Here is a 144,179-nt window from a genome sequence, read left to right as displayed (position 1 = left end):
ACAAAGGATCCCAGATTCAGTCCTTGGCCTCTCCAGCTAAGGGGTCTCTGGAAGCAAGTGTTTGGGAGAACCACCTTTTCCAGCCTGAGGCCCTGGAGAGGAGCTGCCAACCACCATAGGAAGTGCTGAGCTAGACAGACTAGGCAGCTTCATACATCCGGTGAAAGGGAAACAAAAGGTTAATGGAATAGGAAAGTAATTGTGAAGAAGCTAAGCCTCCTGGGAAGTGGTGAGGGGGCACATGTGCTGCTTAGCACTAGCAACAACAGTTTTAAATGCAGTGGGAACTTCTCATTTGTGCTCTAGTTCAGTTGCAGTGCCTTAATCCAATTTGGTTAAAACAAACATCTCACTATTTTCTCTGAAGAGGAGAACGGGGGTGGGGGGAAACCTTAGGTACATTGCCCTTTAGCTGAAAGAACAAGTGATCAAATTAGCATGATGGAATTAGGGCAATGCTTACATATCAAAACAGCAGCTGACAAGAGGCTTCCTGGTCTACTGATCATCCTTGCTTCAGCACAATGCCCCCTGTAACATAAGGCAACAGCTGTAGGAGGGGGCATGTTCTATCACAGTAATCCCACAGTCCAGTTAACCAAGAACGCTCACCAAATCTGTTGTCCTTTTTTCCCCTCGCATCCAAATTCATGCTGTGTGTGAAACAGATTTCTGCTTAAGCCCTTTGTCTCCTCTGAGGAATCTTCTTTAAGGATGACAGCAGAGAGGGAGAGAGGAAATGCTGAGGGATGTTCTTGCTCTCACTTCCTGATTCAATTAAATTCTCCTGGCATACTTCACAAAAGCTAATGCAATGTCAGAAGCTAACTGTGATTAAGAATGACACATATTGCAGTTACATCACTGAGACATAACTACATGTACAGGAGATGAATTAATAGAATTCAAAAACTTATTCCAAAAACCTTTATCCTTTCTATATTCAGCATCACTTAGGAAGGGAAGCAGAGGCTCTGTTAGGATCTCAATTCAACAACAGGTGGTTTCTACACGCAGCAAAAGAGATGGAAGAATCCTGAGGTGGAAGCAGTTCTTCCCTCCCACCGCAGACCCGATTCCTCTCTCATGCTGTCCCCAAGGGTTTTCTCTGCAGCAACATTTCTTGGATCATTTTGAACTTCAGCGGAAAGAGAAGAGGGAGGCAAGGAAATTGCATTCTGCTACCAGAAATTTACTACAGGATCCAAGCCAGTTTGGTGTAGTGGTTAAGAGCGCGGGACTCTAATCTGGAGAACCAGGTTTGATTCCCCACTCCTCCAGATGTAGCCAGCTGGGTGATTTTGGGTCAGTCACAACTTCTAGGAGCACAGCCCCACCCACCTCACAGGGTGATTGTTGTGAGGATAATGATAACATACTTTATAAACTGCTCTGAGTGGGCATTAAGTTTTCCTGAAGGGTGATATATAAATTGAATGTTATTATTATCATTTTCTGAGATATGTATCTTAATTTACCTCACAAATACTGATGAAAGAACCTTGGTGTGACTTTTTCATCTTAAATAATGTTATTGATCTTGCTTTCTGTTTCACTTACCAATGTTTATCAAGCTATTTCACTTACTAATTGTTATCAAGCTTTAGTAACCCAAGGAGTCCCATGTTTTCCATGCCCCCCCAACCCCTGTTCACTGGCATATACCACACAGCAGCTTTTCAAAGAATGTGCAGCAAGCTGCATAAGCCCCATGTCAGTTTCTGTCTTCTCATGCCATCCAAACAATACAGTGACATCATTACAAGCTACCTTTTAAAAGCAAGTTTAAGAAAAATAATTTATTATATTATCTGCACATGGGCTGCAACAGGGCTGCAACTCAAAAAGTGTTGACCCAAGTTCTAATTAATCTCACCACTAGATTGGAAGGGATTGGATTGCTTCAGAGGCCATTTCCACGCACGCTTAAAGGGATGGCCCACTCACAGAACACTGGCGACATCTCTGTTTGCAAAACGTTTGCAGTCCGTTTGGCTTCTATTTTTTTGGCACCTTTTCTGTGACTGCAGAAAATGTGTTCCAAAAAAGACGCTGAAAAAACAGAAGCCAAATGGCCCACAAACATTTTGCAAACAGAGATGTCTGGATTCCTAGGGAAAAGCCACCAGCGTTTGATGAGTGGGCTGTCCCTTTAAGGGTGTGTGGAAATGGCCAGAGACAGCAAAAAACCAAACTTCTTTATTTATAACTTTTAGCCAAAGGCCAGCTGAACACAGGTGGGAAGGGGGGGCTGAAAAAACATTCAGAACCACTTTTTAAAAAGTAGAAAAAGACCAGTATCATGTAAAACCTGAACTTCCAGTATTAAATTGAAAAGCATCATTAGCTGTTATTGTTTATGGATACTCTCTCTCTTACTCTCTCTCTCTCTCTCTCTCGGCTGAAATTCTTTGCTTTGGAAGATAGCGTGATTGAATAACAGTTCAGTTTTATACCAGAAGTAACTTTGACAACTGCATTAGGAATGTACCTCCTTGGTGCTAATTAATCAAATAGAGTTCCTATAGTTAAAACTATTGGTTCCCAGCAACCAATCAGCTAGTGCTCTGAAGAGGTCTTAGAACTAGGTGGCAGCATCTCCATGAGCTCCCACCCTGCATAAAATTGTGAAGTCATTCCCCACCCTCATTCCCCTGAGGTGAAGAGTCCCTGCCCCCATTCCTAGAGAACAGGGGAAGATCTGTTTTCCAGTTAGCTAGGTGGCGTGAAAAGGGCTCATTCTATGTGCTTAAACGTCACAAAACCCCTGGAGTAGACATGGGCATGAACCAAAAAAAAATAACAAACCCGTGGTTCGTGGTTCCGTGCCCCCAAGGAACCTGAATTAACGAACCGCAATGAACTTTTCCTGTTGATGAACCTGTTCGAGGTTCATGGGGCTCAGAACGGCCCCCATTGGACTTAGAGAGCCCATATTCACAGGGAGTGTTTAGCAGGCTCTCTTCCAGCCAGCAACCAAGTTTGGTCAAGATTGCAATAGGGATCTTGGAGTTATACCCTCTGCAATCTGAGGCTCCCAGGCAACTCCCACTCGATACAATCAGAGCCACCAATTAGAGCCACCACTGACCAGATCGGGCAGTGATAATGTGAGCCCTCAGCTGAGGTGCCCACTGAGCTTGGCCCCAGGGCCTGGTAGCAGCCCTGGAACCAGAGGAGATAGATCCCTATCTCAAAAATTCAAGCTCAATTATACTCTCTCTGTCTCTCTCCCCAAAGGCTAGCAAGTAGCAAGCAACAGCTCTGTCACACTCCACTGCTCGCTGAAAGTGACACTCAGCCTGGGAGCCCACTGCTATTTATAAGCACAGGTCCCATAGACCAACACAGGAGGTCTGTGGTTGGCCATCAGAGCTGCCTATCAGGGTTTGCAGGGATGAGATTGGCGTGCCCTTGGCTACAGAACACCCCTCTCCCTCGGGTGTCTTCTCCCAAGTTGTAACCACTTTGCAGCTCCATGGTTGGAAGGAAGACCTGCCAATCAAGGTAAGCTGGGCTTCGATTTGGGTTTCCAGGGCGACAGAAGGAGAGCAGACAGAGTTCAGGCATTCCCCCGGCTCCGTTTCCAAGGGAATTGATTGATGGTGCCTGACTGTCTAGCTTCACGAACCGCGGAAGAATGCAATGAACTGGGCCTCTTACAAATGCTGGTTCATTGGCCATGGACACTCACGAACTGCCGGATCGCGTACAGACAATTGGGTGGTTCGTGGGGTTTTTGCGTTTGTAATGCGGTTCATGCCCATGTCTAACCTGGAGTACCCTCACAGTAGCCCATAGGTTCCTGGCCCTCATTTCAGAAACACCAACTTAGGCAGTAAGCTGTTAACAGGATCAATGTTCTGTATGCTGTGCTAAATATCTATCTTGGCATTTCATCCATGTTACTGTTGAGCTCTCCACCCCTACTCCCAGGCTTTATTCTTTATTAGTCTGTTTATTCTAAGCTTTTTTAATGAGGGCTTATTCTGAGTATTTTCATAGTTTTCAACACTGGAGCACTCTAGTACTCTGTCACCCTTTCATATTTTGGAACTGATTATTTGGAGGGATGGTTGGTATATGAAGTGTCTTCCATGCATAAAGCAAGGAAAACAAAGGGAGAGAAGCCATATATTCATGACTGGTGATTTCTTTTTTGAATTCCCCCAACCCAAAATGGTCATGCTCTCGCTTTCTGATGGCTGAGTACAAAACTGCTTTATCAATGGTAAGGGAAGGGACTATTAATGAACATTTTGTGACCAAGCTGCTACAAAGTAGCTCCAATTGTGTGTTTTATCTGCTGAACACAAAAGCTCACTGGACACTGCAAACTTGGAGGACAAGACTCAATTTGAATAGAAGACAAGTGGGCCAAATTCATACATATACCTACATAACTAAGAACTTCTGTCTGTGCCCCCTCTAAATGTTATATTGTACCAGCATCAATTCCAAAACCCTTAATGTGAATGATGCTGATGCTGGTGAGTATGTATTGGTTACATTGCATAAGCTTGATTAAACACCACAAACACTGCTATCCAAGTGTAGTGATTAGGATGCCAGACTAGGAGCTAAGAGACCCAGGTTCAAATCCCCAATCAGCCACAGAAGCTCATTGAGTGACCGTGGACCAGTTACTTTCTCTCGGCCTAACCAACCTTACAGGGTAATTGCTATAAGGATAAACTAGAAGAGAGAAGACAGGTGCTGTACACTTTTTTCCACACTGTGAAAAAAAAGCAGGGTATAAATATTGAAGTAAATAAACTCTCCCAAGTAGCTCTTTGCATTTAGAAACATGTTCTACATACATGTTCTCAGTGCCTCTTTTGCAATTCTGGTAGTGATAGTGTAAGCATGGAGCAGTAAATTAAGGTCATATGGAGACTTGTTCATCACAACCCAGCAGATCCTTGCACCATATTTTATCTTAACAGATGTAGAAGAAAAGATTTACACTCAGTATTTTACATATGCACACACAGGCAGCTCATTGCATCAGGTACGTACACAGTAATATGGTGCCAATTGTTTCTTTAAGCAAAATGCAGAAGAGAGATCATACGAGACAGTGCCCATTCTTGCCAAGAGTCAGACATTGGGACACTGCTGTTTTCTACCATGCTGTTCCTTTCATCTGCAATAATCTTACCTCACTCACTGAGGTGAGAGAGGGCCAAACCACTGATCTGTCACACCCCAACGCTGCCACTCCTACACAAGACTTCCCTGAGCCTGTGTGTTCTTTTATACTCCACTGTTGCTTCTGTGTTGCGTCCTTATTTCTACTGCACTTGGGAAATCCCACTTTGTAAATCACTGTGGAAATAGTGCCTTATCCTGTGCTCTACTGCTCCTTAGATAAAGCAGATGGAATCAAATCCAGTATTTTTTCTTCATTCCTTTGTTACAAATAACATTAGATGTTTATAAAGCTGTGTCTATTTAAAGGTAAAAACATGTTTAACATTAAATAAGAAAAATGTCACCTTGAATAGCATAATCCTGTTTTAAAATATTCCAGTAAGGTCTACAAATATCTGCAAAAGGTTTATTACTTTTTTTCTGAATACATATATAAAAAATTCAAATCAATTCAACAGCACAAGAGGGAAAGTGGAGACATATCATTAGAATCACTTCCAACACTGCTCAACAACTGAGTCAGTGGGATGAATTTGCTCTTCGTATAATTATTAGTAATTAGGCATGGGACACTAAGATTGACAACCTAATGGTACACAGGGACAGTTCTGACATTAACAACAGTACCTTTAAAGGCGCTCAGTCTTTTTCTATATTTATCATGAAACTCTGCAATAGGGATAAAAGGTTTAAAATTTTAAAATGTTTCTGACATTTTAACCATACTTAAATGGGAAGTGTTTTGACATTAACTGAGCCTAGAAATGATTTATTGAAGGCATTTGTTAAGATTTACTAGTAACCCACTGCAAGACCACAGTTTGTAGCCTCCAGTCAAATACAGCATTTGTCAGTGACGGAGATGAATGGATCTTGGAATAGCACCTTTCTTGGAGTTAAATGTTCCATACAGTTCAGCAAAGTGCTCAATAAACGGAACAAAAGCCAACTACATCCCGACTCTTTCTTTAGTCAAGCGTGGTTTTTGCACAATGGCTAAGTCCATGATTCCAAAAAGAGCTTTAGGAAAAAAATTATGATGCATTGTTTATGTAAAGGCAGAACTAAGACTTTAATATTTAAAGATCAAGTTGTTATTAAAATGCAGTGCCATGCAAAAGAAGAGATCACCTCCAGTCATACACAGAATAAGCAAAATGGAGTCATTTCTGGCATTTACTAATATTTCTAATTTAAGACCATAGCAAACATCTTGGATCCTTGCTCCCACCTTTTCTTCTGTGAGGGTGGTCCTTGGCTGCAGAACATGTCCTGCCAGTGCAAGAACCTCCCGCTCATACAAGACCAGGAGCTGTCAAGGAGCTGAAAAACACCTGGAGTCTGAAGGGAGTTCTGTGCAGCAGAGTCCTGTTTTGTAATGGAGAAGGAGGGGCACAAACACAAGCAACAGGTTCAGACTCTGTAAGTGAAAAGCTGCAGAGATGTAATGAGATATGTAAACCATTATGTGTATGAGTGCAGAGGTTCTGCGCTGTGCATCCAATTAAGTACTAGTTGAACAAGACCAAGTGGGATGCAGGCTGCATCCACCCATCCTTTCATATTGTGCTATTGTTACATTATTCATAACTAGATTATTTTATGCGGACAAGCTAATCCAGTTGTAAACGCTTGCAACATAACACAGTATCTAGTGATGTGTGGATGCAGCCAAAGTCAGTCCTCAAAGTTTTCCAAGTTAAACCTCTTATTCTAAATTGACTTGGGGGGCAGGGGGGCGGAAAGAATCAATATTTGAACTATCATCATCCACAGCACAGTTTCTAAAACACAAATTTGAAAAATAAGGAATTTCTTCAGAGATTTGTCCAGACTCATAACAGGGCTGGATTAAAGGGTACAGGACTATTTGTCATATTCTGAAGTCTCAGTCAGTGCAAGCCTATGCAGATTTATTCCAGTCTTAAAACAATGATTTGACTGGATTTAGATTGGAGTAACTCTGAATAGAATTGAACTGTAAATGATGCTCTATTCTGTAGTCAATTTCAGTGATAAAAAGTGCCAATTCCAGAAATAACTGCTCACACAAATGGATAATTCATGCAAGCTGTGTAATATTTAAGCAGCCAGCTCATGTGCGCTCACTCTTTCCTTTTCAAGAACTGAAGATGGGCAAATTGAGATTTTCCAGCCCATGGAAGGGGATTGGCAATCTTGCACGAACTGATTGTTCAATTAGCTTGAGTAGTGTTATAACCAATTTTTGTAGTGTTATAACCAATTCTATCACATTTTTATTCCATGCTTACCCTAAGGGAGCCAAGCAGTACACATTGTTTCCCCTTCCCTCATGCTATCCTCAAACCCAGTGCCTGAAGTAAGATAAGAAAGGAACCCAAAAATTGGTTTTGTTTCACATTTGACCAAACTCTATTTATTTGTTTGTTTTATTTAGGTCATTTATAGTCTGCCTTTCTCACTGAGACTCAAGGCAGATTATACAGTGTGAGATTAGTACAGTCAATATCAAGAACATTCTCATAAACAATGCCATAGGGTAAATAGATACAAGTTCACAAAGACATCGCATTAGTAGAAATCCAGTGCAACATAGTGGTGAGGTCTATGGTTCCCAACTCATTAGCAGATGTCACAGTTATCCAGCCCCACCACCTCTGCCCAGCTGAGCAGAAGAGCGCTCATGGAGTCCAGTAACCAGTTATACAGAACTTACAAAACTGGCAATGAGAGAAAAGCCTTACAATTACCCTGGTTGCTGCCACCAGTCCTTTTGTCTATCCCAAGTCACTGGAGTAAAAGGACAAATCTCCAAGCCTATCAGGAAACTAAAACAGAAAGTCTACCTTGCAAGGTTGGCTTGCAAGCAGAGTTCTCAGAACAAAGTTTATTTAGTAGGTGGTCCAAGAGGTACACAAAGTGGGTTCAACAGAGGGATCGAGACTTTGAGGCTTCAGGGTCAAGAACCACAACAGAAGTAAAAATATAATTATTTATTTAAGGTGCAAAGATATTCAAAATTGACAAGACAGACTGTGGGGATTAAAATAACAAAAACCTATAGCATGTAAGCTCTTATCTATATATACCACAGTATTCCAGAAGGCAAAACAGAAGTTAAGCAAAAGTGCAAATGTCAGAGCCTCTTTCCAAGAGGCGCACCCTTAGGCAGCACAGCACAGCAGAAAGATGGTTGCAGGCAGGCTTCCATCTACAGAATCAGAGCCAGAGTGAAGCTGTAGTACAGTTACAGCTGAGGTTGCTGAAACCCAACTATAAGCCTAACAGCTCCATGATGGTTAGCTGTTTTTATGGACTTTTGGGAATCCAAGTGCTCCAGGCTTGTTAGCCAATCAGGAGCCCAAAAAGCTTATGTCACTGTTGCTAGGTACGTACATGAGGAGGGAGGAGGGAGACCAAATCTGCAGCTTTTGGCACCACCCACCCTTCCCACGGGTGCAAAATGTGCTGATTGTCCAGGAATGTTAATTGGCTCAGAAAAACGTACCATGGAGGCTCTCTCTAACAAGCCAGCCAGTTATCTCCAAGGTCACTGTCAACTGAGAGCTTTGGGAAGCTTGTTAAGTTTCTCAAGCCAGTTTCTCAGCAAGGAGGCCTCTTGACCAAAGTTTCAAAAAACATGGGTACCGTTTGAATCAGAAAAGAGCATTTTCTTCACAGCTGATCATCTGAGATCCCCTCCCTACAATACAGCTCTCTTATCTGAGTTTAAAAGACTTTTTGAATAATTCGATTTTGCATTGTTTGCAGAAAGCCAGGAGAGTGGGGGCTTTCCTGACCTCCTCAGGCAGGCCGTTCCACAGGGTTATAAAAATCTATTGGCTACTTGAATGAGATATTCACACGTTGAAATCATTACGCTCGTTTTGTCAATTAGTACTGAGTTCCTAGAAATGAAGTTGACAACTTTCATGAATGTGGCCCAATTTGTATAATGTAATCATGTATATCAGTGGAGGTCCAGGACACAGAAGCATTATGTGCACTGTACTATAATGTTTTTAATATAATGTAATTGCTACCATTGTTTTTATCTTTTTATGTATATCATTATGTTGCGCTCTGCTCTGAGCCCGCTTGTGGGGAGAGCGGACTAAAAAATCTAATAAATAAATATACTTCCTCACTTCAGGGGCAGAACAGGCCAAGCAGAGCCCACTTCTAGACTTGACCAAACTGCAACAGAAAAGGATGGAAGAAGTGGAAGAAAAGCTCAGGACCCAAATCTGTGTGACTTATGCACCCAGTGATTCTCAATGTTGAGTGGGGATTTGAACCCAGATCATAACCACTATACCTAGGTGTTGATCATTCTGTATTTTGTTCATTGAATGTCCTAGCTGATGATTATATTGACTTGCTCTGTTTAATCCACCTTGGGTCTCAATGAGACAGGTGGATTATTAAATCAATCAACGAACAAACACCGAGATGAAGCATGCATATACAAATGAGCTTGACTGGATACATACAGCAACTTTCATTTCCACATAGTCTACTTTGTCAATCCCTTGACATTTTCTGCAGTATATCAATCTTAAGGCTAGCCAAACAGTCAATTTTGAAATGCCATTATGTAGTAAAAAACCACTGAACTAAGGTACATGGATTCCAAGGCATACTGAAGCTTCTTTGAATGCACTGGGACAGCAGCAAAGATGTCAACAGAAAAGGGTCATGTGTGGTGACTTCATGTGTTGACCCATACCATTAGCATGCTATCAAACCACCACCGAATGTGGATTTGTGATATCACACCAGTAGATTGGGTTGGGCTCATGGCACAAATTGTATAGATTAGTATTGTATAGTATTAGTAGTACAGGAGGAACCCCCTCCTCTTTCTTGAACATACTGGAAAAGTTCCTAAGGATTATGCCCCAACTATTTTGTACACAGAAGAGGTTACTCCAGTACTGGAAACAATTATACAAATATGAGAAGCCTAATTAATATTTAGGACATCTCCCCTTTCTACTTTTTTAGTATTTTGTTGGAAGCATTTCTTACTCAGCTATTTCCCTTGTCTTTGTGCCCATCTGTTATTTGAAACAACATCTTATTGGATCAACTAAAGCTGATACTGTCCTTGAAAGAAATGTATCTTCTTGCCTAAAGAAGGCAGACTCTGTAAGAAGATGCAAGATGCCACAATTAAGAAGAGCCATTGAAACAAAAGGCTCCTCCTCGCCAGAGCTAGGGCGAGAGCTAAAGGGCTCTTAGCTTGTGGCTCTTAGCCTGGGGATCTGCCTGGGGGATCTGAAACTCTGCTGGTATACTGGTTCTTCTGGTACTCTAAGTATATATTTGGAAGGCAATCATGTCTACTGAAGCCCCCTTCGCAGTCATCTGCATGGAGTGTGCCATGTTTGTTTTCCTCCCAGAAGAGAAGACAGAGTTCACTTGCCAGAAGTGTAAGCTGGTCAGAGTTTTGGAAGAAAAGGTTCAGAGCCTGGAGGAGAGGATCACCACCCTTCAGGAGATCAAGGAGGGAGAGGATTTTATTGACAACAGCCTGGGGGCTCTGCACAGCCAAGAAGGGGAAAGTCAAGGAGGAGAAGAAAGAGTCGATCTCCCTTCTGAGCCTCCTCTCAGATCTACGGTACAAACCCAAAGACGTCAACGAAGAAGATGCTCTGGTCCACTTGAGCTCAAGAATTGTTTTGAAGTGCTAGAGATGGTGACGGAGATGAGAGTGGAAGGAGAACCGCAAAGATCTGGAAGAGGGGGTGCAGAAGACTTGGGGCCACATGGAAGTGATAAAAAACAGAAGGTGGTAGTCGTCAGGGACTCTTTGCTCAGGGGTATGGAACACCATGTCTCTGGGCCAGATCCCCTATTCTGAGAGATGTGTTGCTTGCCGGGGGCCAGAATTCAGGATATTACCGACTGGCTGCCAAAACTCATCAAGCCTGCTGATAAGTACTCATTTGTGCTGATTCGTGTGGGAACGAACGACACGGCTGTGAATACTGTTGCAAGAATTAAAGAGGATTATGAAGCTCTTGGAAGGCAGTTGAAGATATTGGGGGCTCAGGTGGTATTTTCTTCTATCCTTCCAGTCACAGGAAGAGGAACACGCAGGGAGCGGACCATACTTGAGGTGAATCGTTGGCTGAGTTGGTGGTGCCGGCAGGAGCGCTTTGGGTTCTGGGACCATGGGATAGGTTTTCTTAGAGAAGGCCTTCTAGCACATGATGGGCTTCACCTCTCAAGGGCAGGGAAGAAAACGTTTGGAACAAACCTGGAGAACTTCATCAGGAGAGCTTTAAACTGGTGCCGCAAGGGGAAGGGGATGATCGACATGGTGATTTCGATGACGAAGTGAAAACAGTGGGGACCCACCTGGGTAGGAAAGGTCAAACAAAGGTACAAGGCTACAAGTGTCTATATACTAATGCCCAAAGTATGGGCAATAAGAAAGAAGAGCTTGAGCTTCTATTGCAAACAGAGGGGTACAATATAGTAGGAATTACTGAGACTTGGTGGGATGATTCCCATGACTGGAATGTGCTAGTGGATGGGTATGAGTTGTTCAAGAAAAACTGGAAGGGTAGAAGAGGAGGTGGAGTCGCGTTATATGTGAGGAGAGGGCTTGATTGTCAAGAAGTTATGGAGAATGGGGCGGACAGCCCGGTGGAAAGCGTATGGGTAGAAATAAGGGGAGGAAGGACAAAGGATATTATTGTTGGAGTCTGCTACAGACCACCTGACCAGCGAGAAGAAATGTATGCTGCCCTCTTTGAACAGATTGGTAGAGTATCCAGACATCAGAACCTTGTAATTATGGGTGACTTCAACTTCCCCGATGTGTGCTGGGAGAAAGGCTCAGCAAAGCGTCATGAATCATGCAATTTCCTGACCTGCCTGGCCGATAACTTCCTTTTTCAAAAGGTGGAGGAAGCTACAAGGGGCTCGGCCATACTAGACTTGATATTAACCAACAGGGAAGAATTGGTAGATGAGATGAAGGTGGTGGGGACCTTAGGGGGAAGTGATCATGTCCTCCTTGAATTCCAGTTGCTATGGAGGGGCCAAGGAAGTTTGTAGCCAGACTCATAGGTTAGATTTTCGTAGGGCCAACTTCGATGAACTCAGAGGTCTGATGAAAGTCATTCCGTGGGGGAGTGTGCTGGAAGGGAAAGGATTGAGTGAAGGGTGGGCCCTTCTCAAACATGAGCTTTTGCAAGCTCAAGCCCTCACTATCCCAGCAAGACAGAAACATGGTAAGGGCTCCAAGAAACCAATGTGGATGTACAGAGAGCTTAAGCTAAGGGAGAAAAAGGAAATGTTCAGGAAATGGAGAGATGGCTTCTTCTTTGATCAAGTGACCAGCTTACTGGATCGGAGGAACTCTGTTGACGTGATTTATCTGGATTTCAGTAAAGCTTTTGATAAGGTCCCCCATGACATTCTGATGGGCAAACTGGAAGACTGTGGACTGGACTATAGGACAGTTCGGTGGATAGGGAACTGGTTAGAGAACCGCACTCAAAGAGTGGTGGTCAATGGCGTTTCATCAGATTGGAGGGAGGTGTCCAGTGGGGTGCCGCAGGGCTCGGTTTTGGGTCCGGTACTTTTCAAGTTTTTTATCAATGATCTGGATGAAGGAGTGGAAGGGCTGCTCATTAAATTCGCTGATGATACCAAATTGGGAGGAGTGGCAAACATCCAAGAAGATAGAATTAGAATTCAACAAGACCTGAATACTCTGGAGAAGTGGGAAGCTGTGAATAGGATGCAATTCAGCAAAGACAAGTGCACTGTATTACATCTGGGCCACAAAAATGGGAAGCACAAATACTGGATGGGGGATACACTTCTGGGCAGTAGTATATGTGAAAGGGATCTTGGAGTAAGAGTGGACTGTAAACTAAATAGGAGCAGTCAGTGTGATGCGGTGGCCAAAAAGGCTTATTCAATCTTGGGTTGTATCAAAGGGGCCATAGCGTCGAAATCGCAGGTCATAGCCCCTCTCTATACTGCCTTGGTCAGGCCACACGTGGAGCATTGTGTGCAGTTCTGGAGGCCTCACTTCAAAAAGGATGTGGCCAAAATCGAGAGGGTGCAGAGGAGAGCGACGAGAATGATCAGGGGTCTGGAGACTGAGCCCTACGAGGAAAGGCTGAGGGCCTTGGGAATGTTTAGTTTGGAGAAGAGGAGATTGAGGGGGGACATGATTGCTCTCTTTAAATATTTGAAAGGCTGTCATTTGGAGGAGGGCAAGGAGCTGTTCCAGTTGGCAGCAGAAGGTAGGACCCAAAGCAATGGGCTTAAATTACATGCACAAAGGCACCGGCTGGATATTAGGAAAAACTTTTTCACGGTCAGAGTAGTTCAAAAGTGGAATCAGCTGCCTAAGGAGGTGGTGAGCTCCCCCTCACTGGCAGTTTTCAAGAAGAGGCTGGATGAATACTTGTCAGAGATGCGTTAGGCTGATCCTGCACTGGGCAGGGGGTTGAACTAGATGGTCTGTATGGCCCCTTCCAACTCTATGATTCTATGAACCATGTTATAATCGAGAGCTACTTCTCAAGGTGAGCTAAGTTATGTAACCCGCATTTTAAACACATTGCTTCCATATAGTTTCCCCTTAAATAGATGGCAGCCCAGCTCTGGTATCACTTATAATAAGATCTATTGTTTGCTAACTGTTTTCTATAGTGTTTTATGTCCTTTTACCCCATTTGCTTCCTTGGCTTAAAAATTTTGATTCTTACACTAAACAGAATGACACCTTTTCATCAGAGTCTTTCCTGAAGTGGTGCCCTCAAATCCTATTCAGTGTGCTTTTATTGGACTTTGGCCATTAGTAGCATTTACTGGTCCAAGTTTACCATTTATATATTACTTTAAATGAATTGTCATCAATGGTCCAAGTCTGCAGGAACACCTGGTGATTTGTTATCCTCTGGGCAAAACTGCTGATTCAAATTCCTGCTCAACTGAAGACCTCACTCAAAAGCCTTGAGCAAGTTGCTTATCTTTCAGTCGTTCTTCACACAATGTTGTGAAGGATAAAATAGGAAAATAAAAAGAATGCCATCCAGATGTCCTTGGAGGAAAGGCAGGATGCAGACATGATAGATAAATGCATAATAAATATGTTGCTATCAGTAGTGGATACAGAAACATGAATGAACGTAACACTAACATTGAGGAATAATGCCTCCAGTTTTGATATTCTGTGACATCAAAATGAAGTCAACTAGAATTGTGACCTATGAAATACTGACAGCTGGTGCCTTGGGGATTGCAGATTTAGGAAGCTACACTTTTAATTCTTGTCTAGGATATGCTAGCTGTGTAATGAAGCTCAATGTAAATGAGAATTTTGTAGCTTCTAGAATGACAGTTGTGATCCATTAAATTTTGCTGCCATATGTAATATAGGCAAGAGAGATAGGAGGAATTTAGAAGAGAAAGACAGATATAATGTAAAAATTGGTAATGCCTAGAAAAGTACAGGAAACTGTGTGTTTTAAAAGAGGTTTACAACTCACTGTATTCCTGACAAGGCTGATAACAGAGAACAAAGAATTGTAATATGAAATCTCATTGTCAAATCAACCTATGACAGCTATATGAAAAACCATATCAAAATAGTTCCATAGACTGCATTCCTTTTGATTTATTAGTTTATTTATACTCCCTCTTTTCCCCCAAATGAAGACCCAAACCGGCTTACATCATTTCCCTCTTTTTATTTTATCCTCACAACCACCTTGTGAGGTAGATTATGTTTCAGACTGTGGGTTTTAAGTCTTTTTGTTTGCCTTCTGCATGGGGTGTCTGGAAGACTTGAATAGATAGGATGATGCTGGGTAGGGATGCAACTTTGGCTTCTGAGGATGGAGGGGGGAGGCAGTTGCCAGTTGAAAATATAATAACCAGTAGCTAATCAAATATAGTCATATTATAGGGGTTAATTTTAAATGATGCACTTGCAAATGTTTCAGTGGAAGCTAAATTGGGTGGCATTACCTGGGTTTCATAAGTGTTCACTTCCTCATTTATTATTTATTTATTTTATTTCAAATTTCTATTCTGCCCTCCCTGCGGGCGGGCTCAGGGCGGATAAAAACATATTAAAATACAATAAAAATTCATCTACATTAAGACATGATTAAAACAGCAGTGTATTTCTATTAATACACATTTAAAACAGGATGGTGGACAGCCTTCACATGGAGGGCCAAGATTTTATACACCCCTTTTTTCAGGCCGGTGGAGGCCCAGCCTCAGCCATATGCCTAGTGGAACAACTCTGTCTTGCAGGCCCGGCAGAAGGATAGTAGGTCCTGCTGGGCCCTGATCTCGGTAGACAGAGCGTTCCACCAAGTGGGAGCCAGGACCAAAAAGGCCCTGATTCTAGTCGAGGCTAGGCGGGCCTCCTTGGAGACAAGGGCCACCAACAGATGTTTCTCCCCTGATCAGAGTGTCCTCCGAGGAATATATGGGGAGAGACGGTGCCACAGATATGCTAGACCCAATTTGCACAGGGCCTTATAGGTCTGGTACTCCACTGGCAACCAATGCAGCTCACGTAAGATCGGTGTTATATGCGCCTTATTTGGCACTCTCGTAATAATACACGCTACTGCATTTTGTACCAGCTGTAATCTCCGGGTCAGGCTCAAGGGCAGCCCGCAAGTTACAGTAATCTAACCTAGAGATGATCGTTGCCTGAATCACTGTAGTTAAGTCACAAGTTGACAAGTAAGGGACAAATTGCCTGGTCTGCTGCAGATGGAAAAAAGAGGACCTGACAACCGCTGTGACCTGTGCCTCCATTTTCAGCAAGGCATCCAGGATCACCCCCAGGCTCTTAACCCTCTGAACTGGCACTAATGGTGCCCCATCGAGGGCCGGGAGCTGGAGTCCCGAACCTAATCCCCCATGGCTCAAGTATAGGACCTCCGTCTTTGTTGGGTTCAGTTTCAGCCAACTCTGCCTCAACCAACCAGTCACGGCTGCAAAAGCATGTTCCAGGACATCTGGGGCTGAGTTGGGCCATCCATCCATCATCAGATACAACTGGGTGTCAACTGCATATTGATGACACCCAAGTTCGAAACTTTGCACCAACTGAGCAAAGGGGTGCATATAGATGTTGAACAATAATGGGGAGAGTATTGCTCCCTGTGGGACCCCGCAAACCAAAGGGTGGCGGGATGACAATTTCTCTCCAAGCGCCACCCTCTGTCCCCAACTGTGGAGAAAAGAGACAAGCCACTGCAAGGCAGTCCCTTGTATCCCCACATCGGCAAGGCAGTGAGTCAGAAGATTGTAATCGACTGTATTGAACGCTGCCGACAGATCCAATAATATCAGCAGCGCCAAGCCGTCTCAATCCAGATGACTACGAAAATTGTCTGTGAGGGCGACTAGCAATGTCTCCATCCTATGTCCTGGAAGGAACCCAGACTTGAAGGGGTCTAGGGTCAAGACATCCTTCAGGAAGCCCTGCAACTGTTCCACCACCGCCTGCTCAATCACCTTGCCCAGAAACGGGAGGTTCAAAACAGGGCGGTAATTGACCAGGTTGGTGGGGTCCAGCGATGGTTTCTTTAAAAGAGGCCTCACCACAGCTTCCTTTAATGGCCCAGGAAAAATACCGGAACCTAAGGATAGGTTAACAATGGCCTCCAGCGAGGACTGCAGCCCCTTGGCACTGGTCTTTACCAGCCATGATGGGCATGGGTCCAAGGGACATATGGTGGACCTAATTGATCACAGGGTCCTTTCAATTTCGTCCCCAGAGAGTGGGCTGAAATGATCAAATATTGGCCCCGAAGACAGCCAAGGGGTCTCTAGCTCATTCACTGAATCAACTGCGGCTGGCAAGTCACGGCGGAGAGACAAAATTTTATCAGCAAAAAAGCTCCCAAAAGCCTCACAGCTAATATCCGAATTCAAAATTTGATGGCCTCCCCCTGGCAAGGAGACCAATGACTGAACCACGTTAAACAATTTTGCTGGGTGTGAGCTAGCTGATGTGATGAAGGCTGCATAAAACTCTTTCTTCTCAGCCTTCATCACCACCTCATAGGCTTTCATAAACATCCTATAAGATTATCTTGCCTCTTCGTCCCGAGATCGTTGCCACACTCACTGAAGAATTTCCCTCCAGCTGAAGAATCCCATTCTTTAGCAGATAAAATTCAGTTGTTGTTACCAAAAGAGACCCCCCCACCAAAAAAAACAATGACCAAAGAGCCACGTTGTTCAAGCAAAATCCAAAAGGCACTTGTTTATTTGTTTGTTTGTTTGTGTCATTTATAGTCCGCCTTTCTCACTGAGACTCAAGGCGGATTACATAGTGTGAGATTAGTACAATCATTATCAAGGACATTTCCATACAATGTCAAGGACAATTTTATAAACAATGTCATAGGATAAATAAATACAAGTTTACAAAAACATAGCATTAGCAAGGATCCAATACAGAGTTGAAGAATTGCTGAAACAGAATATAATCAATTCTAGGACTTGCATTAGACAACATGAAGTATAGGTAGTATATAGGAGTACAAATTCAAAGCAACAGATAATATGTAAGGCAACATACTGGTGAAGTCTATGGTCCCTAACTCAGCAGTGAAGCATCTGAGACCCCCTCCCTACAATACTGCCCTCCCATTTGAGTAAAAAGCCTTTTTGAATAGTTCGGTTTTGCATCATTTATGAAAAGCCAGGAGAGTGGGGGCTCTTCTGACTTCCTCAGGCAGGTCATTCCACAGGACAGGGGCCACCACAGAGAACGCCCGTGTATGGGCTGCTGCTGACTTCACCTGTGTGCAGCCTGACACCAGCCAGAGACTCTGTTCAGATGAGCGAAGCTGCCATGGAGGGACATAGGGAGGGAGGCGGTCCTGTAGGTATGCCATGAACAGCTTTGTATGTAATAACCAATACCTTAAATTGAGCATGGTAACTGATAGATAGCCAATGGAATGACTTAATATCTTTTATTAAGTCTAACCAAAATAACATATAACATCACTTTTTTATATATTTCCAGTTGAAGGCTGCCATTGACTCTTCCAGAAACCAAAGAAGAAACCTGATACCAGCTCCACCCAGCACCATATTTTCTATTCAGGTTTTCCTGGCCTCCTATACAGGTGCACATGAGAAGAATTCCCCCTCCCTTTTAGACATCCAGTCTGACCAAGAGTTCTGGAGTACTATAAATTTTAAACACTGTTTTGTTGTTGTTTTGGTTAGTCTTAAAAAATGTATTACACGGCTTTTGCATTCAAAGCTAGATCAAATAATATTAGCTGTAGTCTTTCATAGAGATAGAGATAAGAATCCACAGTTTGAAAGATAAGGATGGGAAGCTTAGATTTCTTAATTCAACCTGTTGCACCCTACATGAATTCCCATATATAGATATCTTCACATTTGTATCAAGGCAATGTTGCAGGCTGCTTAAGCACACAACTTGAGTTTCAGGATCAGTAAGTTGGTTGTTGAATCCCCCTTACTGTTAAGCTAACAATATTTCATCCAGTACTTCATGGTACAACTTTAAACTTGTATAAAAAAATATTCTCAGTGTGCCTATTAATTTTTCCATACACTACTATTGTTTTTGTTGTAGTTTTTAAGTACAGTACATTTTCTCCTTGTCCTTAGCTAGTTTTTCCTAATTTACCTAGGAGTCTGAGAATCATCTGGTGAGTGAATTGTGTCTAACAAAGCTTTGAGCTCCAATCAACAGGTTCGTATCTAATGTTCTATCCACTAGACCATACAGACACCCTGCTCTCCATAATACTGTAGTGAACTTGAGTCAGTTTGTTACTTGGCTGGTACAGTAATTTAAGAGAGAGGAATCATACTTGAATGTGCAGCCCACTGATAGGGCAAATAATACCCTCTTGAGCTATTTCACCTTGGGAAAATGGCATGGGGGGAGGCTGAAGTCCCTTCTCCCCCTCAGAAGAGTCCCAATATCAATTGGACTCCTGCAACTTGTTTGGACTGAGTTCCAGTGGGGAACTTGCAGCTACAAGTCCCTGCAGTGGCCATGAGTTGTATGTAATTTCTGGTTTGGTCCTTAGCACAGTGCCCTATCTACTGAATTTCACTAGTGACATTTCCATTGAAATTTTAAATTCTTTGAAATTATGATAGAATGAGTATATTGGAGTTGTATATGGGAAAGCCCAGGTTCCAAATCCTTCAACAACCATGAAGCTTGACGGTGTGAAGTCTTTCTCACTTTTTGTCCAGAACTGTTGTGAGGCTAAAAACACTACTTGGATCTTATTAGAAGTTGGGGCATAGTTTTTATTTATTTATTTAACTTCATTTATACCAAAGGGAGACCAAAGGGACTTGCATTATTCTCCTGTTCTCTCTCTTTCTCTCTCTCTCTCTGTGTGTGTGTGTGTGTGTGTGTGTGTGTGAGAGAGAGAGAGAGAGAGAGAGAGAGAGAGAGAGAGAGAGAGAGAGAGAGAGAGAGACTAGCCCAAGGAATTCAGAAAGCTTCCATAGCCAAGTGAGGATTCAAACCTGCATCACCCAGATTCTAGTCTGTCACTCTAGCTATGACACCCCACTGGCTCTCAAATGTCAAAATATCATTAAGAAGTATACAGAAGAGGACTTCCGGTTTGGGATTCATGGAGGTCTAACGCAGCTCCATTTGCGGAGCTGACCGGACTGCCGTTTTAACCGGCCGGAGGGGTGAAAGTAGCCCGCGGCCGACTGCTCTCAGGCGGGGAGCAGGCAAAGAACGCTCAAGGCCCTAGGGTGAGTTAGATCTCGGACGAGGGGGGGCTCTACTCAATGAGTCTCCCCCCCGATCCTTGAGGTCCCACCTTGCGACGGGTCGGCTATAATCTCTGCGGCAGTTTCGGGGCCAACTCGGCTGGCATAAGACCTACATACCCAAGCTTCGATCGGGGAAGGAAGCTGAGAGGAGAATTTAAGATCGAAACAGCGATTACAACCCGAGAAAGGTGAAGAGAAGGTAAAGATCGCTATCTCTTGAAACGGGACAGATTGACTAAAACAGAGAGGAAAGAAAGTAGATTTTTAAACTGCAACAGACTAGTGAAAAGGAGGTGAAGACTCGGCAGGAGTTGTATTTTAAAAGAGACTAAGCTTAAAGAAGTTATTACAAAAATCGGACTATTGTTTTGAATACCTGTGGTTTCGGAGCTGTGGGAAAAAGACACCATCGCGAGACCTGCTGTGGGAAGACGGGAGACAGGAAGTGCGTAACAACAATAGAGTGGCTGGAGAGAAGCGGCCCTTGCCGAAGGACAGGAAGTAGGGAATCGCCATTTTTGAAAGGGGAAGGGTCGCGGCTTCAGCGGAAGAGGAAGTAGGCCATTTTGGATTACAACAACATAGAGAAACCATAGAGAAAAGACGCCCGACATTTTGGACATTTTAAAATTTAATTTTGGCAAAGATTGGGACATTTGAAAAAAGGAAAACGTTTAATTATACGCCACGGAGCTAAGGAAGAGAGCAGATTCGTGGGAGCGAGCTAAAGCAAGCCCCACGATGTCGAAAAAAGAGTGGCAATCGGCAATAGAAAATTTGGACAAAAAACTTGTAGACATGATGAAAGAACTTAAGGACACGAAATTGGAGCTTATTAAGGAGGTTAAAGAGGTTACACAGACAGTAAAGTCGGAGCTGTCAGAAGTGAAAAAAGGCGTGGAAACGATTAGTAGTGAGTTACAAAAAACGCAGCAGAGAGTTAAAACAGTAGAAGACGCGATGGAGAATTTAATAGACACGCAACAAACAGAGATGAGACTGGTGAAGGGGAGGATGTCAGTTGCAGAAACTAAACACATGGAGAAGCAGCTTCGTTTTCGTGGTCTGCCAGAAGGGGAAGGGAAGTCAGCGCAAGAACAGATGACTGAGGTGTTGGCTGAATACCTGGGGAAGGAGGAGGAGGAAGTTGTGGCTATCCTAGATGTGGCGTACCGTGTGAACTCGAGAATTGCAACCCAGAGGAAACTACCAAGGGATGTGATTGTGCAGTTTACAACTAGAAACATGAAAGAGAGGATTGTGACAAAACAATTTCAAGATCCATTGGAGATTGATGGCAAGACGATTATCATAATGAAGGAACTGCCCAGATCAGTGTTATTGGACCGGAAAAAATATAAAGTGCTAATTCAGACTTTGAAGGACATGAATATCAGGTACAGATGGGAGTTACCGGAAGGAGTGTCCTTTGAGTTTGGAGGGGCAAAAAAACGCATCAGATCTGAGCGGGAGATGGAGAGATTTATTAAGGACAATGAAAAAGACTTACCAACAAAACTATGAATATGGAGTGTAAAGTATTATCTTGGAATGTAAATGGACTAAACTCACCGAATAAGAGGAAAAATATTTTTCATTGGCTACTAAAACAAAAATGTGATATTGTTTGTTTGCAGGAGACCCATATTCGAAAACAGGATGTAAAATACTTAAAATCTGGAAAATTGGGCAAAGAATTTGTAGCGGCCTCCAACAAGAAAAAAAGAGGAGTGGTGTTGTACATAAAAGAGGAGCTGCAGCCAAAATTTGTTATGAGAGATGCGGAAGCCAGATTTGTAGCAGTGGAATGTAATTGGAATTTAAAGAGAGTGTTGGTAGTCGGACTTTATGCACCTAACGGTGCAAAGGAAAGCTTCTTTGAGGATTTAAGGAGGCATTTAGACGATCTTGCATATGACCAGATAATTCTTGCTGGAGACTTCAATGGAGTGACAGATTTGGAACTAGACAAAAAGACTACAACAGCACAAAAGAAAAGAGGTTTATTGCCAAAGCTTTTTTTTGAGTTGATTCAACAAGAGACTCTCGAAGATGTATGGAGGAGAGAATATCCTAAAACCAAGCAGTTTACTTTTTATTCTGCAAGGCATCTTACATTATCAAGAATAGACATGATCTGGGCCTCAAAAGACTTAGTGTTATGGACTAAGGAGGTAGAAATAATGCCGATGGTAGGCTCAGATCACAACCCAATTATGTGGAAATTTGGAAAAAGGAGAAAAAGGAAAGCCTGGAGAATAAATGAGGACTTGTTACAGGAAAGAGAGAATATGGAAATATTGAGAAGAGAGACAAAGTTTTTCATACAATACAACATGAATAAAGAAGTACCAACCAATAAAGTTTGGGATGCGTACAAGGCGGTTGTAAGGGGCATACTAATGGATCTAAATGGCAGAGCAAGGAAAAAGAAAGAGGAGAAAAGACAAGAGATTGAGGAGAAAATAAAAGCCAAAGAAGCACACTTAAAAAAGAGACCAGGAAAAAAGAAAATATACCAGGAAATTAAAATTCTTCAAGAACAGCTAACAGCAATGAGCAATAAAGAATTGGAGTGGAATCTCAAAAGACTGAATCAAAAAGCGTTTGAGGGTGCTAATAAACCTGGGAAATATTTGGCATGGCAATTGAAGAAGAAAAAGGAAAGGAAAATAATAAATAAAATCTGAGAAGAAAATAAAACGTACTTGGAGCAGACTACCATTAGTAGAGCCTTTTACAAATTCTATGCTAAGCTGTATAATAAAAAAGAAGTAAACAAAGAGTCAATAGCATCATATCTGGAGAAAATTAAACTTCCAGAAATCTCGGAAGCTTGGAGAAATAAATTGAACAGTGAAGTAACTGATGAGGAAATAAGTAAGGCAATACAATCTGCAAATCTAGGAAAGGCGCCAGGGCCAGATGGACTTACGGCTAAATTTTATAAGACAATGGCCAACGAACTGGCACCATTCCTAAAAGAGGTGATGAATGGAGTTTTTAGGGATCAAAGGATTCCAGATACTTGGAGTGAAGCGAATATATCATTGATCCCAAAAGAGGGCCAAGATCTGACTAACGTGAAAAATTACAGACCTATATCACTACTTAACAATGACTATAAAATTTTTGCGAAGATATTGGCAGAGAGATTGAAGGGGTGGCTCTTGGAAGTTATAGAGGAGGAACAAGCAGGCTTTTTGCCAGACAGACAAATAAGAGACAATTTAAGGACAGTGATCAATGCTATTGAATATTATGACAAGCGGTGTGACAAAGAGGTTGGTTTCTTCTTTGTAGATGCTGAAAAAGCGTTTGACAATTTAAACTGGGACTTTATGTTTGCCACTATGGAAAAGCTACAACTGGGAGAAAGATTCGTCAAAGTAATTAAGGAAATTTATAGAGACCAGACTGCAGCAATTGTAGTGAATGATGAACTGACTAAGAAATTGACGATCAGTAAAGGAACAAGACAAGGTTGCCCATTATCTCTATTGTTGTTCATTTTAGTATTGGAGATTCTGATGATACAAATAAGACAAGATGAGGAAATACGAGGAATAAAAATAAAGGACTATTCATACAAGGTCAGAGCATTTGCAGATGACATAATGTTAATTGTGGAAGACCCACTGGAGAACATGCCAAAAGTGATAGACAAGATCAAAGAGTTTGGAGATTTGGCAGGTTTCTTCATTAACAAAAAGAAGTCAAAGATATTATGCAAAAACATGACTAAGCAGAAACAACAATCGTTAATGGAAATAACGGATTGTGAAGTAACCAGTAAGGTGAAATATTTGGGAGTTGAGCTGACTGCAAAAAATATAGATTTGTTCAAGAATAATTATGAAAAATTATGGACTCAGAGAGAGACTTGATCAAATGGAATAGATTGAATTTGTCATGGCTGGGTAGGATTGCAGCAGTTAAGATGAATGTGTTACCAAGAGTAATGTTTTTGCTACAGACAATACCAATCATCAGAGACTCTAAACAATTTGAAAAATGGCAGAGGAAAATATCAGATTTTGTTTGGGCAGGCAAGAAGCCTCGAGTGAAAGTAAAAGTTTTACAAGATGCAAAGGAAAGAGGCGGAATGCAACTGCCCAACCTGAGACTTTATCACGATGCAATCTGCCTAGTCTGGTTAAAAGAGTGGATGACATTAAAGAATAAGAAATTATTAGCCCTAGAGGGATATAAAAAAATTTTTGGATGGCACGCATACCTATGGCATGACAAAGTAAAGGTCAACTCGATGTTCCTGCATCATTTTGTAAGGAGAAGTCTATATACAATCTGGAAGAAGTATAAAAATTATCTACAAGAAGGAACCCCCTTGTGGGTGGTTCCATATGAGGTGATAGACCCGAGAGCCGTCGATAATGAACAACAATGTTTAACTTACAAAGAAATAACTAAAACTGAAGTATCTAAACTTAGAATAAAGACGCAAGAGGAACTATCACCTAACTATGATTGGTTCCAGTATAGACAGATTAGAGACTTATACAATTCGGACTCTGCAAAGGGGGGCATACGAACAGAGAACTCGGAACTAGAGCAGACCCTTCTTAAAGAAGACAAGAAAAGAATATCTAAGGTATACCAAGTACTGTTGAAATGGTATACTGAGGATGAGATAGTTAAAACACAGATGGTGAAATGGGCTATAAATTTCAATAAAGAAATAACAATGGAGGCATGGGAATACTTGTGGAAAACTACAATGAAGATAACGACATGTATTAATATTAAAGAGAACATTTACAAAATGATTTATCGTTGGTACATGACACCAAAGAAGATTGCGCTAGGGAATTTGAATACTTCTAATAAATGCTGGAAATGTAAGAAACATGAGGGCTCCCTCCACCACATGTGGTGGTCGTGTGAGGTAGCTAGGCAGTACTGGGGGGAAATAATAAGAGAAATGAGTGAAATTTTACAATTTCAAATCAATAAGAACCCAGAACTCCTGCTACTGAACTTGGGAATGGAGGGAATTCCAGCCCAACACAGGACGTTGATATTTTATATGACAGCAGCTGCTAGACTTTTGTATGCGCAAAAATGGAAAGTACAAGAAGTGCCAACTATTGAAGATTGGATCTACAAATTGCTGTATATGGCTGAAATGGATAAGATGACAAGAAAACTGAGAGATCTGGACTCAGGGCAGTTTAACACGGACTGGGAGAAGCTGAAACAATATCTGGAGAAGAAATGGGAGGTGGGAGGAAAACTGTGGCAGTTTGAAAACTACTGAAGTATAATAAAAGTATAAAAGAGAGGGGTGACTTTACCGGGGGAGGAAGAGAAATATGAATTTATAAGCAGTTAGATTAATTGATTGGTATATATATAGATATGTATAGGCTATCTGATAGAATATTGATAGAGAATAATTAATGACAAGGTTTAAACATGAGGATTGAGTAACGAATAATATTTTCTTTCTTTGATAAGATTTATATACACCAAACTGAATATATAGAAGAGTTAAATTGATGGACTATGTGATGAGCTATATAGAATTACCATAAAAAGATGAAATGAGTAATATATAGAGAATAAGTCAAATTGTTTGATTTAAATGTGAAAATTTTTTATGGTTTATGATATATAGGTCTATGATATATAGAAATACTCAAAACTGGAGAATGGGATAAATTGTTTATCTAAAGACGTACAGTTTGGGTGTATAAAGGAGTTAAAGATGTACTGCTTAATACAATGGAGAATGTATATCTGTTTTAGACAGAGGAATTTAATAGAAGTAAGGGAAAAGGGACAGAGGGGGGGAAAGCTGTTGGAAGTCAACAAAGGGGGGGGAAAGGGAGGGGGTTAGAAATGAAAAATTTGGGGAAAATTGAATGTAATGTAAAAATAATAATATTCTAACCCAATAAAAAACTTTTTTTTTAAAAAAAAAGAAGTATACAGAAGAATAATTTTCACTGCTGAATTTATAATTGCAGTATAATGTACATTTATTAAGTTCTCCTATGACATAAAGAATGGCGGGCACAATCCTTTGGAAATTTCTCCTCCGTGGTCCCAATGATCTGACTGGGAGCTGCCCGAGAGAGTCTCTCTGCTCCTTCACATTTCATTTTGGTTGGTGCCTGAGATATTCCAAAGAACTGACTTCTTTGACTTGATGAGATCTGGGCTTTAAAAGAAACTTGTCAGTTTGCTTCAGCATACAGCTCTTCTTTCCCACTCACCCCCACCTTTGGCTAGCTGGTTTACTTAGCACATCTTGTATTGACAAAGTGTTTCATTTTCTTTCCTTAACACTTTGTTTCAGTAGTCTGTAAAATACATCTGGGAGAGAAGCCTGTGTTATCCATCAGCATTATTTCAGATAAGTTTTTATCAAATATCAATACTACTTAAAGTAAAGATGCAAGTGGGAAATGGTGTTCGTACAACTTGGCCTGCTCTGACCTGGGTGTATTTGTAGAAGAGGTTAGCAGCCTTTATGGTTCATAATAGGGAAAAAATGAAATTGCAGGGGTGCAGGCAAAGTTTCTAAAGTGATTATGCCGCTGACAGTACAGAACTCAGGTAGAACAGGCTCCCTGGTCTCTAAAGAGACCATTATAAACAAGGCGTGACTTCCCACAGAATTTTTAAGTCTACATTTCTTTTAAACCTGCATAGAAATTCTACAAAGGGAGTTCAAAGATTGCTTCGTTTTATTTTTCAATTATTGGTTTTCAAAATCTTTCTTCAGTGTAGCTGTGCTGCATTTCTTTTAAGTGTGGGTAGACATTTTATCCCACATTTGATAATGAGACTTAATGAATGACGCCATTTTAAACAGCTCTGGTCAGAAGATTAAAGAACCTGATTGATGTGACCACCTTCTAATCTGTGCTGCATTTCCCCTCTGATTTCAGGGTGTGAGAAAACAGGAGGAAGCTGTGGTAATTCTTAATTATGGATATTCTATCTAAACAGGTATAACCTGCTGAAGGCAGAATGCAATTTCAAAGTGTATTAGTGGATACATAAAGCTTAGAACTGGCCAACTTCAAGAAATAGGCTTTTTATTCAATAAATTTAGTTCTGAAGCATTTACAGAGAAATCAGGTGAAATCACACAGCCTTTCCCCATAACATGGCCTGATATTTTTTCAGTCATTGTACATGTTCAATTCATGAACCAGCCTATGGTCAGAGGCTTTAAAAATACCTAGGTATGAAAATTGTACCATTTAATGGGATGAAGGTTCCTGAGGATATTCAACCACTGGTGAGAGTGGGAGATGATTGGACTTGGTTGTGAATCTAACTTCATTTAAGTAATACTTTAACATTATCAGGATTGGCTTGCAACTGTAATTCACTATGTGCATGAGTTTAATTACAGTGCAGTGACCTAAACAAGCCTGTGCGCATTGACACAGATTCTCATTATATTACATGTATTGCAGCAGAAGTTATATGAGCCTGAGGATTGCTCATGTGTAGCTCTGCATGGTCTGCTGATGAGGCTTTTGAAAGTATCTCGATCCACCATGGTCAGTGGGAAAGGCAGATATAAATGTTATGTTTATTATTAGATGTATATCCCTCACTCACTGCATGCAGGCTCAGGGCTGCTCAAAACAAGCATTTGTTGTAATCAATAACATATGTCATTGTCATGTATAAACTGGCTAATGCAAAGGAAATCAGATAACTATATCCTTAATTTAACTTAAATCTTTAGAATTACAATGAAACAAAAGGATAATTTTATTTGTGATGTGCAATCTATTTATTGCATCATGTAGTTGTGTAGTGAGGAGACTGATATTGGCCACCAATAGCAAGAATGGTTCGATTTTGTTTTTCCTTGAATTTGTTATTTAAATGCTCCCCCCCAAAAACCGTTCCCATGTGTGATAAAGAAAAGACATGTACCCCAGCAACACAGAACCAATGAGAGCAGCCTCAGAAATTTGGTCACATCTTATTTTGCATTTAACTATTTTTAACATTGATTTTCTTAAGATCCATCAACCAATTAAAGACATTTTTGTTGACTGATTAAAAGTCATTGGCTAATTGGGTTAACTTCATCATAGCTCCTTTTTCACAAAGGACATCAGTGCAAATTAATTGTAACGTAATAAATAAGAGCAGCCCAGCATAGTTAGGCCATCTTTTAATATTTTCCTTTTCATTTGCTATTATAATAACACAACAGAACCCTGTGTGGGTGATGGTGGGGGGAAGGGAATTCTATTGCTGCTATGTTTAGCTGCTTGGAAGAAGAGTAGGATACAAATGAAACCTTCAGTCTTGCTGAGATGGAAAAGCCCTTTCTTGATCCTTTTTGATACAGTGGTTGGATCCTACCAGCATTGCTTGAGGCACAAGATGGAAAATAAAAAGTGTCTCCTCACTGCAGCTCTGGTCAGTATTGCTTGTATCCATGAGACCCATTCAATATTTGCCATAACCTTTATTGCAGTCAAAATGGGCCTTCCATGTTTCCTGGTAGAATCCAGCCCAATATCCTATACATATTCAGCCTGCATCCCTGAGGGCCTTAAATGGAAGGTGAAGGAACTGCGTGTTCTTTGTTTTGTGTATTATTCTAGGAAATGGGGATTTCAAAACAATTCAAAATGTTTCCTTTGGTTTGTAAATCACTGTTTTCAGGTATTTGTTAATACAAATGAGTATCCCTTGCTGAAAAGTTTAGCTGATCTCCATGACCCTTCTCTATTTTTGAAATATAGCTTAAAGTGTTAATGTTTGTGGGTGCAAGCTAGCCCTATACAGTTGCTTTTATTTCTTTGCTATAGTTATCTGTTCTTTGATTCAGGTCAGGAAAATTATGTGGAGAGTATCTAAAGTCCAAGCCCCCACTAGTGCCCCGTATAGTATGGCCCCAATCTGAATCAGGCTCATACACAGGGCTCATTTTGAGGGGGAACGCGGGAATGCAGTTCCTGCAGTTCCCCAAAGAGGACACGTCAGGTGGCCCCACCCACCTGACTCAGCCATTTTGGGCCCGTTTTAGCCTGGACTGGGGCCGAAATGGCCCGGATCAGGCCTCTGACGGGTGGTGGATTACTCTCCCACTCAGCAGCGGCCGATCCTGACCATTTTGGAACCCTTTTTGGTAATTTTCAGCCTCTTTGCCATTTTGGGCCCAAGTTTGGCCCTGGTTGGCCAGGATTGGGTGCCAAACAGCCAGGTTGGCTGATGTCAGGGAGTGTGGCATACACAAATCAGTTATGCTAATGACAAACTTCCGATGATGGCAAGGGGCGTGGCATATGCTAATGAGTTATACTAATGAGTCCCTCCAGCTCTTTTTCTACGAAATGACCCCTGCTCATACATGCTAAGAAGCATAGAACTGAACTCTGGGTTCAGTTTCAGTTTGCTTGCTTTCAGCAATTTGATCAACAGCTGTCAAACAGCGACTTAAGGTTTCTGCTGCATCCTGTAGTGATTATAGTGAGATACAGAGCTGGGTGTCATCTGCATATTGATGGCATCCAATTCCATAGCTATGAATGAATTCTCCTAAAGGCTTTACCAACTCAATGACTATTTAATTTTTGTTGACTAGTCTACTAAATTGAGTCAAACTTCAAGCACTAGTGTTCATAAATAACTAATACCTGTGTTTTTTTGTGTTTTTTTAAAAAATATTTTTATTTTAATTTCTAACATAGAAAACTACAAAAAACTACAAAAATATAAAGGAAAAAAGGGGACTGGGGAAAAGGGAAGAGCAAAATATAAACAGAAAACACACACTACATCTACATGTCTTGTATTCCCTTCATACTGCAATTTTTCTTTAAAGTTAACTTTCTAATATGCTATCAGATTGGTAGATCTTATAAAATACAGACTACATTCAGGATCAGGTCTTCTCCCCCCCCCCCCCGCGTCTCGGTCTCAGTTCTCTCTGCGCAGCTACAATAGCTGCGCTCGTTCCCTCCTCCCCCCCACTCTCCCCTTCAGACTTTGGACTTTCTTCTTGCTGAAACTCCTGATGGTTAAACAAAAAGTCCCTCAGCTGTACTTCCGATGTTATCTTGTAGGTTTGATCCTTGTATCTGAACCAGATGCCTTCCGGAAACAACCATTTATATTTTACTTCACATTTCCTCAGGAAAGCCGCAAGTCTTTTATATTTAAATCTTCTTTTACGAGCCAAAAATGGAACATCCTTCAATATCTTAACCTTATTGCCCAGATAGTCCAAGTCCACATTACACGAATTATATAAGATGGTGTCCCGAGTCTTCTTAGATGAAAAGTCAATAATAATCTCGCAAGGCAGCTGACGCTTCATTGCATATTTTGAAGATGTCCGACGGACTTCCAGAATATCGCTTTTTAACTCTTCTTTAGTTGCCTTAGTGAATGACGCCAAAAGTTCCGACACCAAATCTTTTAAATTTTCACTTTGCTCCTCTTTTACATTCTGAAGACGCAGTACCGTTTGGGCACGGTCCACTTGTAATCCTATTATTTGATTCTCCAAGAGCTTTACTTCTTTACTTGTTGCTTTCATGAGTACTACGTTTTTGCGTGCAGACTGCTCTGCTCCAGACGCTGTTTCTTTAATGGTTTTCACTTCGCTTTCCACTGAATCAACCTTTTGCCCCATTTCATTTAACTTCGCTACAAAGGGCTGCATAGCTTCAAAGACCGCTCGTCTGACAATCTCTTCCAGGGTTTCCCCCTTCCCCTGTAACATCGCCATCACCGATTTACTCATCGCAGGGCTCTGCTTTTTCGTCGCCATCTTGGGGGGGGGGTGCCAGCTAAGTTCCGAAACTCCATGAAGGGGAAGAAATCCGAGCCTTCTTAGCTTCAACTCCCACCAATCCTTCGCATACACTTAGAAATCAGAAGGGATTCGCTTACTTACAGGTTTTCACCTTAAATCTGCTTATTGCCGTTCTCCATGGCCCAGCGGCACGCGATGTGCTGCGCAAGTCTGCCGGCCTCCGTTGGAGCAAATGGTCAATTTACCCCCTGCATTGCTTTCAGGGGGTTCTTCCCGCCGTGCTCCAGACCCTGGCCCCCTCACTGGGAGTCCTGGGGGTTAACCCTCGCAGGTCAACCGCCTGGTCAGGCTGCTCGGACATTTCCTCCCAGACCTGCAGAGAGGAGTGTCCGACATGGCCGGGAAAACGAAACCGAATGAACTAATACCTGTGTTCAAGATATATTGTGGAGGTTAATTTAATAACATGCTGTGCAGTGGTACTGACCATTAAAATGTAGTTTACTTTGGTAAATCTGCTTTGTAAAACAAGTAGGTGTCATGGATGTGTCGGGCATAGAAGTCAAACTGTTTTTTCTGCTCTTTTGTTGTTCAGTGGCAATCAAAGCTCGGGAGGTCAAATTATGACGTCGGTGCTGTGTTCAAATCCCAGAATGTCCTACTTCCGTTATCTATTAAATAATTGTAGTGCTGCACAACAGGGAATAAAATACTGCGCCATTTCCTTAGTTGTTTTATTCAGTAGGAGGACAATCCTATTTAAACTCTTGACTCCGCATCTGCAGCGCTGAATGTAGATGGAGCAAATCTGTTGCATAAGGAGGAGTAATTTCTACAGTCACTTTGTTTTTTCATAGTAAAGGTGTGCTTTATTTTCTTACCACCCAGTAATAGCACAGTTTTGTAAATAAAAGAACTTCTACTTCTCTCCCCCAATTTTAATAACTACTTGGCTATAGCTGTGTAGGCAATCTGGGAAATGGTTCAAATGGGGAAAATTAACACTCCAGATTCCAGCCTGACTATAAGAAGCAAGATAAGCAGGTGTATAGTTGCGGAATGTGTTTTTTTGAGATAAGAAACATGAACCACTTGGTAACCTGAAACATTCAAGTCTCAACTCAATCAGTTTAAAAAATTGGGGGATAAACATGTCCAAAGACTAATTTTTATAGCAGTTGTTTAAATGGCATTTCAGACCCAGACACCATTGATTTACCGGTATGGGATAAGGCTGAAACAGGTTTGACTGTTTACTGTCACTACCACTAAGCAGCAGTTGAGGGCCAAACTTTTATATGTGTGTGGACCTGCAGCATATTCCAGTAAATTCAGGCCATGGTATGAAACAGTATATTGGGTTAGATGGGCCACTGCTCTTTTCCAGCAGGGATCTTCTTAAACCACTTTAGGCTTCCTTTTTAATGTTTGGTCCAGGAATTTGTAGTTTCCTTGCTATTTCTAGAATTCAAGTAGTAACTTTATTGGTGTTCTGTTGCATCATGCATACTATGCACTGAGTGCTTTAGCAGCAACCACCCATGGGATCTCTTTATGCCATCACTAAGACATATTATTAGTGCTGATATATTCTATTCTTGCTTTTTCTGCTTTCCTTATTGACAGGTTTTTAATTGCTCAGGTCAAAAAGATGCACAACAGCCATCACCTGGTCGAGTGACCAAGTGATGGTCCAAATAGGATTGTCCTCCTACTGAAGCAAATAGCTCGTATATAAGAAGTTTAAAGACAGATGTTGTAGACTGCAGTTAAGACAACTGCTTTAAGTGCATGCAAAAATAAACAAGCACTCACTAGAACTTTTTTCCCCTTTTGCATCACAAAACAGTCTCTCCTTTGATTATTAAAATCAGATAACTTTGGTTTATAGGCTTTGTCTGATAAATACAAATCCACAATCTTGGTGACAATGCTAGGTGTAGGGACACTGCAAACTTTGGAGTGAAGAGGTGTGGCAGCATTCTGCGGCCAGAATTTGTTTCGGTCACTGTTGTCCAAGTGAACAGATATCAAAGGGCTCTGTGGCCACACGTTGCTCTTGTGTTGCTCTTTCTTTTGAAGCCATTTTGTTTGGCTTCAACAATGTTGTAACAGTCTTCCTTGCTTCAGTTTGGTTTGGATGGCATGGATATGATTCTTTGGTGTGATGTTGGTCTCCTTGCTTCAGTTTGGTTCTGAGGGGATTCAGTCCCAATGCTTCAGTTTGTTCTGTTGGGCTTTCTCTGGGATGAGATCAGCTTGCATTTGGGAGTGTACTTTAGCCATGGCAGCCTTGTCCCAGTGTTTCTGCAGTTCTGATTTGACTTCCCCCCCCATAGGAAACAGTGGAGTGGCTGGGGGCACCTTCTTTGGGGGCCCATAGAATTGGTCCCTGGGGTCCAATCTTCTTGAAACTTGGAGTATCTTTAAAGGACAGTCAGGAGTAGGTTCTTTGCAAGCTTGGTGTAGTTTTCACAAAAAATGAGCGCGCTGGTATTCCTGGCTCAGGCTGGAAGGTGTGTACTGGGGGCGGCCGCCGGGCCTGGCAGGCAAGGGGAGACGTTGATGAGCTGCCTCCCCTCAGGGGGCGGGGGGGTTGGCAGCTCACTGGTGGCACCCATGTGCCCGCCCACCAGGCCAAAAAGGAGTGCACTGGTATTCCCGGCGCACGCCTGAAGGTGTGTACTGGGGGAAGCTGCTGGGCCTGGTGGGCATGAGGAGACAGCAACAAGCCGTGTCCCCTCAGGGGGCTGGGGGTCTGGCCACTCACCAGCGGCACCCCCATGTGCCCACCCGCCAGGCCAAAAAGGAGCGAGCTGGTATTCCTGGAGTGGGTGGGAAAGGACTTGTCATCATGAGGAGGGGGAGGTGGAATATCCCCCAGCATCCGTGGGTCCTCACCTGAGGGTCCCACCAGGGAACAGTGTGGCGGAGGCAGCCAACAGTACACACCTTCCTGCCTTTCCGGAAAACATGGGAGGGAGAGGACATGTCATCATGAGGAGGGGGAGGGAGAATATCCCTCAGCATCCGCGGGTCCTCACCCGAGGGTCCCACTGAGTAACAGTGCGGCAGCAGCAGCCAGCAGGTCACACCTTCCTGCCTTGCCGGAAAGGATGGGAGGGAGAGGACCTGTCATGTGGGGGATAAGTGGGAAAATCCCCTTGCAACCGCCAGGCCAAAGAGAAGCGTGCTGGTATTTCCGGCGTGGGAGGGAGAGGACGTGTCATTCGGACAGGGGGCCTGATCCCCCAGCCACCTCGGGTACTCACCCGAGGGTCCCACTGAGGAACAGTGCAGCGGCAGACACCTCCTGAGCCATCAGCCTCGAGGTTGTAAGCGGCGCTGTCCCAGACCCCGAGGGGACAACCTCCACCAGTGCGGCCTGCCAGAGCTCTCTGCTCTCACCAGCATCACCCTCAGGGCAAAGTGATCCTCCCACTGACCCCCCGCTCAGAAGAGCTGGTGGCCCCCTTTCTCCCCCCAATGGATGTTTCACTGGGTGAGGAGGGAGACAGGCTCGGGTGGTGCCTCTTCAGGTGCCGAGTCAGGGCTGTCGAAGACAGGTGCTTTGGGTTTTTGCCCCTGCGCACCAGGACATCACAGGCACGGCGCCACACCACATGGGGGTCATCAGGAAGGGCCCGAAAGTGCCTCCATACGGAGGCGTTGTAACGCCAGCCGCTAACTGTCCCAGGGGAAGGAGGATGAACGGTTACAGGCTGCACTGAGGGGCTGGACTTGGACAACGGGGTGAGGAGTGGACTGTGGCAGGGGACACCACCAAGAGTTTGGGATGGGGACGGGAGGGATCTTTCATAACACACATACCATTCCTCCAGGGATCCATCACCCACCCACCCCTCCTCAAAATGTTGAGATTCTCTCCCCCCTGCGCAAAGAACTCTTGGGCCTCCACATCCCACATAGGTGAATTGGGGGGAGCGGGAGGACTCCCTGCGGCCCCCAAGCCACACCCAAAACTGCTTTCCACAACTGAACCAGGAGGACTGCCATCGCACTTCACCTCACAACCACCCTTGGCAGCCAACACAAGAGGAAGACTAGATCCTTAAAACGTACTAGATCCTTAAAAGACATTCTAATACGTTCAGAATATAGGGTTAGGGCAGCCCCAATTAGATCCTTACCTAAGGGACATTTTCCTTGTGGAGAATGGAATATGTGCCACATGATGACCAAACTAGAAGGTATTGGAGTTGCGGCAGTCAGGGATCTGGCTTTTTCTACATGCAAAACAAATAATGTGGTTTATGGAATAAAATGTCCGTGTGGTCTATATTATGTGGGCAGCACAACTAGACCACTCAAAGTCAGGACCCAAGAACATCTTTCACGAATAAGGAACCAGGTGCAGGATGCCCCTTTAGTGACTCATTTCCATTCAGTACATAGAGGAAATTGTGATTTGAGCATCTCAGTGTTGAAAACATTACAGGACCAGTCCCAAATAAACTACTCTAGGAGACTTCTCAAACTGGAGGCAAAGTGGATTTATAAATTGAATACTTTAACTCCACATGGATTGAACCAAGAACTAGATCTTTCATGCTTTATTGGTTGAAATGATTCAGCAACCAAAAGGTACTAATTTTGCTACCACTTACCTCAGGGAATTGTGAATTAGATATGCATGTCCCCTTTAAGACTGATTGCAACAGCTCCGTATTTAGTAGCTTCCCAGAAATCAATGAGTTACTGTCTGTCACAACATGATTGCCTCTTGGAGCACTTCACACAGGAACATGGGGAAGGTCTGAGTAAGTTAAACAGGCTTGCACATTGTTATATATTGTGATACTTTTATTTTAATTCTGTAAATGTATGTATGATTTGAAATTTATTATTGTAGACCACTAGAGATACTGCGCAAGAAGAAGACGTGGTACGAAACGGGAATTGGAGAATCGTGCCTGCACCATCCCGTTGGCAATTTTGCCTCTTGGCATTATATTCACCTAGTGGAGACCAGCGAGTCAGAATTCCATCCCCCTTACGTCCTGGTGCTCTCTGTGATTACAAAACATTTCAGAACTTTTGAAATTCATTGGACAGACAAACATGAATTGATTTTGCATAGCAATATTTACTGATATGTTTATTGATATATTTATTGTATTTATTGAATGTATTGTATTGTACTTTTGCACTTTAACACATTCTAAATATATTAATTGAATAGTTTTTGACTGGTCAAGGCCAGGCAAGCCTCTCTGGGGCCAGGGACCACCACCAGATTTTTATCAGCTGATTAGAGCACCCTCCAGGGCAGATATGGTGAGAGGCAGTCCCGCAGATATGCTGGACCCAGTCCACAGAGGGCTTTATAGGTTAAGACCAAAACCTTGAATCTGATCTGGAATTCCATGGAGAGAGTGTGCAGCTGCCATAAAACAGGAGTTATATTTGCCCTATACAGAGTATCCATAAGAACGCACATGGCAGTAATTTCCGGACCAGACCCAAAGGAAGGCCTGCATAAAGCAAGTTATAGTAATTTAATTTGGAGGTGACCATTGCCTGGCTCACTGTCATTAGGTCATGGGTTGAGAGGTAGGGGGCAAGCTGCCTGACTTGCTGCAGGCAGACCTGGCAACCGCTGTGATCTGGGCCTCCATTGACAAGGAGGCATCCAGAATCACCAGCAGATTCCTGACTGTCAGAATGGATGTAAGTGTTGCCCCATTGATGGTTGGGAGCCAGATCCCCAAGCCCAATAGACCCTGACTCCATCTTTGTGGGATTCAATTTCAGTCGACTCTGCTTCAGCCACCCAGACAGGGCCTCCAAAGCTCTAGCTAAGGCATCTGGGGCAGAGTTGGCCCATCCATCCATCAGCAGATACCACTGGGTATCACCCACATACTGGTGACATTTGGAAAAGAATAGGATGCCATCCTATACAGTTGCACTGGCTTGCTACTTTTTTCTGGCACGGCCCATGTTCCTTGAACAGCTAGATAGCAAGCAGAAATTTAACAAGTGAAGGCACTTCAAACATGGAGAGACAGTAATAGAGCGTTACATATCATATTTATCTCCTGGCTTCCAAAAACCACACAATAAACGCTAGAGAAAGAAGACGTCGTATTATATTTGCAGAAGCTATGTCAGGTTGATTTTTAAAAAATTAGTTAACATAGCACTTTATAGCAGGTGTCCCCAATGTGGTGCTCCCCAACACCTTTCTTGGCACCCACTTAAGTGTTTTTAGAAAGTGGGCATGGCTAAGTAGGGTCTTTGCCCAGCAGGGCTATCTGATTGCCTGTAAAGAGCTTTTAAAAGTTGCTTCAGCAACACCTACTACCACAGCACGATTATCTTGTGTTATTGTATGTGTATGCGAGAAAATACTTTTAAAGTATGTTCATTTTAAAAGACAATTTGTTTAACAGCTTCTGCCTGATATGCTGAATAGTTACACATAACCTAACTCCCTGACCTTTTATAGTTGACTACACCTCCTGTAGCAGCCATTTTGAAGCTGCCTACCACCCTGTGTTAGAATTCCAGAGGTGCTCCACAGGCTTGAAAAGGTTGTGGATCCCTGCTCTACAGAGTGCATCCTTAGTTTTGCACTGGTCACATGTTCTCCATATACAAATGTCATAGGTGATATTTCATAGTGATATTCTGCTATATTTTCCCATGATTATTTACAATTCCTAACTTATTTCATATTCCCAAAGCATCTGAGAGAAAGTAATCCTGTTTGTGATGCAGAAAACACCGTTCTTACAACATTTACATTAAAAAGTCAATCTAAAGTACACTTTGTTTTAAAGCAAGGATTTGAACCCAAATCTCACAGATCCAAGTGCTACACTCCAGACTATAAAGGTATATCATAAATACAGCTAGGTAAAACAATTGACTTTTGCCATTTAGAAACATGACAGTGTTTTTTCCATTTAAGAAACCCTTGAAAAATATAAATACCATAAGTTAAGTGTCTAAACAAAGCCAATGCATTGTATATAGACTCTTGGAAAATAAGGATTAGATCCTCATCTAATTATAAACATGGATATGGTAGTAGCAGCCAGCTCTATAGCAACCATATTAATTATAGCTAATGGGGGCATGCTGAGGCAGGGCCTGTTTCCCTTGTTCCACAGTATAATGCTCAATTTCTCTCAAACTGCAGGCTGTTGTGTCTTTCACTAACAGCTGGTTCCTTAAAAATAGAGGGTGTTTGTTTGGCTGAATTTTATCCTACTGCTTCCTTACTCTACCTTCTCTGACATAAGTTGGTACCAGTATTTCTCCTCTCTGTGAGGGCTCTTTTTTGAGAGTTAATTGCTCTTGCTAAGCAAGAACAGCAATTAATTTTAAAGCAGGAAATGTAGGGAGACCAAGGCCACTGGTGCGGACATTTCTGAGAATTTTCAACATGGAAGCAACAATTTTGCCTTGTTCTCTTTGAAGTCCAGTTCTTGGCATGTTTAATTTAAAATGATTCTGTCTCCTGCTGTGTGTATAGGCAGCTTGAAATTTGGAATGAAGAGATGTCATGCTGCTCTGTGGTAATAAGTGGCAAATTTACCTCAGTTTCTATTTCTGAACAAAGAACTAGGCATTTAGATATGTTAATCCAATGAATAGTTATTAATAAATGGTGGTTTATTTTTGTTTCCTTTTAAACGGTTATATCAAAAGGCGTAAGAATGTATATAGAAATAAAAGGAAAAATGCATCTCATGGTACACAGAGGTATTTTCATCCACATACGTGCTATATTTACTCATTCCACTTTAGTAATACAGAAAAGTACAATAGACATGTCCTACAAGAAGGATAATCATGTTCACTAAAAATGAAAGCAGCGATTCTTGAGAGTTTAGAACAAAACACCACAAGTTAACAAGCTGTTTGATCCAGAGTTAGCCATATATGATATTTTACATTCTTTCTAATGTAGCATTCTCATTATCCATCATCTATTTATGTATACCTTTGGCAGGAGGTGGCAGAAACATACAAATAAATGAACCAATTCAGTGGTTCAGATGTTCTTTCTCCTCTATTGAAATGGGAGCTGCACAAGTGGACCTGCAGAAAATTGTGCCCAATAATAACAGAGAGAAACCTGAACCCTTGGTATGCAGCATGTGTTCAAGGGCATTTATTAGTGAGCATTATTTTAAAACAGTAAATGTGGCGGATGAAAATTCTGCATTGTGCTTGTTTCTGTGTTCCAACACTATTGTTTCAACACTTAATAATTAAAGAAAATTAACACTATTTGTTTCTTCTTTCAAAAAAAGGAAGCTGTACTTACCTGTAACTAGAGATGGGCACGAACCGCATTATGAACCTCAAAAGCCCATGAAAATGGTGATCGTGCGATCGTGACCCAGCGGTTCATGATTGTCCACGGCCAACAAACCAGCGTTTGGAAGAAGCCTGGTTCATTGCATTCGGGCGTGGTTCGGGAAGCCAGACAGTCAGGTGCCAGCAATCTATTCCCCTGGCAACGGAGCCAGGGGAATGCCTGAGCTCTGTCTGCCCTCCTTCTGTCGCCCTGGAAACCCAAATGGAAGCCCAGCTTTCCTTGATCAGCAGGGCTTTCTTCCAACCACGGAGCTGCAAAGCAGTTACAAGTTGGGAGAAGACACCCAGGGGAGGGAGGGGGAAAGGGATCTTCTGTAGCCATGGGCACTCCAATCTCATCTCTGCAAACCCTGATAGGCAGCTCTGATGGCCAAACATAGACCTTCTGTGTTGCTGAATGGGACCCATGCTTATAAGTAGCCATGGTCTCCCAGGCTGGGTTTCACTTTCTGCGAGCAGTGGAGTGGGACAGAGCTCTTGCTTGCCACTTGCTAGCCTTTGGGGAGAGAGACTGAGAGTATAATTGAGCTTGGCTTTGGGGGATAGGGATCTATCTCCTCTGGTTCCAGGGCTGCTGCCTTGCTCTGGGGCCAAACTCAGTGGGCACCTTGGCTGAGGGCTCACATTGACTATTGATCAGAGCCTGATTAGGTCAGGTCTGTGGGAGTGGTGGGCTAGGGCTCTAGTTCCTCCTTCCCTCTGGTGCCAGGGCTGCTGCCAGGCCCTGGGGCCAAGCTCGGTGGGCACCTCTGCTTTTTTGTTGTTGTTATAATAAATTTTTATTGGATGGGTCAATATATAGTCAAATTAAGATACAAATAGTAATAATGAACTGGAATATTCTTCCTTTTTATGAGCTTTAAGTCTAGTGCTTTATAGGGTTTTCTAAGTACACGAGAAATTTACATCTTTAGGTAAAACATATTTTGAGTCTTTTACAACACCCCTAATAGGGAGGACAATGATTTTATGGGACATAGGCGTACATATAGGATGAATTTTAAACCAAATTAGACTGATTTTTAAATGGCATGTTTTCAATGGTATGAATTATTTATGAAGTATGTAATTATTTATTATTGCTGTTTATATCAATGCTATTTATTACTACTATTTAATATTTGATTTTATTGTATTTATTCGCTTATTTATGTATTTAATCTCCCTAAGCATTTGTCTATTGGGAAATTTGTCTATTGGGAAACCGCTGACGGCACCACACCTGCTGTTTGTCATCGCTTTTGCGTTCTGCAACCACTGAGCAGCGTATTTCGTGTTGGAATTGTTACTGAACTTATCTGTGCGGATTTTTTTGGAAACACATGTTATATGATATAACATAGCACTTGTCTATTCTTTGATAATATAATTCACACGGTTTATGCCTTTGTCTCTCTTTTGGTGCACTTCCTCGAGCCTTTGGGTCTGTAGCAGACTCCAACAATAATACCCTTTGTCCTTCCTCCCCTTATTTGTACCCATATGCTTTCCACCGGGCTGTCCGCCCCATTCTCCATAACTTCTTGACAATCAAGCCCTCTTCTCACATACAACGCCACTCCACCTCCTCTTCTACCCTTCCAGTTTTTCTTGAACACCTCATACCCATCCACTAGCGCATTCCAGTCATGGGAATCATCCCACCAAGTCTCAGTAATTCCTACTATATCGTAGCCGTCTGTTTGCAATAGAAACTCAAGCTCTTCTTTCTTATTGCCCATACTTTGGGCATTGGTATATAGACACTTGTAGCCTTGTACCTTTGTTTGACCTTTCCTACCCAGGTGGGTCTCCATTGTTTTCACTTCGTCAGTGAAATCACCATGTTGATTGTCCCCTTCCCCTTGCAGCATCAGTTTAAAGCTCTCCTGATGTTCTCCAGGTTCTTTCCAAACGTTTTCTTCCCTGCCCTTGAGAGGTGAAGCCCATCATGTGCTAGAAGGCCTTCTCTAAGAAAACCTATCCCATGGTCCCAGAACCCAAAGTGCTCCTGCCGGCACCACCAACTCAGCCAACGATTCACCTCAAGTATGGTCCGCTCCCTGCGTGTTCCTCTTCCTGTGACTGGAAGGATAGAAGAGAATACCACCTGAGCCCCCAATATCTTCAACTGCCTTCCAAGAGCTTCATAATCCTCTTTAATTCTTGCAACAGTATTCGCAGCCATGTCGTTCGTTCCCACATGAATCAGCACAAACGGGTACTTATCAGCAGGCTTGATGAGTTTCGGCAGCCAGTCGGTAATATCCTGAATTTTGGAGCCCCAGCAAGCAACACATCTCTCAGAATATGGGATCTGGCCCAGAGACATGGCGTTCCATACCCCTGAGCAAAGAGTCCCTGACGACTACCGCCTTATGTTTTTTTCCACTTCCATGTGGCCCCATGTCTTCTACACCCCCTCTTCCAGATCTTTGCGGTTCTCCTTCCACTCTCATCTCCGTCACCATCTCTAGCACTTCAAAACGATGCTTGAGCTCAAGTGGACCAGAGCATCTTCTTCGTTGACGTCTTTGGGTTTGTACCGTAGATCTGAGAGGAGGCTCAGAAGGGAGATCGACTCTTTCTTCTCCTCCTTGACTTTCCTCTTCTTGGCTGTGCAGAGCCCCCAGGCTGTTGTCAATAAAATCCTCTCCCTCCTTGATCTCCTGAAGGGTGGTGATCCTCTCCTCCAGGCTCTGAACCTTTTCTTCCAAAAGTCTGACCAGCTTACACTTCTGGCAAGTAAACTCTGTCTTCTCTTCTGGGAGGAAAACAAACATGGCACACTCCATGCAGGTGACTGCGAAGGGGGCTTCAGTAGACATGATTGCCTTCCAAATATATACCTAGAGTACCAGCAGAACCAGTATACCAGCAGAGTTTCAGGTCCCCCAGGCAGATCCCTTGGCCAAGAGCCCTTTAGCTCTTACCCTTCGGCTCGCGCCAAAGGCTCTTGTCTCTGGCGAGGAGGAGCCTTTTGTTTCAAAAGGTCACTTCCTGCCTAGCCCAGCAGGGCCCCAGGACACTAGGGGGCAGGGCTTGTAACCAAGAGCAACAGCAACCAGCAGCAAACAACAGCAATTCACTCAGCCCCCAACAGCCCCACACAGAACTTAACCAGAACGACTCTCTAGCAAGCTACACAGAACCCACTCACCCTCAGCTTCTCACACAGTAGCTAGGAAAGGCAAAGGGCAAAAGGCAGAAAGACAACAACCCCTTACCTTCTAGCAGCAGCTCTCCACCATGTGATCTTGCCTCAGCTCAGGTGCTTCTTGCCTCAGCCCAGGTTGACATTTCATACATGCTTTATTAAAAAGAACAATTCAAACCACTAGAAATAATAAAGAAAATGGGGGGGGGGGTTCATTTTTGTTTTGAGAAAGGCACAAAACCTTCCCTCAGTTTGTGCACTGTACTATGATGCTCTAATTTAATGGAATTGCTACCATTCTTTTTATTTTTTATATATCACTATGCTGTGCTCCACTCTGAGCCTGCTTGCGGAGAGAGCAGATTAAAAATCTAATAAAATAAAAATAATAAATAAAACCAGAACTGGACCAGTTGTCTAAACTCTTGTGCAAGAGAGACTTTGAGAAATTGCTTGTATGTTCAACCCTTCTTTCCTTGGGCCCACTGTTTTTAAAGAAGACCACATTAATTCCAACCTGAGCATTCCGTGTATTTTCCCCAAACATAAATATGTTCTTAACTGACGAACTGCATTAATTTAACATTCAGAAGTAGGGCCAGTTTTCATACGCCCGGCAGCACTTTAATAATAAAACAGAAAAAATGCTTAACACTTTACGAATAACACTGAATACTGGAATAAGTACCACTGATTAATGCCATTATGGTCTAGTAAGATATTAATGAGAACATCAAGTGGATTAGACCAATACAATAGAGCCATGTATTGTGGCCTTCAGCTGTTGAACAACTTCTTAGAGTTTGTTGTCTGGCTAGGCAGAAAAGAAAACCTTGCATTTGAAACCTGTTTGAAAGGCAGTTCTTTTAGATTTTAATTCTGTTTATAAGTTAAGCGTTTTATAAGTACAAACCTCTTGTAAAGTGATTAATTCTTTCTCCAGCTTTGGTATCTTGATACTAGTATCTTGGCAGACTATTTAGAGGTAATATCAGTTCTGCATGTCTGTGATAACACGGAATTATTGTCTGCAACTGTATGGTACAAATATTTGGCACCCTTATCATTTTGCACGGAGAAGAATCATATCATTCACTCTAGAAAGTACAAGGTTATATCAGGCTTGAGCATGAACTATATACCTCTTAGCAGGAAATTAAAGTCACCAGTATCTTAAGATCTTATTCTTGCTGGTACAAGTATAAAAGTGCTGTTGATGCCTTTTCAGTGTATGTAACCTGAGTCTCCGACATAAATCACTGAGAAACCTGGAAGTGATTCATTGTTATGTTTCAGCACTTGCAGACATTTTGCTTTAGATCGTTCAGAAATGCCCATGTATCTGTACATTCTAGCCTCTTGCCTTTATATAAGCAGCAGATTCATATTTAAGTTCTTTAAACTGTAGCTGAATTTTTACCATTACATTTGTCTAGACAAGCTTTCTCACATCAGTTCCTAAATGTTTAAGTTGGAAGGACTGTACCATAATATCTCTTAGGGGAAAAGCTATAAACAGACTGAGAACAAACATGAAATGGTAAAGGACTGTTGTCATCTTTTGCTAGAGGGATCTACTTCAGATTGCATGTAGGAGAAGAAACATTTCAATGCACCCTCTTATTTATTTCTCACTGAGATTCAAGGTGGATTACACAGTGTAAGTCAATGGGATCAACAGCTGAGACATTCAATAAACAATGCAGTGCAGAAATTTGAAAGCAAGCAGAAATCTGATACAGAGCTGAAACAAAGCATAAGTAATTAAAATAGACATATTAAACAGTGCGGAAATTGTCTAGTAGAAACATACAGTGTACAGTAATATAATCTACAGTCACTCTCTTTACCACTGCATCTCTCTGAACATCGGTGGACCTTATGCAAACCACTCTGTAGGGGAAGGCAGGTGGAATTATAAATGTAAACATACAGAAAAATACATTCTTTTACATAGAATACTTGATCTAACTGAAATTGAGGTAAGGGGAGTGAAAGGAATCAGTTTCATGACCTTGTCATAGATGAGCCCCAAGTTGCATTGCTTTTCCAGTTTTCTGGATTTCTTTATAATAGTTACAACCTGGAAGAGTGAACACCCAGGAGACTATTATTAAATGGGTGGGATAATAATCTCCATGGAAAGCTCAGTTTTAAAACCCACATGGGCTATATTGAGGAAGACTCAGCATGGGTTAAGCTATTGAGGAAGACTCAGAATGGGTTCTGTAAGGGAAGATCTTGTCTTACGAACCTGTTAGAGTTCTTTGAGGGAGTGAACAAACATGTGGACAAGGGGGAACCAATAGATGTTGTCCACCTGGACTTCCAGAAAGCTTTTGATAAAGTTTCTCATCAACAGCTGCTAAGTAAGCTCATGGGGTAAAAGGACAAGTCCTCTCGTGGATCAAAAACTGGCTAATGAATAGGAAACAGAGAATGAGTATAAATGGGCAATATTCACAGTGGAGGGTGGTAAGCAGTGGGGTGGTGCAGGGCTCAGTATTGGGGCTGGTGCTTTTTAATTAATTATTTGGAGTTGGGAGTAAGCTGTGAAGTGGCTAAGTTTGCTGATGACACTAAATTGTTCAGAGATGCAGAGGAGTTAGCCGTGTTAGTCTGTAGTAGCAAAATCAAAGAGTCCAGTAGCACCTTTAAGACTGCATCTGACGAAGAGAACTGTGATTCTCGAAAGCTTATGCTACAATAAAGTTGGTTAGTCTTAAAGGTGCTACTGGACTCTTTTTAAATTGTTCAGGGTGGTGAGAACCAGGGAGGATTGTGAGGCACTCCAAAGGGATCTGTCGAGGCTGGGTGAGTGGGCGTCAATGTGGCAAATGAGGTTCAACATGGCCAAGTGCAAAGTAATGCACATTGGGGCCAAAAATCCCAAATATAAATACACAACGATGGGGTCCAAACTGGCAGAGACTGACCAAGAGAGAGATCTTGGAGTTGTGGTGGATAACTCACTGAAAATGTCGATACAGTGTGCGACAGCAATAAAAAAGGCCAACGCTATGCTGGAGATTATTAAAAAAGGAATTGAAAACAAATCAGCTAGTATCATAATGCCCCTGTATAAATCAATGGTATGGCCTCATTTGGAATACTGTGTACAAATCTGGTCACCACACCTCAAAAAAGATATTATAGCACTGGAAAAAGTGCAGAATGATTAAAGGGATGGAACACTCCCCCTATGAAGAAAGGTTAAAGCGCTTAGCTTGGAGAAACGATGACAGAGGGGTGACATGATAGAGGTTTACAAGATTATGCATGGGATAGAGAAGGTAGAAAAAGAAGTATTTTTCTCCCTTTCTCACAATACAAGAACTCGTGGGCACTCAATGAAATTGCTGAGCAATCGGGTTAGAACGGATAAAAGGAAGTACTTCTTCACCCAAAGGGTGATTAACACATGGAATTCACTGCCACAGGAGGTGGTAGCAGCTTCAAGCACAGACAGCTTCAAGAGGGGACTGGATAAACATATAGAGCAGAGGTCCATCAATGGCTATTAGCCACAAGGTATAGATGGAACTGTCTAGGGCAGTGATGCTCTGTATTCCTGGTGTTTGGTGGGGCAATCAGTGGGAGGGCTTCTAGTGTCCCTTCCCCACTGGCAGACCTACTGAGGACACCTGGTTTTTGGCCACTGTGTGACGGAGAGTTGGACTGGATGGGCCACTGGCCTGATCCAACATGGCTTCTCTTATGTTCTTATATTTGGCAGTAGTAGTTAGCCAGATAAAAATGTCAACAAACTTTATACCCCATCCAGACCGACAATTTCTGCGTTACAAACAGGAAATAGGAACAGATTAAGATCTTCAGTAATTTAGCTGAAACCATTTTAGAGTTGCCTGACAGAGATGCTTTCCCCCTAAAAATTCCTCCTGAAATCCATATAATATCTGCCTTTTTATTGTGATAAATCTAAATTACCCCACATTGTGCAGTCTACATGAATACTTATTCCTGTAGTATTTCATGAACAGGCACAAAGAACAGAATGCCTCAGCATTAATCTATCAACATGACACAGATTCCTTGCCAAGAACCCAAGTACTCCAGATTTAATTTTTCAGATTCCTGCCAATTTAGAGTAATCATTTGGCAGTTTGTGGCAATGAGCTGAATGGGAGAATCAATGGAAACACAGATTACAGCCATATTCCCCTTACATATTTCAATTGACAATTTTATGTTCATATTTACAAATAGTCACTCCAAACCCACTCCCTTCTTGCATATATACGATGTCCAATGCACATATAAAGACTATGCACCTGCAAAGATTTCAGCATTCACTACAGCCACTCTTCATATTCATCTCAACGGCTTCGGGTCTACAGGCCACTCACTATGTTTAAGAATACAATTTCTACTTTTTATTTTCTGTTTCAAAGTGAAAAATGATAAAATCAAAAGTAGGTAAGAAGTGTTCTCCTGGATCAGACCAGTTGTCCAACTAGTGCAGCATGTTTCAGAGTGGCCAGCAGTTGCCATGGGCGCCAAGCAGGGCACAGAGGCATCTCCAATGCTGCCTCATTCTCAAATGTTTAAATGCCTCCCATTAGTAAACATAGCTAGTAGTCACTGATAGAACTCTCCTCCATCAAGCTAGCTAATCCTCTATAAAGCCATCTATGCTTGTGACCCATCCACTGGCAACAAATTATTCAATTTAGTTACTCATTGACTTTTGTCTGTCAGTGAAACATTTTATAAACCTCCATCATACCTCCCCTCATCTTCTTCTAAACTAAAAAGCCCCCAGATTCTTTAGCCTTTCGTCACAGAAAAGGTGCTCTAACCCCTTAATCATCTTGGTTCCTCTTTTGAGGAATGGTGACTAGAACAGTATATAGCATTTCAAATGTATCCATGTGATTGCCTTTCCCCCTATATTCCGCCACAGCAGCTTGCTCATGTGAACAGGGCCTTCTGCAGATACCACCCTGAAGTTGGGCAAGATCAACAGCTGGCCATATGTGCTTTGTGGTAGCCTTCACCTTAAGGAATGGCCTGTCTGAGGAGGTCAGGAAAGCTCTCACTCTCTCGGCTTTCCGCAAATTATGCAAAACTGAATTATTCAGGAGGGCTTTTTACCCAGATTATAGGGCTGTGTCATAAGAAGTATCTGAGATACTTTGGTAGGAACAGGGATTATACGCTACTGTGTTGGGTACTGCCTGCTGATATAGACATGCACCTATTAGGGAGTTTTCCATGTTGCCAAACACACAGTTTAAATTAGTTATATTTGGTTTCAAAAAGATTTCATCTCTGTGCTTGGCTATATGCTTTTTAAAATTTTCTGCTACCATACTTTATTATATCTCTTTCACAGAATGTCCTAACTGTTGTTCATTATTTTACTTTGATCAGTGAATGTCCTAGCTGTTGGTTATATTGCATTTTCACTTGTACTGTGTAATTTGCCTTGGATCATAGTTAGAAAGGGGCATTATAAATAAATAAATAAATAAATAAATAAATAAATAAATAAATAAATAAATAAATAAATAAATAAATAAATAAATAAATAAATAAATAAATAAATAAATAAATAAATAAATACAGGAGCTTTACAATATTGTCTATTTATTTTCTATCCCTTTCCTAATAATCTCTAGAATAGAGTGCTTTTTTCACTGTTGCTGCAGAGTCAACATTTTAATTGAGCTATCCACTACAACCAAGTTCTCTTTCCTTTTCATTCATTGCTAGTTCAGATCTTGTAAGCATATAGACAAACTGGAAAGAGCCAGTCTGATGTAGTGGTAAGAGCAGCGGGACTCTAATCTAGAGAACTGGGTTTGATTCCCCATTCCTCCACTTGAAACCAGATGAGTGACCTTGGATCAGTCACAGCTCTTCCAGAGGTCTCTCAGCCCCACCCACCTCACAGAGTTATTGTTGTGGGGATAATAAGAACATGCTTTGTAAACAGCTCTGAGTGGGTGTTAAGTTGTCCTGAAGGGCGGTGTATAAATTAAATGTTGTTATTGTTGTTAGTATTATTATATTTAGTTACAATTCTTTACTCCAATGTGCATCACCATGCACTCATTTACTCACAGTGGGCATGTTGCTGCCCATTCCTGCCAATTTAGAAAGTTCCTCTTGGAGTTATTCACAATCAGCTGCAGTTTTCACCATCATAAATAATTTGGTATAAACCGCAAACTTTGTAAGTATACTGCTCACTCCCAATTCCAGATCATTTATAGACAAATTACATAGCTCCAGTCTCAGTACCAATCCTCATGGGATAGCACTGCTCACTTTCCTCTATTGTGAGAATTCCCTGTACCAATACTCCCTGTTTTCTGTTGTCCAACTCCGTGGCCCACAGGAAGCAGGAGAACATGAAGGGGTGGGTGGGGAGTCCATGGAAGCAATAGCAGTCTGCCCAAGCAGCAATGCCAGTCCAGTTTATTCAGATTTGCTGCTTACAGCCCTGAGCTGGTCATGAGTTCAGTAACCTACTTAGCCCTGTTCTGAGGTTCTCTAGTTAGAAGCAGACCTATGATGCTTATGTTAGGCCCTGACAAGGTCCACAGCAGATCACCTCCTATCTTTTCTTTCCACCTCCATCTTTTCTGACCTCCTCCTTTCCTTCTCTGTATCTCTTCCTCCCAGACTGGTAGTCACAACCCCTTTCTGCCTCTGTGCCTTCTCCTTTCACAGCAGTAGCTCTGACACTCCCTATTCACCCTGACTCCCACCTGGGACCAGAGAGCCACCATGTGAGGATCCAGCTCTGCCAAAAGCCCAGCAAGTACTGGAACCAACAATCCCTGCCCCTGGCAGCAGCAAGACTATCCACACTGCCAATGCCTCCTTTGTTGGGGTGGATCTGGAGCCTCTGTCCAGCTCCTCCACAGCCGTCCCACAGGAAAGCTTGCCTTCCCTATTCCTACTCCCACACACTGCTCATCTGGGTGCTGACCTCTTCTGTGGCAGCCTCCTTCAAACCTCTCCTCCAAGCTAGGGCACCACCGGGTAAGTGGAGATGCTTGGGTCCAGCTCTCACAGCCCTGGCATCAGTCGGGCTGTCCCACACAACATTAACTGCTAAAGTGCTGATATGTTGCCAAAATATATAATTGAACACATTGCTTGTAATTTTTGAGTTCTACATATATTTGTGTGAAGCCAGCTGTCCACTAAAACTTTTGCAATCACTAAGATATCTGAAATGGCTTCAGACTTTGCTGTTCTTAGTAGTGTGAAAGCTTAGAAACAAATGGAAGGTATTGGTATTAGAAATAAAGTTAAAATACTCAGAACAAAATTATCTTTATTTGTTATTGTTAATATATTGTAATTGCAACATTTTACATTAATAGATGTCTCATTAGTTATTGTTACTATATTCTTCTGTTCTTTTTAATGTTGATGTTCATTTCATTCATCAATATTCTACAAATTGCCATCTCCCATGCAATTCCCCACAAAATAAAGTTGCATAACTACATTTCAAAACAACTGGAAAACAATACAGTGTTTGCCTTCCCCGCCCTACCCTGGCATACATACCTACATTGTAGAACTGTTTTTGTACAGGCACATGTTTTTTAATACTGTAGGACTGAAGGGCTGAAGCATTCAATTAGAACATCCGTTCTCTTTAAATGTACATTGCTGGTCAAAGAAGAGATAAGCCATCAGCTGAGCACTAGTTCCAGCATACAGTTGGGTTAGCTTTAATAGAAAATATTGAAATAACAGGAATGTGATGGAGAACTTAGTCTTCGAACAGTATTATGTAAGGGAATCCAGCTGTGCTTGTACAGTTTCCAACTATAACGAAAAAATCATGCAAGATGTTTAGAAACATGAACACAGAAGAGAAACAATAATCAATAAAATGATGCTTAATAAATCTATCCACAGAACAAGAACAGTGCAATCCTATGACCACTTTCTTGGGAGTAAGTCCCATTGAACAGACCTGATTAGAATTGCTCTCTAAGAGAATCCTGTACACATGAATGTGTTTTTCCATTAAATGCACTGGAGCCAAATTTAAAAGAAACTGTTCTCTAAATACTTTTATATCTATAGCTGGCTGGCTGCAAGTTTCTTATATATAACAATTAGCTTGATGCCCATGCTTCGCTACGGTATTTAACTATTATAAATCCAGTTATATAATACTTATAAGTATGTAACATTTTTTGGTTGTGGGGGTGGGTGGGTGTTGAGTTGGTTTTGTAGTATAATAGGATAGTACACGAGCTTCACAAAAGTATTTGAATAAAGTGAAGTGTGTTAATGCCAAAAACTGATGAAGTGAAATTCGAAATGTAGCGCTAGAAATAAAGTCAAAAATACATACAACTGGTTTTTTTCTACTGAAGGACATCTAGACCACACTGGTGGTTTTCCCTCAGGTGCTAGAATCACCAGCCTGCTGGGTGAGCTCACTCTGGAGCAGGCCACGTAGAACTGCCCATGTGAGAAGCAATCCTCCCTCAAGTCAATTCTGCCATCTTCAGTGTCTGCCCCTGGGACATGTTGATCATCATAGCAAAGCAGGCCTTGAGGGGGAACTGCAGTCTCTTGAATTCAAAGGGGTTCTCTGATGGTATGAGTGGTATGTGTGGTATGCACACCGACTCCCCCCAAGCACTGCTAGTGAATAATGTGGCCTCGATGATATTCCTGTGAAGGGCTTTCACTCATGGTCTGGTGCCATTGCAGAGTTTGGGTGGGTTGAGTTTCCGGAGCAGCATCACTGGAGCCCCCACTCTGAGCAGCTTGTGGGCTGGGAAGCCAGGAGGGCTGAGCATGTTGAGAAACTCCACGGGGTAGTGGACCACATCATCCATTTGCACCACCAAGTCCACAGATCTGTACTCCATTTCTGCCTCTTCGAGGGAGTTAAGGTGTGTTTCATTAATGATGGCAGCCTTGTTGTTCTTGGGGGTCAGAATGGCACACTTTCACAGCCAGGCCATGGACTTTTCCGTGATAGTGACAACATCAGGGTATATCATGGCTGTTAGGTCTGCTAGGACCGTCACTACTGTGTCCAGGTCTGCAGGGATGGTCACCTTTCCCTTGGACTCAGGATATTCTCTATCCCTATTTTTAGTAGGAGTTCAGAGAATTGCCCAGCAAACCCCTTGCTTCTCAAGTGGACCCTCATATTCTTTCTTAGTGAGAGTTTCCTGATGAGGGGCCACAGATACGACACCTTGACACACGAAGTAACCTCGTCAGCTCCCTTTGGGACTACTGGCAAAGTCTGCCAGAAGTCTCCAGCCAGCAGCACTGTGACTCCCCCCATCACTCTCTCATTGCCCTTGACATCTTTGAGGGTTATGCCTCAAAACACCCCTTCCTCCTTTTAGCATTGGTGTACCTTACACGTCTGCCAGGAGGCTTCTTGGGAGCAGTAAAAGGTGATGGCTGCAAGAGGTGTGAAGTGGAATTGGACTGAGGGAAGGGTGGTGTGGTGGGCACTTCAGCAGATTCATGTGAGAGATTCCCATCGAAATGGCTCCTAGAAAGGTCGTGCACCATCTCCTCATGAACATTTCAAAATTCAATTGCCATACTGACTTTTATATAAAACCCCTATTCAAGAGTCTTGTACTGTCTTTCTTCAACTGTCTGTAGTTTCCTTGCGCTGATTTTTACCTCAGAACAGAGTTCCACCAATCAAGGCCGCATATGCAAATAACCTCAGGGCAGAGTGGCTGAGTTGGCAGTTGGCGGGGGGGGGGGGAGGGGGATGAGCAGCCTCCCAACCATACAAGGAAGCTGTATCCCTATGGGAAATCACATTTTGCCCCTTTTTACCCCCTTAGGGGGCGAATTTCTTAAAATCCCTTCTTAGTGAGCCTCTACACCACAAAATGAACATCCTCCCCAAATTTCAAGTTTCTAGCACCAGGGGTTTGGGCTGGGCGTTGATGAGTCAGTCAGGACACTTGTCTTTATATATATAGACTAGCTTGATGCCCGTGCTTCGCTACGGTATTTAACTACTTTAAATCCAGTTATAATATTTATGGGTATGTAACATATTTTGGTTTGGGGGAGGTTGAGTTGGTTTTTTAGTATAATAGCATAGTACCCAAGCTTCACAAAAGTGTTTGAATAAAGTGAAGCATGTTGATGCCTAAAACTGATGAAGTGAATTTCGAAATGTAACATTTATTGAAGAGTTTTTTTAAAAAGAAAAGTTTCTTTTACCTGATTTTTACCTCAGAACACAGTTCTACAGATGACCCATCAGCCTGCCAGCGACATAGGAAAGCCAGGCCCCACAGGGAGATTGGCAACCCTAGAGGGGAGGTGTATTTTTACCTCAAGACACTTTCAATGACTGGGAGTCATTGAATGTGTCCTGAGGTACTGCATGTGTCCTGCATACTGTTTAGAATGTTGGGATGATGACCAATCAAGGCTGCATATGCAAATGACCTCATGGAGGCTGAGTTGGCAGTTGGGGTAGGGGGGGGGAGCACCCTGTCAGCCACACAGGGAAGCTGTATCCCTATGGGAAAACACATTTAACCCCTTTTTACCCCCTTAGGGGGCGAATTTCTTAAAATCCCTTCTTAGTGAGCCCCTATATCATAAAAGGAACATTCTCCCCAAATTTCACGCTTCTAGGTCCAGAAGTTTGGGCTGGGCATTGATGAGTCAGTCAGGACACTTGTCTTATATATATAGATAAGGTAAAAACATTTATTCTGACTGGGTGAGCTCCCTGTCTGTATAAACATGATTTATTTAAAATATTTCTAAAACACTTTTCTGCCTTACAGTCATTGTCCTTTGGTTTCTTTTAATATTTACGAATGTGTCTTAAGTATTCCCTTTTCAAAATCACTTTAAGAACAAAACTGAAACCTGCATCCAGTTAATACTTTAAATGAGACATAATTCAGAGAGGCAGTACTTTGGGGGATGAAGCTATTACATGTTTCCAAGGAACATTCAGAGCAAGAACCGCTAGCACCAAAGGATTTCTAATAAAGATTTATTAAAGACAAAAGAAATGTTAGAAAGTCTGTAAAAATACCAGTACAGACCTTGTTATAGAACTCAAATAATTCTTGATGATTGAATTCCACAAACACTTTCTTCATATTCTGTGAAAGAGAAGGGGGGAAAATCCCAAGAAGTGAGATCATGTTACATAAGGTTATTTACTATTTCTCTTTATATGTCAAGACTGTTATTGATGCAACATAAATGATATTGGTATAGTTTTAGTTTTAGTTGTATGGGATGTACAATAGCAGTAAGATTCCCATGAAGTGCTATAGATCACACAAGACCATTTTCATCTGTTCATCTGGAAGTTATTCTCTAAGTTGTAAGAACATAGATGCTAGGAAGAAAATTATTTCATTATCTTTTTTCAAAGGCACATATAAAACACAAGATTATATTTCAACTTTCCTCAGCTGTCTTTTTGAGAACTAGTAAATACCATTATAGTGAGACACTGGAGGCACTGTATGTGACTGAATGCACATAGCCATTAAAACGGTACACTGGTACAGAGTAATATCTCGCATTAATCCAACAGTTATGGGCTTACCATGCTGAGTTTGCTACAGTCATTTACAAAGACATTCAGCCAATGTTCACAATTAAAACAACAGATTCAAAGCAGCACTTAAATAGTAAAAACAAAAGTAAAAATTGATGGAAAGCACAGGAGATAAAACGGATGGCAGGTAATAACCTTCTGCATGAATAAGCCTATTTTTTCTGACAGAGGGAGTTTACTGCACAGGTTTTTTTCCATTGGTTCTGGCCCCACACTGCTTCAATTTGGTTCAGGTTTTTTGGTTTCCTCCCAGTTTTTCAGCTTTAGGAGAGTGAAACAAAGTAGATTTATGTTTCTTTACAAGGATCACTGAATCCTTAAACAGAGAACACAGCAGACACTAATCAGGATCATTTTCCCCTGGATCCTATCGAATTTACTATGGGCTATATAGGTTGATGGGGCAGTGGTTCAGCATGGTATAGCCTGATCTTGTCAGATCTTGGAAGCTAAGTAGGGTCGGTGCTTGGATGGGAGACAGTAAGAACAACTGGGGTTGCTCTGCAGCGGAAGGCAATGGAAAACCACCTCTGCTCCTCATTTACCTTGAAAACCCTTTGATGGTGTTATGAGCCTGGGCCTAGTGAGGCCTAGTGGCTTTAGGGAATCCAGCACTAAAGTGACTGCAGGGCCTACATTTCTCAGGTTCCCTTTGGTCCCTGTGATTGGGTAAGAGTAGGGTTTCCAGCCTCCAGGTAGTGGCTGGAGATATCTTGGAATTACAACTGGTCTCCAGACCACAGAGATCAGTTCACCTGGAGAAAATGGCTACTTTGGTGGTGGACTCTATGGAATTATTCCGTGCCAAGGTGCTTTCCCTCCTCAAACCCCACTTTCTCCAGGTTTCACCTCCCCAGATCTCCAGGAATTTCCCAACATGGAGCTGGCAACCCTAGGTAAGAGTGAATTCTGAGGGGAAATTGCACCAATAGGAAAATAGGGGGATGGTGCCTGAGAGAAGAGATAAAAGGCCTCACCACAGTGGGAGGGAGGGTATTCACTCCTAGGGAGCAGAGTAGATGAGTGATCCCTCATCCAGAAGGGGTGAGACAGTTGGAAGCCAGGAGACAGTTAAGAACAGTCTAGTTAGATGTGTTAGGGTATGTTAATTTGATTATTCACCAACCTTTACTATTCTCTTTATTTTACAAAGTTTTGAACCAATCCAATCCTAGCCATTTAATCGTGCCCGATCCTTGGTTACTCTGTAGATCGTATCCCTCCAGGCCTTTCTGTCTCTGACTGCTTCTTTCAATTCCTTCATGTTCAGTCCAGTGTTTTTCATGATGGTATCCAGCCAGCGGGTTTTTGGTCTTCCTCTCTTCCTCATTCCACTCACCATTCCTAGCATCATTGATGTTTCTAGTGAGTTGGCCCGCATTACGTGCCCGAAATAGCTGAGCTTCTGCTTTGTAATCTTCCCCTCCAGAGACATGTCAGGTTTTATGCGTTCCAAGACAGCTTGGTTTGTTACTTTTGCTGTCCAAGGGATCCTCAGGAGTCGTCTCCAACACCACAGTTCGAATGAGTCAATTTTTCTCCTGTCCATTTTTGTTAAGGTCCATGTCTCACATCCGTAGGTTGTTATAGGAAACACAATGGCTGTGACCAGTCGGCGCTTGGTGCTTATTGTGACATCTTTGCATTTCCAGATTGAATCCATGCTGACCATTGCTGAGCGTCCAAGTGTGATTCGCCGCTTTACTTCAGGTGTCCAGTCACCCGTTACTGATTTGTGAACCTAGGAAGACAAAGTTGTCAACCACATCGATCTCATCATTGTTTATCTTGAATGGACTCGTTTGTTAGTGTTGGTCATGATCTTTGTTTTTTTGATGTTCAGCTGAAGCCCCATTACTTCACTTGTTGTCTTTAGTTTCATAATCAGAGTCTTCAGATTTTTAGCCTTCTCTGCTAGCAGTGTAATGTCATCTGCATATCGCAGGTTGCTGATTGTTCTGCCACCGACTTTTACCCCAATGTTCATCTCATCCAGGTTGAGCTTCCTCGGATGGTAAGTCATACATTGCCACCCCCTTGGCACTTTGAGCCGGTGTGGGATAAGGGGGAAAGTTTTGAACACCAGTTATTAATAAACCCTTTAAATAAAGTTCTTTATTATTATGCCTGGGTCCTCACACTTCATTCGGTCACATAATAAATCAAACCTACTGGGAAAGAGTAAACAAAAGAGGTCAGTTTGGGTGTTCTGGGCCCTTCCAAGGAAACCTGTACCAGACTGGTGGCAGCCTACAGACAGCTTCCCTATGTCTCAGCCAGCTGTGACAGATGGGGGTCACCATAAGTCAGCTGCAAACTAAAGGCATACTTATACATATATGGGTTGATGAGATCATAGGAGTCAAGGGTAACAAACATGTAAGTTTATTTAATTTGTAAGCATGACACTTAATGCCTTCCTACTTTTATATAATAGATTACTTAAGTTACCAGAGCTGGGAGTTAATCTATGCTTAGCAATTATAAAGTGGTTTTCTAACAGGCTCATACTTGGAAATAACTGGACAAACATTAACACTTCACTGTTTTTAATAGAAACAGCATTCAAACACTACCGAAACAATACTCAAATGTCCCAACTGAATTCCCTGCCTATTGTAGGATTCTTATCCCTTCTCCCTCCAAAAACTCAACTCTTTTTTTTAGTTGGTCACTGAATGTTAAACTGCTTCAGGTTGGATTTTTATACTCTAACATTCCATTCAGAATTTGAAATTTCATTGGTGCAAGCTGAATGAGGGAAGAGGACAGAATATTCTCCTGTCCATTACAGACATGTAATTTTAAAGTATTTTCCGTTATCCCAATAAGTTTATAACTTCAAAACTTGACCAAATCTTTGACAAGTCAATTAGCCAACTATAATTAAAATGAAAATGTAACAATAAAGAAAAATAAAACCAGCAACATGAATAAGCAATATAGTACAGTATGTAATATTGCTGTCTTTTAAAACAAAAGCAATGAAGCCCAAACCAGATATAACCAGGAAATCCAGTTTGGTGATTGAATCATGGCCCTTTGGCCTATATATATATTTGGCCTTTGGCCTAATTCCAATCTAAATATCTTTTTTAAGTGCCATAGAACCACACTTCCATAACCCTGTCATTTATGAATACTGGCAAATGCACTCCTAAACTGAAGTGCTATAGCAGAAAAGCTTTTTCGCCAGCAGAAAAAACCTTCTATCCAGTTGCCACCTACCTCACTTTTGAAGGTGCACAAGATTTCACTTGTTAGTACATTCATATGAGAGAAGATACCTTTAAAGATTTAAGTGGCCTATAACCAGATTAACTACCAGCACTTTGAAGTGTGCCTAGATATGTACTGGTATAATGTAATTGGGATACAATCACAGCCTAGTTCTCTTCTGAAAAAAAGCAAGTTGGCATACAAAGACATAGTTGACCATCCATCAGTAGGCATGGATTTCATTTAATAGACGCTTCGAGCCAAAAAATCTTCTCCTTAACCCTTCTGGAGTAGGTTAAACGGTATTTGTTTCTCTACCTACTTTATCCACTTTCCAGGCTTCCACTGTTACAATAAAACATACAAAGCTGCCATTAAAGCATGGTTGTATGGGGAAAGAGGCAAAAAGACAGCCAGCCTGAAAAGCAGATACCTTTTTACATAACTAAAACAGACTTTACGAACTGAATGAGCTGGTAGATAGATCAGAACTGTCAAGATCTTTCTTATATTCTGCAGGGTTTTTTTAAAAAGAAATGTGAAAGATTACATTGCAGAAAACATTACTGTATCTGTTTGATAATTTCTGTTATGAGAAACAGATGACTTTAAGATTTACATAAGCAATATATGGTTCAACTAATTTTTCTTTATAAGCAGAAACTGTTATTTCAAAAACTGAGAAACTGACTCAGAGTCAGAACAAAGTGCTGGAAGCATGTAAACATAGACAATACTCACAAAGCAATCCTAAGCAGAGGTACACCCTTCTAAACCCACTGAAGTCAATGAACTTAGAGGGACATAGCTCTGCTTGGGACTGTACTGTTAGTGTTTAGTTTCATAGAGGTTGCTCATTTGTGATGCCCTAGGATAACTGGCTGTGGTGTCAGAAATGGGCTCTGATGTCATAGCCTTCTTTGACTATCACTACTTCTGGCTGTTGTTCGCTTAGCTACTTTGTGACCTATAACTGTAAATGCCCACCGAGAAAAACAGATGTACCAGTGTCATTAAGAGAGGTGGGGCAGTCCAAGAAGACAGTTATCAACGGGAAGACTGCAAGAGCAGAATATCAGACGGCCATTAGGAGATTTTATGAGGCAATGAAACTACAGACCATTGAAGTGATAGGTGAGTTTCTACATACTGCATCATGTTTCACCTATTACTTCAAGAGAAAAACTTACAGGGTGGGTTTTTACAAAATTCTTACCATCATACTTCTAAGAACTGAAAAGAAGCTTGTACCTACTATGGGGTCTAATCCATGAAAACCTATGCTCTAATAAATGTCAGTCTTTAAAGCATCACAGGACTCCTGTTTGTTGCAAAAGATTAATGCAGCTACCCTTCTGGGGCTGAATATACTGAAGTTTATAATTGTACAGGAATAAAGATTGCATATAAAGTTTAGACTTTAATCTCTCTGAATATGATGGGTATAATCTTTTAACTCAATTTTTATAATAATAACGGAGCACAAAATCAATTATGTGGCTAAACCTAACCAAAAAGATTAAATAAAATGAAACAACTCCCTACTGCTTCACTTGTTTATGAGATACTTTATAATACATCTTAAGTTCAAGATAGGAAAGACAAGCAGGAGGTTACAAGAACCAGATTCTACTACTGACCCATACTATTTTGGAGAACTGGGATTTGGCACACTGAACCCCCAAGATGAGCAAGCTCATTACCCAAATACACCATTTAAGGAGACGAACAGCCATAAAATCAGTTGGGCCAACATGTCTACCTCAATGCTTCCTTCTCTCTTCTGCAGAAAAGGCCTCTTTTTAGCAATTTAGAGAAATTTACAAAGGACCAGTAATTTGTATGAGAAACTAGTCTTTACTCTGACAGAAGGAACAAAGCAATTCTGGGAACAGGATAGCAAATAAAAAACAGAAGTACTGGAAAGGGGGTTATTTCTGCCGCGATTCCTGCTGATCTTCTCCATAAAGAACATAATATGCTAAAAGGGAAGGCAAAAGAGTTTTTCAAGCATTCTGTCAGATCTTAAATGGAAAGAAAGTCAACAAGTGGTTGGGTAGGAAGGGGAAAAAAGAAAACAGTTCTGAAATAAAGCCTTAGTGTCTCAGCCTCTCAGATTATCACTTGAGGTTTGAATGAAAGCTAACATCCCATTATTAATAGCAAACAAAAACACATATTAGAAAATACTACTGGAAGTTGGCTCTTCACCCTAAATAAATATATTTGTCCAATTTGCTTAACCGTCAGTTGAAATTTGGCATTACTTAGGGCACTGCTCTTAAAGTAAAAGTAACAAAAATCAGGGATTTTCATTCATACCAAGTTAAAGAAAAGCTTCTATATATTTCTGAGGCTACCTATTAAGTTACAAACTACTGAAGAATAGCATAGAATTCTCGTGACAGAATTTGACCCATGTGATAAAACCATATATATATATAGTTTTATATAGTGTGTGTGTGTGTGTGTATGTTATTTACAAAGTCTAAGTTAACAAGGAGACTCCAATTGGTGTACAACGCTGTGGTTCAAATGTTATCAGGAGCGAGCAGGAGCATGAATATTACTCTCATCCTGTAGTCACTCCACTGGCTACCTATCAATTACCATGCATAGTTCAAGGTATTGGTTATCCCATCCAAAGCTCTTCATGGCCTTGGTCGGCATACCTATGGGACCGCTTCCCTCCATATATTCCTCCATGGCAGCTTCGCTCATCTTAACAGGGTCTTCTGCAGGTGCCACCCTGCACATTGGTGAAATCAACTGCAGCCCGTACATGGGCTTTCTCTGTGGTGGCTCCTACCCTGTAGAATAGCCTGCCTGAGGTCAGAAGAGCCCCCACTCTCCTGGCTTTCCGCAAATTATGCAAAACCAAATTATTTAAAAAGAATTTTTTACTCAGGACTGTATTGTAGGGAGGGGATCTCAGATCCTTCGCTAATGAATAAGGAACCTAAACTTTTACGTGCTATCTGTTACTTTAAATATGTGCTCCTGTGAGCTACCTGTGCTTCATGTTTTCTAATGTCAGTCCTAATGTCATAATTGCTTATGTTCTACTTATGTTCTGTTTATGGAAATGTCCTTGATACTGACCGTACTGTATAATCCGCTTTGAGTCCCAGTGAGAAAGCCAAACTATAAATGACAATAATAATAAATAATAATAATTTCTATAACAACTCAAAACATGACCTGAGAGAATAGATGGTCTATAGCTAAGAATGGCCTAGCTAGTGAATTATTCTAGATGACAGTGATGCAAGAGCTTATACCTCTTCTAATCCTGGTATGTATAACATGCCAGCCTGCTCACTTTCCCACTGAGGGGCAGATTTTCCCTCCAAAACCGATAAGGTTGTTTGCTGGGGCTGGGAAGCCTCTGGTAGTGTATATTTGGGTGTAAGAATTCCTTTTGTTCCACATTTGTTCCACATTGTTCCAAATATATATATATTTGGTTTATATCCCAGCCCAAATTAACCAGAAGAAACACAGATGCCCACATCTTCTTTAAAATAAAATGGCACTAGAACTAAGTAAAGTTCAAAATGATAACAGGTTTATTCAACAGACAGGATTGGTATGTAAGTAGGCAGGGAAAGGAAAGCTGAAGTAAATTTTGTTTGCTGAACAGAATACTTCACAAGCATTAGGCACAATAGTCTTCTTAAAGCTTAGTTCCAGTAGTTACAGATCTTAGATGTGAGAGATTGGTAGTTTCAGATTTAAGTTACTTAAACAAAGATCCTTCATAGATTTCACTTCACAATTTAGGTATTCTGACTTCAACACAGCACTCTTTGCCTTTTAATCCAGACCCAGGGTACTCCACAAAGCCAAAGCTCTCATTCCAGATACTGGGCAGGAATTACTCTTCTCCTAAAGACATAATCCTGTTCTCTTGGCTGAAGGCGAGTCTCCTTTTACTACCCACTTCCTCTGCTAACCACACACTCTCAGTTCTATCTTGTCGAGTAAAATTAGTGCTGGCTTTTCCACTTTAGTTCATCAGCTAAAAGCTGTTCATCAACCTTAAGCTGTCTCAGGGCAAACTTTTCCTTTTTGGTTTACAGAGGAATCTCAGTCTGACCCTCCCTGGTCAGATTCCAAGCTCTGACTTCCTCTGACAATCCTGTCAGCACCAATTTGTTACCTTCTCACTGGCCAATCACAGAGAGGGGAGAGCAGCATGTCAATCATTCTCTCTCCAAGCAGTGGTTTTTAACCCTTTACCTTCTACTCCCTGGATGAAGCATTTGGTAATTCTTGCATTTAAAATGCCCATTCTATCACAGTATGCATTTGCCATGTTTTATTTAAATTTCTAGTTTGCCGTCTTACTCAAGTCAATCAGTACCTAATCATGTCTATTCCTTCCTCACTCCTCTTTTTAGGGTATAGAAACAAACGATTTAAAGGTCATCATCACATTTAGATCAAAGAAGAATTTTGCTTCTAAACGAAGAATATTTTAGTGCAGATTTTAGAGCCTAAATGGAAAAGAAAGTTTAAAATGTATCCTTCATGTGAACCTCTGCATGTTAACACTAACTTCAATCAAATGACTCCAGCATAATTGTTGCAGATGTTAATTTTTTAAAAAAAATCAAGGAGATATACTAATGGTGCAAATTAATGTTAAGCATATCTAAGAAAGCAGATGGAGAAACAGGTTGGCTTGTCTCTAAAATATCCATGACGACAGTGGCATTATATTGCTCTTAATCCAACAGAAGCAGTATAAGTTTTCAATGTAGTTTGCTGCTAGAAACTAACTGAAGTCCTTTATTTGAATAATGCAACAGTACATGATCTTTTTCTTGTCCTTCTACTTGCACAAAAGCTCTAGCATAAACAGAAATTTTGCACCGGATTCAATCCACTAATGTTACCCTAATGGGGGAGGGGTAATTAGCATGCAAGAAAAGACAGTGAGAGGGGTAACTGCAAAATTCTCCACCTGTGTATGTGGGGATCATTCCTCTAGCGAACTCTTAATGAAAACAAGCAGATGTTCGGCAAAATGGTTTTTATTGAAGAAGTATCAAAAGCAGACACAGAGCTAACTAGCAAAACAGAGAGGAAAAGTGGAGAGGATTGCAGGGTTAGGTGATAATTACCAGTCCAGAAGGGAAGGGATGTCCGTGAGAGTGTAGCTTTGAGGCGACCAACACTTCACAGCAAGAGGAGAGGTTCAGATGGGTGTTGGATTCAAAGACACACACACAACTATGGTGGAGGGAGCCCAATTATACTGTGGAACAAACCCTGAGGTAGGATTGCATCTTCTGCTCCAAAACAATAACTTAATGGCTGTCTCTGGGGTATGATAAAATTGGGAAAGGTTTGATTAAACCTTCCTGAGTGTTACTAAAGGTAGAAAAGGCGCATGATAACCCAAGATAGCTGGGACAGGTGAAGCTTATCATATCCCTGAATAGCCTGGAATAGGAGAGTGGATAAGGGAAGACTGGCAGGACATGCAGGTGATTAATTCAGGAACTCCTCTCCAAGGATGTGGGGCTGAAAGCTAGTCTCACCAAATGACTCACATGTCAGTAATTTTCCAACTCTCAGCCAGGGTTTGGCAGTCATTTCCTGCCTTCCTAGGTAGCATTTTTATGTTTAAAACACATGAGGAGAGGGGCTTAAGATACAGCCATATTCATAAGCTTCCTTATTAACATGAGAGCAGGTTCTACTGCTAACATTAATTTACATTACTCCTAGATGAGAACATGAACTAGCACAGAGAATGCAAACATTTTGTGGACTTCTTTCCCCCTTCATTTACTAAAGAAATCTTGCCAACGGCAAACTGTGATCGTTCAAGAGTTACTCGCCTTCTGTGGTGGTTTCATATCTGGCACAAATTTCTGTTTTTCACATTCTTAAGCAGAATACACTGAACAAAATCAGGTTACCAACTACCTACTAATCAGAACAAAGAATTCATTAATGGCTGTATCAAAAAAAGTGTTTGTGTAGATATGCCACTATGATTTAAAAGCTCACTAGGAAAAAAAAGGCTTAGCCATGGATATCAAATGCTATATATGTGTGTTAGAGTTGCTTTTGAAAAATCATTAAAGCTTGGCATTGCTCTGTAATAGAACTTTTTACTGTCGACCAGAAAACCACTGAATAAAACTAATAAGAAATATTATTCATTCTAGATTAAAATAGAATTTGTGTTTTCCTACACAACCACACTATATCACAACTGCAAGAGTATACATCTTAATCACATTGTGTTTGCTAGAGATTTAAAAAGAAAGTGAGAAAGAAATGAGAAGGCAACAAGGGAATTCTCTGCCTTCTTCAGTTAAGACCACTTTGTCTAGTACGATAATAGTTTAATCAAAGGAATTAATCAGCAGCATGCATTACATTACTGCATACACTCTGGAGCAGGGGTGGCCAAACTTGCTTAATGTAAGAGCCACAAAGAATAAATGTCAGATGTTTGAGAGCTGCAAGACATGATGCATTTAAGTGACTTCAGAGTAGAGTAGATTCTTTATTACAGCACTTAGCCAATACATTCAGAGGAAGAGGTAGATTTGGGGGAGTGCCCAAAAAGTGACATCACAGGAGTGGGTGGGTTTTTGGTTCAGAATGCTAAAAGTGACATCATCGGAGGGGGTGGAGCTTAGGAAATGCCATCATCTGACCTGTGACCTGGAAGTGACATGGAAAGGAAGGAAGGAAGGCAAATATATGGAAAGAAAGAGGGAAAGAAAGAAAGAAAGGGAAAGACGTGGAAGGAATAAAGGAAGGAAGAAATCTGAAAAGGGGAGGTTATTAAAAAATATGCGTGGTGGGAGAAGAAAAGAGAATAGAAAGGGCTTGGAAATGGGAGAGAAAAGAAGATCAAAAGGCATAGTTGGCAGGGATATAAAAGTTGGGGAGAGCAACACAAAACCACAGATGGGTTCTCTCCTGCCCAGCTCCTGCAAAGGCATCCTGGTCACCAACTAAACCCCCTTCCAGCATTTCTTCCAAGAGAGGGAGGGAAAGGAACCCCCCCTCCCCCAACACATATCACAGGGATTTCTCTCTCTGTGTCTGTCTCTTTCTCTCCCCCCTGCTCGCTCTGAAAACAAACTCTCCTCCCCCCACTCACTCATTCACACACAGGGGAAGGAGAGACAGGCAGAAGGAGAGATGGGCCTAGTTGCAGAGACTCAGGATCCAGCCACAGGCTACCGGTGGGTAGAGGTGTGTGCTTCAGGTTTCCAATTTGGGGAAAATGCCCAAATCTGACTCGATTTGTAAAGATTCGGGGTTCCTGAATTGGGGCTAGCATGCTGGCCCTGATTCGGAAACCCCAACCCCAACTCAAATCTTCCCGAAGCGATTCGGGAAGCTCCGGGGACTTTTAAAAGGGCTCCCTCCCACCACCCCACTTACCTGAGACTTCCCATGGTGGAGGACGAGGTGCTGTAGATGCTGGCTCTGGCCTTCTCTGCTGCCCAGCTGGCTGGTGTGGCAGTGGCGGCAGCGGTGTGGGCGGCGGAGGAGCCAGCTCCGGCCTTCCCTGCTGCCCAGCTGGCTGCTGCAGCAGCAGCTCAGGCAGTGGAGAAGCCAGCTCCGGCCTTCACCACTGCCCAGCTGACTGGTGTGGTGCCAGAGGCAGCGGCAGCACACCCTCCTGCCGCCCAGCTGGGCTTCCCTCCAGTCCTGAGAGGTAAGTGGGGTGGGGATAAGTGGGGGATGAGAGGCAGGGACAAAGTTTTCCCCCTTACTTCGGTATGCTCTGAATCTTTATGGAGCATACCAAAGTGATTTAAAGACCCAAATCCTGAACCGGCTTGCTGCTTCAGGGTTCGGGTTATTCTGAAACTGTTTTCTTTTGGGGGTAAACCCGAAGTGGGAAACCCAAATTTTTCCCCGGTGCACATCCCTACTGGTGGGGTTTCTTCTTCCACTGTAGCGTATGTCTAGAGTGATGAACTAGGATCTGGGAGGCCCAGGTTCACATTCCTACTCTGCCATGGAGGCTAGCTGCACATACTCATCTAACCTACCTCGTAGGGTTGTTGTGAGGATAAAATGAAGGAGAAAAAATGTTGCAAGTCATTTTGAGTCCCCACTAGGAGAAAAGTGGGGTGTAAATGAAGTAAATAAACAAACAATGCTATGGTGGCTCACAATGTACCTATCAGCAAACGGTCTAGCAGACAGACAGCCAATGTTTCTGTGGGAAGAGAAAAGAAGCACAGAAAAACACTGTGGCAACACCAGGAGTACAGACTCATGCCCTTAACCACTCAGATTCTCCTCACCTGTGGTAAGGATGGGACAAGGGAGAGGATACAGGAGTTGTGGCATAGTGGCATGTAGGCCTAAGAAACAGATTATGTTTCAAGCAGTCATCTTTATGTTTTTAATCAGTTAATGTATACAATGTTCCTCAGTCTACAATCAAGACTATTTCCCAAAAGAACTTAAAAAAAGGAAATCACACCTAGTCTCTGTACTATGAGGCTGTAACTATTTTGATATGGACTTTAACAGGATAATGTTGAGCATTTGGTCTCTTTCTTATATTCTACTTTCAAACTCAGAAAGGAGAACTAGTGGTGATTCTCTGCACTAGAACCCTGTTAACTCCAAACTACCATTTAATACAAGGCACTGTAATAAAACCTGACTGGTGGAAGAAGGACTCTCAAAAGTTTGCACCCTGGAAAATCTAGTTAGTCTTTAAGGACTTGAATCTTGCTATTCAACTACAGACCAACAAGGCCACCCACCTGAAACACCCTATCACTTGTAATTCCGTGATAGTGTAAATCTCTGTTAACACCACTCAACTCCAAAAAGTTTGCTATGGCAATGATCTAAATATTCCCAATGGTTCATACTGATGAGGCTAAATTGTGTATCTTTCTTTTCTTTTTCTTTTTTAGAGTAGCACCAGATTCATCCTTTATTCTGTAGGCCAATTTCTCAAAGCCTGTCATGCCATTAAACAGACAGTCCCTGTAAACATCTAAACAAATACTATTCCTAAAGCAAATACTGATACTGTTCCTGCAGGGCTCATTTTGAGGGGGAATGCGCAGTAACACAGTTCCAGCAGTTCCCCAAAGAGGTCACATGACAGGTGGCTGCGCCCATCTGACTCTCAGCCATTTTGGGCTCATTTCGGTCTGGATTGCAGCCGAAACGGCCCGGATTGGGCCTCTGACAGGTGGTGGATCACTCTCCCGTTCAGCAGTAGCCTGATCATTTTGGGACCCTTTTCAGCCATTTTCATCCCCTTTTTGCCATTTTGGGCCCAAATTCGGCCCTGAATGGCCAGGATTGGGTCCAAGACAGTCAGGATAGGTGATGTCAGGGGGTGTGGCATGTGCAAATCAATTATGCCAATGATACGCCTCAGGTGCTGTCAAGTGGCATGGCATATGCAAATGAATTGTGCTTATGAGCTGTGCTAATGAGTTCCTCCAGCTCTTTTTCTACAAAATGACCCCTGTGTTCCTGTAACATACTTAAAACTGATTCTGAAGAAAGTATACTTTCACTTTTAGTGAAAAACGGACAGCCCCACCCACAATTCCAGAATGTCAATTTTTTGTGCGCTTGGTGGAGTAACAAGATTTTATTTATCAAAAGATCTACAATGAACGTTCAGGTTAAATGTTCACAACAGCAATAGTGATGAGCATGCAAAGTGATATTTTGAAAGCTACCCAGCATGCTGTGAAGGAAAAACACCACCATTCTTGATGTTGCATTTTCCATACTATCACTTTCCAAATTAAGAATTTCAAGGCAATTGCACATAGCCCCAACAAATAACTGACACCTAAACTTGAAATAAATTGTTGACAGAACATGATGGCTTGGGTTTTGTAGTGTCAATGTAGTGTTTTTTTCCTACTCTCCCCATTCTCCTAGTGTTCCGCTGAGATCTCTCAAACCCTGGTGCTGGGCGGTTGCAAGACTCTCCCAAACCCTGGTGGGGAGGGGAGCGGTTGAAAGATTCACATGAGCTAAAAGTATGCAGCCTAGGGGACTGCAGTAGTAAAGAACCAGACAAAAGTCACACTCGCCATATTTCTTGTATCAACAGTTCTTCTGCCAATGCTAGAAATTAAAATCTTACCCTAGTTTCCCTCCTTCACTGCAGTCCATCAACTACACAGGTTTTTTTTGTCCGTCTGAATCTTGCAACCTACAGCATCAAATGTTTGGGGAGGGGTTCTGGGGGATGGGAAGAAATAACTGCATTTGTGCATGCTATTAAGACTCAGATCGTAATATCTGAGTATATATTAATGCAGGCCAAAGTTTTAAGTAGACACAGCTGTATTCTATTGTACTTAATGCCAAATCACTGTTTGGGATTGAGGAGCAAATATTTAAGTCAGAATAAGTAACAATAAATTTTAAAAGCCATTGCCATCTAGTAGAACTTTTCCACTGGAAGTTTCAAGGATTGTATTTAGCTAATCAATATGCCCTGATCAATAGCCCAGAAATAAAGCTAAAATCTTTGCAAGCAGAACACACAAGTTATTAGAAACCAAGAAAAACAAGAGTTAATTGTTTGGTGATCCTGAATGCTTATAGCAGAGGAGGAGGTCTATAGAGGCAAGTGCAAAATTAGAAATTTAGGATCAAAGAGCATAAATCATAGCTGCAAGATGAAAAGCTGAGTTGTGGAAATCAGCGAGTCTGGCTCATGGGTCATTGTCAGCAAATAACTGAAGATGAAATGCAGGTGGCTGCAGCTCGCTAAGAGGACTAATGGAATCTTTGGAAGTTTTTAGAGGAAGACTAATGAGCAGGTGTGCTATCATTTCTGCAAATGGAATAAGGAAGATCATGACCAGAATGACGCTTCTGGATGTTATGTTTGCCCTTCAGAATGAAATGTGGATGTATAGAAGTTTTTAAAAAAACTGATTACATACCCAGAGAGCTTGGAACCTTCATCCATTCAGCTTATCTGTGATATATAAATACCAACACGTGAAAAAAAAATTTGAAACCAGCTTTTAAAAAAATAAGTAGAGGAAGATAGAAATGCTTGGGCTTTTAATTAAGCCTCCAGATAGTCCTGAGTGCGCTGTGGTAGAGTTTATTAAGCTGGGCCCTCAATTTTGTATTGTTCTTACAAGAGCAGCATTTGAAATGCACATTCCAAGCAGAATCTGTGAAGAACATCTTCCACGTGAATTCAACAAAAAGAAAAGTTATATTCTGCCGCAAAGTTCCTTTTATTTCTATGGGTTTTGCCAGTGTTTCATCTCTGATTTTACCTCCTCTTTTGAAAAAGTTGGAAAATATATCAGTGGCTTTTACATTTTAAAAGAAACTCTAGTAGAAACCATTTAAACCAATAATTATTGAAGGATAACTTTTCTTTCTTAAAAGGATTCTTTATAAGACATTAGGAGAAAACTCAGAAGAATGTTAGCGTAGACTAAATCATGAGAGACAGAATGTTTTTAAACATATGGTCTGTTTCATATTTAACAGCTCCTGTAAATAATGATTTGATGTTATACTGCATAACTGTAGGCTTCGCAGTTGCCTGCCAGTGGGGGGCAATCTCCCAGGCGTTGACCCCCTTGTCCACAGATTGCTGGCGGGAGGTCAGTGGGGGGATGCAAACCTGAGGCACGCTTCTGGCATGTTGTGATGACATCACTTCCTAAAGTGATGTTTTTCCGCTGGCCATGGGCATGCTTCCATTCTCTCCTGGAGCCAATTTTGGCCCCAAATGGATTGAAATTGTTCCACACTTTGCATGGGAGTACACCTATGGCTGGCATGATGACAACACTTCCTGGAAGTGACCTCATCACACAAGCTCAGAAAAGTGCACACCAGGCACACTCCCAGTGGGGCACAACAACATCACTTCTTGAAGTGATGTTGGCGTGCTGGCCACAGGCATGCTCCTTTGCTTCACTTGGGCCAATTTTGGCCTCAAACGGTCTGCATTAGCCGCGTGTGAAGCACAGGAGCATGACTGTGCTCAGTGTGATGATGTCATTTCCTGAAAGTGATGTCATTGTGCAAGCCTGGGAGCACATGTGCACTTTGCGCGCAAGAGAGGAAAAATCTCCCAGGAGAACCAAGGTAAGTGCAGGGTCCCCCTCCTCCTACTGGCAGGATATAGGGACCTGGCAATCCTGCAGAACTGTGATAATATCAAATGTTGCTGGAAGGTGATATAACAGTTGGGGAGGGGGAATTTTCGTCCCTTTGTGTGTCCTAGTTACAACACTAAAAACCAAATATTAGCAACTTGAGCTGCTGAAATAGTTGAACAGAAAACAAGTGACAGGTACCCTCAAGCAAAAGACTCACTTTATTATAATTTAGATAGACTCATCAAAGGTCATGGCACTTTATAGAGCACAAAACAACAAAAAAAGCATTAAATAAATTCATCTGTCCATTCAAAACAATTTAATTTTGATGCCCAAATTAGCAATTCCTCTATATGGCAATAAGAAGACTGAGTCTTAATTCAATACTTCCTTTATTTTGCTCTTGGAAAAATGCAGAGATGTTACTCTGTAAATTCTATTAAAATGTGTAATGACTGGGGCTGCTTTTAAATTGAATTTTTAAAACTATAACCCTTAAATTTAAGGTATTTCATATCTAATGCACATTCTAAATGAAATCAGATATTAAAATGTGATGTGTATTATTAATGATAATAATGGGCTTCTCAGCATAAACTCATACTGAGCCTTTTAGTATGAGCAGTCTTTTAATATTCAGTCAAATGCTGAAAAAGCAAGTCTACTGAATTCTCTTTAGATACTAACACCTTTCAATGTCCCCAAAGTATTTCAAGTTAACTGTGATACCTTTAGCTGTATGTCAAAATCAAATAAATTAATGGCATTATTTTGTACACATATACTTATAAGACCTCTGACATGGGAATCAGGCGTGTGCATCTAGAAAGTTTCCATTTCAGTTTTGGTTCCAGGGATTATGGAAGTGTTGCGGCTCATTACTGGTCTGTTCCCGCTGGGGTGGTGCCAGCTCAGAACTGATCCATTTGGGGGTTTTTTTCCGTTTCATGAGGTTTGGTCCCTTGCACATCCTTTAGCTGTGCATGCGCAAACTCATTCTTCTTTTCAAGGGGGGCAAGGCTCTGGGACAGCAGTTTTTGCATGCAATGGCATCAAAATCGCACAGAAAACACAATCCTCCCTCTAAATGGTTGACCCACTAAATTTGAGAGCATGCAACAATGGGGTTTCTGTGTTTATAGACCCCATGCAATACTTGGGGAAGGAGTGTCAAGGCGAGTGTTGGGCAACTGCACATGCACACACACGCTGTTCTTTTCACATCGTCCCCAAACCCAATGATCTAATGAGTTTCTCCTCAAGCACATGAAAAATAATAGACCCAAAGGAGGTGAGTGCTTGTAGTAGCTGGGTGCACAGAATGGCACAAAACAAGCAGGAGAGTGCTCCGTTGCACAATGAAATTTTTTTAAAAATCCTGCTTTAATGACAAAGCCAATACATTTTAAGTTGGAGTCCTGCTGTTATGCCATGTTTCTCTGTGCTATCTAGTTTCATTTCCATGAGGAGGGGCCATTCAGATGAATCCTCCTCCTTAATCTGCTGCAGGACCCCAGGCTGGGACTCCCGGCAGCCAGCCTGTCCTTGCACTGTGCATAAAAGCACATAGAAAGGGAGGGCTAGAGATTTTCCTTTACAGCTAGGGAAGCAGAAGGAGAATGGCCTCTTTTTCCCAGTAAAAGTGGGAGAACGGACAGGCTGCTGGCTGCAAGTCTCCCTTTCTGACTAAAACTGTTAACCCAGAGTTGAATGAAAAGGAAAAAGGAGAAACTGGGTCACAGAAGAAACTGAACAATAGTGTCTCATTGTTATGCCCCAAAATAAAAAATAAAAAAATCTGACCAGATCGGTCCTTCCACATGGAATACTGATCTGAAAGACTTGGAGGTGCATGCCTGCGCCAGTGTGCAATACACACCTGCTAGCTCCCCATCAATTAACTCTGGGTTAACAGTTTTAATCAGAAAAGCCCAAAAAACAAAAGACTTTCAGGGAAAGATGAACTTTCTCCTGGTGCTCCTCAACCCCACTATTTTCGGAGGACTTCTTAAGTCACAGTGAATAGCCCTGGCACCAAGGCACAATAGCAGCAGGAGGCCTGGGACCTCCTCAGTGAGGCTCTCCTTTAATAATTGCTTTTTCTTTCCAATTTTCATCCTAACCTGCATAACATGAGCCTTTGCAGCAGCTGGGGACAGCGGCTGCAGGATATCTCTCCCTCCTCAAACCCATGTATGCATGCCTGCGTGGACATTGCTGGGCCAGCCTTTCCTTGCATTGTGCACAAAAGCACACAAATAGGGATGGTGATGGCGATGCTGGCATGATGGCATCTCCTGCTCCCCTGTCCAGTGCAAAGCAAACTTTTGATCCCTAAGAACCACTCAATACCGATGCCATTGCCTAGGAAGCACTGAAAAAATGCACTCATGCACACTACGCGCATCTCCTTCCCACCAATGGGGTTAATATTAAGGGTTCGGTCTATCCCTTTGGTGCCAACTGGTTGCATGATGAGTGCAAACAGACTTGCCATTAAGGAAAACAAGATACTCCTGGATGGCCTATCGTACTGCCTGGCCTACCTGCACGGCTGCTGTGCGGTAAGTACCTAAACAAAACACACAAACTTTTCAGCAGGGGGAGGGGGGAGTCGTTACAGCATAATTTCCCGGATTTTGTTCAGCAACGTTCTGGAAGCTGCTTTAACAAGCTGAAGCAGTGAGCTCTGTGTGTATTTTCAGCTCGGTTTTTTGTTATGCATACCCCTAATGGGAAGGCAGTGAAAGATGAAAATATTGTATAAACAAATGTAATCAACAGATTTTAAGGTGTCTGTAACATTAATAAAAATATGTTTTAAACTATGTAGGGGACCAATTTATTGCTGCCTAATTCCATGATCTTAATAAACCTAGAGAAATCCCAGATCCCATGGATCTTTTTACGATGGATATTACCAGGACCACCTCCTAGATAAAACAGCCTTTACAAATATATTTTAGCCTAGTGCATCAATTGCAGCCTAGTAAAACTGGGCTTAAAATTTTGTGCCCTGACCTTCCCAGGCTACTGGGAACAAATAAAATTCTTTTTTGTTAGATACCACAGTAAATCAAGAAAAATCCTGGTTTTATTTTGGGCAGTGATTTTGACAAATGGACACAATTTGGGTTCTCTTACAGGTTGCAGGGGAAATAATTATCCCTTCAGGTAGGCATTATGTAATACCATGAGATACTTTTGGCACTATTTACTTCTCAAGTCACTAACAATTACTTCATCCTAGTAAAATTAGTTAAATATATAAGCTTCAGATTTCTACAGAGAAGCAAACAGGTTTTAAAACTACCTAGTAATGCCCAGCTGTGGACTACAGAAAGAAGTGTCAAAACATAAATGATGATTCTTTTAAATAGATTACCTGCGGTGAACTCATTTGCATGGGGTCATATTCTGATGACCAAGTGTAGAGAAGTGGCCAAATGCACATTATATTTTAACACTCCAGCAGGGGTGAACAATATGCAAAATGGCACATTCTAAAAATATTCTAATAATTGAAGCTTTCCTCCACTGCTCTCTGGCACTGAATGAATATTAACCCAGAGCATCCTACCACATATTTGGCTAATAAGCTTGCCGGGAAAAAATCCTGGCCAAACAGCTTGAACAGGAAGCAAAAGCAAAACTGAACAAAAATAGAGACTTAATAGCACTTTAAAAACATTACAAATCATAACCCTAAACATAAAGGCAATGAATGTATATGAGAAGATGAACTAACTAATTATTCTGTTTGGATACTGAAGTTCATGACAAAAAGATATATAACTAGAAATTCAGTTGCACAGTGAGTGCACACATTCTCTAATAACTCTTAGAAAGGACCCCTGCAGTAGATTCTTTTATTTTCCACACAGGACTTCATAATTATGAACATACATCCACAATTTAAAGCTGCATGAGCTCTTGAATAGATCTCAACCCAGCCAAACAACAATTACCTACTGCTTTGATATTGCGATTTCTGCTGAAAGGTTTATATAATATAGTTGATGGAAGAAATGGTATTAATAATCTTTTATGGCAACTTCAACAACAGAACTTTTGTTGAAAGCCTGAATACAAACGTAACTAGCCCCTGCATATTTATATTAGCATACATCTCTGTAAAGTCACTACAAAAACAAAAACTTAAATGTGACATGTAATTAAAACATTTTATAGTACTTAATTGGAGTTTTACTATATATTACTCTAAGCTAATAAATACACTCCTCCAAGGTACCATGGAAAATCTGCCAGAAAGCGGGCAGTGAATAGGAATGTTTAACATAAGGATCAGGAACTGGTGATCATTGGGCCAAATGTGAATCCTTGAGGAGAAACAGTTTTTTTAAAGGAAAGCAGAGAGAGTACACTCAATGACCAACTGATTTCATTCCAAAACTCCTTGGAAATTTAGTTTGTGTACTAATGATGAGCTTTGGTTTGCCAGTTTCAAGAAGACTACCAGCTGGTTGAGTCAGCACAATTACTTTTCCTTCCATACACCTTTATTCTGAGGGCCAGACATCTGCCCATCAAAGCATAATTCTGTTGTCTACCAATTTTTTCTAATACTATTTTAGCTCAAAAGGGAAAAGTGACTAACAATGCAGCCATTGTTGCATCTAGAAAGTTTTTGTTCTGGTTCCGGAACAATCCTGTTTCATTACTAGTTTATTCCAACTGGATTAGTCCTAGCTCAGAACTGATATGTTTGTTTGTTTTCCATTTCAATCCATTACACACACACAGCGGCCACACAGGTGCAAACATACACTGTTCTTTTTTGGGGGGGGGAGTGAACAAGGCACTGGGGTAGCAGTTTTCATGCTTAAACTTAAATCAGCATCAATCATTAGTCCCTCTCCTAGTCTAAATGCTTGATCCACTAAGTTTTTCCTCAAGCACAATAACACACAGCTATGGACCTGCAGAAAGTAGGTGTAGGCAGGTGCAGCAGTGGCAGTGGGTTGTTCCCAAGTAGGAGAGTGCTTCAACAAGTACAAAAAACTATCCTACTTCAAGTTCACTTTTTTCTATAGTCTCAATGAAACCAACAGGCAACAGCAGAATTACCTTTGCATTCTGCTGTTGCCTGTTGGTTTCATGTTTCCTTTTTCAGTAGTTTTGTTCCCAACTGCCCACAATGAGGAGCGAATCCAAATCCTTCCTTTTGATGCTTGGCATTCCTCTCCAAAATGGGGCATTCTTGCTGCCAATCTTCTTCATTACCCAAGTGCAGAATGATTGGCTGAATCCCACCCCCTAAACAGACCTATGTTTTTCCTGTACGTTTTCCTTTTGCTGTGGGGGCAGGAGGGATTGTTTTTGAAAGGGCAGAGTAGTCGAGTGGCTCACAGGATAAGGAGAGGCAATCCTAAACAGGTCTACTCAGATGTAAGTCCCATATTATTCAATAGTGCTTACTCCCTTTCTTCCTTTAGTCTCTGCTCTTATGACTACTGTCTTGAGTATCAACAATACAGAATAACAAAAAGCAACTAAAATATTAACAAGTAGTGATAATAATAATTATGGCTATAACCAACACCACTCAGCTGTAACATGGAGATGTCCAGATCTGGCTATCTATTAGATTTAATCATACAGGAGAAGCATTTGGCTACTGCCAAAGTAATATTATGACCCAGCCAAAAAGATCTGTAGTTTATAGTGGGCTGGGACACAAGCCAGATCAGTTACAAAGGGAGAAACAAATATAGTCCTATACCTATGAAATTTTGGACAAACAATGGATCAAGGTGTCAAGGCTTCCTGGGTCACAGCTGCAGAGTCTATCAGCTAATGGGATCTTTTCAAAATGGCCAGATAGTTCCACTGTTGGGATTACATTAAAACAAGTCAACATGTAGGAACTGTCAAGTAATTGAGATATGCTGGGCTAGATTCTGGACATACCAATCCCAAGTAGCGAGGGGAGCAAATTCTATGGACCTGGGTTCGAGTACTGAACTTGTCTAAAGCATGAAGACGTTGCAAAATCAAATTCCCAATAAAAATCAGACTGGGTTGGTCATTATCATTAGGAGAAATCCCCAGCCTGTCCAAGCAAGAGGTTACCAGTTTCTACCAAGTTGCTCTAAAGGCATCTATCCTCAATAAAAAGAGCTCACCTGTTCCCAGGGAAGTATAAGTTAGCTCAAGCCAAAATCTAAGAGTAGATGCCCAGGCTCTTATCTCTAGGGAGTGTACACCAAATTCAGATCTCAGTACAGTTCCTGCCACACAGTGTGGATCTCCCATGGTTCTCCAAAAGAAAAGGTGTTGAGCTGATCATGACAACCAGAAATCCAGATAGGGGCACCATATTGAGCTCCCACAGAGTTATACATTGAGAGTGCTGCGGGTGCTTACTCCCAGGGAACTGTCTTTTGAATTGGGGCCTATGATTGAAGTCTCCCTTCCAAACATTTTCAAAGCTGATAGGCAGGGAAAGGAGGGGTCTCCCATTGTGAGGACCTGATGGGGCAGGAAGGAGGATGCCCTCAAGCACATTGGTCTCATTCCCTATTTGCGCCAACAGAGTTAATTAATAAAATATGGTCTCTCTCCACTTGGGATCAGATTGGTGCTGTTCAGGAAAATAAACTGCTGCGCTGCGACCCTGCCCAGAGCAGAAGGTATAAAACATAATGAAACACACAGACTTTTTAGCGGGAGGGACTTGTTTCAATTTAGTTTCCCGGTTGGGGGTTAGCATTCTGGAAGCTGCTTTAACGAGCCGAACCAGTGAATTCTGTGAGTAATTTTGGCTCATTTTTTCCATTACGCAGACCCCTAAGTTATACCATTCTAAGCCCATTTATTTTAGTGAACCGTTAAAGGTGTAGCTCCTTCAAAAGAAGGGAAAACTCTTCGACACATGAATAAGAACATTTTAATATTACGGAATCGGAGGTTAAATCACATAATACTTTTTAAAAGGGTGGAAGGAGAGATGACTCCTTAATTTTGGGGAGTGGTGGTGGAAAGGACTATTTCCTTAGCATATTATGAAAACCATTCTGGGAAGTAACTCAAATGAAGGGTGATTACAGGTAATGTTTTATTTGTAGGGAGGAATGCCATTTGGAACCAAATTGGGGGGAAATATGCAGGCTCAGTTGAGGAGAAAAAAAAGATTTTAGGCTTTCCTGTTTAAATACTCACAATAACCATCTGTTTTTATGCTGTGTTACACTGCTATACATCATTATATTAATTGTCTTTAAAATGGAAAAGGGAACATTTTAGGACATATGTCAAGTTTGAAAAGATGTAACTGGTTCTTTTAAGAATTGGAAATTTGCCAAATCAGAGCTTTTTCACTGGGCTTTGACTTGTGTTATTGGTCAATATTTATTGTGGGAGCAGTAGAAATCCACTGAATGCCATTGTGGAAATACATTAATTCTCACTGCACCCGTCCCATTTACCTGGAGTAAAAGGAAACAATTTTTTCCAACTGATTTCTAGATTACTAAAGAGATGCCAATCTCTTTAACAAACACAGAAGTTTTGTTTCTTACAACAGGAAGCTTTATTATTAATGTTTTTATTTTAAACATAATTGTCTAATGCTATGTCAGATTACTAAGCTATCTGAGTGGCAGCAGGTCTCCACAATCTCAGAGATTTTTACCACGGCTGCTCCCAGTCATGCTTTCAACAGAGATGCTGGGGGCTCAACCCTCAATACAATATAAGCAAAACACACACACTACACATAAGCTGCAGTTCATCCGCTTCAGAGCTTAAACACCGAGACAGTAACTTTTTCCACCTTTTAGTAGAAGCGATCTCTTTAAATCCACATGGCTGATTTAATTCTGCAACAAGTTTCATGATCATGACACTAAAGTATTCACTGATGAATTATAATTTTAGACAGGTGATCAGCATCTACAAAAAACAGCTTTAATGCACAGCATCAAAATCATGGCAAACATTGTCATTTGTGAGGACAAGGCAAAGCAAGCTGACATCTAGTTTCAAAATAAAGTTCACTAAATAAGACCAGCATCCCTAATAGCACAGACTTGACATAGCTCAGAAGCTAAGTAAGGATGGTACTTGGATGAGAAACCACCAAGGAAGATGGGGGCTGCTATGCAGAGGAAGGCAATAGCTAATCACCTCAGCTCATCTCTTCTCTTGAAAACCTCATGAGGTGGTGAAACTTCACCACAAGTTGGTTGGAACTTCACCATGAATTGGATGTGGCTTAACAGCACACTTTTACCTTTTAAAATAAGACCAGATAAAACTAAAAGTACTAGAAAGTTATAATGGGGTAAGTTAATAGTATATTGTTAAAACCAAAGAGTGCTAAATAATTACGCTCTCCAGCATCATTATCTAAGAACAGATAACATGTCAGGAATAGAGATGGGCACGAACCGAAATCTGATCCAAAATTAAGTACGAACCAGGCTGGTTCGTGGTTCGTGAACCGCGGTTCGTCAGATCCCATTTCTGACGAACCACCATGATCTTTAGGCTGGTTTATTTGGTTCGTTTTTGGTTCGTGACTGCAGACAGCCTGGTGCCAATCAATCAGTTTCCTAGGCAACAGGGGATGGACTTCCTGCAGACCTTCTGCTGACACGGAAGTGATGGTTTTCTGACCTGGATGTGACATTTTCACTAACCAAACAAACCGGTTCACGAACCAGGGGCAAGTTCGTGGTTCGTGAAATTTGACGAACCACGAACCACATGGTTTGGTTTTTTCCTGGTTTGTGCCCATCTCTAGTCAGGAATAACTGTTTCTTATAACTGTGTCATAAGAAATAGCTCAGAGAAATGCCTTAGAAGAGACACTAAATGCTATCTACTGAGAGTGTGTGTTACATGCTATCAAGTCGCCTCCAACCTATGGTGACCTTATGAATGAAAGACCTCCAAAACATTCTATCATTAACAGACTTGGTCAGATCTTGCAAATTGGAAGACACGGCTTCTTTTATTGAGTTCAGTCATTTCACTTAGGGTCTTCCTTTTTTCCTATTGCCTTCCATTTTTCCTAGCATTATTGATTTGTCCAGAAAGTCTTGTCTTCTCATGATGTGAACAAAGTACGATAGCCTCAGCTGTGTCACTTTAGCTTCTAGGAAGAATTCAGGTTTGGTGTGATCAAGAACCCACTTATTTGTCTTTTGGGCCATCCACGGTAATCACAAAACTCTCCTCCAGCACCCCATTTCAAATGAATCAATTTTCTTCCTGTCAGCTTCCTTCATTGTCCAACTTTCACATCTGTACATAGTAATGGGAGCTACCACAGTTTGGATTATCTTGATCTTGGTCCCCAGAGAGACATCCTTATCTTTCAGGATCCCTTTTAGTTCTCTCACAGCTGCTCTTCCAATTCTCAGTCTTCTTCTGATTTCTTGGTTGCAGTCTCCCTTGTGGTTAATGATTGAGTCAAAGAATAGAAAATCTTGAACAATTTCAATTTCCTCATTATCAGCTTTAAAATTGTGTATTTCCTCAGTAGTCATTACTTTTATCTTCTTGATGTTGAGCTGTAATCCTGCCTTGGCATTTTCTTCTTTAAACCATCAGTAGTCACTTCAAGTCTTCACTATTTTCTGCCAGAAACGTGGTATCATCTGCATATCTCAAAATTGTCAATGTTCCTTCCCCAAATTTTCAATCCATCTTCTAAATCTAATCCATCTTTCCTTATGATATGCTTTGAATAGAGGTTGAAAAGGTGAGGATATAATATGCATCCTTGTCTGACACCTTTGCCAATTTGGAACCATTTTGATTCCCCATATTCTGTCCTAATAGTAGCCTCTTGTCCAGAGTACAGGTATCAAAACAATCAGATGCTGTAGCACACCCCTTTCTTTTAATACCACCCATAGCTTTTCATGACCCACCCAATCAAAAGCTTTGCTGTAATCAATAAAACACAAGCTAACTTCCTTCTGAAATTCTCTGTTATGTTCCATTTGCCATCATATATTTGCAATGTGATTTCCAGTTCCTCTTCCTTTTTCTGAATCCAGCTCGAACTTCTGGCATTTCTTGCTCCAGATATGTTAAGAGTCTTTGCTGTAGAATTTTGGGCATCACTTTGCTTGCATGGGAAATTAACATGATATACCAGTAGTCACTGCACTCTTTGGCACCCCTCTTGGATACATATTTTAATGTGGTGAGGCGGTCTGAGCGGTAAGTGATTATTTAAATCTTCCATTCTCCAGTGGTCCATGGGAGTGGGACAATCCTATACTGTCTGGGAAATATATAAGCACTGTACCTCAGGGTGGGTCCTTATTCCAACAATTTACAAAGTGTGCTGTAGCACCTTCCTTCAAAAGGCAGCCTCTGCCAATGCAATTTTATCTATCCTATAGTGCTTGGTAAAGGAATGTACCGATTTCCACGTTGCTGCTTTGCATATCAATTCCAGTGATGGAAAGGATCTATATGCCGCTGAAGTGGCTGCTCCCCTAAGCGAATGCGCTGTGACGCCTGTCAGTGGTTCCAATTGTCTGGCCTTGTATGCCATGATAATACATTCCCTAATCCATCTGCTTAGTGTTGATGTAGATACCCTCTGCCCCTGAGAACACTTTCTAAATGATACAAACTTATTCTCTGATTTACATATTAGCTTTGTTCTGTCAGTGTAGTAACTCTGCCCTTTTTATGTCTAAACAGTGCCATTCCCTTTCCTTCCTGTGTTTTGGGTTAGCGCAAAAGGATGGCAAAATTATGTCTTCTCTCCTATGGTATGTGGAATTTATCTTTGGGATAAATGAGGGATATGGTCTTAGTACTACCTTATCATTATGGAATATACAGAGTCCTTGTCTACTGATAAGGCTCTTATTTCAGAAACCCTTCTTGTTGAGGTGATGCCTACTAGGAAGATGGTCTTGAGTATCAGCACCTTTAATGGGCACAATGTCATGGATTTGTGTCAGACTATGGAATCCCTGTTATCTAGATTTCGTCTCCCCCTTCTGCAAGAAGCACAATTTCTTGGTTTCAAAAGATTTATTGAAAGACTAGGCTCTGACACAAGTATCCCTATTCCAAGGCCTAGAAAGGATCTTGGCTAAACACATACATTGTTGAGAATGAGAGAAGAAAACGAAACTGGTGATACATCAAACCCTTCACTCCCAGCCTCCCCCCCAACTTCCAGGATGATGGGAACTTTGCTGTGGGAAGGCTCGGCCCGTCAAGGTCTCTGGCTGTAGAAATAGATAAAGAGTATTCTCTCCCATGGAAAGCGCAGTCAAAATAACACCTGGACCTGGAGGGAGAAAAAGCTAGCAGCTACAGATTAAACATGCCGTAACTCTGGCCAAGGAACCTTACAACAGATTAGATCCTGACATTCTGCCCCCCTTAAGACCCCTCCTCTCACCCATCTGGTCCCACCTTTTCAGGATACTTAGAATGAAATTTAGCGAGGAGCCTTGGGGCTCTGACCTGAGAAGGTTCCACCGACTCCCAAAACCCCTCCTCAAAGTCCTTCCACCTGACAAGGTAAAAGAGTTTATTATGTCTGCATTTGGAGTCCAAGATTTCTTTTATTTCATAATGTACTTGGCCATCGATAAGAGTTGGATGGGGTAGCGGTTGGTCTGGATGCCATTCACTTGGGGGTGGCGCCTTTTTCAGTAGGCTGATGTGAAATGTGGGGTGTACATGGCGTAGATTCTTTGGGAGTTCGAATTCTGCAGTCACTCCGTTTATTACTTTCTTAATTGGAAAAGGTCCCAAATATTTCAAGCCTAATTTTTTGCTGGCTTGCTCTGTTTTAAAGTTTTTTGGTGGAGATGTAAACTTTGTCTCCAGGCTGCAATTCCCATTGTTCCACACGATGGCGATCAGCGTACTTTTTATAGTCCGCTTTAGCTTTGGCCAGAATTTTTTGAATTAGAGTCCATTGTTTGGAGATGGAGGTCCACCAATCTCCCAAGTCTCCGGCTTGCTTGCTTTCTGGCTGTAGGCTGAACGGAAACACTACTCCTTCATATCCATGTACAATCTTAAAAGGCGTTTCTCCTGTGGAACTGTGGATCAAATTGTTTTAAGCGTATTCTGCCAAATGAAGCAGCTCAATCCAATTATCTTGTTGAAAATTAATGTAACACCTGAGGAACTGTTCTAATATTTGATTTAGCCTTTCAGACTGCCCATCGCCCTCGGGATGGTAGGCGGAGCTTAATCCTTGTTCAATGCCCGCCAGTTGTAAAAGCTCCCGCCAGAAGTTGGCAACGAATTGTCCACCGTGATCCGAAATCACCTTGGAAGGAAAAGAGTGTAACTTTACAATATGCTTCATGAACAAACTGGCCAGTTTTCTGGCTGTAGGCACAGTGGCGCACGGAATGAAATGAGCTTGTTTAGAAAATAAATCCACCACCACTAAAATGCATGTACAACTTTTAGAAGGGGGTAGATCAGTGATAAAGTCCATAGAGATCACCTCCCAAGGCCGATTGGGAACTTCTAGGGGCTGTAGCAATCCAGGAGGCTTTCCCCTTCTGGGTTTGGCCATAATGCACGTAGGACAGGAAGACACATATTGAGACACATCCCTTCTCATTCCTCGCCACCAAAACTGAACTAAGTGTAAAGTCTTTAGATAACCGAAATGGCCTGCGGTGCGGGCATCATGACATTGCTGTAGCACTTCTTTCCTGAGGCTGGCAGGGATATAAAGTTTGTTTTCTTTAATCCAGTCTCCCGCTGCCATTTGAGACATTTTTCCTGTGGGCGCTCGCTCCCCCTCTTTTTCCACTTTGCTTTTCACTTTAGCTCTCCACCCATTTGGCTCATTTTGCTGCTTAGTCGCTTGGCTACGAGTGGTGACCACACCTCCCAACTGATGTGGGGAGAAGACAGTATCGATAGTCTCCTCCCTTCTGCTTTGTAGTTGGGGCATGCGCGAGAGAGCGTCTGCTAAGAAGTTGGATTTGCCTGGAAAAAACTTTAGGGTGAAATCAAACTTTGAGAAGAATTCGGCCCACCGAAGCTGTTTAGCATTAAGCCTTCAGGGTGTGTGTAAAGCTTCTAAGTTTTTGTGGTCAGTCCACACCTCAAACTGATGACGTGCCCCCTCTATCCAGTGCCGCTACGTAGAAAGGGCTACCTTAACTGCGAAAGCCTCCTTCTCCCAGACATTCCTTTTTTTTTATTATTAACTACATTAACTAACAATACAAAGGGAAGAAAGGGAACAAGGGGAGGAAGGAAAAAAACCATAACAACTGCAACATGCAACAGCTATGCTACACAAAATGTTTTCCCTTCATACTGCCATTATTCAAAAGTTAAAGCTTTATGTTATATTGATGGAGTGGTTGACCTTACTAAATGCAAATTACAATTTAAATTCAAATTAAATTTTTCTTCCCCTCCTGGGTCCCGGACGCAATTCTCTCTGAGCAGCTGCAGCCGCAGTGCTCATTTCCTCCCCCCCCCCTCAGACTTCTCCTTTTCGTCTTGCTTGGTGCACTGAAATTCCGGATTTTTATCCTCAAAATCCCTTAATTGATCTTCTGATAATATCTTGAAAGCTTGATCTTTGTGACTGAACCAGATTCCTTCCGGAAATAACCATTTGTACTTTATTCCACGTTCTCTCAGAAGAGCTGCGAACTTTTTATACTTAAAACATCTTTTCCGAACTAGAAATGGGACGTCTTTCAATATCTTAACTTTATTACCCAGAAAGTCCAAATCCGTATTGTATGAATTATATAGGATAGTGTCCCGGATCCTCTTAGATGAAAAATCAATGATGATCTCGCGAGGCAACTGACGCTTCATTGCATATTTTGAAGTAGCCCGACGGACTTCCAAAATGGCGCTTTTTACTTCTTCTTTAGTTGCCCTCGCTGGTGTCGCCAATAGTTCCGAGACCAGACCCCGTAAATCCTCATTTTCCTCCTCTTTCACATTCTGGAGGCGCAAAATTGTCTGTGTTCGTTCCACTTGTAGCCCGATCAGCTGATTCTCCACCAGCTTAAGCTCTTTATTCGTAGCCTTCACGAGTGACGCACTTTCCCGAGCAGACTTCTCTGCCCCCCCCCCCGCTGCTTCCTTAATGGTTTTCACTTCGCTCTCAATTAAGCCCACCCTTTGATCTGTTTCATTCAGCTTGTCAACAAAGGGTTTTATAGCTTCACCAACCGCCCTCCGCACCACCTCCTCCAGCGACTCTCCCTTCAGGGCAGCCGAAACTGACTTGCCCAGGGCAGGACTTTGTTTTTTTGTTGCCATTTTAGGGGGGGGAACCGCCAACCGGATTCTGAAACTCAGCAAAGGGGAAGAACGAGCCTTCTTAGCTTCAGATCCCACCACTCCTTCGCGTGCGCTTGTAGTAACAGAAGGGATTCGCTTACTTGCAGGCTTTCGCCTAATTCTGCTCTTTGCCGTTTTCCATGGCCCGGCAGCACTCGAGGCGCCGTGCACGTCCGCCGGCCTCCGTAGGGACAAACGGGCAATTAACCCCCCGCATTGATTCCGGGGGGCTCTTCCTGCAGCGTCCCGGACCCAGCCTCCCTCACTGGGAGTTTTGGGGGCTAATCTTCGCAGATCAGCCGCCCGAACAGGGTGCTCGGGCGCTTCCTCTCGAGCCCGCGAAGAGGAGCGTCCGACATGGCTGAGAAAACGAAACCGAATCCTTCTCCCAGACATTCCAATTACGCTCAGCCTCAGTGAATTTTCTAGACAAGTATGCACAGGGCCGTACTTTTCCGTCCTCCCCTTTCTGCAGGAGGACTCCTTCAACGGCGGCATCGCTTGCATCCACCACTTGCACTATGAAAGTTTGGTTTTTGTCTGGATGTCAAAGGACCGGTTTAGAAGTAAATTGATCCTTCAATTTCTCAAATGCCGCCTGGCAATCTGGCCCCCAATTAAGCTTACTTGTGGGTTTAGCCGTTTGCTCACCCTTCCCTTTTGTCTTGAGTAAATCTGTCAATGGGAGGGCGATCTGGGCAAAACCCTCAATAAATTGTCTGTAAAAGTTGGCGAAGCCCAAGAAAGATTGTAGTTGCTTTCTGGTAGTAGGGGCTTGCCATTCTTTCACTGCTTGAATTTTAGCAGGATCCATTTTTAGTCCTTGACCTGAAATGCGATAGCCCAGATAGTCCAACTCAGTTTTATGAAACTCACATTTGGACAACTTAATAGGGAGTTTGTGTTGTATCAGGGTAGTCAAAACATCTCTGACCAATTTAACATGTTCCTCCCTGGTGTCTGTAAAGATCAACACGTCATCCAGATAGACCACTCCCTTATATAAAAATTTATGTAGCACCTCATTGATCATTGACATGTAAACAGCAGGTGATCCGGATAAACCAAAAGGCATGACAAGGTATTCATATTGGTCTAACGGCATATTGAACGTAGTTTCCCATTTATCCCCCTCCCTGATTTTAACGTGGAAATAAGCACCTTTTAAGTCCAATTTTGAAAAGATCTTACCCTGTGCCACCACACTTAGCAGGTCCCGAATCAGGGGAATTGGGTAGGCATTGGTCACGGACACTGCACTGATGCTTCTAAAGTCTGTACAAAGCCTCAAATCTCCATCCTTTTTCTTTACAAACAGTACCGGTGCAGCATGGGGGGAGCTAGCCGGGCATATGAAACCTCTCTCCAGGTTTTTATCAATGAACTTTCGGAGCTCCTCTCTTTCAGCTGGGCTCATGGAATAAAGTTTTCCCTTGGGTAGACTTTCTCCTGGAATCAGTTTAAACGCACAATCAGTTTTTCAGTGCAGTGGTAAGCTGTCTGCCTCCTCCTGGCTAAAAGCTTGTGCCAGGTCTCTGTATTCCACTGGAATCAGGTTGAGTTCTTCAGCCGAGAGCAACACTACTTCTAAGTTCAACGAGGCCTCTTCCCCCCATTCTTCTTGCCAATGATGGTTGCTACAGTATTCTCTATCAAACACAATTATGCCCTTGGCCCAGTTAATGTAAGGATTATGATCCCACAGCCATCGACTGCCTAGGATGAGGGGATATTTAGCCGCTTGGCTAACTATATAGGATCAGCTCTCCCAATGTTTGCCCATTCCCGTGGGTACTAGCTCTGTCTCTCGAACGGCTGGGTTCATATTGGAATCGTCCATTTGTTCAAAGATGATCAGGCTTTTAAGTTCTCAAGTTTATAACCCCAAGCCGTTGACCAAGGCAGGTGCAATAATGTCTCTTGAACAGCCCGAATCGATTAAAGCCTGCACACGGATATGAGTTCCCCTCTTTGGGTTAGTTAGCATAACTGGTATAAACAAAATGGCCCCTCTCTCTCTCACCTCCGCTGGGGTGGACTTCTGTGTGATCTGCCGTTGGGGCCTCCTCATGACAGATCCATCTCGTTTCCCAGTTGTGGGCTGGGCACATCCTCCTCCACGAAGTGAACATCAAGCTCCATTTGCATTTCCTCGGCTTCCAGCCCTTTGTCCAAGCGGCCCCGTCTTGGTATTCCTCTACCTTGACTGGTTCTCGGGGCCGGAACTGGGCGAGTGGTTGGGGGTGGTGGTTGGGCTCGTGCTCTAAGAGGGCACTGGGCCGCAAAATGCCCGCTGTTTCCACACTGCAAACACAGTCCTTGTCTCCATCAGGTTTCTCGAGCTCCTCTAGCCGGTGGCATTCCATGGGCCCCTCTCGCTACGGGTGGTGGTCTCCTATTCCCCATTGCCTGTTGCTGCTCCACAAGGCAGACTACTTGAGTGCGGTTTTCCACCTCACACGCTAGTTGTATCCAACCCGTAAGAGTTGGGGGATCATCTTGCATTAGAGCTCGGTCGAGCAACCTGGGATTCATTCCATTTCGGAACATCACTATCTTTGTCCCTTCTTCACAATGAGGGCACTTGGCTGCCAACTGACGAAATTTGGCTGCATACTCACTCACTGGTTGAGATCCTTGCCGGAGAGTTTGTAGCTCGGTACGTGCTCTCTCCTCCTCTAAGTGATCTTCATATTGGACCCTTAGCACAGCAATAAACTCCTGTAAAGTGTTCAGTTCTGGAGCCCCCAAGTAATATAGTGTCACGTACCACTCTGCAGCTTTGCCTTCCAGCCGGGACGCTAAATGGGTGACCCGGCTCTCCTCGTCCGGGAACAGATAGCCCCACCGATTGAAGAACTGGAGGGCTTAAACCATGAAAAATCCCAGTTTGTGGGTATCTCCGTCAAAGGTGGCCTCCAACTGAAACCATCCCATAGGTAACTCCGCTCCACCTTGCCGTCCCTGGGCTAGCGGCGGAGGGCCGAACTGCAGCGGCTGTTGCGGCTGTGGTCAGAGGGGAGCCAGCATCTGACCCGGGATCTGCTGAGGTCTAGGTACTGGTCTCGCTGGCCCTCCCGGCACCTGCCCGCCCAGTCTAGCCTGTCTCCTTGGAGGCACCAATTATCCTGCTGGAGGAAATTGGGCCCCACCCTGCACTCCTGGCCCCACGGGCCCCAGCGGCGGCAGAACCGGGATCAGTTGCGGCAGCGGCTGTTGCGGCTGCGGTAGTGGGCCCGGGGCAGGTAACTGTGGTGGTGGCAAAGGCTGTGGGGCTGGCGCAGGTTGTACCGCGGCGGCGGCAAAGGCTGCCAGGCTGGCGCAGGTTGCACTGGCGGCAGCTGTGGCAGCAGTTGCAGGGTCGGGACCGGTGGTGGTGGCGGCGGTTGTTGTGGCTGCGGAACTAGAGTAGCCACCGGCGGCACAGGTTGTTGGGGCCCAGGCTGGACTTGAACCTGTGGCTGGGGTCCTGGAGCAGGTAGAGCAGGAGGCAGCTAAGCTCGAGCGTGTGCCCCTCCTGCCTCTCGGGCTTGGGAAGCCGGCCGGGTGGAGCCCTCACCCTGCACCAGCAGGCCGATTAGATAAGACAGCTTGAGCCAGGTCCCCTTCCATCGCATCCAACCGGCCTTCCAGCCACCGGTAATGCTGTACTCCGTCTCCTCCTCCTCGGCCAGCACTGTCTGATCCGGCAGAAGCAGGGTCTCCTCCCAGTCGCACTGCTGTCTATCCGCTTCTTCCACAGCATCACCTGAAATCCCCGGTACCCAATCTTCACTGGCCGAAGTCACCCCCGATGTTTCCCTTGGGCGTTCTTCCTCTTCCGCAGCACTCGCCATCCAGCCCTTAGCCATTCCCGTAACTGCAAGTATTCCATACTGCACCACATGGGCTTGATTTTGTAATCGGTTCCAACGTGGGTCTGCGGCTGGGGCTCCTGAGCCAGTGTCCCAAGTTCCACTTGAGCCCACATCGGTGTAATCCCAACTTAAGAGTTCATTACGCGCAGTCTCCCAGTTCTGAGGCCCGCTGGCCTCCCCCCAGTGGACATCCTCCACCAGGCGCCCGGCCTCCGCATCCCATCTAAACCGCTGTTGGGAGCTGGTCCGAGTAGCGCCTGCCGAGAGTGTGGACAGGCGACCCGTTTCCCAAACAGGTCCTCCCGTTGCTCCCTGCTCCATCGACTCGACGGTCCAACTTAGATCAATCATCGAGCGGGAAAACATGGTGCCAGCTCGCCTCTCCCTGGTTTCCTGGGGTCTGGAGCCCCACTGCCGAGGAGTTGGAAACGATATCAGCTATTCACGTCCACGGATCCCACTCATTTTAGGTTGAGCTCCCTCAAGGATCGCTCTGTCCTGCCCGGTGTCACCGGCAGGCAATTCATTAGTCCCAGCACCCTCCTGTCCAGGCACAGATGGATCAATCAGGTTCTCGCTGGTATCCATCCTCCCTGGGCGAGGGGTTGGGGGAGTAAAACGGGATTCTCAACAAAATGTCAGACTATGGAATCCCTGTTATCTAGAGTTCGTCTCCCCCTTCTGCAAGAAGCACAATTTCTTGGTTTCAAAAGGTTTATTGAAAGACTAGGCTCTGACACAAGTATCCATATTCCAAGGCCTAGAAAGGATCTTGGCTAAACACATACATTGTTGAGAATGAGAGAAGAAAACGAAACTGGTGATACATCAAACCCTTCACTCCCAGCCTCCCCCCCATCTTCCAGGACGATGGGAACTTTGCTGTGGGAAGGCTCGGCCCGTCAAGGTCTCTGGCTGTAGAAATAGATAAGAGTATTCTCTCCCATGGAAAGCGCGGTCAAAATAACACCTGGACCTGGAGGAAGAAAAAGCTAGCAACTACAGATTAAACATGCCGTAACTCTCGCCAAGGAACCTTACAACAGATTAGATCCTGACAGAACAGCTCCTTAGTGAGTGCTGATAGTACCACATTAAGTTTCCATGTTAGGAACCTATGTGTCTGAGGTGGATTTAGCAAGGCCGTTCCTCTCAAAAAACTTTTTATGTGTAGATATTGAGTGAGGAAATGCTCCCTTTCCTACCCCTCTTATGGCAGAGACTGCCGCTACCTGATATTTTAATGTACTAGTACTGAGTCCTTTATCTAGCCCATCCTGGAGAAACAGGAGTATCTCTTTCACTGATGCTGTAAGGGGGTTAGCCTCTTTGCCCCCACACCAGTCTTGGAATATTTGCCATGTGTTGTCATAGCTCTTGTTGGTTGAGCATTTTCTAGATGCCAGCATAGTGTGGATCACTCCCTCTGTGTAGCCTAGCGCCTTCAACTGCTGGTGCTCAATTTCCAGACTGTGAGACTTAAGGATACTGGGTCTGGATGCTGTATCTTCCCTTGCATCAACAGGTCCTTCCTCTGTGGCAGTTGCTACAGTTCTGGATCTGACAGCCTTGTTAGTTCCTGAAACCATGCTATCCATGGCCAGAAGGGGGCTATCAGGATCACTTCTGCTTGTTGTCCCACCACTTTCTGTAACACCCTGTTTAGCAGTTGTATTGGTGGGGAAGCATATAGTAGTTTTTGGGCCCAGTCCAAGTTCAGAGCATCTGTCTCGATGGCCTGTTTGTCTTTTCTTCTTGAGAAGAATTTTTCTACTTGACGGTTCTGTGCATTTGCAAAAAGATCCACCTCTGGCCAAATCTTCCGCACACTTGTCTGAATACCTCCTTGTTGAGGGACCATTCTGCTTGATCTATCATATTTCTGCTTAGCCAGCCCGCTATTATGTTTTCCTGTCTTGCAACATGTATTGCTTTTATTGATTTTAGATTCTGCCAGTTCATGATCAGGGTTGCTTCTTGATTTAAGGATTTGAATCTGGTTCCCCCTTGCCTGTTTAAATATGACTTTGCCATCATGTTGTTTGTCTGCATCATTATGTGGTGTCCAGACAGTATGTTTTGGAATTCCTGTAGGCTCCCCAGCCCCTCAGACTCACATCTCTGATCATTATAATTCTCTTTGGTTCCCTGGGCAATACGCCCTCCTGGAACCTTGTCAGTTCTATCCAGCACTCCAGATCATTTGAGGGTCGATTGTATCAATACCTTCTTTTGGCGCATGTGAGTTATGATTGTCTGGAAGGGTAGTAGGAACCTCTGCAATGGTCATGTATGGAATCTTGACCATTGTAGAATATCCTGGAACAACAACATCGTCCCCTGAAATTGAGCTAATCGCATTACTTCCACTTTTCTTCTCCTTCTGATCTTCTTTTGCCTCTCCTGTGATATAAAGACTTTGTCTGCCATGGTGTCTATTGTGACTCCTAGGTGTGTAATTTTCTGAACTGGAGTCAGGCTGCTCTTCTCCCTGTTGATCATGAATCCATGGGCTTCAAGGGATTCTGTCGTTAGTGTCACTGCCTCCACACCTGCTGTCAGGGATGTGGTCGTTATCAAAATATTGTTGAGGTAAGGAAATAGGGATACCTCTTGTAGTCTCAAGTACGTGATTAGTGTCACAAGTATCTTGGTGAATACCCTTGGAGATGATTTCAGTCTGAAGAGAAGAGCTGCAGCCTTCCCTCTTTTTGGCTGCTGGGGTCGCATAGGCAGGTTGAGTTCCCGTAGGTTGACTGAGCCTTGGTGTCATTCTTGCCTGTTGCAGATGACTCAACTGCAACCCCTGTGCTGCTCGTCTGGTCAGGGTGAGGAATTCTCCTGCCCAAGGGTCAGTGAGAAAACTCCGCAGGAGTCCTCACAGAGACTGAGGTCTAAGCGAGCCTAGGGTCATTGGCTCCATTGCTCATACTGGCACTTTTCACATGCCAGAGGAGGAGGGGGTGGAGAAAAATTCCTTCCTTTTCCCTGCGAGCTCCAAAAGGTCTGTGGCTCACTGCCATCTATCTTCTTTCTTGTTTGCCCAGGATTGCTTCTCTCAAGGAGCAGAGTCTACTGACGTCCTGCTCAGCTGCAGGGCCGTAAAAAACTGCTGAGCCAAGGACAAGCCCCTCCTCTCTGGGATTAAGTGAAACAACCAACCCTGCCTCAGAGAGGAGAAGCTATTCCCAGATAGTGCGGGACTGTCCCACTCCCACAGACCACCAGAGAACTGACTGTTCCAGCTGTGATGGGAGCAGAGGAATTCTTGAGGGCTAGCTGCTGGGCATCAGCAGTATTGGAAGGTGACGCTGGCAGTGGATCTTTCACAGACAACAGCAGTGTTACTTCAGCTAACCCTGGTTAGTACTGCGAAGTAGGTGGCAATGTTAAACCACTTCTGATAACCTCTTATCCTATGATGAGACAATCCAAAATAAAAGAAGATGCTACTGAGTACTGTGTGCTTATGCAAACATGTGCCTACAAGGGAATTTCCATGCTGCTAAACATGCCATAGAAATTAATTATGCTTTATTTCAGATAGATTTCATCTCTGAACTTGGCTTTATGATTGTTTAATTTTTTAATATTACCATACCCTATTGTAGTTGTTTCCCTGAATGTACTTTGCTCAGCGAATGTCCTAGCTGTTGATTATATTGTATTTTCATTTGCACTGTGTAATATGCCTTGGATCTCAGTGAGAAAGGTGGACTATAAATAATAATAATTTCTGTGACACTTGAACTTTTCTATCACATCTCGTTTGACCTTAAGTAGATTTTAAGGATTAATTTGAAGAAAAAAACTTGGAAGAGCAGAGATGCTCCAAAAAGGAGCTTCAGACACAAAGATCTGCATTTTAGCCAAAGATACCCCATTGTCTAAAGACAGGCTTTCCTGTTTTGATGGATTTGTCAATTATGAGACAACTAACCAAGAAACAAGGAGGGGGGAGCAACACTGAAGAGCTCAGCAGGATGCAACTTTCTTGAACTTTGTGTTTAAGTTTCCTGTAAGATAACAGACATCCGCACAAGCTACCATTTCAGTAACCTTTGTAGAAATCATTTCTATTTATAGATGTCATTGTGCATGCTGACACATTATATTCAACCCAAAACTTTTACTTGATTACCCTTTCTCCCATACTCTGTTGGCAAGATTAAGAGGCATTGCAACTATAAATTCAGGTATTTTTGAAACAGCTTCAACATCAACTAAATAACATTAACATATGCACACAGAAGATGTCGTTACTGAACTCAAATGGCCCACCCACAAAAAGAATAAGATAGTTTCAGCTTCAAGGGAGGAGCTGATGTAAAGTGGGAGGTATTCAGATCACAAATATAAACATGACAGCAGAAATAGTAAAATTCACTGTTCTCTTCTGTAAAGGATTTCTGAAGAAAATAAAATGGTTAAAGAGGATTTGGAAGAATATTCAGGTATAGATTAATCAAACACACACAGACTTCAGTGATGATGCTATATGAAACTTTTAGAAACCACTGATGTGAGGTAATAAGATGGTCAAGAAGGTAGCCAATGGATTTCTTTAACTTGAAATCTACTGCCATTGTATTATTACAATTTTATTCCCCTAAACAACTATTTTAAAGCTAGACACTGACAGTGGCAAATCTTGAAAAGACCCTACAGCACCTAATTATATGGACTCTCTAAATGATCACTCTAAGATTAAAGTAGGGAGCTTGGTCGTTGTAATAGTTAAGAAACAGTTGTTACAAATATATGTTCTCTTGATTTGTGATGTCTTAAACAGCTATAGTTTCACAACACAAAATGTTTCTCACCTTTTTTAACAAGATGGGGGGGAGTGAGGCAGAAGCAGAAGGGAGGGGGAAGGGAGGGAGAGCGAGTGGCCAATCCTGCAGTACCTCTCCTTCTCTGGTCAATGGGATTCTCAAGAAGGAGAGTGCCTTTTTAAAACTGCTGCAAGGTGTTTTAGGAAACTTGCCTCAATCAGCCTCCATTTTGCTGTGGCCTGGAGACTGAGAGACAGTCTGTGCCTCCTTGTTAGGGATGTGCACTTCAGGTCTCGATCCGTAAAGATTCGGGATTTCCGAATCAGCATGCTTGCCCCGATTTGGAAATCCCAAATCAAAGCTTTCCAAAGCATTCATAATGCTTTGGAAAGCTTCAGGGCCAAGTTTAAAGAGCCCCTTTACTGCCACTTGCAAGTGGCAGGGCCCTTTAAACATCCCCCAACCCCCAGCCCCAGCCACCCACCCCCACTTACCTTGGCCCTGCTGCTGGTGGGGGAGGCGGCAGCGGTGGCTCCAGACCTCCCCGCCGCCCTGTGGGGCTGCAGGGTGGCAGAGGAGGTAGAAAGCCCTTCCTGCCCCTTAAATGGCTGCCGCAGGGCAGGAAGGGCCAGAGGAGGCGGCTCCAGCCTTTCCTGTTGCCCTGCAGGCCTAGAAGCCCAAAGAAGGTGAGGCAGCGGCAGAGGATCAGGCTCTGGGCCGTCTCAGCCTCAAGCGTGCCGCTGCTGCCGCCGCCCAGCTGATCACCCTCCCCCTCTCCCTGCTGGCAAGGTAAAGGGGTGGGGGTTGCTCCCCCTCACTTCAGTATGCTCCGAATCTTTACAGAGCATTCTGAAGCAAATAAATACTAGAATTCTGGTATTTCCGAATTTTCCCCCCACTTCGGGTTACCCAAAGTGGGGAAACCCGAATCTTTTCAGGATGCACACCCCTACTCCTTGCTGCTGTTGCTGGCTCTCTCTCTGTGGTCTGGGACTGTGGCCTGCTTTGGACTGTGACTAGATTCTGACCTTGTATGAGTAGATTCCAGACTGCTGCTGCCTATAAAATAGAGTTCAATATGAGCCAATATATTCTCTCTCACAAATCATATACTCCCATCTTGAATATAGGTGCAACAGAAGGGTTTATGAAGACTGAAAAAAAACCAGTATTTGTCTTCATGTTTTATATTTTTTTATTATCTTTTCATCTATTTATTTTTAAGAAATCCCATACAACCAACTGAATAAAAATTTATTTCACAGTTCACACCTTTTTTGATGGTGCACAAAACCTGTCTAGCAGTATATTAGAATAAATGAATGAGCTGAACATTATGCTAATACAAGAAAACTGTCAGTTAGAAACCAATGTTAACAATGTATGAAGATACTAATGTTTTTTCTTAGCTACATAGGTGGGCATTTTCCTAATCTCAAAGAAATTAGTCTGAAAAATCCTTTATTTTCAATTTTCATTTCAGAGAACATGAAATGTAAAACGAATGCATTTCACTCAAAAACTCCTAAACTGGCCAATGTGGGAGAAAATATTTGTGGATAATTTTCTATTTCCAGCAAATTTCCTTTTTATGGTTTTAAAAATGGGAGGAGGAAAACAATATCCACTGCTTCTGTTTTGAAGATCAGTACATCATAATCATATCAGATAAGTATTGTATGCTCTTTTATTCACAGAATTATTATAATTAAACCCAGCAGACTGAAATGTCAAAATATTTCTTGTATATATGAATTGTGGCATATGTAAATAGTAACATCTATTAAGTTACTTTTATTAAATCAATAATTATAACTACCTGCTTCTCAAATGTTTTCTAATCTGTCTTAGTTTTCAAGAGCAGTTGAATAAGACAGAAGCCCTCTTTCTCTTCTACTTATCATCATTGTGGGGTGTTTTACATAAACAAGTAGGCAACCAAGAAAATCTCCTGGATAATTTAATGCAACCATTCACTCATTTATCACTAGAGACTGATAAAAAAGAGGTATCTTTAGTCATGTTACCAATAAAAGCTTTTAGAGTGCCTCACAAATTTATGCATACGTGCCTCTTTCAAGTGACATTTGACTTACTTTCCTGCATTAGTGACATTTATTGAATGTCCTAGTTTGGCTGAAACGACTGGGGTGAAAAAGTATCTTCAGTTTGATAAGTCATTTTGCCCAGACACAATGTCTCGTTCTGAACAGTATACAAGCATCAATGTCTCTGGTTAGAAAATGCTAGTTTATTTATATATCTTAGTTCACAGATAAAATGATCACAGCATGTCTCCTACTTTAACAAAATGCCTTCATGCTCACAGCAACATTTCCCCTCCAAACTAAACCATGTGGTTGTGCTGAAACAGAAAGTGGGCTCAAGAAATTCCCTTTGATATACTATATCGTGACATTCTATATACCAATTACATTCAGTAATCTAACTATATCTTCTCAAAATTATATATCTGCTGGTAAACTGAACCTAGTGACAAAGAGAAAGCTATTTTATACTACCTTACAAGATCTGCAATACCCAGCAAGATTCATCTGAGGGATTTAATGAGTACTTTGGAACGTTTCCTTACTAGTTGGATGGGAGATTTTATACGCTAAAAGTATTAAAACAGTGAGATATCCAGCAGCTGAAGCACAATGAATATTTGAACCATACAGGAAAAGAAAGCTTGATATCTAAATACAACTACATCATAGCCATAATTGCTAAACAATAAAAGGTGTTTGGTTACCTTTCCTTTAAATGACTCTCAATATTAACAATTCACCACCACCACCACCACCACCCTCACACAGTGCACTTATTCAAAGACTATCTGATAACTGAGACTACACAAACAGCTCAATCCTAAGAGGGCTGGGGAAAGTGAATAGGGACCAAACTAAGGCTAGCACCGGCGGAACTAGCTCCTGCACAGCCGTAAATGCCTTTCTGCCAGTGGTGGCACAAGGTGTGCTAACGCTGGCGGGACGCCGCCACCAGGAGCAAGAGGTGGGCAGACGGAGGCAGAGAAGCGGCACAGGGCCCTGCGCCGGCGTAGGAGGAGGTGGGGCAGAGGGCGGGGCTGGAGTTAGTTTGCTCCCTAAGCCCTTCCAGAAGTGGGAATGCCCACAGCGGCGCAAAAGAGGTACGCCACGAAAAACAAGGTGTAACCCATAGGCACCCATTGAACGGGGAAAACTCGGCCTCCTCTCCGAGCGCCCAGTCCCGCCCCCACGGCCTAAAGGAGCATAGGATGGGAACTATCATGGTGGGCCAATCCACGTGCGCTTCCGGCATGGACAAGCCCCCCTCCTCACACCCAATCACCTGCAGACGCACCCTACAAAGCATCTGGCCGCGCTGCCCATGACCTCAGGTAAGTTAGCAAGTGGCTGAAAGCTCTGCCCGTTTGCTTTCTGCTGTGGGTACTTTGAACACGAGGCAGGAGAGAGGGTACCCACAGTGGCAGGCACTGAGTGCAATTTGGGGACTTTGCGAGAAATATGGGAGAACTTTGCACTCGCTCAAGGGAAGAAGGGCAAAGTCTAGACTGTCTGGCTAACTAGCTTAGTAAACCTAGCAAAATGGCCAATTACTGCTATTATAAGTGTTCTCTTTATACTTTTGATTACATTTTCATTTTACATTATTGTATTTCAACCATATACTTCCTATATTTCATGATCCCTTGACTCTGCTGTTTAATTTTTTTATAACTTCATGTATGAGTGTGTACCTAGTAAAGATCCACTGTATGCATCTGACGAAGTGGACTCTACTTTACAAAAGCTTAAACTGGAATAAAATCTTGTTAGTCTTGTAGGAGCCACTACACTCCAGTTCATTTTTTCTGCAACAGACTAACATGGTTATTCCTTCTGAATCACCTTTTAACCCACTGTAGTTCTTTGCTAAAATATAAGCCAGTGCCAATATCATAAAACAGATTTGATTATTTGAAATAAGTGGATTCTAACATGATAAACAAGATTCACAGCTGTAAGCAAAATGAAATAATAATTCAGTATAATATACTTCACTTCACAGCTTTTTGGCTAGGCTAAGGCAATTTTACTGCCTATAATAAAAACCAAACAACTGCAAAAGTGTCATTAGTATACTTGGCCTCTCTATTTTTAAATTCTTTGCTTCTTCAAACTCAGTTAATTAAACTAAGGAACTTCTAAACTATGCACAATGGACACATCTGAAGTTTATGGTGAAGTGCAACAGCAGGAGGCTTATGATGGCCTATGACCTTAACTGACTGTGTTCAATAATAAGTGCCATTTTACAATGCAACTTTAGTTAACAGATGTGTAGACTGCCACTGTCCTTCTCATAAGACATTAACAGTGCTATCCTAAGCAGAGTTACTCTTCTAAGCCCACTGACTTTAAAAAAAAACCACAACAAACCCCCAAAGTCTGATTATAATTTTAAGCATATTTTGAAGTGTAATTAAGAAGCCAGGTAAGTGGTCCAATAAACATCCTATTTTTAAAAACTTAATATTTAAAAAAAATAACCAAGCCTATTAGGAATTTGTAATGGGCACTTTATTAAAAGATACACAGTAAAAGCCTGGCACAGACCACACACACAATATATTAATTTCTTTCAGGTTAGCTTCACTTGCAGGCTGCAAATGCAAAGATAATGGAGTTCCCCCTCCCCGCTCTTGTGTAACAAACCAGCACAGCTATTAAGAAAAACACAGTTTGACTTCAGGAATAAATGTAAATGTAATTTTGTTTCCTAATTTTTAAAGCCTTTTTTAGATTATCCATTAAGAATTGTGAACAAACAGAATTGAAATGTTTTAAAAAGCTCTTAATATTCCCCAAAGAATCCTCACTACATTTCTTACCTGGGTGGTCATTATGACATCATTTAGAAGTTTTACAACAGGACCTGTACTTGACTCAATCACAGTGCAGAACAATGAACTCCCACGGTTGGAAGCCTGGACGATAAAGTGTTCCACAGAGAAAAACTGTCTCAACACATTACATAATCAGCAATCTTTCAAGAATTTATTGTTCTAATAGCAGATACACATAGGGTGGACGTAATGTTGAACACAATTTTTCTTTATGAATATAATTTATATGTTTACAAATATTTCCAACTATATATTGTCAAAGGCTTTCACAGCCGGAGAACGATGGTTGTTGTGGATTTTCCGGGCTGTATTGCCGTGGTCTTGGCATTGTAGTTCCTGTTTCAGGCTTCAAAACATTGCCGGCTGCTTGCAATTGCAAGCAGCCGGCAATGTTTTGAAGCCTATTCAAGGCTTCCCGCTCTGGCTTTGGAGAGGGGAGGGGGAGAAGGAGTGAGTGACTCACTCTAACCTCCTCCTTCCCCCTCCCAACTCTGAAAAATTGGCAGGAAGCCTTGAATAGGCTTCAGAACTTTGCTTGCTGTTTGTATTGCATGCAAGCAGCAAGCAAAGTCTGCAGAGATTCCCTCCAAATGTTCAAGTTTGGAAGGGAGGAGGAGGGGTGAGTGCAAGGGGGAGGAGGGAGGGGATCAGGGAAGGGAGGGAGGAGTTAGGAGTGGCCAATCCTGCAGCAACATTGTCCTTCCAGCCGATGGGATTCTCTGGAAGGAGAGTGCCTTTTTTAAAATGCTGCAGGTCTTTAAATTGGAGGCTTGCCTTTAGGAAGCTTCCAATTTGCCCTGGCATAGAGAGAGTGGCTGGCCTGGAAGAACTTGGAAGAGGACTTCTGGACTCGTCTGGAGTGGATTCCCTACTGCTGAGTGCTGACTGGACCTGCATCTCACTGGTGAGTCTCACTGACACACAGGCTTCTTTTCTCTTTGGGGGAGAGAGTGGTTGGGGGAACTGGGATTGGGAAGGGATTTGTTTTAAGTTTGCATTTTATTTTTAAAATTTAACAGTGGCTTTACTGGGGCAGACTCACGCCAAGCCCTGGTGTGTGCCAAGGCTTTGGCCTAGTTGCAGGGGAGGGTTAACTTGAAGCTGGCCCATTGCTGGTCTGTGTAAAGTTTTTAACTCTGGCTGCCTTTCATTTCTAAAGTTAGTCTTGGTTGGTGTGGGGTGGGAAGGGGAGGGTTAGGAGCTTGACTGGGTGGGGGTGAATTTTTGTTAAAAAACTTTAAAAGGGTTAGAGACTGGGAGAGGGGAGGAGGGTGTTTTTATCTCTGTTTGTGTGTCTGTGTGACAGAGTTTCAGTTTAGGGTCAGCAGGGGGGCTGTGGGTTTGGGGTTCTAATTTAATTTGCTGCGTTTCTGGGGCTGGGCCTGAGTTACTTTCAGTTTCATTATTTGTCTAGCTTCTTAGCTGTGTGTGTGATTGTGTGTGTCTGTGTGTAGGGTTGTTTAAGGGTTAAAGGGTTGGGGCCTTGGGGGGAGGGGTACAGATAGTGAGTGTGTGTGCATGTGAAAGAGTTTCAGTTTAGGATCAGGGAGGGGGCTGTGGGTTCTGGGTTGTAATTTAATTTGCTGCATTTCTGGGGCTGGGCCTGAGTTACTTTCAGTTTCATTATTTTAATTTGCTTCTTAGCTCTCTCTGTTTGTGTGTGTGATTGTGTGTGTCTGTGTGTAGGGTAGATAAACGGTATTTTGGGGCTTGCTTGGAGGTTGAGGGAGTTTTTATTGTTTGCGTTGCTGTTGTGTTTCAAGTTTTACAGTTGTTGTTTGCTTTCGTGTTCATCACAGTTTGAGTTTTACAGTTGTGTTTGTTGTAGGTTGTAAATCAGAGTTTTTGTATAAATTTTAGATTTAAATAGTCGACTGTAGTTAGGTAGGCATTGTGGTAGGCTTCTCTGTAAAATTTTGCCCTCTTTAATAATTTGTTAGGAAATCAAGGTTAGTTCTCCCCATTAAATAGGGTTCAGTAGAAAGACTTAGGTAGAGTCAGAAAGACTTAGGTAGAGTTAGATAGATAGATAGACAGACAGACAGACAGACAGACAGACAGACACACACACACACACACACACACACACACACACACACACAAATAAATAGGCTTCCCATAGTTCCCCCTTAAGTAGGGTTTTCCTGCCCATCTCTGGCACCCTTGGAGCCAGGCCAGGCATATTAGTTGCAATAGGCTTTCCTTTGGATTGGGGTTCGGGGCCAGCTTGATTCCTGAAGAGAAATCTAGCTGTTTAGGTTCACAAAAATAAATTGGGCTGTTTAAAAAGATATTTCTTTGACCATCTCCTTTAGTGAAAGAGCCACAAAATACACAGATTTAGATTAGACTTTTTGGTAAAATTTGTGTGTGTGTGTGTTTCTTTTTTTAAAAAAAAAACCTTTATTTTAAAAGTGAAATGGCAGATAGGAAAGGTGAGAAGGGCCCTGGGGGAAAGGCCCGAGACAAAACTGGAGGGGAGGGGGATTGCAGCGATTTTCCCCCACTTGAGCAGAGGAGGCCCTCCCCAGCACTGCTGCCATTCACTAGACTGGCTTCTGGTGACAGCAAAAGGGTTCGCAAGGCCCTCTTTCCTGAGGCAGCTGCTGGAGGGCCACCCCCATCCCAGATGTCTGAGGCAGGGGATGCTGGCACTGGGCAGGGGCCTGCTGCTGAGGCTCCCCCTTCTCCAGAGGTTGAGACCCAGATTCTGGATGAGGGGCAGCATTTGGTGTCTCCTGGGATGGACGAGGGGCACATGACTTTTCCTGCCCACTCACCCCAGGAACCTGGCAGACGTTGGAGGAACTGCAGAAGGACCCCCCCCCCCCGCTGGTTAGTCCTCCCTGGTTTAATCTGAGGCCAGCAGCAGGCCTCTCATGGCTGCGCAGGAGGAGAGGGAGCTGGAGGAAGAGGAAGAGAGTGTGGTGGAAGAGCCCACATTTCAGCCGCTTCAGCCTCTTCCATCCCCAACTGCCCAGCTGGCAGCGAGACGCTGTGTCTGGCACGTGCACCTCACAGGAGGTGCCTGCTGAGGGGCCCGTAGGCGCCTCCCCTGTGCGGTGTGGCGCCCCCTTCACCTCCGATACCTGGAAGCACTTCCAGAGAACGGAGGACCCCTAATTTGCCCAGTGCCAGCACTGCAGGCAGCATATCAGCCGTGGCAGAGATGTCAACCATCTCACCATGTCTGGAAAGAGAAACCACCTGAAGAGGCAACACTAGGCGGTGCTTCTTCGGGAGGAGAGTTCGAGTGGCACCACACAGCTGCCAGCTAGGCAGGCTCCCTTGGTGCTCCTCCCCCAAGAGTTCCTGTAGGGCAGGGACGTCAAGCCTCTCTGCTGGAGATGCTTGGTAGGCTGGGCCCTAGTGTGCCCCCAGAGGGGATCCAAAGGGCGAGCTGGCGCATGACATGCCATATTGCCAATCTGATTGCCCGGGAAGGCCATCTATTCTCCACAGTTGAACAACTCTCTTTCCGGGAGATGCTCTAGGATATTGTTTCCTGGTACACGATCCCTGCTTGCACGACGATGAGCAGGACAGTGTTGCCCTCGTTTTACAGGGCTGCCAGGGACCACATGAAGGCACATTTGTCCCGGGTTGCCGGGAGAACTGTGCACTTCACGTCCGATATCTGGACCAGCTCCAGTGAGCAGCATGCGTACCTTTCGCTTACTGCTCACTGGTGGGAAACAGAGGAGCTTCTGGGTGGTGGTGGGGTTATTACAGTTAAGCGTAGGGAGATGCGAGGTCGCCGGGCCGGCTACTGCAAGGCCTTGCTCCATGCCGAGGCTCTCGACATGTCGCACACGGTGGTTAACATCGCTGCCGTCCTCAGGAGACAGATACGGGAATGGGTAGGTGAGGGACCTGCCACCGTGGGATGCATGGTGATGAACGGCGGTAACAACATGAGGGCAGCAGCGCGTATGGTGAGCCACGAGCGCATCTACTGTGCGGCTCACAAGCTTCACCTAGTGGTGAAAGACGCACTTGGGGCGGACTCCGACGCGGAATCCATGGACCTCGGGGCTTGTGACTTCCAGTATCTCCTCCAGAAATGTCGGAGGCTCACACTCCAGGCGTGGCTCTCGGAGAGCCACGCTGCGAGTCAGGTGGGTGAGTTCACCCAGGAGGATTGGCTCACCCTTGCCCAGACAGTAGAGGTCCTTAAGCCCTTTGAGGACTTCACTGTGGTGGTCTTGTCAGACACAACGACCCTGGGTCTGGTCATTCTTCTGGTGTGCACGCTCCAGAGTTCACTGGCCCCCTTTGTGGACCCAGATGCACCACGTGCTGACACTACTCCAGCGGTGCACGCGCTCATGAGAAGGCTGCAGCAGGGCACAGATGCCAAGCTAACACCTCTCACACAGAAGGATTCGTACATGTTGGCGACCATGTGCGACCCGCACATCAAGGGCACTTTCGCCGAGTGGGACGATAAACTCACCAAAGCCAGAGACACCCTCTGTCTGTGGGTGAGGTGTAGGCAGGCCAGGAGGGGACGCCTGTCATCAGAGGGGATGGGAGAGGAGCCTGGCCCTGCGATAGGTCCCTCTCGTGCCCCCTCTGAGCGGGCTCCCCCTGTAGCCACCACCGGAATGTCTGTGGAGATGGAGATGCTCCGGCAGGCCCTCAGGGAATGTGAGTCGAATGAGAGAGCCAGATACGGTGGAGACAATGGTCAGGGATTACCTTGCGGAGCCCTGCAAGTTGTTGTCCACTGATCCGTTCAGCTACTGGGCCAAGAAGGAGGTGGTCTGGCCAGACCTCTCCCTCGAGGCACAGCAGCTCCTCTCATGCCCTCCAACGAGTGTGGAGAGCGAGCACATGTTTTCTTATGCAGGCGACATTGTCAACCCACATCACTCTTGCCTTCTCCCATGGACAGTTGAGGAGTTGACCTTTCTGAAGGTCAACTCTTGGCTGTTCAATTTCTCAGGACTGGACTACCAGATGGACTGAGGTGAGCCCTCCTTGTGGCCTGCATCCTCTGTGAGCCCAATCCTTTGGAATCATGCTCTTCCCAATATAAAACTTGTTAGAGTTAGTTAAAACCAGCCAGTAGGAGAGTGGGACCCAGTGGCAAAGGGCACCCTGCAATTTGGCTTCCCCCCTCTAAAAAATAATTAAAAAATTAACTCAGAACTGTCACTTACTCCAAGGGAACAAATTTATTCTGAAAACTAATAATAACATGCCCAAGACCTGTTGATTGCCACTGGAGGGGGGAGATAGGTTAGGTAGGGACTGGTTAGGATAGGAAGACTGCTGTTCGATGTTTTTTGAAGTTGTTTAAAGTTGTTTACTGTTGTTCTGTTAAATGTTAAAATGTTCATGGTCATGTTGAAGGGGTGGGGGTGGGTTAGGAGTGGGGCTGGTTGGGATTATGAAGGAGGGTGCCATCTGATGATGAAGGCTGGTTGGGATTATGAAGAAGGGTGCCAGCTGATGATGAAGGCAACGCCACTGTGTCTCACAAGTGTTTTTTGGTTCAGCCTGAAGCTGGCAGGGGGTGGGTGGGGCACTCTGCAGCTCTGTGCTCCACATATGCCATTGTGTTGTACTTGTGGCTAGGTACTGTGCTGCTTTGTGGTGTTTCCCCCACTGGCTGAACTGTAATCACAGCTGCAGTAAATGACAATGGTTCAGCTGGACTAAATTGCAAGTGTGTCCCACAGTTCACTTTGGATTGTGAGGAATGGATGTTTGGTTGCCTTCATGCTGTGTAACTTAAATCCCATCAAGAAATAAGTGTTTCAGCCATTAACTGTTTTTTCAAGATTCTCTGATGTGTAGTGAATTGTGTTCCTTTTGTGTGGTTGAACTGTTGTGATGCCCTGTACGTTGTGTTCATGCTGTGTAACTTAAATCCCATCAGGGAATAAAGATTTTTTGTGTGCAACTGTGTTTTTCAGATTCTCTGATGTGTAGTGAATTGTGTTCCTTTTGTGTGGGGAGACTGGTGTGCTGTGTTACACTACTGTGCCTTTTATGCTGTAAGTGAAGGTTAAAAATATTTTTTAAAAAATTTTATTCAGTGTGTGTTTGTATTTTATTCTTTGGTGTGAAGTTAGTTCCCATCATAGGGAACAATGGGGCTGGCCGGCCAGCCATCTCTATAGGTGGTGGTGGTATTTTGGGGAGGGTGTCTGTGGTTCAGGTGTGCTTTCACAGGGACGAGCTTGCACTCAGGAGTGTGCCCTCCATTATGGCACCCCTGGGAAAGAGAGTTTAAAAGTTCCCATCATAGGGAACAATGGGGGATGGCTGGCCAGCCTGCTCTTGGGGTAGTGGCCAGTGTGGGAATGTTGGGAAGGGTGTCTTTGGGTCAGTGTGGGGCTGGAGGGGGATGGATTTAAAAGGGGGACTGTGCCTGTGGCCATAGATGCCACATTCCATGTGTTCCTGCTGTGGGAGTCTGGATTTTCCTGTAACAGGAACCAATGGAGAGTGGCTGCCACAGGGGAGGTTAGGTTTTGGGGAGGGGTGTGCGGTCTTTGGCAATTTGGGTGTTGGTGGACTGTGGATGTGGCCAATGGCAGCCCCAATCCCATGTGTTTCTGCTGTGTGGAAGTCTTCCCCACAGTAGAAAGACATTAAGCGGCGTGGCAGGAGAACCACCTTTGGGGGTCCATAAAATGCCCCCCCCCCAAAAGTGGGATCTGCTTGAAACTTGGTGGAGGGTGGGAGGACAGGTGGGAGCAGGTCCTCTGAAAATGCAAAATGCCACCCCTAGCCAGACGAGCCTCTTTTTTTTGCCCCCATAGGGAATAGTGGAGTGGGGGGGGCTAAGAGCAGCTTCTTTGGTAGTCCATAAAATGCCCCCCCCAAAGTGGGATATGCCTGAAACTTGGGGGAGGGTGGGAGGACAGGTAGGAGCAGGGCCCCTTAAAGTTGGGTGCATTTTGCTTGCAAAATGCCACCCCAAAACACCTAGAAATGTCGCCTGTTTTTCCCATAGGGAATAATGGCAAGTGAAGGAGGATGAGGGTACCTTCTTTGGGGAACCATAACATGCCCCCCCCAAGTCCAAACCTTCTGAAACTTGGGGGGTTGTTAGAGAAGAGGTAGGAGAAGGTCCCCACCAAGTTTGGTTTGCCTCGGCAAGAAAATGCCCCCCCCAGGGCCCCGGAAAGCCGGGAGTGAAATTGACACCTGAACCTTTCCAAGGCAAACCCAAATCTCGCCAAAGAGGTATTTCCGAAGCGGTATATCCTTTTTCTGAAGTGGTTTCCAGATTCGGGTAAATCCGATTCAGGAAACCTGAAGTGACCTGGGCTTGCACAGCCCTAGTTAAGAGACGTTTTAAAAAATCAAGCCAGCTTCTAATAAACCTTTTCTGGAGAGGAGTACCATAATACAAGTATCTTCTCCTGCCACCTACCCTCTCTAGCTTCAAACAGAAAAGGGATCTGAGATGTTCTTAAACATATCAAGTGAGCAAGAACTCAGAACATCATATTTTTTTAATAACTTAGTAAACAGGTGGGTCCAACAGGTATGGAACTCCACTTTATTGTATGTACTGTTAAGAACATTTGCATATCCAGCTGCAACAAAAAAACTGTAAGAAAGGTGAAGAGATGGCTCTGGCTATTCTAATTTCTTGGATTCTCAATGAGGTTTACAAAAAGGTAATGAGCACAACGGTGATGCCACTATCATCTCTTATGTAACTGACACATGCTGACAATATCAAATGGTTTTGAAAGCCATTTCCTAGGAAATTCCAGATACTGGTAAGGAATTGAACAGTGGGATTTCTTAACCTGAACTGTTATTTCAGCAGAAGTTTACAAAACAAAGATAAGAAAAGTAATGAAGGGGAGAATGAAGAGAAGGAACATTCACACACAAAATATGAACTGCTTGAACTTTTATGTAGCCACTAGAGAAGCTAAGGAACTAGAGGAATTTATAAACACATCCACTTTTATAAATGAATTTGTCCCTTGATCATCCACTGAAATGGTGCCCTGTCTTCATAATCAACAGGAGAAAACAGTAAATGGGGAAGTGTTAACATGCTCGAATAACTGTTATAAGCCTCCTCTTTAAAATGAAGAACATGAGCATAGAAAGAACATCTTGGGATGTATTCCCTAGTGGTGCATTTGGGTTGATTTTAACACAATCTGGAGCTGGAGCTGAAAGGAAGAAGGCCCAGCCAACTGCAAACAAGTAAATTTTTTAGCCTCTGAGTGATCCTGCTGTTCATATTTTGTGCTACTGAATGGTACAGTCATACCAGTCTTCAAGAGAAGTTCAGTTATCTTTTGGTACCCCATTATAAAGCGACTAATCCAAAACTCGTTTTATTAACTCTTGATTACAGTCTTCAAAGAAAGGCTTTTCATGCCATTTTCCAAGAATTTCCAAATTTAGTCAGCAAAAGCATTTTAAGTATTTCTCAGGCTTTTCATAGTTCTTCAGAATTCAGCTAGTGTTTACACATCTTTTCCATATCTTTAAAAGCTTATTATTCCCACTTATTCTGCAGAATACTAAAATACAACACAATAGTGCTATAAAATGTTTGCATCATGGTTTTCTGCAGCACGATTCCATTAGACCGACAAGTCTCAGCCCTCTTCTGCTTCTTCACTTTGAATTCATACAAAATGTGTTTTTTGAAACTGCAGCCATTAACCAAAACATGACTGTCAAAACACATGCCTCATTGACAAACAGCTGAATGCAAGATAAAAGGCACTGAATGTTACTGTTGCCCTCAGTTGTTTCCCGTCCTCTCCGTCCCCCATGTATCATCACATGAAAGTAAAACAATGCTAAGTTAGCCTGCCGCAGCCAAAATAACAAAGATTCTCATGGCACCTGAAATACAAATGAATTTATTGTGGCATCAGCTTTCATGAATGAAAGTCCACTTTGTTAGATCTGACAAAGCAGGCTCAAGAAAGCTTATGCCGCAGTAAATTTCTTAGTCTTACAGAGACACAAGACTTGGTTACTATAAATGCTTAACATTTACTTTTACATGACATCTACCAACAAAATTTGTAACAGATGCAACAGCACAGATTAACATTTCACTGTCATCTCATAATGTGGTAGTCACATCACAAATCAAGCATGAGCCATCACTACCACAAGCAGTGGCATGCCAAAAAACTGCATACAGAGTCTCTCTACAGGAGACTTCTTACACAAGGACACTCAAGTGTAGGAAGACACAATGTTAGCCAGGAAGTGTAGTTTAAAAAGACAGCCAAAGGCTTGTCAGTTTCACCTTTCTACAGGATTGTAGTTTTAAAAGACAGTGCCAGCAGAGATCCCTCCTTTGAAGCAAAGATGAAATTAACAAACTCTCTTTACACTAGGGTAGTTTCAAAAAACAGAGCCAGCAGAGATCTTGCATATGTTCATGTAATGTAAGTAGCGCACATTCTCCACAAGCAAGGAGAAACACAGTACATACTGCTTCTTACACTAAAGTGATATCTATCTGGAAGAAATGTGTGAAGCAGCCCTCATATCAAGGACCTTTAAGCTCCTCCCCTCCAGGCACAGAAAAGCACTCTTATCAGCAGTAATAACATGAACCAGAGGGACTTTGGAAGAGACAACAAAAAAAGGAGAAATGATACTTTGAACATCTTTGTCTTTTCACTGGCCAGCAAAACTATCCAGTCAATCTTAACCAGAAACCCTTTCATTCGTTAAGACAGAAACTTTTTAAAAGCTTAACTGAATGCTTTCTGATTCAACTATTTGTCTACATTTCTTTTAGATAAGAACTATGATTCTCCAGAGGCAATTAACTCAGAACACATGCAGATACACATTGGCACAAGTCCCAAACATATTTAATTTGTGAGAAGGTCTCACTGAAGCCCAAAGCAGTTATACATAAGTGTGGCTAGAGACGCACACAGAATGAAATACATTATAGAAATCAGAGAGTTGGCAACATTTGATGTACTTGATTTGTTTTCAAAACATATTTAGCTATATGAATACATCAAATAAACAATATTGTACCAGATAAACTTAATCTGCTTTCACATATATATGTACCTCAGGAGAAAACTTGCTGTTACTCAATACATGTGAACTGGGAACTTCCATAAATTGAAAAATGTGAGTGTACAAGAGTTTAACAATTTCAGTCATTTATTCTATTCAGGAAGATGGTGCACTAGCCAAAGGTACTTTGCAGCAACACTACAATACATTTTGGATAGTTTCAATTCATGCACTATCCTATAGGATGTTCAAGAAGTTCACATGTAGCCCAGATGTGTAAGTATCACACATGGCAAGAGCAGGCCTTGTCTTCCACCACACACACAGTTTCAATTTCCTTGCTATTAACTGCTAATCTAAGAGTTCTGTTTAGAGTTTCAGGCATCATGATACTTCTGAGGAGCAGGATAAAAACCAGGGGTACAAAGAAAATCTACTGTTCAAGGAATCTGAATGAACAAGCAGGAAGAAAGACCCATATGGATTAAGGGAAAGTGAACAAGAGGTGATGTGTACATTAAAATGTATAAATAATACTGTGGAGGATAGTGACAACATTGAAATTGTTTTTTTCAGCTGCTGGAAAAAGTATTTTTAAAAAATTATTTCTATAGATAGCTATACATTTTCTCATCTCTCTTCTAATAATGTCCCTCAACATTTGAATAAAGCATTTGTTTTCTGAGCTCTTATTTCTTCTCTAACAATACATTCTATTCCATTAACACATTTAAATTGAAGTTCAGGGGTGGGGGACAAACATGTTACACTGGAGAATGCCACTGACTTCAATAAAATATCGTAACCCATCTGTCAGTCACCCATTCCAGTTTTGCACTTTGTCCTTTATCTGTTATATATGCATATTTGTAGTCTGCCCACCATGAAAGTCTAGAGTAACAGCATAAAGAAAATAAACAAACCTAATACAAATAGAAAGAGACAGCCCATAATGTGCCTGATATTTCATACTAAATTTATTGCTTATCCTGCTTTTCCATCTGAGGACTCAGTCCAATTAGTACCAGATAATCAGCAAGTAGGAAATGCATTTAATTACCTTTGGGATTAAGAAATAGGTGCCATGTTCACAATTCCCTTTACTACATCCCTCCTTTGCACATCTCTACATTTAAGCAATTAACACTTACCTATCCTCCCAGTATCAGTCCTTCCCCACCGATTCTGAACCCCGAAACTGTACCTTCACATCCTGCCACTTGACAAGTTAATTTTCTGTTTTTAATGTGGAATAGAATTGGAGAAAAAGTGATTTAACCATTTACTCCACAAAAAGGATATATGCATCTGCTGCCAAAGGAGTGAACCAATAACTGGGAATACAGGTTAAAAGACTGCAAAGTAAAGGGGGTATAGGCTCCATTTGTAGTTGAGAAGGAGATGGCAAGAGGAATGGCGTTGAAGCCTTAGGGCTGAAGGACCCAATCAATAGTTAAGCACATGCTTAGCAAGTATAAGGTGTTCGACATGGCAATAACAGAACACATGATGAGGGAAGGAAGTTTCAGCCTAGGGTTGGCACAGGGGTAGTACATAAAAACCTAGTTTCTTTAAATGGAACTAAGTCCTTAGGGCCAGATGAACTGCATCCAAGGGTACTAAAAGAACTCATAGTCCAACATGACTAATGCACTGAAACTATCGTGAGTACTATTATGTCCTGAGAAGAGTTCTCCATGTAATTCACTATATTATTGTACCATCAAGTGTATATTGTTATTGTATTTAGAGCCGAGTGCCCTTGACAAAGCACGTGTGCGCGAAACAAACCACATTAGCAGTTTGGGCCAGTTTGGGAACTGTTACCTCCCCACAGAAACTGCTTTGCTGGAAGACTGAATTTACAAGTTGTGGATTATGATCCAGCTACACTGAAGTATTGGGAATACAACGGGCAAGTGCAATGTGTAGTGATTGATTGGAACTTTATACGAACTGTACTACATATAGACTACCGGACCTTCCTCATTTGTATGAACTGTATGAATTGCTGTTGCTTTAACCATTTACATGAAATGTTGTTGATAGAGTGTATTGATATGGAATATTGTTGATATAGTGTAAGGTTATGATTTTTGTATAATTCTTGAATGAATACTTATAATACAGCACTGAGCACTTTATGACATTTGATATTGATATCCTTATCTTGTTTCTGAGAGAGCTTTTTTCTTACTGGTGACTGATTACTAAGAGCCAGCATGGGTTTCTCAAGAACAAATCATGTCAGACTAACCTTATCTCTTATTTTCCTGAATCAGAGGAATGCTGTAGACATAGTTTATTTCCGTAAGGCTTTTGATAACGTTCCACATAATATCCTTGTTGATAAGTTGGTAAAATGTGGTTTGGATCCAAGTATTGTTAGATGGATCTTTAACTGGGGAGGTAGTTGTGAATTTCCTCCATTGTGCAGGAGGTTGGACTAGATGTCCCTGGAGGTCCCTTCTAACTCTATGATTCAATGGCAAATCTTTGCTGAGCAAAACCCCCATTTTGCCCTGCACGCTTTCTAAACACACTTGACAGGTACCAGGTACTGGTGAGCACTATGGCACCCATAGGCACCATGTTGGGTACTCCCGTTTTAAAATAATTGGAGTATATAAGACAACTACCTTAACATGCATACAGAGCTCACAAGCAATGGATATGCCTTGATGACTACATACAGAATCAAGCTTTCCATAAAAACAGCTCTCTACATGCTTGAGCTGAAAATACTCCCCTAGAGAACGATTCATTGCTGAATATGGGAGCAAAGCAAAAGCAATAGGACAATGCTCCATTAACCCAAAAGCAAAGGTGTGAGAATGTGATTGCGAATGTGTTTGCCTTCTTCCCTCATACATTGGTCACTGCAGTCGGGAGGAGTCAATCCTGCTGATTCAAGAGCAGGCATGTTATTTCCCATTCTGTAAGTATTTCAGATTTAGAATCAAAATGCATTAAGAGCTATCTATATTTTTAGCATAATCAATACTATTATACAAGGCAAAGCATTAATCTTATGGGGCCTACAAAAAAAATCACCTTAGTTTAAAAAATATTAATACTAAACTTACAGTGCAATCCATAAGCAGAGTTACTACAGTCTAAGCCCACTGAAATCAATGGGCTTATACTGGAGTAACTCTGCTTAGGATTGCACTGTAAATATCCTAAGTTAATAAATGGCAAAAGCCAGACAATATATTGTGAAATATGTATAAACAAACATATCTGTATTGTTGTATGAATTCATAAATTTATTTTTAAATATTTAGAAGAAATAGAGAAATAGAGTAGAGAAATATTTAGAAGAAATAGAGAATCACAGAGTAGATTCTAGTAATCATATTCTTCCAGACATTTTCTAATTTGTGAGCATCCTGATACCTTTAACGATATATAAGTTTAAATAAAGGAAAAAAATATTCAGCATTCTCCAACCATTCTTCCTGCTTAGCAATATTTGTTTTTTCCAGGCCTTCGCAAGCACAAATCTAGCAGCAATTATCATATATGAAGCAACAACTTGATTATATCACAGTAAAGAGACAACATTAAGAAAAATATCTGGGTGTGTGAAATCAACATACCCATACTCACCAATAGCACAAAAGCAACTATATCTCACAATTCTTCGGCATAGAGGCAGGTCCACAAACAACACAAAACCAATAACGGCCTTCTTGGTTATGATACAGCTTTGCTAAAAGCCAAGGTGATAGGTGTCACTTATACAATATTTTTACCATATTGTTGCTGCAACCTTTTGTTTTGCAACCTCACTAACTCAAAATGTTGAATTTAACAGTGTTACACCATGCCATACAACAGTATGGCACACAACCTCTCTGACCTCTGTGGAAGTGTGGTAAAATTAAAGTGACACGTGTATGCTCACTACGATTTTCAAGCTTACTCCTGATTTCAGATCATGCCAGTTTCCCCCACCCTCAGTGAGTGCAGCTAGATTTGTACCTCACTCAACCATGAGAAAACATCAAATATGTTCTTTAATCCAATTTTTGTATTAGGGGTCAGTGATCAAGTTGCCCCTAACACAGCAACATGATATATTTATGGAAGCTTCCCTACAAATATCAGCATGCTATTCCAAACAACTTTGTCCGTATCTAGATCTATGTGGGATTACACTAAAAGTTGAAACAACATAGAACTACTTTACAAAAGTCACATATACAATTTGTTTGCCAAATTTCTATTCATAAAACCACTTCATCTTTGGTGTAATTTAAAAGGTAACACAAAATACAATATCCAATTGGAATAAAATTGCCATGTCTGTTTCCTTAGTTAATCCATTTTATGTGACCTTGATCCTTTATCCCCCCAAATAACCTTTCTTCCTAAGAAAGATTTGCCTCTGTATCATCTTAACCTCCATCACTCTTCTATACCCTTCCTTTCCATTTTAACAGCAGTGAAGGTCAGAGGAAGGGGAAAACACTGAAAACTATTCACAGTATTTCTTCCTTCCATTGACTAGGAATTTATCTAAGTTGGTCCTGATTAGAAATCTCTGAAATACTAACATATCATATTTTCAGAATACATGAGGTCAAGTTCCTCTTTGAAATTCTGTCATTTTGAATTTTATACCCTTAGGAAAAGAAAGGAGGAAAAACAGCAGTGTTTTAAACAAAAAACCTGAGCAGCAGCAAGAACAAGCAGCTTGTGTAGGAAGATTTCTCAACCCTCTTACTGCAAAGGCCTAGGCAGACAATGAAGGAAATATAGAACAGGATTCTCATGAGACTACACAATAACACACCAGAGTTGCTTCTACACATACATATACCAAACCTATTAAATATCTTTTCTCCCTTTTATTTTATTGTTTTTAGCAAAAAGCTGAAAGACTAAAAGGAAACTATTCCAAAAATGTATTCCATTCCAAAAAAAGTTATTTATGTTACATTTTGTTAGCAGCTTTCTGCAGCTGTACTTTTAATAAGAACTGTTCCAAGGATGCAGATTAGCCTATGTTCACAACATTTTTTCTAGTGCATGGAAGTACACCATCTCTATCTGTGGCCACAGCAAACTTTCTAACTATTAACACAGCTGGCAAGTGGCAAAATGTGTGTATTTTTATCCTGTCCTTGCTCCAAGGGGCTTAGGGTTCCTTGTTTGCTGCAAACTGCATGGACAGATCGATGCAAGCAGCTGACCTTGCAATTGATTGAGGTGCTGACCTGTACTCTAACCTACCTGAAGCATGACTGTAAGTTGTTGGAATATCATTCCTGCCGCCTGTTCAATGTTAAATCCATAGTGTGCATAACTTGACAATACATATTGTATTATTTAGAACTCATGAATTTAGCACTCATAAATGAATTTTAGGGGCATGAAGCTTAACATGTAGTCTCTCAACAGTCCCCATTATTTATTATACTTTTATCCCACCATTCATCCAACAGCTTCAGGTGTCACACACTCAGGTTTCTATTTCATCAAAAGTACCAGGTAAGATAGATCAGTTAGGCTCAGAGGGAAAGAGAAAGAAAGATGAACTAGGGCAGTAAGTTTCATAGCTAAGGTTTCCCTGGTTCAAGACCAATACTTTGATCACTGACTGCAGTTTAAAACGGATTAAAAATCCATTGTTTCATTGGAAACAAGTACTGTCTTTTCGTACTGTGGCTTAAAACATGGAACTGCTTCTAAAGATTTAAAAAGCTTTTGTATACCATCCACTGGTAAATTATCCTGTATATGCCCCACAGTAATTAATGGGAGCTCTTTAATACTATGCCGTCTCACACAACATTCAATGGGCTTTCAGATAGATTAATTTTGAGAAAACATTGCATGATCCAGCCAGTTCAGTGACAAGTCACTCCAAATTCACTACTACTATTATTACCTACTACCAGTATCAAACTGGAAATTTGTGCAACTGAAGCTGGTGCCACCAAGCTCATACAAATGTCACCTAAACAGCAGTAATTGTTGATATGCAAAATTAATTGTGGCATTCCAACAAGAGGTCTACAAGTTTCACCGTGATTTATTATTCAGCTATTACATGCTGTTGCCACCAGCCCCTCTTCAAAGCCCTATGACTTCCATGCTTTGGAAAGAGATTGAATCTTTAATTTTTGCTGCAGACTGGGACGACAAGAACTTAAGGGGGTTGTTGGGAATTAGCAAGTGTTCTACGTTCAGTCATGAAAGAGTTAAACTGCTGTTATGTTGCTTAGTTACTAAACTTATTTGTGTGTAACCACTAAGCTATCCAGTGAGGTTTCCCACCACAGAAATGGGAGTCTTTATGCTTAATGAAGTAGATGTGGGATTCTCTATTGGGTAACCAGTTTAGGGGGGGGGGGAATTAGCTAGAAAGATATACTGAAGTTTTATTGCTCTTTGTTCAGTTCACAAGCCAATCTAAGATGTAACAGTCTCAAGTCAGTATCTCTCTGTCTCTCTAGCCTGCAAGATGTAGCCAGATAGCCATTTGTTATTTTCTACCAATGTAACCTTTTCCTATTATGTAGTAAAGTATTTTTATAGAATTAAATACTGGAGTGCACCCTTGCTTCAAAGCAAAGGCTTGATATCCAAGCTGCATAGTTTAATTCTATCCACCCATAAACCCAAATCATGGAAATATCAAGTGCAATGGTTCCAATACTGCCAAATTGAACAGTCTACAGAAAAATGGAAAAATATTTGGTCTTCCAACATTTATACCTCAAAGACAGTTGTAACTAAATTACAAACTTACAAGCTAATTAACTCCGAAAAAATTATCCCAGTGTATTGTCAAAGGCTTTCACGGCCGGAGAACGATGGTTGTTGTGGGTTTTCTGGGCTGTATTGCCGTGGTCTTGGCATTGTAGTTCCTGACGTTTCGCCAGCAGCTGTGGCTGGCATCTTTAGAGGTGTAGCACCAAAAGACAGAGATCTGTCTTTTGTCAGGAGATCTGTCAGGTGACACTGAGAGATCTCTGTCTTTTGGCGCTACACCTCTGAAGATGCCAGCCCCAGCTGCTGGCGAAACGTCAGGAACTACAATGCCAAGACCACAGCAATACAGCCCGGAAAACACACAACAACCAAATTATCCCAGATCTTGTCTTCATCATCACCCAACTGCTGGAAAAACTATGGAGAGGAAGGCAATTTTGCTCACTGTTGGTAGAAATGCCCCCATATAGAAAAATTTTGGAAAGAAGTCCTCAATGAAATCTGGGAATTTATGGGTTACATGATCCCATACAGAGATCCTCTTACTAGATCAATGGGACAAGTATCAGGGTCACATGCCCAAGATAAGACCTTACAGCCACATTATTAGTGGTCGCGAAGAGTGCGATAGCTGCACTCCGGAAATTGAAATCCATTCCCTCAATTGACAACTGGTACACAAAAATTTGGGACCACTTTATTTCGTAGAAATTATATGATAAAGTGTATCAGGTAGAGCACTTCCCAAGATCTACAAACTTTATGGAGAAATAGTTTCCATTTTTTGAGCACCTTGAAAATAATAGTACCCTACCAGGTTTGAAATTCTTTCATATGTATGCAAATATATACGTTGTATCCACTCTCTAAATTAATATTGTATTACTGTGTTAAGGTCGTTTATGATAGATATCGTTCAGTACATCCTCTAAGTAATTACCTCTTGTAATTCAATGTGCTATACACTGTTTCATTACTGTTTGTATTCATTGTTTGTTTCATTGTTCCATTGTTGTTTGTATTCAGTATTTTACTACCTCTAGTGTTTATTGTATGTTTGTATTTTGTACAGTTTCAATAATAAAAAATTTAATTAAAAACACTGGAGTGCATACTTATTATGTCCATTGCGCAAATCCAGAACTCAGCTAACAAATATAAGCAACAGTTCTCTTCTTAACAGCACAAGATTATACTTTTAGTTTTACCTTCTTCAAAACAGAATTCCCCCTCTTCAGATATACTTGTTTTATTGCTCTTTGTTCAGTTCACAAGCCAATCTAAGATGTAACAGTCTCAAGTCAGTATCTCTGTCTCTCTAGCCTGCAAGATGTAGCCAGATAGCCATTTGTTATTTTCTACCAATGTAACCTTTTCCTATTATGTAGTAAAGTATTTTAATAGAATTAAATACTGAAATGCATACTTATTATGTCCATTGTGCAAATCCAGAACTCAGCTAACGAATATAACCAACAATTCTCTTCTTAACAGCACAAGATTACACTTTTAGTTTTACCTTCTTCAAAACAGCACAGAATTCCCCCTCTCACCTACCTATCCTTTCATTAATTTGATGAAAACTCATGGGAAAGCAAGGCATTTTTGTGCAAAGCATGTAAGAGGGGCTGGGGAAAAGCAGGAGTTACCAGGTTTTAGGATCCCAGCTTCAAACTCATGATGTATTTTCAAGACAATGTAACCTTAACCACCCTTTATGCCTGGAACAATATTCTTGAACATCCACATAGAGCTGCCTGTTTTTCTTCCCTTCCAATCACAGTTTAAACTCCTCTTTTCCATGAAGTTTTTGGCCTATGGTACTTTAAATGAAGCTTCCAGAGTGCTAATACTTAAAAATGAAATATTCACTGTCAAATATTTTACTCAAATCGAACAGTAGTCACTAAATCATGCACTGTCTCTATATGCTCCACTCATCCTGTCTGCCATTGACACAGAGATTTAATTTGAATACAGAGGGCAAGATTCACAACCAGGTTGGTCTCATGAATGTAGTCACGACTGAATTACTAAAATCTGAATGATTTAAGGGACTTCTGCCCCACCTTTCCATTATATGCAGGCTTCTAGGTAGTTTATAAAATATGTCAAAAATACAGTGTAGTATTTTTATATAGTAGTAATCCTCCTATATAAAAGGCTAACCATGTCCCAGATAACTCATTTCCTACCCTGGTGTGCCTTCAGAGGAGCAGGTGGAGGGAAGCCAGAAGAGGCAGCCCATCCCTCTGAGAGCGTGCTGCGGTAGGAAGCCCAGGCTGGGATCAGGCGCAGAGCAGGCAGCAATGCCTGACTCCCTGCCTTCACCCAGCTGGGATTAGGAATGGATGAGGTGGCAATACCCGCCCCCAGCCTTCACCCAGCTGGGATCAGGAGCGGAGCAGGTGGCAATGTGCAACCCCCACCTTTTACCCAGCCTGGATCAGGCACAGAGTAGGTGGCAATGCCTGACTCCCCACTTCACCCCATTGGGATCAGGAGGCAATGCCCGCTCCCCCTTCACCTCATTGGGATCAGACGCAGCGCAAGCCACAGTGCCTTCACCCAGACAGAATCAAGCACAGAGCAGGTGGCAATGCCCGCCCCCCCCTCACCTAGCCAGGATCAGGCACAGAGCAGGCGGCAATGCTTGCACCCCCTTCACCCAGCTGGGATCAGGAGCGGAGCAGGTGGCAATGTCCGCCCCTCACCTTCTCCTGGCTGGGATCAGTCACGGAGGACGACGCAATGCCTGCCTGCCCGCCTGCCCGTTTCTAGTGCCCGTTGTATATTTTTCTACAATGGGCTTTGTTACTAGTACACACATAAATGCTGCTGGATGACAGATGTCATTTCAAGAGTCCCCAGGGTCTTCCAGTTATGGTTACTCTGGCTATTGTTTTTCTCTTGGACCATGGCAGTCAAAATCTGTAGGAATGAGGCTTCTTCTCCTATGCTGCCATCACTCTGCCAACTGCTCCCCTCTTGGCAACTCAGTGGCCAAAGGGATACAGGGTATAAATGTTATTCTATTGTCCTCTCTTTGGTTGTCAAGGATTTCTTAACTGTAGCTGCTTCAGGCAAAGTAATAATCTTCATTGATGGATCTGAGCCCAAGCACAACAGAGCGAGTGCCTGTATGCTACCTCTCCTCCTTCTGAAAGTATTTTTAAAGCCTTTGTTATAGGTATCTTTTATACACTTTATATCGGCCACAGAAGACACTCACCTCTTTCTTTTAAGCAAAAGGATTTGTGTCTTTGGCATGCATTACCAACATATGCCAATGTAATGGTTTCCTGCAATAGTCAGTTTGTAGAACTAGCAAACTAGTCATGAATATAGATGCTTTTTAAAATAAACTTTTATAAACTTTATTGAAACATAATAGGTTGTATAATAAGAGCTTAAAAACAACATACATCAAAAGTTAGAAATTAAAACATTGAAAGAAATTTAATATTGAAGTATATATAAGGATTACTAAATAATTAAAGAACAATGAGTCGACTAAACTTGTTTACAATCATAGATAGAACTACAGTTAACAACATACCTACATCATAAAAGCAGAAACTGTGGAATATTGCCTCATCACTTGCAAAAATCAACTATAGGTTGCCATGTTTCAGCAAAATCAGAAATGTACTGATCTGACTCAATCTGCTTCTGTTAATCTAGGATTTTCTCCATTACAAATATGTCCCGTATCTTCCTGTACCCATGAAGGTAGAAAGGCTTCTGATGATCATCACATCAGTTCAAAACAGAGACTGTCCCAATACGTCATAAAGACGTATTGATCCATTGACAAAGCAGCAATAAAATATATCATGTAATGACTTTAACAACCAGATTAACTAATATTTCTCTCATTGATTGCTAAGCATGTGCATGAATATGAAATCTTTACTATCTTATTCACAGTGAAAGAGTCCCTGTTTTCACATTGAAACAGATTTCTAGCATGACAAGAAGCTATCCAGTCATAAAACAGAAAACCAACCAAGCACACAGTGACTCCAACATAGTGGGCCAAGTAGGGGAAGAAAACCAGTATAATTTTCAGGAAAAACAAAATCTACCTTCCTAATGTGTTGCTCATCTCACAATAATTCCCATTTACTTTCTTTTTAATTATTTGTTTTGCAAATTACTATGAAGAACATAGATCCAGAGGAGTTAGCCATGTTAGTCTGTAGTTGCAAAATAGTAAAAAGTCCAGTTGCAACCTTTAAGATTAACCAACTTTATTGAGGCATAAGCTTTTGAGAACCACAGCTCTCTTCATGGATAGCTTATGCCTCAATAAAGTTAATCCTAAAGGTGCTACTGGACTTTTTACTATGAAGAACATAACATCTTTGATCCCATTCGCTTTCATTATTATGGCAGGGAAGGAAAGGGGGCGCACTCCAGGGCTAGGCACCGGTCCAAGCTGGCAGGTTGTGCCTGGTGTGTGCACTGGCTTACGAATGGTCAGGCAGTCTGAAGTCACACACAAAAAGGGCAGTCCAAAAACAAATCCAACAGTCCGAGTTCAAACACAGGCAAGCAGCCCGATAAACAGAAGGCGGAGGTAAAGTCAGGAGTCAAACCAGGGTCGTAAGACAAGAGTTCAGACCAAGGAGTAGCAAGGTGCAAGGCTGGGGTCGAAGGCTTCCAGGCATGAGGCTCAGGTTGCAGGGAGTGACGAGCTAGGTTGCTTCCCTTTTATCCTCTGCTCTGGATAAGAGGCTAAGGTGCAGGTGTTTCCTCTGTGCCTGACTGCAACATCTCACTCTCGGAGCTCAGTCCTACCCTGTGCTGAGCTTGCGGCCGGGCGCTCCGGCATCTTTCCCAAACCACCTCCCATGCCCAGTTCTTCCTTCTCACAGCTGGCTTGGAAGGCTCCTTTCTCCCTGATGCCGGGGTCTTCTGTGCTCCACGCGAGCCTTCACCCCCGACTGCTTCTTTGGAGGTCCCTGGCTGTATTGCTTGCTGCTCTGTTGACAATTCCACCACTGGCACCATGGCCAACTCTGCTGCTGGCTCCTCTGATGCAGAGGCTGGCTCTGCCGGCCCCTCGAGCTCCTCGTCCTCTGAAGAGGACTCGATGGCGGGTGGCAAGGTAATGGACTGAGGCAGGGCCATGACAAAAGGAAGATATAACTGTGCCAGCATTTTGCCGCACTGTGCCAAGCTACTTGGAGCCCAGAATCTTAGTATCAGACTTTGCTGACAGATGGCATTTTGAAGAGGTATGTGTTACCCAAATAGGCAGTCTCCTAATTAGTTGGGGGGAATTCGCTTAAAGGAGACAAAGCAAGAGGGGGTAACTGGGATTCTCCACCAATGTTTACTGGGATTATTTCCTTAGAGAACTCTGGAAATAAAGCCTGCCATATGTTCAACCAGAAAAGTTTTTTAAATTAAAAGATAAATAAAAGGGCAAACATACAAACACATACAGCACACACAACAGACTAACTAAGGGGAAATCAGGGAGGAAAAAGAGAGGAAGCCATTTCGGTAAAGGCTGTTTTGCACATTCCCATACTATGCATGCACCCATAGACTGGCCAACTGGAAACATTCTGTATGCATGATGATTCTGTGGTTGGGCTAAATCAACAGCTGCCCACACACAAGCTTTCTCTGTAGTAGCCTCCACCTTATGGAATGGCCTGCCTAAATAGGTCAGGAAAACTCCCACTCTCCTGACCTTCTGCAACTATGCAAAACTGAATTATTCAGAAGAGCCTTCTACTCAGATCATAGGACTGTGTCATAAAAAATATCTTAGAAAGATGCCTTGGTAAAGGACAGGAACTATAAACTATGCTATTGGGTACTGTCTGCTGATGTAGATATGCCTCTACTGGGTAGTTTCTACATTGCTAAAGATGTCGTGTTAATTAGTTACACTTTGTTTCAGAAAGGTTTCATCTCTGTGTTTGGCCTTGTTTTTGAATTTTCAGCTACCAAACCCTATTGTATCTGTTCATTGAACGCCCTAGCTGTTGATTATATTGTATTCACTTGCACTCTGTAATCTCCCTTAGGACTCAGTGAGAGAGGTGAACTATAAATAAATAAGAATATGTTTCACATGTGAAAATAAAATACAGCATTTTTTGCTGTTCAAAATGCAGAAACTTACAGTGCATTCCTAAGAATACTTCCTTGGGAGTAAGCCCCATTGAATAGACCTGAATAGGATTCTGAGTAGACATGCTTAGGATTGCTGTCTTAAAAACAAACAGCTACAGGATAAAGTTTTAATGAACCCACCAAAGCAGAGTTATTGAGAAAAGAAAGGAACCAATGGCCAGGATTCAAGAGAGCAAGGTTTACCTCCAGAATAAACACAAAGCACAACACTTAAGAGTTCAAATCCTTACATGTTATAAAATACAACACTGCATTCAGTTATCTGTTCCTATTATCCTATTGTGTGAGCAAAGCACAGCAACATACTCTCTTTTCTAGGCAGAGGCTATATTAATATTAGCGGACATTAAAATGTGTATGCCTTTAATTACTTCTTCTGCAAACTGCGATCGTAAAAGCTCATTGTTCCCACAAGAGGTAACATCCAGCCGTTCCTAGATAAAGTCAAATAGAATGCTTTTTCAAAGATCCATTTACATTGAAATCCACGTCATTTTAGAGCGTAACAAAATTTCATATAAAGCTGGGAAACAGAGAGAGATCCATGATTAACAGTAATATTTTTATAGCAAAAATATTTAAAGGGTAAAAAAAAGAGATAAGGAAGATTTAAACATAAGACCTAAAGGTTTTTATCACACAGACCCAACGTATCTCCAATTTGAAATTCTTCCCACAAATAAAGCACCATCTGCAACCAGAATCCAATCCAATTTACCGTAAGATAAATTATCCCTTGTTGTCAAGGTGATTTCATGGTAGCATCCTGGGGAAAGACAGATTAAACATAACCCCAAAGAACTGGGAGGGATATTTATTTTATAATGTTTATCTCCATCAGAGGAGACTAGGTATGAATTTACCAAAATCTCTATTCATCAGCTCACAACCACTGCATCAGACAGCCACACTTCCTCCAGTTAAAACACTTTTATTTAAAATGCACATACCCCACCCCCCACAAAGCCAACCGCAGATGTAGCCTGGCAACTCAACTGTTATCCTACAGCATTCATCTCAATCCATTAGTTTCTTCAGTGAAATTCTTTTGTTTCCTTGTATTGCTTTTATTTCACAGCTGTAGATCAATACAAGTCAAGTGTTTCAATTTTCCAAGAAGATATATTTTAACACTTCATTTTTTTCAGTAACAGATCAGAAAACAACAAATTTACGCAAATGCAGGACCACTGTTTCCATCTTCATCTATTCCAGGGCAGACTTAAACCAGACAACAGTTCTTCCTTAGGAATCAACATTTTACAGCGAGGGCCAAACCAGAGGAAAAGCTAAGAGTGCTGTGATCAGAGCTCCCAACCTGGCTGTTTGTCTCAATGTGGCTAGCACATTGAAACAAAAGTCGCTGCATGCGTCAGGGGGACATCACAAAGTAGACTTGCCCACCTATTTTACACGTGCCTAAGAAGGGTAGCAATGGCCCCAACTCACATAAAGTTGGTAGCAATTTCACCATGGAGAAACGAACCAACTCTAATAAGTCAGGGAGAATTGGGGGGAAAGCGGAGAAAAGAAGGTGCTTGGATTTTTGATAAATCAAAATTGGCAAAATTATCTCTGCTTCCACTTTTGAACATTCTAAAATAGCAGTCATCACTCTCCATACAAAAGCTACCAAAATGAATGTAATTCCAGATTCTTCACCTCAGTCCCTAGGACTTAGTTACATGATTTTGATCAAAAGGAGGACTGTGAAAACAGAACAGAGCAATTGCAGTAATTTGCTTTGCGAGGGTTCCCATTGCCAAAGAAACAATCTGCTTTTTAAACTGAACAATGGCTTATCTTTCCAGTAATAGGAAACATCATGGCAAACACAGCACCACAAAGCTACAAGCTGCACACATGAAACTCCTTCGTGAGCTTCTTTACGTACATCCTGAAATAAGAATAAAATGGAAATATATTCCCGCTAGTATATTTTGACTACTGAGGCTTCTTCTCAGGGGTCCAAGCTAACAGGCCTAAGTCTGCAGTCTGTTAGGGTTACTTAAATTAGTATAATAGCTTTCCCATTACAAATACATGTCTCACACTAAAATGTTTTTGCATCAATTTAGAACATTTAACATTTAACAACCAAGCTCTGGTTTGTGATCAAAAACAAATTAGGGAACACCTAAATAGTACAACACTATTTATGTGATTAGAGTCATTAACAAATACTCAACATCAGTTTCATTTGTATACTAATTTAAAAACATTAAGTGAGTAGACAGAGTTCTATTTCACCTACTGTTGTATGCAGATTAGAAAGGTAAACACAGGTTTCCACAACTTGCTTTACAATTGATTCAACAATGTTATGTGAAAAAACATTGAACATGCTCAAGAAATGCAAATAGCTGAAAGAGCTCTACTGCCCCCTGGTGAGCCAATGCCAACATGTGCATTTAGGCCAATGTTTAAATATTCAAACACAGAACACTAAAGCTCTATTTCTCAAATTGATGCTTTCCTGTACAAGAACAAATATAGTCCCATAGCTATAACTGAGGAAGGGAATATAATATGGGGAAGCAGGATTAGAAGGAAAAAAGGGGAAATATTTGGATCAAGTTTACAGGGATTCTTCAAAAGAAATAATAAATGAATGGAAGCATTTCATTCATAAGGGCATATGCTTTTATTTTAAAAAATGTATGACCTAGTTTTGTTTCAGTAGGATTTTTTGTAAAAATTGATACAATTTATACATGTCACTTATTAGGCTTTGCACACAATAGAGAGAGCTTTCAAAGTCAGGGCTTTAAATGCATTGCCAAAGGAAGGACTCCACAATGGAAATTTTTAGAAACTGATTCACATTTTAAAAAACAGGTGAAAATATTGAATATTAAGTGATTATTTGCTTACCTGGAACTAAATCAGAAGCATGCAAGACTATTTGGGCTAGTGTTCAGCAGTCAGATGTTACCAGAACTGCTCTATTTGAATGGGGAATTAGCTAGCAGTCTGGAACTAAATTTAGTGTGGATCTTTTAACCAATATATACTGGGGTCCCTCTCCAGATGCTCATGCAATAAAGAGGCAGACTAAATAACGATACGTGTTTTACTAAATAATGTGGCGTATGCCTGAACTAGCACACGCATACAAGAGTACACACAAGAGCTAGGAAAACAGAGTAGGAAAACAGAGACGGTTGCATTAGTGGGGTAGCCCACTTGAGAGAGATGAAGTTGGGTATACTCACAATCCTGACGTGGAGCAAAGACGTAGCAGTGAGATGAGATGGTCTAATGCCTGCACTAGATCCGATATAGAGTGACAGCAAGGAGTCTGGATAGGAATGGCACATGTACCATGTGGCCTGGGAGACCAGCTTTAATACCCCAAAACGTACCCTGGGGCTGGTGCAGTTCCTAGTGGTTCTCACGGGCGAAACAAAGGTTTTAATGGCTCTACAACTACCCTAGATGGGCCACTTTAGGAATCTGATTATATTATTGTGACACCTTGGGAAGAGGGGGAAAAGGAGGGAGGGGGAGATCCGGGCGTGTTGAATGGATGTTCCAGCGGACAGGGCTTGTCCCAATGTCATCATCTCTGGAATGCGGAGGCTGCTTTGAGATGCATTCTCTAAGTGCTTGGGATGGTCAGCACTTAGCTTCTTCTCCGGGGCAGCTATTAAGATATGCAGAGCAAGGTGAGGCTCGCCGCTGCAGACGTTGTCTGCTCGCTTCTCCGAAATGGCTTCTCTCAGCAGGCTGTTCAGGCTGGTCTTCTGGCTGCCTGGGAACATGGTTGCTGGCTGGGCTTGGCTGGGGCTTGCTAGCAGGTTGCCCGGTAGCGAGGGCAAGCTGGGTGACTGGCCCGCGGGAGGCTCCCGGCAGGAACTGGCCAGGGGGTGCCTGGCCAGGCTCGCTGAGGGCTTTCCCTGGCTGGCACCATGCTGCTAACAGCGCGGCTTGGGCCCAGGTGAGGCAGGCTTCCATGGAGGCAGGGAACAGAATATATAACACAGTCCATAGCAGAGATAGGGGGCAGGCACAGTCCGTGGTAGATAATAAACAGGCACGAAACAGACACGTGTATTAAAGTGCACACGTGCAAAGCAGTCTCTGGTGTAGCAGTAAAACAGCAATGCAGGAAACCCAAACACAGTTCATGGCAGGCCTTGGAGCAGGAGAGAGGGCTGCTCCTTGGCAACACAGAGCAGAATGGAAGCATAACATACATGGTTTCTTGAATGGAATAGAAACTGGACTACCTAAAAACTAACCATAATAAGCAGCTTGTTTATTTACTGTGGATGCTGTGACAGGAAATACAAAAGCTAATGAAGACCCATCTGTGCATCTGGTTGCATGCAAACAGTTCCACTGGATTGCTATCACAATTATGGACACACCTTCAGTTTTATCACTGGCTGTGACAAGCCTTGAATTTAACGGTTCTAGATCACCTTCCACATTTACAAGAGGAAGAAGCTGAATCATGATGATTTCATACAACAATGGGAAATGGGTTGCCATTTACAGTGTAAATATAACATTTCAAGAAATCTCATTTCACAGGGCAACTTTACTTACATTGCTATAATCATCAAAGCCATTTAACACATATTTTTGGAACCCAGGAGCCAGGGAAGCCTAATCATCCCCAGCAAAGGAAATTAAGTACAGGACTCGGGGGGGGGGGGGGGAGAAAAAGCCCTTCTTACCTTTGAATCCTGATTGATCACTCCAAGTTCCAGAACAGCTTGAGGGGATTTTTGTTTTGCTTGGGTGGACTGAGCCATCTGAAGGTTAAGCTGCCATCCAACCGTCTCAAGCTATGAAACACCAACACAGATTACAGTAAGATGTACCAATAAGGCAAAGCATTATTTCAGTTACTACCACTGCATAATGACTGGTGTCAGCAAAGGGCAGTTAGGGGGCTGTAGAGGAAACGGGGTTTCAACAGGAATTCATCATTCTTCCTTACCCTCAACGGTCTGCTTGAGAAGTTGCTATGTGAAAATGATACCTTCTTTAATAAGTTGATTTGCTCCCTGAATGTGTCCAGTCATGCCTGACAACTATATCGCAAAATAAATGTATAGGGCCCTGACTTGTTAGCTGGTTTTGGTTTTGCAAGGCTAGCAGAGTAATATTGAAAAGCTGCTCCTCCTTGACCTGATCAGAATTCAAGCTTGCAAACTCTACATGGGGAGAGAAGTAGCTTTTCAACTTAGGAATTTACAGTGGTACTTCAAGAAACTTTTTTTGAGGAGGGCATCACAAAACTGAGCTACCTATATCAATGGTGCCCCTCAATCACATAACCAGAGATACAAGTAGTAGAGTGTATCTGGGTACTTTCTGCACACTAGGATTGGTCTAGTGGTGAGCTATGTTTTCCTGTGTGAGCTAGGCTCACATAGAAAGAACCCACCCACAGGTTGCATTCATGCAAGCACAGTTAAGTTAAAATGGGCACCAACTCAGGTTCTTGGTAGGTTCACATGTGCACCTCACTCCTTCCTCCTTTCTTTTCATGCACAGAGCACAAGAAAGGAATAAGCTACCTCTAGCTACCCATGGCATACACAAGCAGATAACCAGAATTTCCCCACTCACATACTGACTGGGTCTCTAAGGGAGAGTTACATTCAAGTTTACAATCCCAGATAGAGGAGCACACTAAATCTAATTAACCTTCATTCAGATGCAATAGGTAGCTAGAGTTAATTTTTCCCCAGGATTCCTTTGTTGCTCTCTGTAAGAGAATGGAGGAGAAAGATACACATTCATGCTCAACAATAAGCTACGCCCATGCCTATTTTAACTTAACCCCTGGTTGAGTTGGCCATCTGAATGCAAACTCCTCATTTGACAAACTCATTGGGTCCTAACAGTCACACAGCTCACAAATCTATTATTACACAATATTTGAAAGTTGGCTTATTTATTTCATATGTCATATTTGTTTGTATGTGAGACTTCCACTGGGAAAACCAAGCAGGAACACCATATGGTACACCCATTTCAACACTATACATCAAGATATTTAAAGCCTCAAGCAGGGGAAAAATGATTCTCAGAAGTTTTGCAACAGAATTAATAAATGCATATATTTAATGTTGAATGTACAGTTCCAGTGAATTCATCCATCAGTCGTCTGTTAGGCAAGGAATAAAGTCCTTGGGCCTATCAGTATTAGAATCTCTGTTTTAGAAGCATAGTTGTCCTCTATTTCAGACACAGAATCCCCATCAGGACAGTCACTACACATTAACTGAGCATCTTACGTGTTGCAACAGAATTCTGCTAACACAGAAGCTTACAAAAACACCAGTGAATGCACAGGCAAATCAATGACAACTTGCTCTTCTAACAAGCATCCAAAACCTCTTCCTCTTTATAGAAGACAATCACTCCAACCAACACAAAATAAATAAAATCTCCTTACATGTAGCATAAACTTTTCACTTATGCTCAGCTGGCAGTCATCAGCTGCACTGGCTTAGCCAGAGTGGCACTTCCTTCTCATCATATCCAGCCCATACAAAACTCTGATGTCACTGCATCAGGGAACATGTGCTGTGTCACAGTTTCCTTCACAACTATGCTTTCTTTGTGGATTGATTATACTGCATTTGTATTCAGAACAAAAATATGAGATAAATGTTAGATTCCTTAACATTAGAGAACTGCAGAAGTACTGGAGCCATCACACGAGCCATAAAGCAGATCAACATGGTTTGTAGGCAAAGGAAAAAGCAGACAACTTCTTTTCATATACTGAATGGTCTTATTTTTCCAATAGAATTCAAGAGGATTTTTTCCCCATTTCAAGCAGCCAGGTACACTTTAGGAATTTTTGATTAATGCACCATATACTGCCAGAGGGCCTCAGAAAGGCTTACCTATTTATTTTATTGAAAGGAAGATTGAATATAATAGAGTTCATCCTATTTTGACTGCTTAGGGTACATGATATATGACTACAATAAAGTGGGACAAGGCATATAGACATACAGAAGTGGGTTACTTAAAGCATACCTTGAAACAAAGACAGAAACTGGAACTTTCCAAATCCACAAATTTACTTTATATATCTTGCTTTTGCAGGGTTACAAAAATGCATTATTATATGCAGTAGGTCATTTAACAGGGACATGTTCTAAGGACAGTTTAACAAAAAAATTCACATGTACTAGGCTTACTATAATTATACAATTTGAAATAGTTTTCTGGAAGCAGTAACCATATGATAGCATTAAGGGTGATCAGCTGACAAATCTTGCAGTCTCCTTTTGTTGACTAGAATCTCGTGGAAGACAATCTGTTTTGAATTTACAAAATAGTACACACCCACTGTTTCTCATCAATCAAGGTATAACGAATATGTGTTAAGTAATCTTGAGTACACAGTCTTGATTAACATCAGCAGCTTGCTGGATCCAATCAAATCTACCTCCCCCAACATACTTCAGAAAGCAACCAGATGAGAACAACTAGTAGATGATTCATTGAGAACTAGCCAGTGGTTCAACAGTGAACCAGAGACCTACCTCCTGTTCATCCCTTGCATCAAAGAGTGGTACTGTTCTATCCAAAGGCACAACATAATCCAAATAAATAATACTTGAAAACTGAGCACCTAAAGAAATTTATGAGGGATGAAGTTTTAAATAAAGTTGTATACATTCACAAAAACAATTAACTGGAGATGCAAGGTGAGAAACTCATATTCTTTCCTCCGTCTAAAGACCCATCTTACAACTCATTTTCATTGCCAAAGAACATACAATATTTTGTTCCATTGAGGTAAGACCCTACCAATTCTGAAAAAAGCACTTCAGCTTAACAAAATAGTTAATGCCGAGAACAATGTGTCTGTAGAACTCAAAAAACAAGAGAAGAAGGAAGAAACAAAAAGATATTTATACTTTGCAGAAATCTACATAAGAATTAGACCCTACTAAAATTACATTTCAGTCATATTCCATGTCTTAAGCAGCTTCAGCTGGCTTGGGTCAGCTCAACCCTCATGAAGTCTATAGACTGCTGCTGCTGCTGCTGAGATGATACAATTCAAGGAGTACTCTTCACTGAACAAATGCTGATTCTCATGCTGCTCTAGAACAGGAAAATAACCAGGAAAACATCTAGAACTCTCTGTGATATTTCAATGCACTCTCGCTTCGCATGGGGACATCCATATTCCATGCAGCAAAACTCTTCCACAAAGCCCACAACTTTCTTCAGAAGCATAAATTTCAACCCAGTTTACATAGTAGCTCCAAAATTCTGACTACTTGCAGTGGAGATTTCCTTTACTTGCTTTCATTACTGAAGAGAGACATTTTATATTAGTTTCTCATTTATGCTCTGAATTAGTGAGATATAAGCTAAGAAACTGGAGCTTGAAGGATCAGCGTTCCTAGAAGGTACAGTTTTCAGCTTCAAGAAGAACATGGAGAAACAGAGGAAAAGAATATTATGTTGTGCATGTAAAAAGGAACTTTATAATGGAGTCAAAACAGATGAAATAGTAGTAAGATAGGTTCCCACCCAAAATCAATCATTTTAGCACTGGGAACAATAATGACAAAAGTTAAGACACAGTCACTGTTAACTTTCCTGTCGCTTCTGGTAACACTATTTTCAAAGCAGTCTGCCCTCAGGTGATTCTCATTCATAGCAAAGGGACTCCCTTTTATAAGAGATTTCGCTCCACTGAACTCTTCTCGCTTAAAGCTTCTTTTTAAAAATACCTGCTCAAGTTATTAGTCCGATTCTTAATGAACTCAGCACTGAACGTTTCTGCCAAGGCATTAGGCTAATGCAGCAGTATTCTTTGCCTTGATATTTTATGTATGAGGCTCATATTGCGCCACACACAGTTTTGAAATAACGTAGGAAAGATTTGACTATAGAACTTTTGTAACAAGATCCTATAGGTAAAGCAATGGAAAGGAAGCAATCATGCTTTGTTTTTTATATTCCCTAGAATAGGGAGGAACACCTTCAGGTGATATCCAGAACGTTATATGCACTGACTCTATCTTTTCCAGCAGCTAGCAGAAGACAGCCATGCTCTAACAAGTTCCAGCCACACCTGAAAGACAGAAGACTGCTTGAGCCTGTGCAGAAATTACTGCATCTGATCCAAGCAGTTGCAAAAGGCTTCCACAATGAGACACAAACTGGTCTTTAAGCAGTTGTAAAGGCTCAGACCACTTGCAGTAGTTTCAGTGCTTGCTGTACAGTCAACTGGCCCACAATGGTACACCACTCCTAGAAATGACTTTAGTTTCTAGTGCCTGGTAGTTTGCACGATGGGGCTGAATTTGTGGACTGCAGCCTTCAAATCCAAAGATACAGAATAATGTCCAGAAAATCATGGGTAAAACCAAGTCACTTTAGAGTATAAAGCGTAATCAGAATACACAGAAAACAAGACTTTATTTACCTGCCTTCTGTAGACTTTTGTTCAATATATCAACCTTTTGGACTGGTTAAAAAAATATAGGGTTGGATCCTTGCACAAGAAGGCAGCACTTCCACGAAGGCAAGGGATTGTGTATGGACAATTTTCATGAATTTCCCACTCAACTTACAACTCTCTATACTGTAGCACACAGTGCTCCTAAGGACCTTCAGGACAAAATTTCACGAGGTATGTGGATTTCCACAAGAAGGGAAGCAGTTATGCAGGATTTGTTCTATGATCAGAGATCTGCTTATGGTTCTCTGGATTCAACCCATCAAAAATATCTGCAGCCTTTTTTGCAACAGCTAATATTCTCCTGGTGATCACTAACTACACTAAAATGAAAAAAGAGCAGTCACAAAGCTAAGGCATGAGAATATAAATATCTTATTGATCTCCCTTATAATAAACTACCAGTCAGGTCACATTTGTCTCTAGTGATGTCACCACTAGATGAGCATAACAAAACAAATTCCAGTATCATTTTTACATTAAATCTTGGCACATTTCTGAAGTTATTTCTAACAGTTCTGCTGTTTCTGGCACTAGCAGTGCTTCTAATCAAGCTGTTAATATGAACACTCATGCTTTGAGCTTCTTCCAATTAATTTCAGAGCAACTACCAATGCAAAGCTTCCCCCCACCCCAAAAAAACCCTTGCATTGCACACAAAGATTTTAATTTACATTAATTACTGATGCAATTTGAAGCTAGCAATGTGAAGTTACTAACTGTTATATACATTCAAGAATGTAAATCTATTTGGATACAATTACAAGCTGCGCAATGGGCATCAAAGATAACTTAGTTGATTCCTTCAGGGCCTGTATCAATCCTGGAAGACTTATGTCTCCAACAAAGCAGAGAGTGTGTCTGAAACTCTGACCTGCCTCAGAACTCCCCTTTTCTCATCCTTCTATCTCTGGGCCATGTGTCAAAAAAGCCGATGTTGGAGGGGGGGGGCCTTCTTAGCTAAGGCTTCCCCTTTCACACCTCCTTCCCTTGGCTACGTGCTTCTCTCCTCTCAGTCGCCATGCTCCAACATTCAGACAGTCAACATGGAAGGATACGTGGCATGTATCCTTCCACCAGCCCTGTCCAAAGTATGCGGAATTTCAACCACAGAGTAGACTGCACATAAAGAAAAGGCTACGTCCTGAACATGAACACCTAAACAGCTGGCGAGCCGCTGCCCTGCCTCCCCACAGAAGTGCTGTTTTGTTCAAGCCAGCGCTGAATATACCCAGCCACTCTAATTAGTGTGATCACAGCTCTGCTTTTTCAAGCTGTCACAATCATGCAAGTTACACCTGCTGTTTATAAAGTCCCATGAGGAAGTGCTGATTCTCACAAACAGCATTCTCCTGGAAGCACTAACTGGCCTAAAGAGTAGAAACAACATATCAAAACCACTGTTTGCTGGGAGATTTTCTCACACTAAACAGGCTGCAATAGAATACACATGTTTGGATATTCTCGCATGCAGAAGACTCTCAGTACACACCCAACAACTTGGTCAGAAGGAAGGCGAAGCTACCCACCTCCTGCCTTTTCATCGGAGCCAGACCCTGCTGACTCTATGACCAAGAACACCCTCTTGGTCAGCCCTAGGCCCTAGCCCAGTTGCTCCACAAGATCCAGCAAGAAAGTTCAGGCTGTGGTCCTTTTTGTGCATACCTAACAGGAGACCTGAAAACATCTGAGGATGCCATCCAGCACAAATGAGGTACACAAGTAAGCATAAAACTATCTCAGAACACTGCACCGATAGAACAGCTTTCATTTTCTAGCCCTTTTCAAGTTCAGCTCATCCGTCATCTTAATTATATTTAACTGCAAAAGGTTTCTTATAGTTTCAGGTTCTTAATCCCAGCACAATCAATTTTTTCACCTTCCTTATTTATTCATTTCACCAGTATGTTTTTAATTAACTATGAATGAAAACTGTAAACAATCAATATAGTGACAACCAAGTAAAATAAAATGAGATGCAAAATAAGATTTTCTGTACATAAGCACAACAAACTGTGTTCCTGGACTACCTCCTAGATCCATAGTATTCCCTTATCCTTCAGTTTCATAGTAACCACATCCACTATATATAAATTTTCAAGTCCCTGTCCTCATCTAAATGGCTTCATGTCCTTATTCGAACCAGGTTATGCTGCATTCACTTGTACAAGCCAAGAACATTCTTCACACGACAGTTCTGCTGCAGAAATCAGGGGCTCTCTGCAATGCCAAAAACTATGCCAGGGAACACACTAAACTTTTTTAGCATAATGTACTAAACTCTCAAAATTAACTGCATGAACACACACGTAAGAAATTTAACACTGCTCAACTACTAATTATTTTAAGTTATTTTAAACATTTGCACATCTAGCTGTTAGCAAGTCTACTTCATATTTAGAATGTACAACATACTTGAGTGTTTTTTCAGTCTCAGTAAAAAAAAATACTTTATGTATGGCACTGACTAATTTAATGCCTTAAATATATTTTTATCATTACTACCTTCTGAGGTGACAAAATCCTTTGCCTGAACTTCTCCACTGTGTCTGGCCCTGCAGCAGCCCACGTAGTGGCAAACACTTCTGCTTTATCATGATCCACACGGGAATGCTCCAGCTGCTGCTGCAGAACGGTTGGTTTCAAGTTGTGATAGACTGCCTGAAAAAAAGAATACCCACAATAAATACACTTTTCTAAATGCTACTTTAGACAAACCTCAGAAAGGCACACCAAGAGATGCTGAACATATATGATTCATGGTGCAAAGATGAAGTTATTGGGATGGATCCCATCAGCCGTGATCTGCCACACAGCCTTTTTCATGATCAAAGAGGATATAACTCATCCTGTTTTCACCAACGAAAAATCTGACTGGACCTAAATCACTGAAGATATATCCAACATATACCAACCACAATCTGCACGTTTACAATACCAAAGGAAGCCCTAGCTTGGAAAAGGACTGATTTTTTTTCCAGTAACAAAAATATTGGGGCTGGGTGCCATAACCCCATAGCAGTAGGCTCCTTTGAGGAAAAATGTTTGGAGGCAATGCAAGTAAGTGTACATCCCTTATGCTATAAAATGGCTGTCTGGTAAGGCTCTTGAATGTGGTTGGAAGACTCACAACACAGCAACATCGCTGAAAAAAAATCAAGCCAGGATCCAGTCAATGACTAGAGGGCAGGCCTCAAAAGGAATAAAACATATGGCACCTCGAGTTCCACAGAAGAAAGGTGGCATATAAATATAACCGGTACATGTATTTTTAATATTTATATAGCAGTTTTTAGTCTCGATTTCCAAGGCAGTTATCAACAGAGAAATGAAAATATTCTACAATACAACAGAAAAAATACAAACAATTCAAAAACAATACTGTGGCAGAGCAATTCTCCGCAACAAACAAAATTATAGGTAATATAAACTGCCCATCTCTCAAAGACTTGGTCAATAATAATTTTTTAACCTGCCTCAAAAAGGAGGCAAATGATGGGATGACACACCTCCAGGGGAAGGTATAATGGAGCAAGCTTTTACATACTGGATTTTAAATTCTGAACTACTACTGTTACTCCATTTTATGTGCCGGCACCATGGTCTCTACTTGTCTGCCTCAGGTGTGTAAATGTGGGACTTCCTTTTGCTACACTTGTGGCAGATGCTTAAAATTCCTTTCCCATTTCTATGCTATTCTAATGAAACACTGTTGGAAAGGTTTCTGGTGACTTCCTTGCCACAGATCACAGAGGCTGCTGATTTGATTTCATTTTCATCTGCATCAGGTTTCATAATCTTATTTGCATTCTCTCACTTATTTGGAAGACTGAGCAACCATTATTCTTTATCTTATTGGATATGGGGCCTTTTAACCCACCCATGCAAAGAAGTACAGGGTTTTCAAAGTGCATTTTTGGTAGATCTTTGGAAGAAGTACAAGTTTGGAGTACAAGTTAAAGTACAAGTACCAAGACTAGCCAATAATTCCTGCATTTCTTACTTGACGTTGTTCTAAGGTCCTGACTTCACAATATGTTTCTTCTCTAGGTTCTCACTGACTATATGTACAATGGGAGTTGTGTGTTGAAGCTTAATTTCCAGGTATGCAGGGGCTTAATTCAGACTGGAACCATGATGTGCAGACTGAGAGAGGGCATCCCAGTACTATTTTTGTGACCCAAACAACCCCAGGGAAGCACTGTTTTCCATGTTGGGGAAATGTTCGTGTACTGATGGGCTCGTGCATGTTTCCCCAACAAGGCAAAGGGAAGCTCCTTGGGACAGTTTCCTTTCGGGAAAACAGTGCAGGGGTTAGAAGGCTTTGGCCCCTTCTCCCCACACACTATGGTCCCAACCTAAATCCCCCATGCCCCAGGGAATTATGTTTCAACACAGAACTCCCAGCACACATCCGGCCAATAGGAGCTGGGGAAGACCCACAAACACTGCATCGTGTTAAAGTGAAGCCCCAAGGGAGCATGTAACTAACTCAATATCAGAAATAGTTTAAAGAAGGAAGACACTCAAATTAATCTTGTACCATGTCTGACTTAAGCTTCTGGCAACATTCAACTTGGAAACGCTTTTTTTTAAATGATGCAAATGCCACCAATTCTGTTTTTCTTTTTAAAACATCCCTGCAGGATCACTTTCTGCTACCTCTGCCATGCTTTGGTTACATTACCTGGTCTGCTATTCAGATAATATTGGGATTTCTTTTATTCCTTGCACAGAACCAAGTTTTTTTTCTTTAAAAAAGAGGTGCCAGTACTCATACTTTACTTCTTACTGTTTTCACAACTTAAGTCATAAACAGTAAACCCACATCCCACAAGAAGAAAACCTAAAAATTAATTATCATATAACTGAACAATAGCTGCCAAAAATTTCACCACACACACAGAGTAGTTTGTATGTCTTTGTCTCTGAGTGGCCAAAATGATTTTGCTTCTGGAGAAAGAAAATTCTGATTAAATAATAGCTCTTAATTCTGAAAATTTAGGACAACCAAAGAAAATGTGGTCTATAGAGTCAATTTTATTGCTACCACAGTTGCAGAGTCAATCTAAATAGGAAATTCCACTGAACCTTTCTAGCATCACAGCTACTTTGGAATAGTTCTCTATCAGCCCAAGACCTAAAGCCCAAGAGCTAACAGTACTTCATAAAGAGTTGCCGGTACTCCATACCAGCATGTACCACCTGGGGAAAAAATCCCTGCATAGAAGTCGCTTCTAAAGTATTCTTGCACCCGACAGTTAAGGACCACTAAGATTTTTATTGATTTGACTTGTGGCTGATCCAGAGATGGACTGACATTCACATCAGAAAGATGGACTGACATTCACACCCCCAGGAATATGATTACCACAGAAGGCACCACAAAATTTCAGCAACAACTAAGAAAGACCTATTCCTAAAATATGCCAACCGAAAGTGACAAATTGTAGTCCGACAGAACTCAGTGTCACATTTCTGAATAGATAAGCTTATGATCAGGTTGTAGGGCTAACTGTAAAGTAAGAATTGCTACACACTATTTAGAATCTAGCTACAGTATTTCTTCTTTTGTTGATGTAAAGGCACTTTACTTTGTCACTTTGTTAGAGAAAAGCCTGAGATGAGTAGAAGTTGACAAACTCAGAATATCCATCAGCAAAAGAGTTCTGTGACAACAAATATGAAGTGTTCTTGCTACAGCTATTGCAAACAACACGCTAAACAGAGGCAAATGGCACAAGAGATTGACAAGTAGTTCACTGCCAAAGCAACAACAAAGGATGGTTGTTGTGGGTTTTCCGGGCTGTACAATACAACAACAAAGGACTTGAATGATTGTATGGATTGGACCAGGATAATCCATGTGGCTAGGAAAGCAAAACATGGCTGTAGATGAGATGATACCCAGAGGCTATGGCTGGAACTACAGGATCTTGCCCCAGGACAAGGAAGACTGGCAGTGGAATTAACCTATTTAATTCCTGATCTGAGGCACAATAAAGTTTAAAAAGAAGAGGAAGGTCACAGGAACGCCATGTTCCCCTCTCTTTCAGGGATCTAAGATGACCTCAGAAGTCCACAAGGATGGTGCTTCTTAATACAGCCCAGCTACTCTGACTAGCCTAGAGACCAGAGCTTTACAATTATCTATGCTTCATTTCCATGTGCTACAGCTGAATACTGTGCCACTTACATACACAAGGCTGGAAACAGGAATTCTGCTCTAGACCACGGGCCACATGCGGCATTGAGCTCTTTCTGTGCAGTCCTCCAACCTGCTTGTTTGCTGCTATCACCCTCAAGCCATTTTCCCTCAGACCCACTCTATTCTTCTTGCCTCAAGGGGCACCACCTACTGCTCTTCTTCCAGTCCCTTTCTTGCCAAAAACACAATAGCAACATTGTTTCTTCTGGTCTCTATTAGGGGTGTGTGCACCGGGAATCCGATTCAGGTAAAATACCCGAATCAGACCCGATCCAGAAAGCTTTGGGATTTCCAAATCGATCCAGAAACCCCGAAGCAAAGCTTCCTGAAGCATTCATAATGCTTCGGGAAGCTTCGGGTTTAAATGCCTGTTTCCCTGCCTCTGCGAGCAGCAGGGAAAGGAACATTTAAAGCCCTGAATCAGATGCTCGTCAGGGGCTTCCCGAATGAGCGGCTGAGTGTGGGAACTGCTGTCAGGGCCAGGAAACTCCTCGGCCCCATCAGCGGTGAAGGAGGCGGCAGGTATGCTGCAGGCTTAAGCCTGCACCTCCCCGCTGGTGCTCCATTCACCCGCCGATGTCGAGACTGAGGAACTCCTCGGCCCCGACACCGGTGGGCAAGCGAGGCGGCAGGGAGGTTGCAGGCTTAAGCTTGCATCCCCACCTCAGTCACTCTGTTCGCCTGCCATTGTCAGGGTCGAGGAGCTCCTCGGACCTGACACCAGCGGGCGAGCAAGGCGACGGGGAGGCTGCAGGCTTAAGCCTGCACCTCCATCCGGCGGGCATTCCATTCACCCACTGACATCGGGGTCAAGGAGCTCCTCGACCCCGACACCGGCGGGCAACTCAAGCGAGGCGGCAGGGAGGCTGCAGGCTTAAGCTTGTACACACCCCTGGCAAGCGTTCCGTTTGCCTTGCCGATGTCAGGGTTGAGGAGCTCCTTGGCCCCGACACCAGCGGGTGCGCAAGGTGTTGGGGAGGCTGCAGGCTTAAGCCTGCACCTCGCCGCACCAGGCGCTCCGTTTGCCCACTGATGTCGGGGTCAAGAAGCTCCTTGACCCCAACATCAGCGGGTAACTCAAGCGAGGTGGCGGGGAGGCTGCAGGCTTAAGTTTGCACACACACACACACACCGGGCGCTCCATTCGCCTTGCCGATGTCAGGATTGAGGAGCTCCTCGGCCCTGACACCGGCGGGCGAAGGAGGCAGGGGGGATGCAGGCATAAGCCTGCACCTCCCCGCCGGGTGCTCCACAACTGAGCAAAGGTAAGTCGGGTGGGTGGGTGTTGTGGGGTTTTAAAGGGCCCTGCTGCTTGTTGGCAGGACAGGGCCCTTTAAACTATCAGCTGGCAGGCAGCAGGGGGGAATCCCCCTGCTGCCTGCCAGCTGATAGGGAGGTGGGCTGAGTGGGGGGGGGTTGGGAGTGTGGGGGGGTGCTGGAAAACCCAGCCCCCTGAATCACTTTGGAATGCTCTGAATCTTTACGGAGCATTCCAAAGCGATTCAAATACCCGAATCTGATGCAGCTTGCCGCTTCGGGTTTTGGATATTTCCGAAATTCGAATATTTCCAGCATGCACATCTGAAATTCCGAAATTCGAATATTTCCAGCATGCACATCCCTGGTCTCCATGGTTCCTTCTGTCAACTCCCTCTTGCTCTCATCCTCCATACTATCATTTTGACCATTCTGTGTGCTTTGGTAGCCAGCAAAGCTCATTCAGCTTTTTCACTCCCCCTCTCCATGCATTACCACAATGAAGGCTATATATGTGTGCAAGGGAGCTAAAGCAGCTGTGTGGATGGGTACAGATGTCTTTTGCAAAAAAAAAAGCAGGAAAAGGGCTGGTATTTTTGCAAAAAAAAAAAAGATTCAAAATGTTTTGCATACTAAACATTTCTAGAGGCTCCACCCATCAAGGCTCCTCCAAACGGTTTCCAAGGTTACTGATGAGGTTGCTGCTGCAGGCAAAAGCATTCTTCCTTCCTCAATAAGAGCTAGTTGGTGTTTGCCTTGCTTGCTTCCGCCTCTCCTCCCCCAGCTACTCCAGCTAGGAGTCGTCTCATGCATCTGTGACTGCAGAGCCGGTGAGTGGCCCCTTGGGTTGAGAGGGAAGGAGTACTCTCTACGCAGGGAAGCTTATGGGAATCCCCTTTCCACATCTTCCTCCAGCCAAGTTCCCCTCTCCGCGGCTGCCATTTTTCTTCTCATGATTGAGGCATGGCCAGCAGGCAGTGATGTGTATGTGCACTCAGCATATAATCTGAAGCCAATTTAATGGCACATTCTCTGCTCCAGGTGGGAGGCTGACCTTTCATTCACTGGGGGGTGCTACTGGGGGATATAAGCCAGCAGTGTCTTGTGCTGGTGTGGAGCTTGTTCCATTAGGTGCTTAGCGAAGCACTTTGACACTGAGAACAGATTCTGTATATAAGTCACTGTAAATAAACTGTACATACACTTAAATGCTATAAGTGTGTGGAAGCCTTATTTATAGCTCAGCTACAGTTCAAACCACGCTGCGCCAACAATAATCTGAAGCCAACTTAATGGCATATTCTCTGCTCCAGGTGGGAGGCTGACCTTTCATTCACTACCTGCACTTTTGGGAGGTCCCCCGAAGTATTAGCATGTGTAGATTTAAACCACAAGGCAGTGTGTTTATTAAGAAATAAATCTTAGTATTCAATGTACTTAGGATTGCAACTCTGCCATCTGGCAGGTCAGATTCATAACCCATTTTTTAAAAGTTCTTCCTAGACTGTGCATATGCCCCAATACTCCTGAGAACTGTAGTGGCAGAGGTCTCTTCTCTTCTTTGCAATGATCGAAATGAAGATTCCCAGGTAATAACAGCTAGAGTGGGGTGGATTTGATGGGAAAGGGAAGAGTTAGACCCCTAAACCTATACTCATATTTTTATTTATTCAAGGATGATATTGAAACTCTGCAACTGCTGATCTGCTAAAAATTCTGTAAGATGAAGTCTGCAAAAGAAAGTGCTGTGTCAGTCCCTGGCAGGTAGACCCCTCAAGCCCATCCACAGTGAACACACGTTGGTTCCAGCAGAAGTAGCTTTATTAGAATCTATGACGTTCAGGTCTGTACCCCATCACGGAGTTTGGCAGAAGTGACAATTCAAATCAAGCAGTCTCTGTTATAGTTGATTTTCCCACGCTCCAAATGACAGTTAAAGTTTTGGCGCGCAAGCCTACAAGAGTCCTGTGAGAATCTCTTTAGTTATGACTATATATCAGATATACAATGTATTCTCGGCATTTGGGAAGAGTAGTGAAAGCTGGCATCTAGACACACCAAGGTTACGGTTAGCTGAGACTTGCATATTTCTCTAAGATAACCGGGGAGGCCCGTTCTGGATCCTAAGGAAGTAACATCTGCAATATGGTTATGAATGATCAGAGAGAGTACACATCAAATTAGCAACAAGGCAGTATAGCTTCAGCATATTGTGGCACAAGCAATACAACAAACAGACAACCATGACATGGCTGTACACAGACATGACCTGCTGTTTCAAAGGAACAAAAAATGGCAGATGAGCACCATGTCTTTAATGACAAATGGACTACTGAGAAGTACTGAGTACTTCTTTCTTTTAAACAAGGATAAAGCAATTTGCCTGATGTCTTGACACTGTCTCAGTATTAAAGGAGTACAATGTTAAAAAGCACTTTGAATCCTGTCACAACAGCTACTCAATATATCAAGGAGAGGTGCGAGTGAACAAGATAAATTCTCTTTAAAAATCAATGTTTTGTAGCAAAATAGTGAGGATAATAACAAGAGCTCTCTCGAATGAAAGATGTTTATGAATGTTTAAAGTGCTTCAATAGATATTATAAACTAAATCACCATTTGTTATATGTTCAATACAAAAATTGCTTATCGCACTGTTCCATCAGTCACTGCAGCAGTTCGTTTGATGATAGAAACAACCGATTCATTGTCCTCGTTGCCCCTGATAAAGCTGTTATTTGTGAAAAACAAGCCAAGCTAGCAGTTTGTCAGGTGGGCAAGCCAAAACCGGACATTCCCTGCTGTAACACATGGGTTGAATCACATAAAGATCACACCATTGGGCTTATTTATGAATGAAAGAATTTGACCTTATCTATTAATGGAAAATGACGAAACAGTGCAACAAGCAATTTTTGTTGCTATTTATACAGACTGCACCTTTATTTATTGTTGGATGAATCAGTTATTTTGAATGTACTGCTGTTCCTGAATGAACTGATATTTCTATATTTGTAAGTAACATTATGGGACATTATATTGATGGTTATAGCATGAGTTATGTATTTAATGACAGATAATATTGTATTGAACATATAACAAATGGTAATTTAGTTTATAATATCTGCTGAAGCACTTAGGACTTTAGACATTCATAAATACATTGCTAAATCTTTCATTCGAGAGAGTTCTTGTTATTATCGATATTGAGTTTGCTCTCTGAGGGAAGCCTCTTGGTTGAGTATCTGCAAAATATTGAGGGCCAGCTATCATGTTGCTAAATGTATTGCTGAGAGTGGTAGGCCACACACTGATGCTGAATTTGTTAAAAAGTGCATGGTTAAAGTAATGGAGAAAATGTGCCCTAGTAACGTTTCTTGTGTTAGTTGTGTCAGTTTATCTGCACCTACAATCACCAGGTGTGTTGAAGAACTAGGAGAAGAGCTGTATGTGTCACTGATTGTCAAGGCAAAAAGTTTTGATTTTTTTCCTTTGGCATTAGATAAGAGCAATGACATTATAGACATTGTTCAACTACTAATATTTATCAGGGGGATAGATTTCAACTTCAGAATTATCGAATAGTTGTGTGCACTGTAGAGTTTGAAAGAAATTACAATTGCAGAAAACATATTCTTTAAAGTATGTGAATCAATAGAAAATCTTGGTCTGAGTTGGAATAAATTGAAAAGCATCACAACTGATGGTGCAAGAAATATGGTGGGAAGTAAAACTGGTGTTGTTGCAAGAATCAGTGAAGAGATACTGAAATTAAATGATACACTTCCCATGCAATTTCCCTGCATCATCTATCGGCAAGCCTTGTGTAGTAAGATTCTTCAGTGGGAAAGTGTGATCTGTTTTGTTGTATCCAGCATTAATTACATCAGGCATCACGGCCTTACTCATCATCAGTTTCAAAATTTTCACTCAGAGATAGATGCAGAATATGGAGATGTATTGTACAATGAAGAAGTCAGATGGCTTAGCAGAGGCAAAGTCGTCAAATGTTTTTTCAGTCCATCATGAAGCTGATGCCTTTCTCAAGGAGAAAGGAAAAGGTCAAGAAGTACTTTCTGACCCTGGATGATTTTTGATTTGACTTTGTTAATTGATATCACAGAGCTCATTGAATCTAAAGTTGCAGGAAAAAGGAAAGCTTGAGTGTGACATTTATTATGAACTGAAAGCTTCTGAAGCAAAACTAAACATTTTTATGAAGCAAGTTAGTGAAAGTAACTTTTCAAACTTCTCATGCTGCCATGAACTAAAATTTGAGGACGGGAATTTACAGGTCATTGTTGAAAGACGTGTCAAAGCACTGAACCTATTGCAGGTAGAATTCCAGAACAGATTCACTGATTGCCATAAGCACAGAAAGGAAATAAGAATGTTTCAGAATCTATTTGAAGTAGCACCAGAGGATGGAAGTAACTTTTTTCAGATGGAATTAATTGATTTGCAAGCAAGTGGTCATATCAGAAACATTTACAAAGAAAATTGTCTGTTAAGATTTCTATTGTGGTCTTCCTGATATATTTATCAACCTAAAGAAATCTGTTGCAAGCATGTTTACAGTCTTTGGTACCATATACATCTGTGAACAAACTTTTTCCAAGATGAAAATTTCTAAATCCAAGTGTAAGTCAAGACTTACAGATGAACATTTATACGACATTTTAAGGGTGTCTGTCACAAACCCTGACTTGGACTAACAGAAAACTGCCACAAAAATCACACTGATTAGGTAAGCATGCATCGCTACATAAAAAGGATTCGACAGTAAAATATTGTTCCAAAACAGAATACAAGTTAACATTTCTTCATTGACCTCTGAATGTTTACTGTTTATCTAAATAGGTGGGTTAATAATTCTGTTACATTTTGATTTAAGATGTGGCCCTCTTTAGGTATTGAGCACTCTAAAGCAGCCCCCAAAGGTTGGGAACCCTTGCTCTAGACTGTGGAATGCAGTCCTTAAACATACTTCTACGACCATTACTAAGCCATGGGGGATCTTCAACAGAACTTAGCTCTGCAAATAGAGGCCTTTTGGTTGCTAACCAATAACAAAACTAAATGTTGCCAACTCTGAGTAAGGGAACCATGAAGTCAGACTCTGAAGAACACGGATGAGAAACCTTTTGTCAAATAAGTATTTCCATTTATCTTGAATATTGTCGTTAAATGAGTTGAAGTTATGGCAGTATTTAAAAAGATACCTGTTCCAAAATGAATGTTATTGTTTCGAGGATGAGGTGGAGATCCTGTTTTTCCACTGAGAATGCAATTTGAAGTTTCTCTTCCTCTTCTTCTGTGAAAGTACTTTCACCCTGAAATAAAGTTTCCATTTAACAAAAACTCATAACATTTACCTCAATAAAAGGTTATGGTTATCTGCAAATTCCAAAACAGTCAGTCTAGTTCAAGCTGCATCAGAGTGTCTTGGATCCAAAAGATCTCAAGGGGATCTTCCACATGAACAGATGTAAGGTTAGCACACTGGCTGGACCAGCACAATATTATCAAAGCTTAGAATGTCATGGTTTATCTTTTGTATTTCATTCCTTATCAAGTGTTGCTTGTTCGTCATTTCCACAGTAGGCAGGGGTAAAGCAAGCAACATAGAAAGCTCTTCCTACTGGTCACTGTAACTGCAGGCATCTCAAAAATTTGGAGGGACAGTCTTGTAGTTCCTGTTATTGTGCCTTCCGGATTAATTTTTTTAAACTTGTTATTGTAGTCTGATTATGGTGCTTCAGAATAAAAACCAATGACAAGAAATGTCAGGTAAATCGTTCACACATATAGAAATCTTACTTTAGATTGTCATTCTGGAACAAATTAACTTTAAAGATTATAATAAATTATTATAACATGAAAATTAATTCATTTGTTTTTGTAATTAGCATAAATGGCTAAGTAGGGGCCCTCAGTGTGGTGGTTGTGGGCGCCACATTGCCCACCAACATCTTTTCTGGCACCCACCAAGTAATTTTAGAACCTAGGGTTTTTACCCAACACGGCTTCTGATTGGCCACTGAGGATTTGATAAGACTCTTCAGATTTTTAAAATTGTTGGTTTGGCAGCAGCTGCCACCACAACATAAGGATTTTCATTGTGCAACTGAAAGTAAGCAATGTGTATGCAAGAAAATATTTTAAAATAATATGTTCATTTTAAAAGGCATCCAATTAAACAGAGCTTCTGCCAGAAATGTTGAAGAGCTACTGTTACTCCCTGACTTTTTGCAGTTGGTGCTGCCATAGCCTGCTGTAGCAGTCATATGACCCATAATTAATGCAACATTTTCCATTGAAAGGAAGGTACTATACAAACCTTTAAGTGAAGCTTCTGAAGGATGCGGGAGAGCAGGCGAGAAAACTTGCCAGTATCTATGGTGTTGATGAAGGACACTGCTTTTCTGACACTAGAAAAGGATAACACAGAGAAAGACACCACTTCAGAGTAGGGCAGAGTGAAAGTAGGCAAACCTCTCTCTGTGTTGCTAGTTCTTAAAAAGAGAAGAGCTCATGTCTGCATACAACAGGGTTTGCTTGTGTGTTTTTACAGCTGATCACCAAACTACAGAGATCAGTTCCCTGGAGGCAATGACAGTTTTGGAGGATGAACTCTATGGCATCACAGCTCTGCTGAACTCCCTCCCATCCCCAAACTCTGCCCTCCCCAGGCACTGCAACCAAATCTCCAGGAGATCCCCAAACTGGAGTTAGCAACCCTAACTGAAAAAACCAGAAGCTTCGCCGAGTGGCTCCCGGACAGCAGAGGCGCAGATTTACTGGCCCTTAGCTGATGAATGGAGAGGCATGCTCCGCCTGCTCAAAGGTATTCGTGTTTATTACTTCTTGCTGAGCAATGGGGGAAAGCACTGGGGCTGACCTGAGGTTCGTCTCCTCGGAAGGCCGATATTGTCACGTGACAGTGTATAGCCCTGCGTTTCATACGTATACGTGTAACAACTCGTCACGTTCAACCTGGAGAAGAAACGACCGTGAGCTGTTTCCAGCCAACGAAGAAAACGAGCGCAGCTCTTACCTGCCCGTATCCGGAATAACGATGGGCGCCGCCATTTTGGGCGCTGTCAATCACCCTCCCTCCGTTAACTCCCATAGACGGGATAAGAAAGCTCTGCCCTTGAAGAGCTAAGAACCAATCCCAGACCGTGTGTCGGGGCAGTTGCCATGGGGACAGAGGTCCTCTCGCCTTAGCTTCCAGTTTTGACTGGGACCTTCGTCTTACGTTTAGAGAATGGTTTTTGGGAGGTGGTTTTTGCCGGGGAGGTCTTTCGCTAAAAACTTGAACAGCAAACAGAAATGCCCGAGGGGGAACATAATTCCCACAACAGCAAATTAAGCACTATTTTGAATAACCTTGCTACTATGCAAAAGAATAGATACAGAAT

General features: G+C 42.2%; 1 protein-coding gene across 1 annotated transcript; it reads right to left on the bottom strand.

Annotated features, from left to right (window-relative positions):
- Window positions 1-49,503: 49,503 nt before the first annotated feature.
- Window positions 49,504-143,889, bottom strand: COMMD10 (COMM domain containing 10). The gene is made up of 7 exons (XM_054986933.1): window positions 143,813-143,889; window positions 143,096-143,186; window positions 141,978-142,088; window positions 131,796-131,951; window positions 124,516-124,626; window positions 53,267-53,326; window positions 49,504-50,018 (listed from the first exon to the last, which is right to left on the bottom strand). Exons 1-7 carry the CDS (start codon window positions 143,845-143,847, stop codon window positions 49,980-49,982), a joined length of 603 nt encoding a protein of 200 aa, XP_054842908.1. The 5' UTR covers window positions 143,848-143,889; the 3' UTR covers window positions 49,504-49,979.
- Window positions 143,890-144,179: the final 290 nt, after the last annotated feature.

Source organism: Eublepharis macularius, chromosome 8 (assembly GCF_028583425.1).
Source record: "Eublepharis macularius isolate TG4126 chromosome 8, MPM_Emac_v1.0, whole genome shotgun sequence".
Lineage (NCBI taxonomy): Eukaryota > Metazoa > Chordata > Lepidosauria > Squamata > Eublepharidae > Eublepharis > Eublepharis macularius.
The sequence above is the reverse complement of the archived record's forward strand: the minus strand, read 5'-3'. Positions and strand labels throughout refer to the sequence as shown.

Coding starts and splice junctions, on each gene's coding strand:
- COMMD10 (XM_054986933.1), bottom strand. CDS start 143,847: ATGGCGGCGCCCATCGTTATTCCGGATACGGGCAG. Junction 131,952..141,977: donor TAACATTCATTTTGGAACAG/GTATCTTTTTAA, acceptor TCTTTTTTTCAG/GCAGTCTATCACAACTTGAA. Junction 50,019..53,266: donor TATTTGAGTTCTATAACAAG/GTCTGTACTGGT, acceptor TTTTCGTTATAG/TTGGAAACTGTACAAGCACA.